The sequence below is a fragment of the Coptis chinensis genome, chromosome 4 (genome assembly GCF_015680905.1).
Source record: "Coptis chinensis isolate HL-2020 chromosome 4, ASM1568090v1, whole genome shotgun sequence".
In the NCBI taxonomy this organism is placed as follows: Eukaryota; Viridiplantae; Streptophyta; class Magnoliopsida; order Ranunculales; family Ranunculaceae; genus Coptis; species Coptis chinensis.
Genome location: NC_141459.1, coordinates 44,987,583 through 45,109,111, shown reverse-complemented (window position 1 = coordinate 45,109,111; position 121,529 = coordinate 44,987,583). Strand labels below are relative to the sequence as shown.

The 121,529-nt window shown below is 38.0% G+C and overlaps 3 protein-coding genes across 4 annotated transcripts; 1 reads left to right on the top strand and 2 right to left on the bottom strand.

The window, feature by feature from the left end:
• Positions 1–31,226: 31,226 nt before the first annotated feature.
• Positions 31,227–32,442, bottom strand: LOC147503657 (protein FAR1-RELATED SEQUENCE 5-like). The gene is made up of 2 exons (XM_086604919.1): positions 32,119–32,442; positions 31,227–32,063 (listed from the first exon to the last, which is right to left on the bottom strand). The coding sequence occupies exons 1-2, from the start codon at positions 32,440–32,442 to the stop codon at positions 31,227–31,229; spliced, it is 1,161 nt and encodes a 386-aa protein (XP_086461045.1).
• A 1,360-nt stretch (positions 32,443–33,802) lies between these two features.
• LOC147503656 (kinesin-like protein KIN-UC) lies at positions 33,803–60,951 on the bottom strand. Of its 2 annotated transcripts, none has more exons than XM_086556910.1 (10): positions 60,524–60,951; positions 60,374–60,445; positions 60,029–60,157; positions 59,802–59,940; positions 59,314–59,406; positions 40,794–40,919; positions 36,491–36,616; positions 35,564–35,707; positions 35,318–35,446; positions 33,803–34,698 (listed from the first exon to the last, which is right to left on the bottom strand). In XM_086556910.1, exons 1-10 carry the CDS (start codon positions 60,869–60,871, stop codon positions 34,640–34,642), a joined length of 1,365 nt encoding a protein of 454 aa, XP_086413036.1. In that variant the 5' UTR covers positions 60,872–60,951; the 3' UTR covers positions 33,803–34,639. The 2 variants fall into 2 exon arrangements, with proteins under 2 accessions (XP_086413036.1, XP_086413035.1); XM_086556909.1 differs by having other exon boundaries at positions 33,803–34,139; positions 60,524–60,945.
• A 19,263-nt stretch (positions 60,952–80,214) lies between these two features.
• CAF2 (RNA-binding CRS1 / YhbY (CRM) domain-containing protein) lies at positions 80,215–94,403 on the top strand. Its single transcript, XM_086556908.1, has 6 exons — positions 80,215–80,889; positions 80,964–81,091; positions 82,175–82,400; positions 83,862–83,989; positions 93,151–93,304; positions 93,724–94,403. Exons 1-6 carry the CDS (start codon positions 80,274–80,276, stop codon positions 94,128–94,130), a joined length of 1,659 nt encoding a protein of 552 aa, XP_086413034.1. The 5' UTR covers positions 80,215–80,273; the 3' UTR covers positions 94,131–94,403.
• The last annotated feature ends 27,126 nt before the right edge of the window (positions 94,404–121,529 follow it).

Below are 121,529 nucleotides of genomic sequence, written 5' to 3'. Positions count from 1 at the left end.
ATCAAACTCACCGCAAGGCAGAAAAGTGAGATAATTGAGAGTCACTTCAGAGGGTATATCCGCGGACAGGAAATTACCGGAGACATACAGGGGGTAGTGGTGCCAAGTTTTGTCCAAGGTGGTGAGTTTGAGGACGAAGAACTGTTTACCGGGACGGACACAGAAGGAGTGGTACCCCACGTTCATGTCTTTGGTGCTTTTGCGTATATAGTAATGAGAAATTATGTCGCGGAGGACTATTTGGGGCTCATGGTGGTGGTTGTAATGGTTCGCGGCATACATGATTCGCCAAAAATTTCCTATACCCTGGCAAGGGGGAATGTTGAAGTGGTTGCATACTTCGACATCTAGTAGAGACAGCGGCAGCTGCAAGCCAGAGACAATTTGACCAACCGTGGCCACGAGACATCCAGGTCTTGGGGGAACTAAATGGGGAAAGTGAGTCACGTCAGGCACGTGCTCAAGGAGGATATCGTCTGGTATGCCATAGACAACCCTAATCGCTTCTAGGTTAGGTCTACGGGAGCGTGGGGGAGGCGGTGGAAGTTTAAAAGGCCACCCAGTGGTGGAGGGGACCACAGTGGGATCTGACGGAGGAGAGGACGCCTCCGCATATGACCGCGAGGAAGTCGGACCCTCTGATTGGGAATCTGACATCGGAGAGAGAGTTAAGGAAGATGAACAGTTTACGAAAGGAAATGCAAAAGAGAATAGGAAAGACTATCAACCTGATGCGTCAATCTAATGGCAAACACGAGCATCTGAGCAAGCAAGGAATAGAGAAATGAAGGGGGAGAAGAAATCTAAAAAGGGGGAAGGGCTGAATGCAAGGAGGAGAGAGGGTAGTGGAGAAAGAGAATAGGGACTTAAAAATGGTGTTTGGTGAGAAAGAAGGAGGAGAGTGAGAGGTAAATGAGGAAGAGAGAGGGAGCGAGCGGAATTTGAAGTGCAAAGGGGGTAAAAGGGTAAAAGAAGGGGAGCGGAAACCAAGGAGCCGTCAGTTGAACCAGAGGATGCGCGACACGTGGAGGAACGGGAAATGAGGTGATCTGAACCAAGCACGCATGGGACACGTGTATGAATAATAATGAAGCGTGAAATAGAAGCCAAGAGAAAAGGCGGGCAAAGATGAGTTCTCGAATCCACGAACATTCAGGAGGTTCGTGGACTCGAGAGGGGGCATTGTAGCGACCCAATTTATGATGGCCAGTGGTCCGGCGGATGATGGATCCAGAAAGAGGACATACGGTGGGGTGGGAGGCATTCTAGAAGGGCCGCGGACATAGGAGTCGAGCGTGAAGCCCGAGAACCGAGAACTGGCAGTTGAAAGCCGCAAACTGAAGGGATAGCTGACCTAGAGTTGTACCATCGGGACACGTGCCCAACACGAGCAAGGGGAAAACCCTAGGGTTGTACGAGAACCTTCCACACGGCAATCGATGGACCGAGAGATGGAGGGACAGGTGGAGGGCCTAAGAGAGAGGTGAGGGATTATAAATAGAACAGGAGAGGAGGAGAGAAAGATAGGTCACAACAACATATATATATATATATATATATATATATATATATATATTTATATATATATATATATATATATATATATATATATACATATATTTGGAGTACAATCTCTAATTGTTTCCACAGCTAATTCAAAGCTAAAAACACAAAAATCAAAACAAACTAAACTTAAACCAATAAAACTCAAACCTCTAACCTCTTACCTGAAAACCGAAACATTCAGTGGAACTCCCTATACCAAACTCATCCAAATTAGTGTTCCCAAAAACAATCCCACTACATTCCCTCACTTTCTTAACTATCGTGGCATCAAAAGCCGTGACTCCCCATCCTCAAAACACTGTTTTTTGGTGGAATGGAGATAGAGGCTGGATGCACAATTGGACTCAGCCTAAGAGAATTTCTTTATCCTCTTTTTTTATATTACACATATTTTAAAATATTCCTAATGAGAGACCGTATCCAAATCCTTTAAGGTTTGGAATCAAGCCTTACGTATCTCTTAATTCATTTCTAGAATTATTCCTCCTTCTAGGTTTTCTAGGCAACTTGTCAAAGCAATAACTTTCCCTTCATTCATCCAAATGGTACACCAATTGTTAGCATGCCAGTTTTAACAATGTATTGAAATTCATAATAAATTATTAGAAGATACTAGTAATTACAGGTAACTTCTTAAGAATATAGTCATCCTGAGTAATATATCCTTTACCAGAAATACCTATAACTAGTATCTTCTTATAATTTAACAATAAGTAAGCCGTTCTTAGAAGATCCCAGCAACAGGTATTTCTGGTAAAGTATATAAGACTCAGGGTGGCTATATTCTCAGAAGTTATAACTTCTGAGAATATAGCCACCCTGAGTCAAATATAATTAACCAGAAATACCTGTTACTATTTCTTCTTAAGAATATAACCATCCTGAGTTTTCTATTATCCTTTACCAGAAATACCTATAACATGTATATCACACTACGAGAGGAAAAGCCTGAACCCATACCTGATAAAAAAACATCATCATCTTCTCAAACCAAGCCTTTGCAACGTAATCGCCAACGAGTTTTGGATTCAAACAATCCAAACTACGATAACTCGTTGGTGATTACGCTACGAAGGCTCGGTTTGAAAAGATTAAGAGGTTTTTTAACAGCAAGGGTTCAGGCTACTCCTCTCACAATGTGATCATTGGTGAAGCCTACAAAAGGGTAAATGAAAGTAGATCTCCACTCGAAATTGCCCAAATGATTACCTTAGCATGCCAATTTTAACAGGTATTGGACATTCAGAATAAATTATTATAAGATACCAGTAATTACAGGTAACTTCTTAAGAATATAGTCAGGAGATCCTGAGTAATATATCCTTTACCAGAAATACATGTAACTAGTATCTTCTTATAATTTAACAAGAAGTTAGCCGTTCTTAGAAGATCCCAATAACATGTATTTCTAGTAAAAGTAGTATATTGACTCGGGGATGGATATATCCTTCGGTTACCCGCTACGTAACTTCGAGAATATAGCCACCCCGAAATCAAATATAATTAACCGTAAATACCTATTATCGGGTTTCTTCTTAAGAATATAGCCATCCCGAAGTTTCTATTATCCTTTACCAAAAATACCTATAACATGCATATCACATAATCAACTGCGAGAGGAATAGCCTAAACCCATACCTGATAAAAAACATCATCATCTTCTCAAACCAAGCCTTTGCAACGTAATCACCAACGAGTTTTGGCTTCGAACAATCCAAACTACGATAACTCGTTGGTGATTACACTACAAAGGCTTGGTTTGAAAAGATGAAGAGGTTTTTAACAAAGAGGGGTTCAAAGCTACTCCTCTCACAATGTGATCATTGGTGAAGCCTACAAAAGGGTAAATGAAAGTAGATCAGCACTCGAAATTGCCTAAAGGATTACCTTAGCATGCCAATTTTAACAGGTATTAGACATTCAGAATAAATTATTAGAAGATACTAGTAATTACAAGTAACTTCTTAAGAATATAGTCAGGAGATCCTGAGTAATATATCCTTTACCAGAAATACCTGTAACTAGTATCTTCTTATAATTTAACAAGAAGTTAGCCGTTCTTAGAAGATCCCAGTAACATGTATTTCTGGTAAAGTATATTAGACACAGGATGGCTATATCCTTCAATAGGTAACTTCTGAGAATATTGCCACCCTGAGTCAAATATAATTAACCAAAAATACCTGTTATTGGTTTCTTCTTAAGAATATAGCCATCTTGAGTTTTCTATTATCCTTTACCAGAAAAAAAAAAAAAAAAAACATCATCATCTTCTCAAACCTGTTTCTCTTGTAACGTAATCACTAACGAGTTTTGGCTTCGAACAATCCAAACTACGATAACTCATTGGTGATTACGCTATAAAAGCTTGGTTTTATCCTAGAGAAGAGGTTTTTTAACAGCAAGGGTTCAAGCTACTCCTCCCGCAATGTGATCATTGGTGATGCCTACAAAAGGGTAAATGAAAGTGGTCTCCCACTCGAAATTACCCAAATATTGACCTTAGCACGCTCCATTTCCTTAATCCCAAACAAGCAAATCAAACCATATCCAACTCCTCTAAAAATCATATAGCATAGCCGTAAATCTATTATAACCCGAACAAAACTAACTAGTATACTTTGATTGCGAGGGCATGAGCCGAGCCCCCGCAAGATGTTATGGTTATTCCACAAACTCACTCTCTCCCAACATTAAACTACATGCAAAGAAGCATGATATGAAATCATAACCAACAAACAATCTTTTGGGCACCAGGGTGGATCAATATTAATTTTGGGGTTTTTTTACTTAACCCCCACGGATGTACCCCTTTGCGATAACCCCCCACTCTGTCTATTTTGTGAGTACCATTAGTTGATATTTTCTATATTGACAATTTTGCCCCTACTTCAAATTTGTAAAAACCCCCCATTTTTAACATACGTCTTTGACCATTAACCAATCTTCTCAAAAAATCAGAAAATTAGGAAAAAAATCATAAATTAATGAAGCTTGAAACACAAATTTATGATAAAGTTTGTGAAAAGTGGGGGGCAATCAGTAATGATTTTCAAAGTGGGGGGTTATCGCAAAAAGGAGGTACATCCGTGGGGGGTTAAGTAAAAAAAAAACCCTAAAAATTAACTAATCTATCTAATAAAACAGAACGGTGTGGGGCCCGAAGAGCCCGATCCAACTGCTGCAATCCTTTTTCAGCAAAATATAACCTGGCAGAAAGGGCGGCTCCTAGCTGGTATGTTGATTCTATCCACAACATCTAGATCCATATGATCAAATCTTATTTTCTATCTGTCCTAACCGCCGCCATCACTCCCACCCCTTTTCTCGTCTTGTCAAGAACCCACGACTGAAGAGAGTATTCGCCTCAGTGTCGAGAACCTGCGACAGAAGAGAGTCATCCGCTATTTAGTTGCTATTGTCTGATTTTTATTTCCCATTTGTTTTTCTTACTTCAGCGTGGTTTACTACCATCTTTTACCATCTAATTTTTTTAATCCCCTTTGTTTTATTTACTGCCACCTAATTTTCATCCGTGTTTACTAATAATTACTACTACTTTTTTACATGCGAAATAATCAATCTACTTTTTTTGTCTTTTTTAGGTGCCCTTTTTCGTTGTAGATTCGACTTTGACTTTCAATGGTACTTGCAGGAAAGCAACGTTTCGTTATCCCCACCTATCTTTTTATGTTTGTTTATACATAATTTATTGAGTATATATTTCTATTTGTTTCTGCAGGAGACCTTATAAGGATCTTTCGAACAATGAAAATAGTATTTATGTTCCAGTCCAAGATGGACTCTACCTTCAGCCACCTACTCCTCAACGACCTGCTTGCTCCCAGGTATTACTATCACCAATATATGTTACTAATAACTTCTATTACCATACTTAGAGTTACCCAAATTGTCCTAGCACTGAATTGAACTTTCACAACACGTTTTTTTAACTCTCTTTAAAATATTTATAGCTTCTTACGCAACCAATTCTTGATAAAGGAAAACTCCCAATAGACTCCTATAAGGAACCTTCAAACCATAGCAAACATGTCTTTGTTGCCCCCCAAGATAGGTGTAGTGGCAGGATGTATCAACGGAATAGGAATAGTGAGTTGGGCGAATCAACAGAATCTCAAGTCCGCGATCCACCGATCGAAATGACAAAGATGGGGTCGTGGTACGGAAATCCTACACATGGAGCTAAGAGGACCGCGAGATGGAGAGACAGGTGGAGGGCCATGATGGATGGAAAGAAAGGTATAAAGGGTAATAGTGGGTGAGAGAGAAGAGGGGGGCGGATTCATTAACCTAAGGGGAGAGAGACCTAAGAGAGGGGGGTGAGTGAGAAAGTTGAAGGAGGGAATAGTGTGTAAGGGTCAGGAAATAGGCTCATAAGAGAAAAGGTTGTAACATTTGGCGCCGTCTGTGGGGATAGTAGAAATGGCACCAAAGAAGGCGGCGGGTAGGCCACGAAAGATAAGGGTCCCAGAACAGATGCCGGAAGCGGAGGTAGAAGAAGGGGAAGGACGAGAGGAGGGAAGAGCAAAAGAGGAGACGCGGCTTATGCGGGAAGAGATTGAAAGGCTGAGGGAGGAAAATGAGGAGCTGAGAAGAGAGAAGGAGAGGGTGGAGGAGGGGACCGAGGAAGAAACAGGGGAAGAAACAGAGAACAAAAAGGTGGAGGACGAAGGGGAACAAGGACCAACCTTGGTGGATAATCCGGTGACCGGGTTAATGGCTGAACAAGTGCAACAAATGATTAACAGTGACCGAGTGGCGAATCTTCATCAAACAAGGGTCCAAACAGGCACGGCCAGCCAAGTGGTGGCGGGGCTGAACCGCAACCCACTTGCAGATGCGATATGGACTTCGGAGGTACCAAAACGCTTTAACCAAAATTTAGATTCGAGATATATGATGGAACGGGGGACCCGGCAGATCACATCCATCACTTTAGACAGCAGATGCCTCTTTGGCAAGAGGCGAGGTATGATGGTCTGCGGTGCATGATGTTCCCGGCCAGTCTTAAGGGTGGAGCTTCCAACTGGTACTACCGGTTGCCTTCGAAGAGCATAACCAATTTCCAGGAGTTAGAGCAGGCGTTTGTTGACCACTTTATACATTAGAAAAGGAGGGTTGTGGACATCGCGACCCTATTTAACGTCAGACAAAGATCCGCGGAATCGGTCAGAGAGTACTTGTCTCGCTTCAAGGCAGAGACCCTAAAGGTAGAGAATCTGGATGAAAGGACAACGGTAATAGCATTCGAAAAGGGGCTGCGACCTGGAACGGCAGTTCACCAGTCCGTGGCAAAGAACGAGATAGCAACACTGCACGAGTTATATCCGAGGGTAGAGAAGTATATAAGATATGAAGACACCATGCAGAAGGAGTCGAAGAAAGGAGCCAAGACAGTATCGGCGGTAGAGAAAGGGGGTGAACGCAGAAAGACCGAGGGAAATAGCCGAGGCGGGGAAAGGTACCGCGGACAGTCCTCGAGGCCAGAAAGAGGAAGGGAGATAGCGCGGAGAGAGCAAAGGGAGCGGAAGCCATACCGCGAGGTGGAGCACGTCCCGTTGGTGAAACCATTGAGTGAGATACTACCGCTGATTAAGAATGTGCAGGGATATGAAGGGTCGCGAACCATTCCGGCGGAAATGCCGAACAAGCCATATTGTGAATATCACCAAGTGCGCAATCACGAAACCAATGATTGTTATGCCTTGAAATGGTTAGTCCAGAGATTAATAGAGAAGGGGATGCTGAGGGAATTCATGGGGGAAAACCCAAACCGAGCTCTGGCCTGCCGCTGGGGGCGGATATTGGGGACCATAAATGTTATCTTCACGGGAAGCTGAAGTCACAATGCTCACCGGATAAGGTTAAAGGAGGGCGAAGTATCCAAAGAAGGTCAATGAGACCCAAAGCGGGCAGAGATACAGAGCAGATTCAATGAGCGGGAGGAGAAAATCACGCTCTCCAAGGCAGACCTCCGAGGTGTGGATACACCACACGAGGATCGCTGGTTATTACAAAGGGCGATGGGCAATTATGTGGTCAAAAGGGTCCCGATAGACGGCGGTAAATACCGTGGATCCGCTATTCGGAGGAGCTCTTGAGGAGATGGGGATCAACTTCGGGGCAACCGAGGCCTCCGCGACAAATTTATATGGATTCAATGGGAGTGTGGCCGAGCCTATGGGGAGAACTTCGCCGTCGGTAAATAACGGGCCCGTGGACAAGATTCTCAAGGTTCATGGTGGTCGACTCCAATTCCCAATACAACGCAATCTTGGGAAGGAGATGGATACACGAGATGAGGGCGGTGCCGTCGACTTACTATCAAGTTATCCGATTCCCCACCCCAACGGGAACATATGAGGTCCGCGGAGATCAGGTGGCATCCAAGAACAGTCACCAGAATACAATCAAGAGGATGGCCCGCGGACCAGAAGAGGAGTCGACGAGCTCTAGGAAGAGGCCGGCATAGCAATTACAAAGGTGCGGGGCCGTGGAGGAGGGAGGGGAGGTCGAGGAGGATCCCAAGACTTTAGATGAGATAGAGATAGTAAACTTGGGAGAGGGCGAGGAGGAAAAGTTCACATCGATAGGGTCGAGTCTTACAGAAGAATGGAAGGATAAGTTGGTCCAATGCTTGATGAGGAACAGAGACGTCTTTGCGTGGGGATGAGGATGTCACCGGGTTAGATCCGAGTTTGCGTGTCATCACTTGCACATGAGGGAGGATGGGCCAAACGAGACGAGAGATGAGAAGCATGAGGCCCAAATATGCGAATGAAATCCGAGAAGAGGTGGCGAGGCTAAAGGGTGCGGGATAATAAGGGGAGGTGGAGTTCACGATCGGGTTGTCCAATGTGGTCACGGTGCGAAGAAAAAAATGGAAAGGTAATGGATGTGTGTGGACTTCACGGACGAAATTCAGAATGTCCGGGTCGACAGCTTATCCAATGCCGCGAGTGGATGAGTTGGTAGACAGACGGGCGGGTTTAGCTTCTTCTTCGCTTTATGGATGCATCTACGGGGTACAATCAGTGGCGATGTATGGGCCCGATCAGAAAAAACGGCCTTCATAGTAGAGGGGGCACATACCGCTATACCGTAATGCCATTTGATTGAAAAATACGGGGCCACCTTCCAAATTTGGGGAGAAGATGTTTGAGGGCAAGATCCGAAAGGGCATTGAGGTATACATCGATGATATGGTGGAGAAGAGTATGTCCGCACAGAGCACTTGGAAGGGTTGGAGGAGACATTTCGATACTACTTAACGCGACAACTTGAAACTCAACCCCGAAGTGTACGCTTTGAGTCACCACGTGGAAATTTCTGGGGTATATTGTGACACAGCGAGGTATAGAGGCCAACCCAGAGCAAATAAGATCGTTGGTGGAGATGCCATCACCCAAGACAGTGAAGGAGGTGCAACGGTTGGCTGGAAGGGTCGCGGCTCTCAACAGGTTCATATCAAAATCATCCGACAAATGTAGGCCGCTGTACAGACTATTGAGAAACACCACAGATTTCAGATGGACGGCAGAGTGTGAGCAGGCATTTCAGGGTCTTAAAAGGTATTTAGAAGGTATGTCGCTGTTGTCGCGGCCCGAAGAGGGAGAAAAATTGTATTTATACCTGGGGGTCACAGATTATGCAATCAGCTCGGTCCTCGTTCGAGTAGTGGATAAGATAGAAAGGTTAGTATACTTCCAGAGTAAGACATTGTTGGATGCAGAAACCAGATACCGGGTGGAGAAGCACGCCGCCTTTGATATTTTCAGCTCAAGTGAAGCCCTATTTTGAAGCCCACGCAGTGATCGGGTCACTTAACTTGTCTCCTCGGGCAGGCTCGAGAGTAGAAGTCGGGAAGAATGCTGAAATGGGCCGTGATGCTAAGTTCGTATGACATCCAGTATCAGGTGAGAACAGCAGAGAAGGCCCAGGCAGTGGCGGAGTTCTTGGCAGAGTTTCCCGCAGAGGATCCTACATGGGGGGAGGAGATGGTTTTGGAACCGAAAGGAAGAGGAGCCGGATAGCTTGAACCCCTGGGACGAACGAAACGGTTGGAGAGTGTTTGCGGATGGGTCAGCGACGGATGCTGGCAGCGGAATTGGTGTAGTATTGGTCACGCCAGACAACAACAGGCTAGAGCTGACAATGAAATTGGGTTTCGCAGCATCCAACAACGAAGCGGAGTATGAGGCGGTAATCGCCGGCATGAGAATGGCAGAGGGCCTGGGGGTGAAGGAACTCACCAGTATAATTCGACTCCAATTTGGTAGTATGCCGCGAATGGAGGGTTCACGACGATGCCCCGGATGGCGAGATATTTGGGAGTCTTGGCGGTCAAGGCCGAGGTTCACAAAAATCCGCTTTGTACATTTGAATCGAGGGGAGAATCGCCACGCCAGACGCTCTGGCGATGTAGCGGCGCCATGTGCCGGGTCCAAGGAAAGGACCCTCCAAGTAAAAAGTTGTTGGACAGCCGAAAGTGTCGAGGAAGCATGGGGAGTGATGAACACCGCGAGGAGGGTGACGATGGATGGATGATGCCAATCAAAGCGGTTTTGACATTGGGGTGAGGGATTTGCCCCAGAGAAAGACGAAAGCTGGAAACGACATCACGAAGATACATATTGGTGGGAGGGGAATTATATCGGAGGAATTTCAATGGACCTTTGTTAAGATGCTTGGGGCCGAAATGGGCTCAAGAGGTGCTCGATGAGTTGCGACGGGGGGGACCGGGGGAGCCACTCGGTAGGCGTGACAAATCGGTACCGCGTTTGCTACACAAGGCTACTTCTGGCCTCACATGAAAAGAGACGCCGTAGAATTCGCCAAAAAATGTGAGAAGTGCCAGAGGTTTTCTCAGTTGATATTGGCCCCAGCAGAGCCGCTGCACAGTGTGTCTAGCCCGTGGCCGTTCGCGATGTGGGCCCTTGACATAGTGGGACCGCTGCCCATGGCTCGCGATAAAAGGAGATTCTTATTGGCCGCGACGGACTATTTTACAAAGTGGATCGAAGCGGTGCCATTACAGCAGGTAAAAGAGGTGCAAGTGATCAAGTTCTTGTGGGAAAACATCATATGCCGTTTCGGGGTGCCCTATACTATCATTGCGGATAATGGAACCCAGTTCACGGGATCAAGGGTTAAGAATTTTCTGCAAATATATCATATAAAACAGGGGTTCTCGGCCCCCTACAACCCCGAGGGGAACGGGCAAGCGGAGTCCTCTAACAAAACCATACTTAACAATCTCAAGAGGAAACTGGAGGGCAAGAAGGGGACTGGGCGATTTAACTAAATCGGGTGCTTTGGGCGATCGGACAACCCCGCTGGACCTCACCAAGGAGACCCCTTTTGCATTGGCGTATGGAGTAGAGGCCATGATACCGACGGAAATGGTGGCAGCAACCACTAGGACCGCGGCTGTAAATGATGGATCAAACTGGGGCATCCTGGCCAGAGACATGAATCTAGCGGAAGAGAGGAGGGACACCGCGCTGGCCAAACCGAAGAATATCGGCCGCCGTCTGCAAAGGCAAAGACAACAAGAAATTGAGAGTGGGGGAAATTTATGGTGGGAGACAAGGTGCTTAGCCGAAAGTGACACCCAAAGACCAAGAAAGCCGGCGGAAATTGGGTCCGACCGGGAAGGGCCATACGCGGTGGTCGAGGTGGGGGGAACAGCACTTACAAAGTTACAACCGTGGAGGGCACAACCGTGGGATAGGCCGTGGAATGTAAGGTTGCTGAAAAAATTTCAATGAGTAGATGTAATGGAAGAAATGGGGAATGGTGTGAGCTATCTGTATATATATAAAACCGTAGCACTTTTGAGTTAAATATTATTGCTTGAGTTTTCATTGCCCCTCAGAGTGAAGGGAAGGGAGGGGGTGAGCCCTCCAAGGACGAGAGGTCCAAACTTTAGTGAGGCACAACTAAGTGCCTCGCGAAGATGAGTTCCCCGCAGTGCCGGGGTGAGAGGAGTTGCCCCGGACCTATGTGGGATAAAGGCGAACGGAAGCAAAGAGGCTTCCGCGCGCCGCAGGCAGAGTGCCTGCCAGAGTTAGAGAGAGTGGCGGAGGCCTGGTCTGGGCGTGGGGCAAGCAAATCAAACATTCCCAACCAATGGGGGCGAATACACTAATAGGGTCCTGTTATTGCTCATACACGAGTAAGAGTATCAACAGAAACACTCCAGACAAACAAACATAACATAATATAAACATCCCAACAAGAGGGGGTGGAAAGACAGCAAACGGTAGCAAAAATAGTGTTACAAAGTCACATCAGAGGAAGCCTAGCCAGGGCCAAAAACAAGCTAATTTCAAGCCACAGTGCTTTTGCGGATCACGGACTCGACGGCCTCGGCTATAATTTCATCCGCCGCCTCATCTATCGCCCTGCAGACCAGCTCGACACATCTTGTATGGCAGGAGGGGAGTCCGGGATGGGCACAGAGACCTCGGGTAGGGGAGCAGCGGCAGGGGCTTCGGGAAGGAGACGACCCTCTTTGGTGAGCCGGTCAAATTCCTCCTTGACCTTCTTGGCCACCCTTTTCGCCCGGGCCGAAGTCGTGTCCCGAGCTCGTCCATATCGGCTTCGTGTTGATTCAGGAGAGCCGATACCTCCTCTTGATGCTTCTGGGAGAGGTCGTCCAGAGCGGCGGCGTGCTTCGATTGGAGGGTCTCGCGCTGATTACTCAAGCGGTCGTTAACCTTGTCCATGTAAGCAAGGTGGGCGGCTTCTGCAACTTTAAGCTCATCCTGGGCCCTGAGCTTGTCCATGTCCGCGGCAAACTTATCTTTTTCCAGCTGGGCGACCTCCTTGTCCAATTCATCGATCCGCGCCCGGGCACCGAAGAGGTCGCGGATCATGAAGGAGATATCCAAACTCATCTGTGGAAGAGAACAAAAGTTAGAATACTCAGAGAAAGGGAAGGGAGATACTTGAGTGAAAAGAGAGGTTTACCTTCTCCCAGCCAGTGTAGAACGAAATCCGGTGAGACTCAAAGGTGCCACCCTCAGCGTATGCCATGTCTTTGGGGAGATGAGACCCAAAGAATAGGGAGGAAGCCGCAGCTGGGTTTTCCAAGGCAGAGTCGTTGATGGTGAGATGGCGGTTGCGAAGTTTGAAAGCGGGGCAGAATGGAGGAACGGGCCCTGCGCCCCTTCGATCCCACGCCTCTTTCCCCGGCGCATGTCGCCCTGAGGAAGCGCGGTAGGTGGAGAGAGGCGTTTGTAGGCTGGGGACCCTCTTCAGGAGCCGAGGGCCGTGAACGTTTGGAGGCGGGGGGAGGAGAGGAGTGAGCAGCAGCAAGGGGGGCAGTAATGGGGACGACATCCTCGTCCGAGTCGCTGTCGAAAAGTTTGCGTTTGTTGGCACCCATGTCTGAGTCTTGAGAGGCGGTGGAAGGGGAATGAGAGGATGAGTATTGGTCTTCCCAGGTGGTCAGGGATCGGTAAGGAGTAGGGGCTGCGGAGGGAGAAGGGTTCTTACGAGCAGACTTGGGATGGAGTGGGGGTTTCGTGGTATGGCGTTTTCCCTTAGTGGGTGGATTGTCACGTGGTTTTCTTTCTTTGGGAGGAGGAGGACGGAAAAATGGGGCGCAGTATTTCCCTATGGATTTCAGTTCAGGATCGGACAATAGGGGAGTGGCGGTGGCAGGGTCAATCCCAAGTATCACGGCCTGAGTAGGTCCCAGGTCGCGAATTTTCTGGAAGGTGGTGGAGGAAATGTGGTCGTAAGGTCGCGACTTGGAGTCGGGGCGCCAACCTGAAAAAGAGGGCCGTCAAGTCAGTTGAGAAAACAAAAGATATACATCAAGGGGGAAGATAAAGAGAGAGACTCACCACTAGGAAGAAAAGCCAAGTGGTTAAGATTCAGTTCGGATGGAAGATCTGCGGAGAGGAAGTTGCCTGAGATATAAATAGGGTAGTGGTGCCACAGTTTGTCGGAGGAAGTGATACGAAGAAGAAAGTGGCGGTTTCTAGGACGGACACAGAAGGAGTGATAGCCGACACCGACCTCCTTGGTGCTCTTTTTAATGAAGAAGTGAGCGGTCATGTCGCGAACCGTTATCTTGGGTACTTCAGAACGGTTGTAGTGGTTCGCGGCATACATGACCCTCCAGAAGTTGTCGATGCCTTGGCAAGGGGGGATGTTAAAGTGATTGCACACCTCGACATCGAGACGGGTGAGGGGCAAACGCAGGCCGGCAACAATTTGTCCTACCGTGGCAACAAGGCACCCCGGCCTGTAGGGAACTAGATGGGGGAAGTGAGTTAGGTTAGGCACATGTTCTAGGATGACGTCAGCGGGTATCCCATAAGCCGCTTTAACATCCTCAAGATTAGGTCTACGGCCGCGCGGTGGAGGCGGCGGGAGGGTAAAAGCTTGTCCAGAGGTTGAAGGGGCCTCGGTCTGGTCGGGGAGAGGGGGGGAAGCACGGCTACGGGACTGGGAAGAGGAAGAGGTGGCGGATCTCGCTGCCGACATCGTGGTCGGAGTGGAAGACAATCAGTCACAACAAGGCGGAGAAGGAAGGGAAAATGAACAGACTCTAACGCCAAGAACCAAGGAGAAATGCGCAATATAGCAATTAAAGGGAGCTAGAGAGAAGAGAAAACCAACCTGAGGTAAGAGGAAAGCAGCCGGAGTAAGAATTTCCACAGAGGAAACCGGAGAAGATGACCGTGAGAGCAACCGGTGCTGGAAAACAAGAAGAAAGGTAGAAGGAGAGGTTGAGAGGAACTGAAAGGCAAGAGAAAAGCTAAGTGAGAGAGGAAAAATCGAGCGGGCTTTTTATAAGAGGAGGGGGTAAAAAGGTAATTTGAGGGGAGCTGAAATCGAGGGGACACCAAAAGGAACCAGCCCATGAAGGACACGTGGATGCACAAGAAACGAGGGGGCGTCAGCTGCAGTCACATGGAAACTCGTGAATCCAGCGGTGAAAGGAAGACGGAAGGCTACGGTTGAAAAGGCGAATGTGGAGAACTCTCGACTCCCCGACTGACATACTATCGCGGACTCGAGAGGGGGCATCTGTAGTGGCAGGATGTATCAACGGAATAGGAATAGTGAGTTAGGCCGAATCAGCGTAACTTCGAAGTCCGCGATCCACCAGATCGAGCTGACAGCATGGGGTCGCGGTACGGAAACCCTACACATGGAGCTAAGAGGACCGCGAGATGGAGAGACAGGTGGAGGGCCATGATGGATGGAAAGAAATGTATAAAGGGTAATAGTGGGTGAGAGAGAAGAGGGGGCGGATTCATTAACCTAAAGGGAGAGAGACCTAAGAGAGGGGGGGTGAGTGAGAAAGCTGAAGGAGGGAATAGTGTGTAAGGGTCAGGAAATAGGCTCATAAGAGAAAAGGTTGTAACAATAGGCTCAATCTTCAACTGCCTCTTGGCTTCTTGGTATTTATTGCTTGCATTGTCTTATGCTAAGTTGTATTGCCTTATTTATTTTTTTGCTTTATAAATGTGCATAGCCCATCGGATAGGGTTCCTCTATCTAATCTCCCGCCATCCGGTTCCCATGTTAGATGAGTTTTAATTTTTAAAAAAATGTAATGGCCTGATGTATCATATCCATAAGGTGTTTCACTGCCATTTAATATACTAACTTTATGAATCTCATTTCTCCACTTGTGAATTATTTTTCTACACTGTTCCTTATGTATATTGCATTGTCTTATTTCTTCTTTTGCTTTATAAATGTGCAGTGCCCATCGGATAGTGTTCCTCTATCTCATCTCTCGCCATCCGGTTCTCATGTAAGATGAGCTTTAAGTAGTGTCGTACTACTATAATTGCTCATGCATTGTCCAAAAGTTTTAGTTTGACTATATATTGTGTCGCTTAGTTAGGGGTGGTCATTGAGTCGAGCGAGCCGAGTATTGGCATGCTCAGATTCGGCTCGTGAGTTTTCTAGTCGAGTTCAAGCCGAGCTCAAACTCAAGGTCAAGCTCCACTTTGTGCTCAAACTCGACTCGTTTTGAATTACAATTAGCTCGAGCTTGACTCGTTTTACAAAACGAGCTTGAGTGAAGCTCGAGCTCGAGACTCGTAGCTAGTGAGCTTGCAATCCTTGCATCTGGAAACAGTGGCATATCCGCATATATACTCAAAATTGTTGAATAAACCCCATTTTTGTATGATTTAAGTACAAAAGTTCCAAAAAAAAAGCATTACATTTCAGTTTTCACAATGTAGGAAGCACAAAATAAACCTGAATTCCCGAAAACACCCCTCCCTCCTTTAAATACCTTTCTTCTTCCCTTCCTAGAAACAACTGAGAGCGAGAGAAAGAAAAGAGAGAGCAGCTAAGGAAGCTACTCGAAAACTCCGCAACCCCTTAACGTGTTCGGTTCGGAAGTTTACTTCAAACCCATGTCTGAATCTCAACGTGCTCAACCACCTTTATACAAACAGCATTCTTTATCATCCGACATGTATTGAGATGAAGCATGGTTAAGAAGAAGACAAAACAGCAAAAATAGAAGAAGCAAAAGTGTTACAGATGATGATCTAGATGAACTTAAAACATGTATGGAGTTGGGTTTCGGATTTGATTCACTAGATTTAGATCGGAAGTTATCTTATACTTTTCCAGCTTTGGAGTTTTACTTTTCTATTAACACACAGTATAATAACAGCGTGTCTAAAATCCCATCTCCATGCCATTTTTACCTTGTGGGTTCATAAACATTACATTTCAGTTTTACCTTGTGGTTTAATATGTTTATGGGCCTGGGTATTTTTCTGGATCATATATGATATATAGAAAAAAATTAATAATAAAATAACGAGTAGCTCATGAGCTACTCGTTATTTTATTATTAATCCCTACTCGACTCGAACTCGAAACGAACCTAAAACTAAGCTCATATTTTACTCATATTTTTTCATGAGCGAGCACGAGCCGATCTCAAAACGAGTCGAGCACCGAGTCTCATGACCAGCCCTACGCTTAGTACTTCTCCATGTAGGAAAACAAAGTTTTAGTTTCGCTGCGTATCTTTTTACGTTCGTTATTTCTACTGGATAAGGGTAAACGTCGTCTAATGAACCCTTCTAGGAATCCTTAGGACAAGAAAACAAATTTTTTTGGTCCAATCCAAGATAGACTCTAGCTGCAACCACCTACTCCTCAACAGCCTACTTCATTGGTTATGTAATTCGGTAACTCTCACTAACTTCCAACTCTTTCAGATAAAGTTTTTTTTTCTTTGTGTATATACTTTGTAAAGACAGATTACTCTTGGTTTTAAATGGGAGATATTACTGCCATTTGACATGACATTTCTTTAACTATTAACATACTAGGAGAACCTTAGCATTCACCTCCCTCATTATAAATGTTTCCGGGTAACTATGTATGTAAGCTCATAGTCTTAGAATTAATTTTTTGCATTTAGTTTACATCGGTTTATACTCATGTTCCTAGACGGTATTTTTTTGAATATTCTCTTCCTAAATACATGGCCCTCCACACCCATGTATGAAAATTAAACTCAAGTGCTGCTTGTGTGTGCTGTACTTTTTTCGAGGAAGAAAAGATAGGGCCTAGAACACCCAAGTGGTGCCTAGAGTGAGACTAGAATCCAGATTTATTTTCTCTGTTAGCCGGCCCTGAGATTGTGGGGACCCTAGGCCAACTCTTATATCGGGGCCTTGTAAAACCCAAAAAAGTCCAGTAGAAAATCATTATGCAGATTTTTTTTTTTAGAACATTAATTAATTTTATATCTCTTCTACCATCAGAACATGTTAACCTTATGTTTTCATAGCTCCAACCCAAGTTCGACTCCCTCTGTAGGCATTTTGCCACACAAATAACAAAGTGAAAACAAAACTGAGCCTAGTATGTACTGTAGGTAACCTTGAGTGGGGGCCTTTTCATTGGTCTATTATGTGGGGGCCTTTTCATTGGTCTATTATGTGGGGGCCCTAGGCAGCTAACTACCTATGCTGCCTACCCCTCAGAGCCGCCTCTGAGTGTTATATTACATGCAACTCTCTGGAGTTTGCTTTTTATCCATACATTTAGGCCTTAACTTTAATTAGTCTTAGGAACGACTAGGTGTAATTGTAACCCAAAAATAGAAAATTGACAAAATAAACTAAGCTATTAACTAAACTATTAACCGAACTATTAATATGATTTCGATTTAAAAAATTGACAAAATAAACTAACAATTGTTTGCTTTTCATAAAAGATAAATTAAGAAGAAACCAAAAAATAAAATAAAGAAAAGGCTTGTACACTTCAATTGTGTAAAGGGTGAATACTTGTAGTGCTCACCTGGCTTCGCCACTGCTCACCCTCACTCAAATTTCTAACTCCGCCACTGCACTCAAAATATAAAAATGAACATAAAAGAACACTGGAAATTACCTGGTCTTGAGGCCAAAGCCATCTCCAACCAGAAAATGAACACGACAATCTGCAACAAATTAATTTGGGCGGGGGGGGGGGTTAAAATCCTATAAAAGTGACAAACAAAAGAAATCAGTGAACAATGGGGTAGAGGATCGCACAAGAAATATTAGGAGATGGAAGTTTGAAGAGGCTTGAAACAAAGTTGTATGAGAAGGAGAGCCAAAAAGACACGATGAGCAATTAAGTAAAGACGGTTGGTGTTTTCAGAGAATTGAATTCGGTTGAATTTATTTGAACCGACCCCAAATTTTAAATTAAATATGAGGCGGTTGAAATACCGATGAAATATCAGTTGAAATAACTGATATCCGAGATATTTGCAATTTCCCAGTGTTTTAGGTGGCTTTAAGAACACGATTCAATTCAATTTTTTCATATGAGCGCCAACAACGAAAAAGACCACCCAAAAACTTGCGGAAAATTTGGGTCATATATCAAACGGACTCCTACCATCAACCCACGAAATATCGGTCCTTATCGATGATTTATCCCATTCAGTTGGGATTAATATGTTATATATAGGGGTGGCTGTTTTGTACACGACCCGCTAACCCGACATGAAATTAGCTGGTTTGGGTTAGGAAAAAAGGCTTTTGGGTCATTTAAGGGTTGATCCGCCGAACCCGTCAAATAAATGGGTTGAGTTAGGGTCACATATGTTAACCTGTTGGTAGACCCGATTAGTTCTCGGGGCTAATGGGTCAGGACATCAACCCGTGACTAGGGCTGGAAATGGAGCAGGTTCGGGTCGGGTTTCGAGTCAAATCTCTTTACCATATTAGGCTCCATCGGGTTTCGGATATCCATATCCATTAAAACACACAAAAAATACACTATTTTAATGATTTTCATATATAAATGTATGATATAAATTAATTTTTAGGCATCAAATTATGAATCTTGTTAAAATGGTTCGAATCTCAGGTCGGATTCTAGTCACAAACATAGAAACCATATCCGTTAAAATGGATTCAGATATGGTCGAATTCGGGTTGAATCCCGTACCATTTCCAGCCCTACCCGTGACATGTATAACCTATTTTAAGATATGGCTAAGAGGGCATAGATCTAGTACCTTGCCATGCAATACACCTTCATTTTGTGTGTATGAGTGGCCCAGATTCACTAGCTTTTTCTCTCTCCTGACGCACACTAGCTTTTCTCATTTTTTAAAAGCTCACTATCCCAACAACCTAAAATATACGACTAAAAGGGAAAGGATTAGCTGTCATATTGATTCATTCGATAAAGATATGTTTCATTATTCAGTTTTCATTAATATGTAATTAAATTATTGATGGTTTTTGAAAATTAATACATGTTTTATTATATATATAATAAAACATGTATTAATATATAATAAAACATGTACAAAACCATAAATTTAACCATTTCCTTTTATCTCTTATCGAATGAATCAATATTTATATATATATATATATATATATATATGGCATCTATGGTGCATCAAGATGTACGTCTTGCTAGGAATGAGAGTCGTTAATGATTACTTCTTTGTTGCAATCCACCAAGACTTGTGTGCCATATTAGTGGCCCAGATGCCTGCGCATGGGTACACCCAGCGCACACTAGCTTTTCGGTAAATATAATTGTGAAATACTAAATATTTTGCATACAGGTTGTGTGTGAACCCCCGACTTCGGATCGGATCGGATAAAGTGCTTTTGGAAAAATTGAGTCATGTAATAGAATGGGTACTAGAATGACAATATTGATTCCTTAAAGTTATGATTGATGTCTATAAGAAGACTTTAAAGTTCGGTGGTATTGCTGGGTTTTGCCATGCCTTCAACATTATTGTTTACACGGGTCTGTACTTTGGAATGTATGATTCTTTGAAGCCAGTTCTATTAACCAGAATTATGGATGATTTTTTATACGGAATATATGATATACTAAATAGAGTCGGTACTAAATTTTTGACTTAACCCCCCATGGATGTACCCCCTTTTGCGATAACCCCCCATTTTAAAAATCCTTACAGATTGCCCCCCACTCCGTCTCTTTTGTGAGTACCGTCAGTTAATATTTTCCATATTGCCTACTTTACCCCTTAAAAAATAGTCGTTGTATTTTTTTGTATTTTTCATTTTCCTGGCTTATTTAAGACTAGACTTGGACCAAACTTGGACCCGCGAAAAACTTGTCTTCTCCAACACGATTCTTTCCCAAACCAATTTTTTTGCTCTCATGGGTGGTGGTTTGAGTCTGAAAAGGTTTGGTCATTCTAATTCATCTTCTCTCCATGCCTTCATCTAATTTGTTTCACTAGCATAGATCTGTATGTTTAATGGTCAAAGACCTATGTAAACAATGGGGGGTTTATACAAAACATATATTGAACAATATAGATGGGGCACTACCGTAGATCTGTATGTTTAATGGTCAAAGACCTATGTAAACAATGTGGGGTTTATACAAAACATATATTGACAAATTAGATGGGGCACTAGCGTAGATCTGTATGTTTAATGGTCAAAGACCTATGTAAACAATAGGGGGTTTATACAAAACATATATTGACAAATTAGATGGGGCACTAGCATAGATCTGTATGTTTAATGGTCAAAGACCTATGTAAACAATAGGGGGTTTATACAAAACATATATTGACAAATTAGATGGGGCACTAGCGTAGATCTGTATGTTTAATGGTCGAAGACCTATGTAAACAATGGGGGGTTTATACAAAACATATATTAAAATATGGGTGGTTTATACAAAGCATATGTTGATCAACATATGTCACAGCAGACTTGGGGACTCAAAACAAACAAGGACGCCATCAACAATATGTCACTATCTTCTCTTATTCAACCCACGTATATAATGGCTCCCCATAACCACTTCTCTCCAGCACTCTAATCTATTTCTCAAAATTACCACTCTCAAGCTCTCTTTACAAACTAAGAGAGACAAGGTCTGGTTTTTAAGAGAGAAACTCTAACACTTTCAAGGTCTTCATAGTTCTGAAGTTCTGAAGCAAACATGGTTCTTCTAAGGAAAAGTAAGGACACTAAACTTACGCTGACTAAACTTGGTTTGGCGGTATATATTTTCAATTGCCAACACTAAGTGAAAATGATTAGTGTTGTGAGGACCATAATGTTAATGTGAATTAACGCCCCTAAACTTAGTGCTCACTTTACATGGTTCGTGTTCTTGGTTCTTCAGATCTATTAATATAGCATATGTTACAGCATACTACTATAAGAAAAGGAAAAAATCTGCCTGAGTTTCATATTCTTAACTTGGTCAGATATGCATATGCCATATTTTGTTGCATATAAGGAATCCGAGACCTCAAATGACATACTTGTTACCTAATTCAAATTAAATCACTAATAGTTACATAGTCTGTGGATTTTTTTTTATTATTGGCATGTTGTCCACATATTAAATTGTGAAAGATTGTTTCTTGGACAAATGAAACATGTTTTCGAACTAGAAGACTTTTTGGTGTGTTTGTGTTTAGCTTGCTTCTTTGATACTTGTATTGAGCACATATATTTTGATATTCATATATTATGATCTTACCTCTCTTACCTTGGTAGCTGTTTTATATGGACTTGTTTTCTATTGTAGGTGCACAACACCACCGACCACCCAGAGTACCTAGAAACAACTATAATATTTATGAACGGGTCAATTTGGTGCAAGCAAAGTTGGAGATTCTTAAACTTGATGTGCAAGATCTGAAAAGGGCTTTCGAATCGACACTAGCAGAACTCAAGGACAGTGTTACAACACTTCGTAGCCTGTTTTATGAATGGAATGAACCCATACTGAAAGATATACATGAAGGCATTAAGATGATTGATGCAGAGAGCTACAGAGAAGATGTCTTTAAGACACCTCCCCTTGTGAGAAGATGCAATATGTTCCCTTTACCAGACACTCCTTTTGCAAAGAGGAGGATAATAACAGAGGTAATTATGTGAGTTTGCTACTATTTCTCTACTTAGATTAAGGTCTTTACTTTCATATTCATGACTTTTGAACAATTTTATAGTTTGATCTATTGAAGGTTTGCTGGTTGGGATGTTAACAGAGTGTCAAATTGAAATGTATACCACATAATGTATCATATTCATAACTGATTTCATAGTACTGAACACACCTCAATATGTTACATAGAGTATCATATTTAAAAAAATACCACATAAAGTGGGATATGCAGAACTGATTTCATAGTAGTGAACACACCTCAATATGTAACATAGATTGTCATATTAAAAATTAGACTACATATAGTGTCATATTCATAACTGATTTCACAGTCGTGAACACAACTCAATATGTCACATGGAGTATCATATTTCCAATTAGAGCACGTAAAGTTTCATATTCCGAACTACTTTTCATATTTATGAACACACCTTAATATGTCACATAGAGTATCATATTTCCAATTAGAGCGTATAAAGTGTCATATTTAGAACCGCTTTCATATTTATGAACACACCTCAATATGCCACATAGTAATTTATTCACTTTCTAGATTGAATCAGACAACAAGGTTGAAGATTATCAATTTAAAGATGTGAAGGCAGACTGGGTACAACCTCACATACTGCTAACAGTGGAGGAAGCAGCTGTATTCCACTCAATATGCTCACCTTATGGAAAAGCAGGGTAAACGGTGTTGGCTTATGTACATGGTTAATTTCAATAGAACTTCATCTAAACCATACTGAATTCCTTTTCTTTGGTGTAGGGACTTCATCGTGGACTTCAACAGATGGTCGGAGAATAGATCCACATTTAAGTGTTTACTTGGGAATGGCAGAGTAACTAGCTTCGTATGTTACGATCGCATTTTGTTGCACTGTTTTTTAATTAGAAACTACTAATGCTTTTGGGATTACAAAATAATTTAATTACCTTGCTACTTGTTATATTTGGTGTAGTTGGTCTTTGCTTGGTGTGCATACCTGAACGCGGAGCAAAACAGCAAGCCTACGAACTACAATAGGCACTATTACTACCCTTACCTAATGGGTGCGAGTAAGGTATGAAGTGAAAATGGTTTTGTTCTATAATAAAAGGCTAACATGATAATGTACCTTTTGAGTAACCAATCTTGTTTTTTGTAGGTTAAAACCAAAAATGAGACGCAGCTAACTTCTGCAGCTCGTGCAATTAAATTGGACAATGATATTAGCGAATATCAAAGGGTAAGATGATTCTACTATGACTCAGGACTTGATAAGGTAGTTCCCAACTTTGGTAGAGAGTTCCACCTTGAACTACTTTTGATTGTGGTTGTGTAGTGGTTTGTGCCCGTGGTCGACAGTAATCACTGGTGGCTATATGTCTTTGATCCTAGTGCTCGCAAAGTTGTGATATTGGATTCTCTTGTTGGTAGCGCATCCTACATTTGTGGAAGGACAGATTCGATGAAGTCTATGGTGAGTTTTGTAACTTAAAAGAATTTTTGTGATCATTTGAGAATATCTCACAGTCCACGCTTCATGTTTTCGAACTAAATTTAACTTTTGTGTTTTCTTAGGTTACGAAAATGCACTACACTTTGTTTCTGATTGGAGATTTCCATGCCAAAAATTGTGATGTGAAAGACTGGGTTATTGAGAAATGCAAAGATGTGCCACAACAACACAATGGGTATATATCTTATCTTATGTCCCTAATTAACTTATAGTTTCAAATTTGAGTTTAGTGCAATCTTTTAGAGTATAGTAACTACGTATCTTTATATGTATAGCTTCGACTGTAGGGTGTTCATAATGAAATTCATGGAGCTTTGGGACGGGGAAAAGTTGGTACATTGGTTTGATCAGGTAACAATTTGACACAATCTAGTATGTTTCTCAATATGTCCAATTAATTATCTATAGTTTGGTTACCTTAAATCTTCATTTTGACTAACCACGCGGATTTGTATATGAACTTGCAAGAGGATATGGCTTATTTCCGGCAACAAATTGCTGTCTCAATGGTAATGTCGAAACTAAACAAACTGCGCCCATAGATGATATGGAGAACGTATGCTTCGAGAAGTTTGCACGTCTTTTTTGTTGCCTCGATAGTTTGGAGACGTTGAAACTTAAAGACCTAAGTTTTTTGTCAATCTTTTAATTAGCCTTTGCTCTAATGTCTATCGTAGTGTTGTTCTATTTGGCACTGCCTCAACCAAATTGACGTTGGAACTTGAAAACCTTCGGTTTTGTGAATCTTGTAATAGTGTTGTTCTTTTGGAAACTTATTGTAACAGATTCGAAATGTAAGTTGACTTGTGGTGGTCTGTTTTGGTTATGATGGGATATAATGCTATTATTTCTCTACTTATATTAACTTTCATATTCATGACTTGTGTATGATTTTATAGTCTGATCTATTCATGATTTGTTGGTTAGGATGTTCACAGACTGTCAAATTTACAATTATACAACATAAAGGGTCATATGCAGAACTGATTTCATAGTACTGAACAAGCCTTAATAAGTTACATAGAGTTTCATATTTAAAATTATATTACATAAAATATCATATTCAGAACTGATTTCACAATACTGAACACGATTGAATATGTCATATAGAGTATCATATTACAAATTATACCACATAAAGTGTCATATTCAGAACTGATTTCCACGCCTGAATATGTTACATAGAGTATCATATTGAATATAATATCACAATTAGTGTGATATTCCGAACTGATTTCACAGTACTAAACACACCTTAATATGTCACATAAAGTATCATATTCAAAATTATTTCACAATAAGTATGATATTAAGAACTGATTTCATAGTACTGAACATGCCTGAATATGTCACATAGAGTATTATATTCAATGTTATATCACAATAAGTGTTATATTCATAACTGATTTCATAGTAGTAAACACATGTAAGTATGTCACATAAAGTGTCATATTAAAAAGTAAAGCACATAAAAGGTGATCTTGTTTGAACTGCTTTCAACCATCATATCTTCATTCCAAAACTAAAATGAAGTCAGTTTAACGTAAACGGACACCATTTAAAAAGGAAAAGGAAACAAGCCAAGTTTTTTATTTCATAAAAGAGCTCATAAGCTAATACAATTAGTCCATTCTTCAAACAAGTAGCTCATGCAAATACAACTACGATACTTAGCTAACATAACTAAAACAAGACCAACTCGAGCCCTAAGTGCTAACGAAATCTGGATACTTTATTCCAATGTCATCACAGTCCAATCCATAGCATCCACAATCAAATCCATAGCATCCACAGTCAAATCCAATGCATCCTCAATTGTAAGCCCCCAGTTAATCTCATCAACATTCGTTTGCTTTTCGGGGGTGTTGCTTCTATTATGCTTTCCAGCAGTATGGTTCATCGGTTAGTAATTTGTACACTAACTCCCCCCTGAAATTAGTCATCGCGTTTTGGTGTAACTTTGGGATGTGATCAATGGAACGTGCCTTCCACTTCATGAATTTGCAAACAAATAGTCCGCAGTCCACCCTAAAGCTCAAACAAAAGAAGTATTAAAAATCTCACATCACATTTCCAGTGTTCGACAAACTTTATTACAAAAGAACTAGGCTAGAAGTACTTACGAATCTGGTCGTTGTTGAGGGCACTTTCCAATTTCCAACAACGTAGCCTTTAAAAGGGGTTTCTTGCTCTTCTTCTGCGCAATGTGTTCATTTAAAATTGTATAGACACGTTCCATCTGTGTTGCCATTTCAAATTGATAGAAGATATGACAAATATCATCAGTCATAAATACTCTAACAAAACCTACAACTTAAGATCGACAACAAAACAGTTTCACATGCAAGTGCACAAACTCAAGTTTAGTAACTTACTACTTTCGTGGCATTCCTGTAGGGAACGGATGTGAGGGGATATCTTGTGTTCATTGAATCAAAGTGTGTCCATACGTTATCCATCATGTTATAATGTAGGAGCGTCCAATGGTATCCCCCATTTTCTTTGACTGTTTTTCCACTATTCAGAGGAAAGAATAGATTCTTAACATTTTCGTGAAGTTGATGCAGTGGATCAATCAAAAAAACCTTCTCAAGGTGTTTTGCCCAAATCACAGGAGTCTGTCAAAAAATATTAATAATAACCTAATAAGAATACCTCATAAGAATACTGTTAAGAATATGTAATGAATATACCAATACCAATAGTATGCAACACTGTGTATTATATAACCCTAGGTTTCAAACATACGCAAGTCATAGTGTCAAAGTAATGGCTAAGTGGTCCGTTCTGAGGCTTACGACCAGGATAAATTTTCTTCTCTATCTCTCAAGGATACCAATTTAATACCTGCATAATGCATCCCAGAAGTAAGTCAATTTTCATCGATGATATATGAGAAGTTGAGAACAAAATGTGTGTTTGGCTTACCTGGCCATTAACAAATCTGTCAAGCATCAATTCTTCCAACTGTTTACCGTGTACTTGAATTGTGTCTCCATCCCAAGCAACGGTGCTGCAATGAAACACATACAATACGTACACCAGTTAATACAATAGCATATACATCTCGGTGATGGCCTATTCAATTGTCATTGCAAATACATACAACTACGCATTCTTTACAGTCAAATGAACAGTAGGCATCATAAAAGGTTTTCAGATAGACTTAGATTTTACATACTTGACATGTGCAGACTTGAAAAACCTCCCAACCACTAGCTGCTTTCGAGAATTAAGACATTGAAACGCTGTTGAAGATTCTATTGAAAGTAGCTTTTCACCAAGATTTGTTATAGGCGGACAGTCGTCAACACATATTACCGTAATCAGTTTCTGTTTTCCCTCTCTCTCATTCTTCTTCTTCACTTTTTGTGTAGGCGTTCTCGTCCTTTTCTTTTGATTTACAACCATTGATCGCAACTCCGGTTACAGGTCCTCTTTGTTGGCTTCATTTGTTAGCATCACATCCACTGGAATAGACGGTGTCAATGGCAATGCTTGGATATCATTATCTCTAAAAGGTGACATCTCCTTTTCAACCTCAACCCCAGACTCCTTCTTGGACTTCTCTTTAGCATCCTCTTCTCTTTCTTTTAATTTGGCCTTCAAGGCTTCATTCTCTGCCCGCAGGCTTTGATTTTCTTCTTCCAACTTAATACACCTTCCCCTTAAGTCCTCTTCTGTTGGAATCGAATCACTTGTCAACGTAACAAGCTCCACTTCCTTAAATTTGATTTCGGCGGTCACCTGAAAACATCGATAATAACTTCACACAATAAGAATGCAATGTAAAGTGTTCATTTGACATTGAAAATAGGGGATTTGTCTGGACAAAAATTACATTGGAAAAAACTACTATCGAATGCATTTGACATGTGTCATGATCAGTGTCAAGTTCATTTGACATGGGAAAGAAGCTGAACTTCACAAGTGATAAAAAATCAAATCAATATGAAATGAACTTGACATTGCAACAGAGTTCTGGATAGTGAAAACTACTTCCATAATTGGAGTGAAATTCTGACGACATCGAAATTTCAAAGAAGACTGATAGGGGGAAGGGAAATGACTTCAAATTCTAATACATTCACTCACCTTGTCCACGGTCAAATTTGACAAGGCCTGGGTACGAAGCATTTTACTGAGCGTTACAATATCCCATCTTGCGAATGAAGGTACATAATTAGCACCTCTATTTGGCATTGCATCAACCAAATTGACGTGATCACACAACCAGTACTGATATCAAGAGCCACAAAAAAAAAGTTAGTAAACATGTAAAAAATGAAATTAATAATAAAATGACAAAAAAACAAGGCTAAACTAGAGTGAATTCAAATTGTAAGTTACCAAAAGAAGAACTGCACAAGATTTTACTTTTGTAGGCTCACAGTAGTACATTTTCATTCGACACATAAGGTTTTGATGTATCACTTTTGGCCAGGATACTTCATTCATTTTTTTTACACTATCTAAGTACTGCAAAAACCACCACTGTGTTCTTGATGGTGTTGGAAAGAGAAGAGCGGTGATAATGTATAATGAAATAAGTTTGATGAAGTCATCTTCATCCTGCTTGCCATTCCATGAATTCACCACTTTATAAATAGCATTTACAATCAATTCCTTGGACAAGTTCTTTTCTCCGCCAAAGTGACGAGTCACAAACCCCGTTTTACTCAACTCGTCTGCATCTACGTTTGTAGTCACATGACTCCCATTCATTGGCATACCAAACACTCTAGAAACATCTTCAGCTGTTAATTTGACAAACACCTCTCCTAACTTGAATGCTTCTTCCCTTTCATTATAAGTTTTAATAATATCCACTATGATGTTTGTTTTTTTTACCAATATTTGTTTGTCCAACAAATCATCAAAGAACACTCTAAAAATATGACCAAATGGTGTTCTACCCATTAGATCATTGAAATCAACACCAACTTTTGACTCACAGAGTTTATTGGCAAGATAAAAAATTGGTAACAAGCTTGAGCGAAAAGGATAAGATTTTGTTTCTTTCTTATCTTCATCCACTACCTTCTCTTCCTTCTTGTTCTTCTTATCATCATCCACTCTCTGAACTACCACTTCCTTCTCTTCCCTCTTCTTAGCTGCTAACTGTATTTTCTGTAGATTATGCATGGAAATAAGTAATATAATAGAATTTATTCAGATTCAATCATTTAATAGCATTACATTCCTCTAAATAATCCAACCTCAAAAAACTCAAATGCTTATGCTTAAAAATCCATAAATTAACAACAAGCTTAAAAATTGTCTTTGACCTTCTCTCCTGGGCATCGCTTTTTGCTCCCCCTCCCCATTGACTCTAAATGCACATTTTCCTCATTTTTTCTCTTCTTTGTTGTATCAACTGCTTTCATAGGTGTTGCTTTCGTCCTTGATAATTTTTTTTACTGTTGGTTGTTTTCTTCTTCATCTTCTGTAGTAGATTTGCAAGCTCTGTACTTTTAGGTTGTTTGAAGTTTGGAGTTTGGTTCTACCATTTAACTATTGTCGGAAGTTTGGAGTTTGCTGTTTTTACTATTGATAGAGAAGAAAGAAAGAGAAAAGAACAAGGCTAAATGGGGTTTGACATTCGAATTGTAGGCTTTAGGCCCAAACTCAACTTTAACACACTGAGACATGCTACATAAAGTATCATACTGAGAACCGCTTTCATAATAGTTAACACTGAAATATGTCATATAGAGTATCATATTCCAAATTATACCACATAAAGTGTGATATGAAGACATTTTATCATTTCAAAAGACTCATGGACTGACAAGTTCCAACATCAGTGAACTTCTTCCTGAACTGCAAATCCACAATATCTATCCGATTCCTGAAGCCAAAATAAATACCGTTGTAACAATTGCTCTAACTATTACAACAATCGCTAAATCTTCTGAGAAGCTTAGGAACAACTGCTTCTAACAACAAAATTACTCTACATTGTTCAATTGCACATCTCTTTCCCTTACATCAAATATCTGTCATGCGGAAAAACACCCGCCCATCCTCACTACAAAAATTCTCAATATTGAATTTTTCTGGAGTGTTGTACACAATATCATAACCTGGAACATCACCACTAAGAACATGACCAATAACTTCACCATTAGGAACATCACCACCACTTCTTCCTGTAGGTTCAATAGAAAATCAAAATAAAAGAGTTGCGCGAACAATACAATCTAAGTTTACACTATAACGTCATCCCCATCTAAGTTAAACAAGTGTGAAACCAAAACATGTGTCGTACCTTGCTCACCATTGTGTTTATCGCGGATGTGGACACCTAGCTAGGCTTTGTGTGTGCTCTCCATTAGATTGGCAGGTTGCTACACTTGTACCTTCGAGATCCCGGTGTTCCTTTTATCCAATCTCACTAAGGCCCGCGAAACAAACAACATTTACTTACTTATAACCCAAAGAAATAAAATGTCATGTGCTCCAAAAGGAATTTTCTAAAACTAAAAGTGAGATGTACATGCATGCATGTTATTATGACTTCCCACACCTTGTAGCAATATATTTTGATGTAGGTAAAAGATAAATGGACACTCTTATCAATGCCAACTGTTATCCACAAGTCTATACGGAAATAAATTTTATAACGTCAAACTTTCAACTTACACCCTGTATCTCTGTTCAACTCGCCATCTTCCTCACATAGGTCGGCAACTCGAGCAGTGCGTTCAACATAGTTGCGGTTAATACTTGGACCTGTAAAATAGTGAAACACAACGAAAATGTTGCCGAAATAAAGTAGAATCAACAACTAATCAAAAGATACAATTGGAAATATATACATTACAAAGTTGGGACCATACCAAAGAAAAAATCGCAAAGGTAAATAAAACTTACCTCCGTCCTTCGGATGCAAGAGTGGTCATGTGGGTTTTGTGTGACCTATCTCACCACAATGGCCACACTTATTCTTATTCGTCTCATTGTGACCTTGAAGTCTGCTAGGATTTTGCGGTCGGCCTTTGGATTTTACATGTGGGGGATCATTAACCGATTTCCAATGTGTGGTTTTAGGCTGAGTAAAAGGCATCTCAAAAGGAACACGTGGGCTGCCTTCATAAGCTGGTGAAGTCTAATCGGTTATTGGATTTTTCGTTGGACTGTTAGGCATCTCAAAAGGAACATGTCGACTGCCTTCAGAAGCAGATGGAGTTCGGTTCTTTGTAGAAAAAGAAGCTAAAAAAACTTTGAAAGCTTCAGTGCTTTCCGCTGTATGGGAGGCCCACGAACATATCTGCCTACATTTGGTTGTAAGATCACTAAAACGTATAACAGAGGCCGCTCGGTCAGAAAAGTTGGGTTCTCCTAATCGAACAACCGATTTAGCATCCCGTGTCCATCTCCTTAGAAAGCAGCCCTGAGGTATCACACTAACGTCCTCATGTTTGTAAACTGAAATGATATGTCTACATGGAAATCCAGACGACTCAAATAGCCCACATGAACAGCTAGCATCCTGCAGTATAGCATTGTATCTCACAATCGACTTTTTTTGCCTATTCAAATGGCAACTCATGGTGTACACACGAATATTGTCACCCACATCTTTTTTACCGTCTGCAGTGTACATCATTTCGTCCTTTAATTGCTTCTTAAAACAATCAAAAGCAGCTCGCGTATATATAGATGTAGCCTGATTTGCATAATCGTTCAAGTGGGTATGAAGGACTGGTTTGGTTACTTCGTCATCACCTCTTCATCGTGCTCCCGGTGCCGGATATTTGCAACTACCACTTCCATTTTTCCAAACAGCTCAAACAACTGCATTCCAACTTTCATATGAAGCCGGATTACGGAGTTTATACTCTCACAACGTTGGGTACTTCTACAATCGGCAAAGAACTCACCATGGAGATATGATTCTGCCCACATCTCTTTTTTCTTGTATATCATGTTCACCCATTTGTTATTACTGACTTGAAATTTCTTCACGAGTGTTTCCCACCTTTCTTCGAACTCATTGGACGAGCACTTCATAAACATAATAGAGCAGAAATCTTTTGAAAATCCAAGGATGTGGATATTTTTTAGGCAATTTTTCATAATGTGCAAACAGCACAAGCGGTGTTTCGAATTTGGGAGAGTAGATCTCACAGCCTCGCGCATCGCCAGGTCACCATCAGTGATCACTGACTTAGGGTGTTTGCCATACATCGCGCCAACTAAAGATTTCAATACCCACTCGTAAGACTCCACACACTCACTCGTCAACAATGCAAAACCAAACACTATTGTTTGTCGATGGTTGTTCACTCCAACAAACACAACAATCGGCATCATGTACTGGTTGCTCTTGTATGTTGAATCAAACAACAATACATCTCCAAAGTCCGCACGTGAGGTGGAATCTGCCCAAAACAGTCTAACCAGCTGTCCACCCTCATTTAAGTTATAATTGTAATGAAATAAGGGATCTCCCTTCACCTTGTTATCCATGAAAGCCAACAGTGCGTTGGCGTCACCATCAATACATCGATTTCTCCTATCAAGCCCTATATGATTATACAAGTCTTTCTTCAAAAAACCAACACTTGAGAAACCTCCGATACATGTACAAAACATCCATCACCTTGCATTTACGAATACCAACATTAACTAGGCTCGTAGCAAATTGCAAATCTTCTTCACTTACATTTCTATGTGATCTTAAGAATATCGAGCTCGGATCTGGTACAAGTGGATGTGTGTGTTCCCCAATAAAATCCTTCACAACCCAAAAATTTGATTCAAAATCATAACCAACTTCAAAGCGGGCTTTACATTTAAACCTACTGATGGCCTTCGACTCTCTGGATTCGATGTCGTGTTTTCTGGGTGTCACCCTGTTTACATTTCGTTCACCAGCAGCTGAGCATAGAAATCTCCGCTTAACACGAACACCATATGTATGCATTCTATAAGTATCTTTACGAACACTAAAACCGACTAACTTTGCATATTGATTGTAAATTGCGAAAGACCTCCTCAGTCGTCTTGAACTGCATAGAATAGAATGTTGCTTTGTCTGCTTCGAAAACTCTACTAGCCTCACACCCGTCACTGTCTCTATCACTGTTCTCATGAATTTCAACATTTTCACCCTCCCCCATAGACGTGATATCCACAAAATCACTATCCTCATACGTAAAACTATCAAAACATGAATTTCGAAGCCAATCTTCTTCGTCATCAGAGAAGTTATTCATCATTGGATTGCAACAACATGAAACAAGTGCACTTTTAGCGCATATTCACTCGTTTTCTTACTCTACAAAGTAATCACAGTGGTAATAGTAAAAAAAAAAACACATAAATACTTTAACAGTATAATGGTCAGAACCAAATAACTATGGTGCTCAAACCATATACCACTTTGAAAAATTTCAATGTCAACTTCATTTGATTCAATGTCAATTTCATTTGACATTAAATCATACACCATTCAATTGTGAAATTTTACCTAGACATGAAAAAAAAGGAGCCAAAAAAGAAATCAAGTAACCTCATACTTATAATTGTTGAAGATCAAAGTACACTACGAGAAATGGAGACAAGAGTTCTCAAGTCGAACGGATTTTAGTGAGAGGGAAAAGTTTAGTTCGCGTCATTCTAAATGTTAGAGAGAGAAGATGTGTTGTTACTTTCTTACCCTTAACTATTTATTTTGCTTGTAGCATACTCTTATTAAACTACTACATATAGCATGTGCATATTAAATTATTAAATGTAGCATAACACTATTAAACTGCTAGATATAGCATACTACAATTAAATTACTATATGTAGCATACTACAATTAAATTACTAGACATAGCATATAATTAAATATCCAACAACAAATGACATTATAAGTGAATTCGGTTTATTGAAATGAGATATGATCCAACCTTAAACTTATTAATCCGATTGTCTCTTTTCCAACTTCTTGGTTTCTACTATTAAAGCACATCTTTTCCGACTTCTTGGTTTCTGCCATTAAAACACAACTCTTTTTTATTTAGAGAAGAGGGAACATTTACATTTTTTTACCCCTCACTTGTTGTTCACTGTTCATTTTCCTCAAAACTTAAAGACCCGGTCAAAAATTAAAAAATGTGGTTCACAGCTCTGCGCACAGGTGCACCCCAGCTTCCTCATACTTTTAGTCGGAATTTCCTTGTTAACCAAAGACATTACAACTCGAGCACTTCTATACCCACCTATCTTGCCTACATACTTTTTCTACACCTTAACGTTGATTTGAATTGGCATACACACAGGTGCGTGTCTCCATACAAATCAACAATCATCAATATTAAATAGGTAGAAAAAAATAGGTAAGAATAGAGTAACTGTTACAACTCTTACATTTCGAACTCCTCAAATTAATGACTTTACTAATGAAACTTGGACAAAAAATTACGAACACTACAATAATTAAAAAAAATAACTACGGAGTGCCTAATACGGATCACGTTTAATCTGCATTAGTTTGCATCCAAAATCGAAACCTTGGATTCAACTTCAGAGTTTTCTTTGCCGAGTCTCGAACATCTTCTTTGGAGGACCCACATGATATTCGAGCAAGCTCCTTTAGTGCTCCACTGGATATAAAATCCTGAGTATTTTCATCTGGAGAAAATAGGTCACTGTATTACTCAGTTTATTCCTATACAATATGATAACTCACTGCAGATGCAAAATGGAGCGTAAAAAAGCCCATCCATGCTAGAAAGAAACAAGTGTCTAGACTAAACAAATGACAATTTTCAAGAATAATCAACTATGACTTGTATTTTAATCAGGACTTTATCTAATCCTCACTGATTAGCGCCACTTTACTGTGCTTTTATTACTGTTAGTATTTATTTATTTTTCGGACGAATAACTTCAGTGTGCTTGTTTAGAAAAACTGTTCTGCTTGTAAGAGCTTAGCAGTTAAGTTTTACCAACTCACTACACAACCATCCGAGTGACTATAGGGCATCCAGCATCCTTGATATTCGTGTTCCCTGATATCAGCAACTATGTACACATTGTTGGTAAGGAGGCCCTAAGCAGTAGGAAGGATTCTCATTACTTCTTCGGTTTCTCAGGTAGGAATGGCAGTTTAGAGTCAGGAGATACACCACTCAACCTCGAACAAGAAAATGGAGGCCAATGAAATACATTGATCTACTTGCTGGTGGACCTATCAATATAGAGAAAATAATAAACAGGTAAGCTCTACACATTGTAGGCATGCGTCTCTTTTCTTCCTCTTTTTTGGGGTAAGCAATTTTATCATGTATGCTATAGAAAATACAAAAAAAAAAAAATAAAAAATTACAACGATTTTTTCAAGTAGTACTTATATTCTGCAAAGTAACAAATGCTTTAAAGTCCAAATTAGCAAAACGTAGTACAGGGATATATCTACTTGAGTCTGGATATAGGACATGGGTGAAGATAGCCCAAAGAACTTAAACAAAGAGTAACAATATAAAAAGAAAAAAAAAATACTACATGTAGGATGTATTCATCTATCAACAAGGACACATATCACACTTGTCATATTAACATCATTATCTAGGCACGTCAAGCAATTAATATAGTTTACCCAAGAAAAGATGCTTATAATTAGTTGTAATAGGCTAATAGCAGAGTTTATGCATATAAAGAAAACAAAGAGCAAACTAAGGTGGACCGTTTTCGTCCTTACAAAACCTTACATTGATACTGCACCTGTTTCTTAATGCTAAATTAGCTCAATAACGTAGTAATAAAGCACGAACAGATGAGTTTTGACTTGGTGCGGAAGCAATGCATACCATTTTCAGCTAAATGACAAAGAGCAAGCTCGATATGATGCCTCGTTGAAGCTGATGTAGTAGTAGAGTTAGAGATTAACCATGTAAGTGCACCATCTTCCAGAAGAAGAGACGGTCCTTTTCTCTGTCCTATAGTATGCAGAAAATACACAACTCACAAATTGTTACATGAAAATCTAAGCAGTGTTTAAAGGATAGAAGAAAAACTTTGCAAAGTCATACTTTTCTCTGTCCTTTTCTACATACCGTGACTTCTTGCCCTAAATTCATACTTTGCAAAGTTTGCCAGTCCTCTAGCAACCTCAGCTATGACATCAGCATATCCAGATAGAACCATCTTCATCAGTACCTTGATGACACCATCTTCTTTCAGCATAACATGTAACTTCTCTGTGTCATCAACAATTTTTATTAACAATTCACCTAGAACTAAAAAGATGAACTACAAAGAATTTAATTATCCTTCCAACACAATTGAAAGCACTCAAATCAGCAGAACATAATTCGGTAACAAATTAACTTGCCACATCTTGTGACCAAGTCCTATGCTACCGGTTCGGATTCAATCGGGCTCGGCTGGCCCATTGATAGCCCTAGTAAGATCTTGCATAATTGTGAATCCAGCACTCTATTCCTAGTCAAGCTGGGAATTGCATCCAGAACTTCCCAACAACTAGCCACAAGTTAACAGTAATATCTGGACCTCCTTACGTGATTGCAGGCTTGGTTTGGGCTAGGACGTCAATCAGACCGAACCTGGACTTTGTACAGGTTTGGCTTGAATCCAATTCGTTGACAGCCCTAGATGTTACCCAGATTAACAAAGAGAAACCACAAAAATACTAAAATGGAATTCACACAAAAGTGTCTTGGAAAGAGAAGGGACCCATTTTCAACTATAACCAAGCAAATTAAGACATACATTGGAAATTTTAATACATAAATAACACATGAATAATTTCGGAGAACACTAAGAAAATCTGGAATATATGATGTGGATATTTACACAAAATACAGACATAATTTTCTGGATAAATTCTTATGGTTAACCAAAAATTTGAATCACTTTGCGTAATCAAACTGATATTTGAAAGGCATACTAAATGGCCATTTATCGTGCAAAGAGGTAAGTAATGAAACTTCAATAAGGCAAAGAAATTACAGTCATCTTACGATTTCCACATAGATTTGCAATTGCTTCAGCCACCGCTCGGAGGGTTGGAGGATCATCTGTTCTAGATGCTATATCTGCTAGTAGCTGAGCACCTCCTTTACTCACTATCAAAACTTGATTCGTCTCTGAAAACATACACCAGAAAATTCGATTAGGATGGGAAGAACAGAAGAATGGGACACAAAGAAATCAAGGATGCTTGTTGTTATGTGGAAAATGAAGACATACTTTTTTTTTGTTGAATAATCTTTATTAATAAGTGGTGCAAAAGCACGAAAGTACGTAACTGTGAGTGAGAGCCTCACAAGCGTTAGGTTCAAAATGAAGACATACTTCCAGTTAGGTTTGAGTGTTTAGTTGGTTCAGGTTCAGCAACTCTTGTCTAAGTGAGATTTTGGTCTTAGTCTCAATTTTCTTACAAGTTTAGAGCGTCCCAAGTCCTCTCTCTATAAGTACAAGCTTCGTTATATTTTATCTTTCCATCAGCAAAGAATAAAAGTTCGGTAATGATTTTTTTTCCTTATATTAGAAATGCATCTGATATTTGGTGTCCTTTTCATTTTATTTCTTTCTTATTTCTTCTTCTATTCCATCCCAAGTTCATCGTGTTGGAGTCGCCTAAGATATGAACCAATAGTACGCTATGGTCTTTATCACAAGCCTAGGGCTTGATATAAAACCCTAGCCAATTCGTCATCAAAGTGTGCATAGGGCTAGATGCTTAGATATTAACTCTTATCTTTTAGTGAAGTGACAGCTTGTTTAGGACTGTGTTTCTGGTTCTGGCTAAAAAACAACAAGTGTGTTGTGTTTTGTGCTATCAATCGAAGTGTGCCTGAGCTTTGTAACTACAAACTTCTTTCTCGCTGTCTGTTGCTGGTGCCACAAGATGAACATGTAGTTTAGGAATATTGAAGTATACTTCTTTAGTGTGGGTGCCAGCCTCTTTCACAGCAACAACCCTAAGGGGATGAATGTTCTACATACCACTATAATTTATTTATTTTAAAAAAAAGTAAGCCAAGGGTACAAAGAGTACAAATACAACACCACAACAATACTAAACTATGTGACCAAAATCAACCCATATCTAAGTACTGTAGCCGGTCCCATCTAGCTGCAACAACATTCCTTGAAATTTTAGGCCAGTGAAACAATAGAGCTTTATTGGATAAGATCCGACCTCCTTTGTCGCAGAAACCCCCTCAAAGTGGCGTTAGTTATGTTCCAGCCACATGCCCCACATAAGCAAAAGCTAGCTAGCAAACCCCATAGGTGATTCCCTGATGCAGTTGAAGGACCAAACCGCCAACAGTCCAATAAACTCACCACCCGACTAGGACACCCAAGTAACCTTAAGACCCGAAGGGAAAATCTAACCAGACGCTCTAAGAAAAAGCACACGACAAAAAAAAGACCCGTAAAGACCAGCATATGAGTGTACGACTTACATACTTGAGCAACCTACCATGTTGACCACTTGTTGACGAGAAAAGATCCAATTGTTAAGATAATCTACAAACAAATAGTTTGGCTTGTTGACGAGAAAAGATCCAATTGTTTAGATAATCTACAAACAAATAGTTTGGCTTGAACATATGCTTCAAGTATTTATAGAAGTACTCCTAAATTACTCCACTCGATAACTTGTTCTTTTCTATTAATTCTGTTCTATGTTATCTTCTTCGCCTGCCGCACCAGGCCCAAAGTCTAAAATTTCATTTATTTTGAAATGATGAACATTTCATAAGATTGCACATTACATGTAAATGGAACTTTAAAATAACATTCAAACCGTTTTAAATAAAGAACTTTTTGCATAGGAACAAAGGACACTCATGTATAAGGAAGGATATTATGGAGATCGTCTTTAAATAGAATAAAAAAACAACTAGCCCATTTGAATATGTCTAACCTTGCCAAGAACAAAATACATACACATTTGAGAAAGACGGATTAAAAAACACATGATATGATTGATCACACATTTATGGATTGACGGCATGTTGAATGTTCTTATAATTTTGTTCTTTTTATTTTTTGTTCTTTTTGAAACATTTGGAGTTGATACAGACCCTAACCTGTATTAATGAACAGGAGTCACACCTCCCTGCTCATTACTGAAAACCTAGGTTTAGAACCTTACAATGAGAGAATTCAAGCATATCTGTAAGGGACCAAGTACAAACCTTACTCAAATCCATTCTACAAGCCACAAGCAAACAGAGAAGTCGACCCACTTACAAGATCAAATCTCTCCACAACAAAACCCGATTTGAAATGACACACAGTATAGAAGATGAACCTGGAGAGGACAACCCAAAATGGCAAAACCATCATGTTTTAGATAGACTAATACCCCATACTATCAATCTGGAACTATTGGTTCAAACCCTTCGCTGTTGGGTACAAGATGCCCCCTTTTTGCATTTATTGAGATTCTTTCTCTACGCCACCCAGGAGCTACTTTCCCATATTCAGAATTCAATGGTTTCAATAAACTCCCTGCACCAGTTCGCGTAACCCCAAGGCACAATGGTGAGCAAGAGAAACTAGACAAATCACATGGCCAGAGAACAAACACCCTCAAAGCAAACCTGACATGAAGCAACTTTGAAAGATAACGGTCCGCAGAAAGTGGAAAACATTCTAAAGCAGATGTGAAATGCTAGTGAAGAGAGCAAAGATTTCCAAAAAAAACAAGACCCACAAAACACGAGTAAGGGCTGAAAAGCTCTATTGACCTATAATTCCCAAGAACACAACCTAGAGCCCACAAACACGAATTCAGCAACTATTACTCGCACCAATCGACACAAACCACTGGAAGTAACTCAGCCCAAGATTGGCATTTGAATTATATCCTATGAAGCACAGACACCAACACGCGACACGGATACGACACAACACGAACACGGATACGTCATGGACACGTTAAATAAAAATTATATATATGTAATTGAAATTTAACATTCTCCACCAAATTTAAATAAAAATATGAACACTAGTTTTGAACATGTCCAACTCTAAAAGATCAAACAACAACATAAATGTCCAAAGATGCAAGCTAATGCCAACGAAAGAAATGTAATTACAGAAAATTCATAACAATTATATATATATATATATAGGATCGGGCTTGGCAATCATCAAGTGCAGTCGTGCATTGTGCCTCCTTTTTCTTATTCCAAGATGAAATATAATTTTAAAATACATATATATAATTTTTCAATTGTGCCTCCTTTTTCAATTGTCTTCTTTTAAGTATTTTAATCACTTTTTAAAAATAAGAATAAAATGTAGAAGTGTCCCCAGTGTGTCCCCAGCGAGTCCACGGAGTGTCGGAAATTCTAAAAATTAATTAATAAATCTGACATTCCAAATCGAGTATCGGACACGTGTCAAAGGCGTGTCGGGGAGTGTCTGTGTCAGATACATGTCCGACACAAATACACTGCCCCTAGAGGAGTGTCATAAAGGATCGAACTTGGCAATCATTAAGTGCAGTCATGCATTGTGCCTCCTTTTTCTTATTCCAAGATGAAATAAAACCTTTTTTTTTTTATAAGTATATATAATTTTAAAATACATATATATATAAATTTTCAATTGTGCCTCCTTTTTCAATTGTCTTCTTTTAAGTATTTTAATCACTTTTTAAAAATAAGAATAAAATGTAGGAGTGTCCCCCATGTGTCCCCAGCGTGTCTACGGAGTGTCCGAAATTCTAAAAATTAATTAATAAATCTGACATTCCAAATCGAGTATCGGACACGTGTCAAAGGCGTGTCGGGGAGTGTCGGTGGCGTGTCGGATACGTCTCCCCTAGAGGAGTGTCGGTGCTTCATAGATTATATCACGGCTACTGCAACAGATGCACCAAAATCTTCAAATAGGTGTTAATCAATGACCCAAAATAACCAACCAGTATACCTAAGCCAAGATCAAATATCTACCCCGACATTGATGGGGAACTATCTTGAGTTCCCACCCATTGCATACAAATTGTCGATCAGGTTTATACAACATTGAATGGAAAAATCGAGTTTCAAACAATCCATTTAAGATGAATAAATGAAGTTCAAATTATCATTCAAGAAAATATGTTAATGTGAGTGAATGTTTGTAAATACTATTTTGAGCATACAAATAGTTGATCATGTGCCAACACCACATGGACAAATCAAGTTTCAAGGAATACATTTAAGAATTTCAAATTATCATTGAAGAATATATGTTTATGCGAGACAAATGATGTATAATGAAGCTAGCAAGCAATGTGGATTGGTGTCAAAGGCATACCATTCATTGCCAAGTTGGCAATAGCTCCTGAAGCAACTTGATGAATTGTTGCACTTTTTGATATTCCCAAAAGCATGAGGAGGGCCTTCAAGCCTCCTTCCTCAACAATCTTTTCTTGATTTTTATCTGACAAGACAATAATACATGGCCAGGAAGGATATAAGAACCACTTCCCAATCTTTCCATCACGCAACAAAGAAGTTAAATCATGTAGCAACATGAATATTTTCTACATTTACCCATAAACTATCCTTACAACAAATTGATGAAACTTTCTCATGGAAGCAGGAAGTAAGATAAACACCAATGATTTAAATAAAAGGCTAAACTTGAATTTAAAGAAAACACTAAACAAACAAAATTAAATAAATCAACCCTAGAATCATCAATAGGAGATAATCAATTGGGGATAAACGGGAATTCAACCCATGGGAGATGTCCTCCTAGAACTCAACAATGTCCAAATTTAATATTAGTAAATTAAAATATACTTTATAGACATGATAATAGTAGATAAACAAAAAGTTTAGTTGATTAGAAGGGAAAAACAACAGCTTAAAGCCTGCATGGACCATATAATTTATAGTGGCAACCTCTATTTATTGATCTTGTTCACGCTAGCTAAAATTCTAATGAATTAACGCTATCAGGTTAGGTTAGCAATGAAAGTATTTTGCGAAAATAATCAAATTTCGGTGGTTTTAAAGATTGAATTGCACGGTGATAGTTTTCTAAATTATACATAGTACCCATTTCTCAAGCAAACAAAGTTTTTTTTTATTTTATTATCGGTAAAGTATAATGTATATGTATACAGAAAAGGAAAAAGATGAAGATATCCTATAATACTAGCTACAAAAAAACTAAGAAGAAAAAACAGAAGAATCCTATCAACAACTCATAATGGACTCCCATCTGCACATGAAAGCCTTGAAAAGGATGTCTGGAAACTCGTCGTGCACTTTCAACCAGAAAAACAAATGCACTTTGATGTCCAAAACCACATTCCCTATAGACATCATAGTAGCTTCAAAATGTCTATTATAAAGTGGGGAGAAAAGGAAGCATGCTCCAAAGACATCATCTCTTACGAGAATGGACCCTCAAATTCCATGAGGCTAAGACCTTCACCGAACCAGGACACACCCATGATACACCTAACTCGAACAAAAAAGAACACCAGATTTTCCAAGAGAAAGGGCACAACAAGAGTATGATTTATAAAAAAGAGCCCAACGTCCACTTCAATAAATAATACATGTATTAAATTTTCATAGAAAAGCCCAAAGTTCCCTAATCTATGTATTGTACTTGTTATACCGAAGGTCATAATCCATAAATGTATTGGACTATCATGAGGGCGGATAATAAAATGTTTGTAAAATGCAAATTCAACCAAACATTTAATGATCGGTAAAGTCCATTTACTCTTCTTAGAGATCGTGTTAGTTAGTTTACCACTTGTTGACTTATCTTTTCTTCTTACAACCATGTTTGTTTTGATTAAATGAAGAAAGTACCATTTTTTCCTAAAAACTGAAATCTTTCTACTAAAACATCAAAGTTTGTATTCTATAGCATAACACTTGAACTCCTCACTGATTTTGTTTTTTTTTAATTAGTCATAAAGCTAAAGCTAATTGTAATAACTTTTAGAAAACAACTGATGGAATTCATAAACCAAACAAGATCAAAGAAACGAAGATGAAAAAAATCTGAACACAAATTAAGTATTTAATTCATTTCATATTAAACCATAAAAAATGTTTCACAAATAAAACGGTCAAAAGAAGAACCAATAGGTGTGGTGATAAACACAAACACGTGGAATTAATCAAGAGACATGTGCTTTCATTTTTATGACTGATGTTGGGCTTTCAATTGCACAAAAAAATTCTATTGATGGCTCACCCCCGATTCTACATGTGCCCAAAAGGATGTTGATTTTTTAACTATCTTTTTTTTATATAAGAGTATGTAATAATTCATTAACGAAGATAACGAGTTAAACAATTAGATCAATTACTATTCAACATACTAAAAAAGAGAAACCCAGGGTGAAAGTACGAGACGGAGTTCATAAATTACCTTACAAAGCGTTGGAATTGAAGATTCAAATAGTTGGATTTCTTCCGACTTAATAAACAAAATAGAAAAATGGTACTTTCTTTATTTAATCAAAACAAACATGGTTCTGAGAACTAATAAGTCAACAAGTGGTAAACTAAATAACATGATCTCTAAGAAAAGTAAATGGATTTTACTGATGATTAAATGTTTGGTTGAATATGCATTTTGGAAACATTGTATTCTAATACCCTCATGATAGTCCAATTCATTCATGGACAATGGCATTTGGTATAGCAACTATAATAGTACATACATTAGTGGACTTTGGGCTTTTATATGAAAATCAAATACATGTATTATTTTTTGAAATGGACGTTGAGCTTAAAACATTGATTGGACTAAATAATTCATAGTGTCAACCTCTATTTATTGATCATGTTCACATGAGCTAAAATTCTAATGAATTAACGATATCAGGTTAGCAATGAAAGTATTTTGCAAAAATAAATTATTTAGGTGGTTTTAGATATTGAAATGCACTGTGATAATTTTCGAAGTTATATATAGCATCCATTTCTCAAGCATTAAACAAAGTTGTTTTTATTCCCTTCCATTCAACTAAACTTTTTGTTGATCTACAATTTTAATTTACTAATAGTAATTTTGGACGTGTATTTTGACGCATCGATTCTTCATCATACTTTATTATAAATTGGTGTTTTATTCAAATGTTGTAGTTGAACACTTTGGCAATCCCAAAGCATTACAAAAATTACTTGCAAGGCACTTTCATGTAACAGCAACCGTTTATTTTTTAGTATGTTCAACCAAGAAAAGAAGAGTGTTGATTATAAAGGAGAAATTCATTGTCACCCAAAAATATGACTCTTAAAGAAGTGTAATATTATTTACATGAATGAAATTGTTTAACTTTTTTAACACATGCTATGCATAAAATTTCAAGATATTCAAAATGTTTTGCAAAAAAAAAACAAAACATTTAACACAACACTTGTTCATTGAACTGTACGAAATCTAGTCCATTCTTAATAACCTATTTCATTATTCTGCATATTTTGAAAAATCTATTCACACGCACTCTAAATATAAAAACATTGGCTCATTTTTTCACTCACTATAGAAGGGTTCAACAAATTAAATATTTAAACCAGATTGAAATGATTAATTATGTTTTCCATTAATTTTGTTTTTTTAGGTACCATTTCTATTATCGTGTTTCAATTTTCATTTGATTAATGTTTTTAGCGCCTTCAATTCGTAAAGAGTTTGCATGGGAAAAAAAATTCATTACACTCAATTTTTCAATAGTTATGAATTTCCATTGAGTACGCAAAACTAAATATTATATCAACTTCGAAGATACTCCAAAAGTAAATAAAAGTACAACATTCACCCCAAAAAAACACAAAAATAGGAGAGATCTCAACTGATGCATGAGCATGGATTATTAATTAATTAGTAGTTTCTATTTTGTTTGGTTTCCTAATTCAATTAGGAATATGAATTAGATGGTTTCCTATTTGGTTTCTAATTAGGTTTAGTAGTTGTTTTCTAAAGGCATCTAGGCCTTCATTGTTAGATGGTTATTATTGATTATTAATTCTTTGTGAATTGTTCTTCATGTTTGAAGGTTTAAACCCTAGATTTTGGTATTTGTTTTATTAAATCTTATTGGTGTTCATCCATTGTTGAAGCTTCCGCCAACAAAATACATCATCAACTCGTCCACGTAGTATGTAATTGTATAAGTTATGAATTTTTGAAGAAAAAGTATGTATTTCATTTCCAAAACATTTAGGCTGCAAACACAGGTTATCCGTCGACGACTCTCAATATAACTCTTGATATAAGCTGATATGATAAGCGATGGATCATACATCTTTTTAGAGTTGAGGGTATATAATTTAAAGTCTAATCTCAATTTTTTGATATAACTCCATAAGTGCCTCAGAATATTGATCTTGGCTCAAACCGGACAAGTTCCATGCTTCAACCATTTATAGCTCCAAAATTCTTAGGACAAGCCATGCTTTAAAGCTCTGACCTATCATTAAATTAGAGGAATTAAATAACTCACTAAAAGCATTGGTGCTAGAACTTTGTCTTCAAAAGATTCACAATATGTATTAACATAAGATTCCTTTATAATAAGTGAAATTGGCGGTGCATTAATATTAACTTCAACATCGAACATGGAGAAGAAATTATTAATCACAAAACCCCATGCCGATTTAAACCGAAGTCTCAACAAAAATATCCAAAAATCACTTAAGAAATATGATTCACTTCTCGAGAAAGGCAAAGATGCCTAATCGATATGCTCTTCAAATTTTGAAAGAAGTCCTCATAATGAAAATACCTGTATCTCTAAATTTGGTGCGGATGATGCATTTCTATTCTAGAAAAACATTCAAGAAATCACCAGGAAGATACTCATCATGATAGTTGCCATCTTCACATAAGGAACTACTAAAGCAACCCTCGTATAAATCATAATAATCACTCCTAAGAATAATCATCATTATGAAAATATTCATCAACAAAAACCTCATGATCCGAAAAATCAGTGAGCATGGGTGGTTGAGGAGGGTCACCAATCGGCTTGGTTGTACCACATGGAGTGGTCAACAGTGTCTATGACATGGTGTTGAACTATTGGTACAGAGTGGTCGTCATGGATGTGTACTGTAGTTGGTTCGGCTGATCTGGGCAAGATGTGACCTGGTGTGGCCTGGTTTAGCCGGCTGATGGACTGAACATGGGCTGTTGGTGGAATGCTAATGCTGTTTGGGGGCCTGTGAGGTGATGAGCATAGCCTGACGTGGGTTGACTGATTTGAAAGGTCTGCTGGGCTCTATCGTGGGCTGTCATGAGCTGCAACTGGCCTGGAATTGCCTGATAAGGGCCTATTTAACCCTGATAGGGCTGTTCATGGACTGGAACGGTGCTGGAAGTGCTTGGATGAGCTTGGCGATGGCCTGATACTGCTGAAATATGCAGACTTTCATGGTATGACACCGGGGATGGTGCTATGTCAGGATCCTGGTTAAGTAGTTGACTATCCATTCCTTGACAAGAATGTTTGGATCCTGGTTGAGTTATTGACTGTCCATTCCTTGACAATTCGGGTTTTCAAAGATTGGATAGTCAATTAGTTAACCAGGATCCTAACATGCTAAATCAGGAGGATATGGTGGCGGGAGGATTGGTTGGACATCATATCCATAGCCGGTTGGGTATGATAATGGCTTATCACAATAATATACCGAATTCTCATAAACAAACGAAGAAGAAAGATTGACACTTTGAGGATAGGAAACTTGTGAAAATTGCGGCATCAATATCTGTTGACTTCTCACAAAGGAGGCCACATCCTTGACTTCACTAGAAAGATTCTTCAACTTCAATGTCAACTCGTCGAAATTACTTTGCAATTGATCTATATTATACTACTTAAAAATTCTTCCAAAAAAATAACCTTGATCTTGATATCAATTTTGATAAAACTTACAGGAAATAAGATGAACACCAATAATTTAAATAAAAGACTAAACTTGAATTTAAAGAAAACGCTAAACAAACAAAATTAAATAAAACTCGATAAAAATAAATCAACCCTAGAATCATCAGTAGGGTAGGGGATAAACGGGAATTCAACTCATGGGATTTTACCCTCAAACACTCAAGTTTGTAACTCACATAAAACACTAAAGAACTCTATGGCTTAAAGCCCTATTTATAACTATCCTAAATTTCCAAAACCAAAAAGAAAAATAACACAAATTGGCAACTAACATCAATCCTAAGCCAATGAGGAATTACGAAATAAAAGATACTTCCTAAAACTAATTGGACTTCTAAAAACATTTTTTATTTTTAAATTGACCCCCTGATACCATAGGATGAAAGATAAGAGAAAATTAAGTGTTCTTTCATGTTAGAGCACACTCAATTAAGTGATCTTTCATGTTAGAGCCCACATACCATAGGATGAAAGATACGAGAAAATTAAGTGTTCTTTCATGTTACAGCACACTCAATTTAACTGCAATTTTCTTTTCATACCAGTTACCATATCTATATATGGTTTTTGAATCCATATTAGGAATAGTCCACTTGTTCATTTTGTCCTGTGAAAAGATAGCACACTCGATACTAAAGAAAATTAGAGCTGGAAAATGAAAGATGTCCCTCAACAAGAGTGAGCTATCCCTTTATAGTAGTCGGATTTCAAAACATAATTTGAAGTCCGCTTAGAAAGTGGCTACGTGTGTTGGTTGTGGTGCAGTCGGCTAGGCCACCTTGACAAAACATTCTTGTCTTTACTTCTGCTTTAAGGATAAGAATCCTTATCTTGAGCAAAATAATGCATCTTAACTATTCACCTTTTGACTTTTGTGAATAGTTCGTCTTTATGTCTACTTCATGGGCCATAAGCACTAATTATGTTTGCCAACAAGAAATATTATTGTTTAGAAGTCACTAGCTGGGTCCGCAGATTCTCTGCAACTTGAGCAAGGACTTCGTCAACTTCATCTTCGTCTGCTTCTGATGCAGAAGTGAAGTTTCCTACATATGGAGGAATTCATACGGGCCTCTTTTTCAATGAGTTTCCATGTCTCAATACAAGGACTTGAAAAAAAATTATTTCTCCATAATTTTTCATACAATTTGGTTCTATTGGAATTATCCAACGATTCTGTTTGAATAAGGAATCAATTGGTTTCAGACAAAAGGCTAAACTGAGGGTTCTTCTGTACCGAATTAAATTTGATAGTCTATTTAATTTGATAGAGACCAATAGCACGAATATCTACCATTTCTTTATATCAATCTTCTGTAGTAAATGGTTTTAAACATTTCATTAGATTCCATAACTGTATAAACCTTCAAAATATCATAAGGTCGCTGTCTGTATAGACGAACCAGATATACTACAGGATGAGTCTTATACTCATGATATTCTGGGCAGGTTGTGGTAAATTCACAGTAAATAGTGAAATGCCATTTCATCATAGTATTTTCAATAGGAAAATGAAAGAATATTTTGTCTGGAGCTCCTGCTTCTAATGACACATATATGCCTATTGTAATGGATTTAATAAATCCCATTTCTAAAAGTGCATAAATAAGATACATATCAATGGCCTGAAAATGTTGCCAAAATGTATCAAGAAGATAGATATGTAAATTAGGAGGGGCAGACTGTGTGTTCCTGTTGTAATAGATGCAATGTCTTTTATAATTAAAGGACGCGTACCCAGAACTATAGAATTCCAATTATGAATCCATTTTTGGTAATGGGATGGAAGAAGATTTCGGATTAAGTCAGGTATTGGTGATGGAAGGGAATTCTTGGTTTTAGTCCAAAATAATTCTGAAAAGTCTTTGAAGAGAGTACTCCAAGAGACACAGTAAAGAGATCTTTTCAGATCACGAGATTCTTTAAATTGCTGGAACTATTTAAAGGTCGTCCAATTCCAAGTTTCAGCCTAGTTAACTTTACTAAAATATTTAGCAGTAACCTTGAGAGTCTGAATAAGACTCTTCTTATCATTTTGTTCAAATGATTTGATAACATTATCCATAATGGAATTCTGAAAGCCATGAAACTTCTGATGTAACGAACCTATGTATGTTATCATAAACATAGGGTAACTCTAGATCATCAAATCGTACTTTTCTTTTACCAGTACTTTTAGATTTTCTAGAAGAAAATTGCGAAGAACTCGCAATAGTATTGTTTGAAGTTTTGTTAATGTTGCTAAAGTAATTAACAGACTCCTGGGCATAATCCCAGTTCGGGAGGTCTAAATTATCCCCAATATTGTTGACATTTTCAACGATAGCATTATCATGTAAGAATCCAAAGTCCATGGTTGCTCTGTAAGCTGTCCATATAATGGATTCTCCAATTAACTAAATTATAGCATATTGTATTCTATAACAAAAGATAGCAAATAGTATCTTAGAATCACATATTATAATCCTGGAGAAATATTCTCTAACCAATAAGAGAGAAAAGTAAGTCGTTTCCAAAATATTTCGATACTCATATTTTGTTAAACAAATATTTTTGCGAATTATATTTCACAATCTTGCCTCTTCTGTGTTTCTGCAAAGGAAAAGTGATGAATTGAAAAACGGTGATTCTCGAAATTAGCATAAATGTCATGCTCATCAATTTTGGTAATAGGAAAAATGGTATGTAAGAAAGGAGTTCTCAGTATAATTTGCTGGGTAAGATCTTTGATTAATAAAAATGATAAAGATATACTAACCTCATTTTTACGAATAAAAACGTTCTTAGTTTATGCTGAATAGCAATCTTGTTACCACTAGCACTTGTCATATTTTATGTAGTGTTTTCAAAATATTGATTAGGAATCAAACCTTTTGTATGCAGTTCATGTCTGCACCATTGTCCACCAAAGCAATATAATCAGTGAGAATATATTTACGATTAATAATTAAGGTTATAATAATATTCCATTTTCTAGAAAAGATATTAGAAATAAAATTGCAATTTTCAAAGTCATTGTCTGACTTCTCTTCTATAACTGCTTTTTTGTTGTTTCAATTGGGTTAATTCAATTTGGAAAACACTTTGTTTGTTTTTTAATTGAATGATCTCATTATTAATAGTATTAATCTCCTGTCTAAGGTCTGATAAAGTCCTATGTCAAGAGGAACAATGGATTTTGGAGTACTAAGTTTACTATTTCCTAGGCGATCAAAAACCTCTTTAAGGTTATATCTTTAAGAAGGATCAACAATATCATTTTTAACAGCTCTAAAACAAGTTTTGATTAACTTAAGCTTAGTTTCGGGATTAGTGATAGTCTCTAGAAGATCTAAATGAGACTGCTGGTCAGTGGTTAAGACATTAATGTTCAAACCATTCATATATAAGATAGCTTCCATGCTATCACACTTTGATTGTAGCATGTTACATTGACATGGAGACTCGTTCTTAGAAGAACTGGAATAAGGGTCATCATTAGAAGTATTATCTGATTCAGATGAATTAGTATTAAATAAAATTTTATTTAATTGTAATTTTAATTCTTCATCAATCTAAAGGTTATTAAGCATCTGTTTAGTTTTACACCTGTTAGCATAATAACCAATTTTCCCACATTTTAAACAAGTAATATTAGTTTTGGTATGTGGATCAGGAGTTTTATAAAACTCTTTAGTAGGTTTCTAGGTTTTATTAAAGGCCTTATTAGTTTTACGATAGTACTTTTTCTTGTAAGGTTTCTGGGTATTATGGGTAGGGACCTTTTTCTGTCTTTTAGGAAGAATATCATAGGCAAATTGCTCACAAAATTCTCCCAACTCTTTCTTGCCAGAAATATTTTGTTTTTTTAATTGATGTTGTAATTTTAAATCATTACAAAAGCTAAAACCCTTCTGGATAACATGATTAATAAGACTACCGTAAGTATGAGAATCATAAGGAATATTAAATCCTCCATTTAAGTCTCGAAGTTTCATCTTAACGTTTTCTGCAAAGAAAGTAGGGATCAATAAACTTAGATTTCCAATGCTCACCATTAGCACGTGTAATTGGAGAGCTTTGGCTAAGAATACATCTTTATACTATCGAAAATGAGATAAGGATGGGCATCTTAAATTTCGAACTAATTCTCTATTCTTTTCAGCATTCATGCCTTCAGGGCCCAACAAAGTGGTGAATAATAGTTAGACATAAATTATAAATAGTATCAAATCTAGAGACTTGGATACTGGATTCTGAGTTTATCTAAATTTTGACTAAGTTAATAATCTCATGTCTTTGATTATAAGTGAGAACATTATCTCACCATCCTTTCAAGGTTCCAATAAAACCAAGAGAGATAAATTTACATACATCAGCATCTGTATTACTATGGGTTTTGCATACACTAGCATACATAAACATCTTCCTGTAAAGTGTGATAAATCTGATATTCCGATTTACTATCAATATTCTATGTATAAATGGTTTTAGCATTATAAGAAGTTTGATCATTAAAATAGTCTTCTTCATAAACAAGATCTTGGGAAGTAGGACGAGCGTAATAATTCCTACTTGGTCCAGTATGACTCATTTTCTGTATATTCTCATCATAAGATATCTTATTAATAGTAAAATAAACAAAATTTGTTTTATATTTCCGTCAGAATCAGAATCTTGAGATATAATATTAAGGTTTAATTTACTTAGTTGATCATACAGTTTTTCAATAAAATCATTCTTTGATGACGATTGTCCTAACGTTTGGAACTTCCAAGGGAGGTAACACATATTTTTACCCCTATAGATAATTATATTGGTGTTTTAGAGATTTATCAAAATAACTGGACAACTTCTGATGATAAAGAGATAACTATGGTTCATCCTCCACCAACACCTTTAAAGCTTAAAGATAGTCTTGAAATTTTGGGTTATATCAAACCACATGACGATCGTACCAGATCTGTTCGAACTGATGATGTTAACAAACTTTGTAAACAAAATAATTATACAAATTTATGTTTACAAACTATAGGAGCTCAATTAAATAGAATTGAGACTCATTCAGAGAATATCCTTAAGCATATTCCTAGAATAAATATTACTAAGAAAGATGATAATTTCTATCAAGAACCTTTAAAGAATATTTCTTTAAACCACAATATTTCTTTTGGTCATATTAGGCCATTTATTCAACCTCCCTTGAAAGATGATAATTTTAAGTTGGGACAATTGTCATCTAAAAATGATTTTATTGAAAAATTATATGATCAACTAAGTAAATTAAACATTAATATTATATCTCAAGATTCTGATTCTGACAGAAATATAAAACCAAATGATGTCTTGGATATTGAAACAAATTTTGTTTCTTCTATTATTAATTAATAAGATATCTTATGATAAGAATACACAGAAAATGAGTCATACTGGACCAAGTAGGAATTATTACCCCCGTCCTACTCCCCAAAATCTTTTTTATAAAGAAGAATATTTTAATGATCAAACTTCTTATTATGCTAAAATCATTTATACATGGAATATTGATAGTAAATCGGAATATCAGATTTATCACACTTTACAGGAGATGCTTATATATGCTAGTGTATGCAAAGCCCATGATAATACAGATGTTAATGTCTATAAATTTATCTCTTGGTTTTACTGGAACCTTGAAAAGATGGTGGGATAATTTTCTTACTCATAATCAAAGACATGAGATTATTAACTCGGTCAAAATTTAGATAGACTCGGAATCCGGTATCCAAGTCTCTAGATCTGATGTTGTTTATACTTTGTCAAACTATTGTTTATCACTTTGTTGGCCCTGAAGACATTAATGCTGAAAAGAATAGAGAATTACTTCAGAATTTAAGATGTCCATCCATATCTCATTTTCGATGGTATAAAGATGTATTCTTAGCCAAAGTTCTCTAATTACACAATGCTAATAGTGAGCATTGGAAATCTAATTTTATTAATGGTCTCCCTACCTTTTTTGCAGAAAACGTTCGGAAAAAACTTCAAGACTTAAATGGATGATCTAATATTCATTATGATTCTCATACCTACGATAGTCTTATTAATCATGTTATCCAAGAGGGTTTTATCCTTTGTAATGATTTAAAATTACAATATCAATTAAAAAAGCAAAACCTTTCTGGCAAAAAGTAGATAGGAGAATTTTGTGAGCAATTTGCCTATAATATTCCTCCTAAAAGACAGAAGAAGGTCCCTACCCATAATACCCATAAACCTTACAAGAGAAAGTACTCTCGTAAAACTAATAAGGCCTTCAATGAAACCTACTAAAGAGTTTTATAAAACTCCTGATCCACCTACCAAAACTAATATTACCTGTTTAAAATGTGAAAATATTGGTCATTATACTAATAGGTGTAAAACTAAAGAAAAGCTTAATAATCTTTAGATTGATGAAGAATTAAAATTACAATTAAATAAGATTTTACTTAATACTAATTCATCTAAATCAGATAATACTTCTAATGATGACCCTTATTCCAGTTCTTCTAAGAATGAGTCTCCATGTCAATGTAACATGCTACAATCAAAGTGTGATAGCATGGAAGCTATCTTACATATGAATGGTTTGAACATTAATGTCGTAACCACTGACCAGTAGTCTATTTTAGATCTCTTAGAGACTATCACTACTCTCGAAACTAAACTTAAGTTAATCAAAACTTATTTTAGAGCTGTTAAAAATGATATTGTTGATCCTTCTTAAAGATATAACCTTAAAGAGGTTTTTGATCGCCTAATAAATAGTAAACCTAGTACTCCAAAATTCATTGTTCCTCCTGACATAGGACTTTATCAGACCTTAGACAGGAGATTAATACTCTTAATAATGAGATAATTCAATTAAAAAACAAACGAAGTGTTTTCCAAATTGAATTAACCCAATTGAAATAGCAAAAAACAGTTACAGAAGAGAAGTCAGACAATGACTTTGAAAACTGGAATTTTATTTCTAATATCTTTTCCATAAAATGGAATATTGTTATAACCTTAATTATTAATCGTAAATATATTCTCACTGATTATATTGCTTTGGTGGACAATGGTGCAGACATGAACTGCATACAAAAAGATTTGATTCCTAATCAGTATTTTGAAAACACTACACAAAATATGTTAAGTGCTAGTGGTAACAGGATTGCTATTCAGCATAAACTAACAAATGTTTTTATTCGTAAAAATGAGGTTACCATACCTCTATCATTTTTATTAATCAAAGATCTTACCAAGCAAATTATACTGGGAACTCCTTTCTTGCATACCATTTTTCCTATTACCAAAATTAATGAGTATGGTATTTATGCTAACTTCGAGAATCACCCTATGGTTTTCCAATTCATCACTTTTCTTTTGCAGAAACAGAAAAAAACAACATTGTGAAATATAATTCACAAAAATATTTGTTTAACAAAATATGAGTATCTAAATATTTTGGAAACGACTTACTTTTCCTTTTTATTGGTTAGAGAATATTTCGCTAGGATTATATCCTGTGAATCTATGATACTATTTACTATTTTTTGTTACATAATACAATATGCTCCAATGTGGTTCATTGGAAAATCCATTATATGGATAGCTTACAGAGCAACCAACCATGGACTCTAAATCCTTACAGGATAATGTTAATGTTGAAAATGCCAACAACATTGAGGATAATTTAGACCTCTCGAACTGGGATTATGCCCAAGAGTCTGTTAATTACTTTAGCATCATTAACAAGGGTAAAACCTTGGAGTCTGATTATTTCACTATTTCAGCAACAATGATTTGAACAAAACTTCAAATAGTACTATTGCAAGTTCTTCACAATCTCTTTCTAGAAAATCTAAAAGTACTGGTAAAAGAAAAATATCATTTGATGATCTAGAGTTACCCTATATTTATGATAACAGACATAGGTTCTTTACACATTAGAAGCTTCATGGCTTTTAGTATTCCATTTTGGATGATGTTATCAAATCATTTGAACAAAATGATAAGAAGAGTCTTATTCGAACTCTTAAGGTTACTGCTAAATATTCTAGCAAAGCTAACCATGCTGAAACTTGGAATTAGATGACCTTTAAATAGTTCCAGCAGTTTAAAGGATCTCGTGATCTGAAAAGATCTCTTAACTGTGTCTTTTGGAGTACTCTCTCCAAAGACTTCAGAATTATTTTGGACTAAAGTCAAGAATTCCCTTCCATCACCAATACCTGACTTAATCCAAAATATTTTCCCATCCCATTATCAAAAATGGATTCATAATTGGAATTCTATAGTTCTAGGTACATGTCCTTTAATTATAAAAGGCATTGTATCTATTATAATAGGAACACACAGTCTGCATCCTAATTTACATATCTATCTTCCTGATATATTTTCGGGCCATTGATATGTATCTTATTGATGAACTTTTAGAAATGTGATTTATTAAATCCATTACAATAGGCACAGATGTGTCATCAGAAACAGGAGCTCCAGACAAAACATTCTTTCATTTTCCTATTTTCAAAGCTATTGAAAATGTTATGATGAAATAGCATCACATTATTTACTGCAAATTTACCAAAGCCTACCCAGAATATCATGAGTATGAGACTCGTTCAACAATATATCTGGTTTGTATATACAGACAGCGACCTTCTAATATTTCAAAGATTTACAGTTATGCAATCCAAAAAAATATTTAAAACCATTACTACAAAAAATCGATATAAAGAAATGGCAAATATTTGTGTCATTGGTCTCCATCAAATTAAATGAACTATCAAATTTAATTCGGTACAGAAGAACCCTCAGTTTAGCCTTTTGTCTGAAATTGATAAATTCTTTATTCAAACAAAATCGTTGGATAATTCCAATATAACCAAATTTTATGAAAAATTATGCATAAAGAATTTTTATTTAAGTCCTTGTCTTGAGACATGGAAACTCATTGAATTCCTCCATCATTTAGGAAACTTCACTTCTGCATCAGAAGCAGACAAAGATGACCAAGTCCTTGTTTAAGTTGCTAAAAATCTGCGGACCCAACTAGTGACTTCTTAACAATAATATTTCTTATTGTCAAACATAATTAGTGTCTATGACCAATGAAGAAGACATAAAAACGAATTATTCACAAAAATCAAAAGGTGAATACTTAAAATGCATTATTTTGCACAAGATAAGGATTTTTATCCTTAAAGCAGAAGTAAATACAAGAATGTTTTGTCAAGGTGGCTCGGCCGATGCACCACAACCGAGCACACATAGGCACTTCCTATACGAATTTCAAATTATGTTTTGAAATCCGACTACTCTAAAAGGATACCTCACCCTTGTTTAGGGACATCTTTCATTTTCCAGCTCTAATTTTCTTTAGTATTGAGTGTGCTCTCTTTTCCCCTGTAACATATTGTAATTACAGTATAATTTGCAATATAATTCTAGTATATTGCATGGCAGTGGGGAGTGAGCGGAGCTGCGGAAAGAGAGAGAGAAAAGGGGGTGAAGGAGAGAGAGTTGGGCGAAAGAGAAAGGGTATTGGGGGCAAAAGAAAAAACGAGAGACACACAAACACCAAACAATTGACATTCTCAAACTTGTTAATCAAATCATTCAACATAAATCTTCAGAAAACCTTCATTCCAACATTAAAACATCATCGAAACTTCAAAACCTCATCAATCTTTGAGTGCAAAGCTGATTCCCTCATCAACGACCATCAATTCTTCAACAAGATCAAAAGATGGGATTTTCTGCAAGCACAAAACATACCTTGTTGCTTTGACTTCTGAACTAAAGAACATTCCATCTACTCCAACTTAATATACTCAAGCTTCACAAGATATACGATGGTGAGTAGACATGTCTGTAAAGTGCAACGCTCTAATACATATTGGTACTTGAAGGTAAAAACTGGTGTTTTAAATCAAGGAAAATTCTAATTGCTCTATTGACACGTTCAATTAAAGTTTGGCCCGTAAATGGGTATCGCCAAAATCAAGGTCTAACTATTATGAAGCTTTTAGCCCTGCCGCCACCATAAGAATTCGTTGTCTCTTGTTTTTCAACATACTTAACTGCCCTATCTATGCTAGAGCAATTGGCACAGAGAAGTAGGTTGGTGTCATCTACCTATGCACTAAGGAGCATGTACCAGCCTAATTCATGACCATCAAGATGACATGTTTTCTGGCCCGAGGTAGAATAAGATAGGAGGGAGAGGGTGCACTAGATACATTCCGCGAAACCCTAAAGGGGCGTGGACTCCATATAGACATAGGGGCCAAGAGGGTTTCGGTGACCCAAAGGGACGAACATGTTGCATAGTAGCGAGGCCGCAAACCCTAAAGCGATAGGTGGACAGATAGCAATCGAGGGATTGAAAAGAAGATCATCGGACAGGAAAGAAATTGAAAAAGATATAAATAGTAGGGAGTTAGAAAGAGAGAGAGGGTGAAAAAGAGAGAGGCTGTAAAAGAGAGAAAAATTGTAATTAAAGTGAGATAGAATTTTGGTTAGCACTGAGCAACTAGCAGATGTATCTACTACAAGATTTATTCCGTCTCTAAGTGCATTAATTGGTCAATGTTACTCCCAACTCAATATCACAATTGATAAACATAAGCTAAATATTAATGAATACTCACTGAGTCACCAGCACTTGCATCCAACACTCCAACGAGACAAAAAAGCGCAACGACAAGAATTGCCCAATAACGAATTATTTTGATCATTAACTCGGATTAAAAAACAACAAAATTATATATTCGGACAACCCCGTTTCAAATCAAGCTTCATTTGTCCAATTCAAGAAACCGACATTGGAAAAAAAAATTGATAACTCGCATAATAAAAAGAAAGTGTACCTTTAGTTTGACCAAACACTTTTTCATCTACAGATAGTGCAAGATGGTAAGCTGTTTTTGAGCTCAATGGGTATTAGAGAAATTTGAGATGAGATTCAAGAATCAGTCATATCATTGGGGAGAATTATCACGATTGATTGAATGGGAGAAAAAGGGAGTGTTATGGCGTAGAAATGTGCGAGAATGAAGACAGTCAGACAAAACCAACCAAACTACATTTTCAACCCCACCCAAAAACGTTAAACCGCACACTTGATTAAAATCGAATATAAACCATTCCATTTTTGTCCTCAAGATAAGATGAGAGTACTAAACTTGGAGGAGGTACAAAATACAAACACCCATTACAAAACTCTAACCCTGTAATGTGGTATGCAACCCTATTTGTTTCTCTAAAGACATGAGAGAACTCTACACTAGTAAAACTAGTAGCTAACACAAGCATAGCATTTGCTACATTCTGACAATACCAAGGTGATTTCTCTCTTTTGTGTAAGATCCTTATAGCACTCAGAAAGTCTGAGGCTACAATGATCTTCAATTAATTGAGCACCACGACACCCTTCTAACCCTTGCAAGATTGCACTTAGCTCCTGGAAAAGAACCGACTTTAAACCTCCAAAACCTGCAAATCCAAAAATCACTTCTCCATTTGAGTCTCTCACCACTCCACCAGTCCCACATCTGAGTTCAGAGACATAATTAAACCAGGATTACTGGTTTAACTAACTAAAACTAGGATAACAAAATATAGCAAACACATAATTACTATAAATAGCATGTCTGTGAGTTACTATAAATAGCAACTGCTATTTACATCACAAATACTTACACGGTAATAAGCACTTATGTCGCTTTGAAAATAATTACTTAAGGGTTCCTAATATTTCTCGTTGTCATTATCTTTGAAGGAGTGAATTTACCACATCACAGAGTCTAATGAGGGACTAAAAGATATTTTTTTGTACAACTACAAAAAACCTTATCACAAATGTTAGGTATTGTACTGTGCATGAACTATCGTATAATGTGACTAATATTATTAGTGAAGCACATGGAAAATAGATTTTGGGCTACCAGTTTAGTGGCAAGGCAAACCTTGAGCCACTAAACTGTCATTAATATCCTCGAAGGGTGTATTTATCTTAGTCAAACTATCCATTTTGATGGTGTTAAGATTTGAGTACAGTCCCACATGGGACATCTAAAGCCTTGTAGTAGTATATAGTTCCTATCCAAGCAAAAAAAAAATAGTATATAGTTCCAGGGGTGGCTCCACTGATTGCCAATTGATTTTGAATTGGATGCTCCAAGTTTAAGATGGCATGAGAGCAAGTTATTTGTAGGTGACCAAAAAATCCCGTTTACTCCACGTCACCCAAGTATATTAGTTCACGTGTTAGCCTCAAATGACGCCACACGTACGGGGGCATGTTGGTAATTTAGTATAGTCCTACATGGGACATTTAAAGTCTTGTGTAAATGTATATAGTTCATGGAACTACTCCACCCATTGCCAATTGATTTTGAGTTGGATGCTCCAAATTTAGGACCCAACTCAAAACCAATTGGCAATGAGTTGTTAAAATTTTAACAAGTTTGAGTTTGTTAAAATTTGGAACATCCAACTCAAAACCAATTGGCAATGAGTGGGCGTAGAACCCATGATAGATAACAATGTGAGACTTTAAATGCCAGTAAAGGACTATATACCTAAGCACGTCTATAAAGTTGAGGAGTAACTTGAGTCAAACATGTTTTCTTTTATTGGGTTATGTGGAGTACATGGGTCATTGGACAGACACAATAGCCAGCTTCGATACCATCATAATTTGGAACATCCAAGTCCTCAAAACCATATGGCAGTGAGTGGACCCGCTCTGCAATCTTATATAACATAACCCAATTAGCTTCAAATGCCCGACATGGGACTACATATCTCAACACTAGGAAGTATTTCAAACTGGTTATATTCAAATATAATCCATCTAGAATTTTTTTTTACATATGCATTCAGAAACATTTTGCATTGTCCGGAGATTTGTACCTTCAGCGGCAAGTATTTCTACAGCCTTCACCGCATGGATTTGAACTTCCAAATCTTCAGACCTTAACATAGATACCATCCTCCGAAGACCAACTGAATAAATCATGTCAACCACTACAAATTCAGAACAGCTAAAAAAGATGAAATCTCATATACCCCACCAGTGTGTATCCTGATTGACCTAATGCAAATGTTTACAGGCAACGATATGGCCTGGAGTAAACGCTTCAGGGAATTGGGCATATCTTGGCAGAAGGTCCATAAACCAAGAAACACTTTGATAGCGTACTGAATCATAGAAACTTTAAATACATTACCCAATGGCGAATTTCTGATTGAAATTAGGCCACGAGAGCTAATACCACAGTGGCACTTCTACCAAAATATACAGATCCCTTCGGAGCGCTTTATCTAGCATGGTTTATCCAATTTTCTCGTTTAACATTTAGATTACATCAAGCAAGGACATTTAATATCACAAACCTTACCTTCATCATATATCTTTTCAACACTGGCCCTTGGACCTGATAGTGTATCCCTTGGTTGTTGTTGCTCAAGTACATTTTTTGTGGTCCTCATCTCTGGTGGCAGTTCTCTTATAACTCCGTTCAAGTGTTGTTTTCTGTTCTAAGTATCACTAAGAGGCAAACTCAGTAAGCCAAAAAAAATTATGAAAGAATTTATTATCTTCTTATTGTGATACATAATAACTCACCTCAAAGTCACCATTATTCTCATGTAAAAGCTTTATCAGTTTAGCACTCCTATCCTCAAGACTCTTCCTTTGTTTCTCCTCAAATGATAATCTTCGTTTCACTATATTAAGTTCTTCATGTACCGTTGCCTTACAAAAGAAAAACAACACCACTAAGATATCTCTACATAATCATCCCAATTAGGGATCGTAACCCAATAATAGTTTACCAAATTCTAACCTATCATATGTATGTCATCAAAAGTATATTTGTACACCCTTGATTCTCCAAAAATGAGATACTAATAGAGAAAACCGAGACTTAACAAATTCAAGAACAGGCGTTCAACAATAAAAGATGCTTACAGTTTTGTCGTGCACTTCACTCATTTCTTGTAGCTTCACTCTAAGCTGGTTGACCTCATTCTCCACCTTAATCTGTTAACATATATATGTAAACATTTCTATCTTATAAAATTAAATATAATCAAACAAAAAAATGTAAAAGAAATATACCTTGTCTGATAGCAACTTGACATTTTCTGTTTTAAAATATTGAAGTTCCATTACAGCCTTGTCATGTAAGTGACTTAACTCTTCAGCACGATGGAGTAACCACTCAATGGTTTGACCATCGTATTGATAACCAAGTTGACTGGTGAGTTCAAATATACGAGGTAGACAACCACCGGGTATACGAACTCTCCTACCTCTTCCGTTCACTTTTAAATGACGATCTTTTCTACGATTCTTCTTCTCAGTTGGTAATTGTTCTGATGATGATGACGACGACGATGGTGATGATGGTGGTGAGATGGCGGGGGAGGAGGACTCATTTCTTCTTCTCTTTCTTCCTCTCTTCATGTTTTTTGGAAGTGAGTGTTTTGAGAGTGAGACAGTGAGAACACTTTTACGGATATATCGAGGTGAAGTCAAGACATGGATAAGACTTTTAAGAGCTAGCTGTTTTTGTCGTGAAACATTCAAGAAATGGGCCTCACTGCCTCAGCCACCTGATTTACATCCGGGTTCAACCTCCCTCATGCCTCTCACATAAGCTCTTTATTTTTGTGATTATACAAAAATTACAATCTCTTTCTTATCTCTCAATTTCTTTATATTCCTCTCTTTAACAATGAATAACAATGAAGAAACATGGTTTCATGATGAAGAAACACGATTCTACTCTGAAGAATCACTATCTTTCTCATTTCAATTGATTGCCGTGAATCTTTTTTTTTTATTGTTTTTTTTTTCCTAATTTAAATAAATTGGGTTCTCGTGACTATGCAAATTTGTTTTCGCATAGAAATTTAAGTATGCAAATTTATTTTTACATAATGATTTTTATGTGCTGGTGTGAGTTTGTAACTATGTAAATTTGTTTTTACATAGATATTTTAGTATGCAAATTTATGTTTATATTGTGATTTCTCTGCATATCTCATGACTATGTAAATTTGTTTTTACATAATCGTTTTAGTATGCAAATTTATTTTTACATAATAATTTTTATGTACGGGTGTGAGTCTATGACTATGTAAATTTGTTTTTACATGGAAATTTCAGTATGCAAATTTATGTTTACATAGTGATTTCTCTGCATATCTCATGACTATGTAAATTTGTTTTTACATAGAAGTTTCAGTATGCAAATTTATTTTTACATAGTAAATTTTTTCTACAAATTTATTTGTACATACTGACTTTCAATGAAAATTTAATTTTTACATATTGATTTTATATCAGGGATGTTTATGTTCTAAAGAATTTTGATTCAGCGATATCATTGCTAGACATATCTTGTGTGATATACATTCTCTCATTGCGCCACAAACGAGTGTTGGATCTTGTTTCTTTTGAGTAACAAGTGTTGGATCTACAAATCTACAATCATATTTACTTTTTCTTTTTAATGTTCCAATAATTTATTATTCTTTTTTTTCATTTCAAAATTTTTTGAAGATAGAAATTTAATCTTTGTGTTTGTTGGGTTGTTTTTTATTTTTATTTTTATTTTCGACGAAAATAGGATGTAGAACGAGAGAACGTGGATCTTTTGGAGGCAGAGGGGTATTTTGGTCAATTTCTAATTGTGGTTTTGTATTTTAAAAAACAGGGAAAGTTTATCACTTTGTCCGTGTAAAGGGGGTTTTTATGTAGGCAGTTGAATGTAGAGGGAGATTAAATGCAAAACCTGAAAATATCCACACTACATCTTCGCATATATCGCAATGTATGGCGTGTCACGGTATTTTGAACTCTACTTAATTGGGCCATTAATTTCGACCAGGGCCTATTTTATTGGATAGAAACAGCTCGATTAACCACGTAGCCACTAGGGGTGACTTCGGAGTTTCCAATCTGCAAGTCACTATGAGGGGAAATTGAGAGTTTTTACTTTTAAATACCAAAAAACCCTTGCCCAATACAAGGTGACAAAGTCGGTGACTTATAACTAAGTCACAACGAGGGTAACACTTGCTACTGAGGTTTTCACTAAGTTATGAGTTTCGGACGGAATGTTTTATTCCGTCTCGTGTGTTTATTTTTTCTTAATTTATTTGATTTTTTTTTCAGACGTCCCGCATGGTTTTTTTTTATTTTTTTTTTTTTTTTTTTTTTTTAACTTCAGATGAGATGTTTCATTCCGTCTGGCGCGTTTTTTCAATTTTTACATTCAAACGGATTCAAACATTCCGTCCGAGGTTTAAAGTCACCTCTGCATTGGACAACATTTTCTTGTTTTTCACCACAAAGGTAGCAAATAGGAGAAATATTCTTACGTGAAGGTGAAAAAAAGTTGTTTGCATTGGGAATATTCTTAAATGTAGACATAATGCTCTCCTATTTTTTACATTAAATTAAATACAACGTATTATTTTTCTTGCCTAAAAATACAATGTATTTTAATTAATTTTACAATTGATACTATCTATCAAATTTAATTGGCTAATTGGACGGAATGTGATTTAGTTGTCATAAAAGGTCGCCTGTGTTGCACCCCTTCTCATTTCTTCTCTTTTGTAATGAGTTCAGCTTTTTTTTATTTTTTCTTATATGACTGAAATACCCACACATTACAACGTATTTGGACAGTGAACATCAAATCCAGAAAATGAGGAAAAGAAATGAAGTGCCCAAAATTAATTGCTGATAGATCAAGAACACCAAGCCTACAAAGCCCCGGTGAAAATGGAAATCTTGTGAGCTTGAAAAGACCAATTTTTGTAAAGATGTCCTTCGTAAATAACAAAAGTGGATTCAATGGGGCACTCATCAAATTGGATTGGGCAGCCCCAAAAAATAAATTTTGCAAGTTTGTCATATTACAAGTTTGTCATCAAAGCCCAGGCCCAGCAACCAATTCAACCGGTCTCGCCAAAACGAACCCATCGGGCCATTTAAGTGTACACTCAAACGATTCCGCCATGTCATTTAAGTGTACACTCAAACGATCCCACTATGTCGTTTGCGTATATACTTAAGTGACATGGCTATGTCGTTTGAGTATACACTCACACGATACCACCACGTCGTTTGAGTGTATGACGGTACCACCACATAAAAGCCCCAATTTGGCTTCTATGGGGTGATATGGTGAAGTCGTTTGGACTAAAATAATTGAGAAGTTCTCAACCAATGATTAGCCTAATTAACCAATAAAAACTCCTGATTAACAAATGATTAGCCTGATTAACCAATAAAAATTGATTACATAAACACAAATTACACTTTTCTTATACATATAAACACCGAACACTTTTCTTATAATACAAATCATTAATCGATCATAAGTGTACAATAATTTATTTAAACAATTATCTGCAAAATTGAATTATTAATAATCAATTATCAACACATCCCAATTGAATTAGGAAAATTGAAATCGGATTAAAAAAATTGGGTTAGGAACAACACAATTAGTTACACCAACACAATTACATGCACTCTGCACTCTTTATCTGTTATGACATAGTATCTATATAACCAAGTTAAATTATGTAATCAAACATGTCAAAATCTAAAATAATAATTTGTTTTATATTTAAACATGTTATTTTTTATTTTATTTTTAAAATTGTGAATCATAAACTAGTTTGGGGGTTTAGGGTTTAAGGTTCAGGGTTTACAAATTTCGTACCAACATATTTCACTTAATTATTCAAAATAATAATTTGTTTTATATCTAAACTTGTTATTTTTTATTTTATTTTTAAAATTGTGAATTATAAACTAGTTTGGGAGTTTGGGGTTTAGGGTATACAAATTTCGTACCAACATATTTCACTTAATTATTCGAAATAATAATTTGTTTTATATCTAAATTTGTTATTTTTTATTTTATTTTTCAAATTGTGAATCATAAACTATTTTGGGGGTTTAGGGTTTAGGGTTTACAAATTTCGTACCAACATATTTAACTTAATTATTCGAAACAATAATTTGTTTTATATCTAAACTTGTTATTTTTTATTTTTTGTTTCAAATTTTGAATCATAAACTAGTTTTGGGGTTTAGGGTTTATGGTTCAAGGTTTACAAATTTCGTACCGACATAAAAAAATTTAATTTCAAACATATTTCACTCAATTATCCAAATCTAAAATAATAATTTGTTTTATATCTAAACTTGTTATTTTATAATTTTTTTTTCAATTGTGAATAATAAACTAGTTTGGGGTTTAGGGTTTACAAATATATTTCACTCAATTATTCGAAATATATCAAAATTTCAAATATCTCTATATAGAATACTCAAGTTTCTCATTTACTCCTCCTTATTCCTTTTTTCATCAAAATCATTACTCTTTACATAGAATACTCAAGTTTCTCTACATACTCAAGTTTCTCTAAATGGAATATAAAAATGAAGAAAAAGAATTTGAGGTAATGTTTGAGGTGCAACAACAAATTAGAGAATGAGAAAATAGAATAAACGTTGAAAGTAAAGAAGTGGCAAAAAATGTTGAAGGTGAAGGTGAAGAATTAGAAGATACGACTAGTCGAGCAAATAAGATGCCGAGAAATCGTCGACGACAAAGTGCAAATCTAAATAATGAGGTAACACTTGATTAGAATGAATACAAAACACTTGATTAATTAATTGAATGAATGAATGCAAAAAACTTAAATGAATGCAAAACCCGAGCCCAAACGATATGGGTGGGTCATTTAGGGGACACTATGGAACGACATGGCTAGGTCATTTTGGGACATTATAGAACTACATTGCTGGGTCGTTTGGGGACACTATGGAACGACATGGCTGGGTCGTTTGGACCCTCTATGGAACTACATGGCTGGGTCGTTTGGACTAAATTTAGTTAGAAGTTCATTTTTTTTGTGACTTTGAAATCCCTCATTACCTAAATGCAAATTGTTTGAGACTCGTGTTTTATTCTTCTATATGTAGGATTCTTTGCCGCTATCCGAGAACCGATTCTCTACAAACTCAAATGACGTGGATTGTCAACCGATTTGAAGTGATACAATATAAATTTTTACTACGGAAGAGGTATGATGGAGTAGGCATTGATTATTTATTTTTATTTTTTTAAAATCTAAATGTTATTTTATTAGTGTATTAATAATAGTTGTTGTTTTTTTATGTGTTAAGGTCTTTCAGACACGTAGCGAGGCAATCGGTTGGGCAACCGCTAGAGGAAAACAAGTTAATGTTGTTGTGGTAATTGAAAAGTCGGAGTGTGCCAAGGGGAACCGAATAGTAAGATTAAATTTGGCTAGCGAGTGCTCGGGTGTGGATCGGTCACACAAGAAGGAAAGCGAAGGGAGGGATAATAAGAGAAGGTCGGGAACCAAGAAATCGAGATGCCCATTTAAATTAAAAGGTGTTTTCCAACGCGGCACTGTCAATAGTTGGAAAATAGAAGTTAGAAATGGTATTCACAACCATGTATTGGCGAAGACCCTTGAAGGACATGCATTTGCTACTCGTCCCACCCGCTTTTAGAGTTCGAAAGTAATTTGTCGAGATGAGTAAGTGTGGAATAAAGCCTAAACAAATTTTTGATTCCATCAAGAATAGGTATCATGAAAACACATCTAGTATATCCCAAGTCTACACTGCAAGGCAGAAGGTGAGGAAATTGGATATGAACGGTCTCACATAATTGCAGAGATTGCGTGAGTTGTTAGCAAAAGAATATTATTTTGAGGAATTGAGACGGGATGAGAATACCGAGGAGATAATGGGGTTGTTATGGGCCCATCTAGAAGGTGTTAAGTTGGCTCGGACTTTTCCAATAGTTTTCATGTTAGACACTACCTACAAAACTAACATGTATTAGTGGCCTTTCGTACAGTTTGTTGTGGTGAGTTCAACATGGAAGTCTTTCATTGTGTGTCAGGTGTTGCTTCAGTCTGAAACAACAGTCAACTATAAGTGGGCCCTGCGTCATTTTAGTGGCTTGCTTGGTGACATAAGCCCATCCGTGATCGTGTCTGACAGGGACTTGGCCCTGATGAGTGTCGCCGACAAAGTTTTCTCTAACGCACACAATCATCTATGTAGATGGCATATTGCTATGTGCATCATTTCAAAATGTTATGATATTTTTCCAACTATAGAACTTGTAGAGAAGTCCCTATTCTCGTGGAACACTATAGTCAAATCGAAGATATATGTTATTTTCCAGCGTAGATGGGATGCTTTGGAAAAATATTACAGGACTGAATACTCCAATTTTGTTAGTTATTTGCGAGAGACTTGGTTTCCTCACAGGGATCGATTCATATGTTGTTGGACTGATCAACACATTCACTTTGGGAGTACAACGACCAATAGAGTTGAAGAGTCTCATGCTCAGGTGAAGCGTGTTCTAGGAAATGCAAACTGTCATGATTTTTTGAGTATGTTTAGCTTAATCCACCCAATTCTAGAGATCTAGATGTCCGAGATTAGAGCTACCTTCGAGAGGAGTATAATTGTAACTCAGCACCACCACCGGATTCCTTTGTTTCGTGAACTCAGAGGTCTTGTCTCACGCAAGTGTTTGGACTTGCTATTTGAAGAAATAGATACTCACGTAAAACATGTAGTTAAAGATGGAGAGATCAGGTGTTGGTGCTATTTGTGCACGAGCCATGGACTGCCATGTGTTCATGAATTAATTGAGTTTGAAAAGCAAGAGCGGTACATTCCTTTGACTGCTATCGACCTTTTTTGGAAAATATTGTCTGTTTCTCCCAATGTGTCAGTGGATGTTGGTCCCCGATGTTACACCTTCAATGGACTTGTTCATGAAAAGGTTTGCTATGGTTTCTGAAGAAGAGCAGATGGTTATGATTAGGAAGCTTATGGAGATTGTCGTACCAGAAAGTACATGACTAGTACCGCCTCGTGAGGAAGCAAAAACCAAAGGTCGGCCAAAAGGTAGCTGCAGGAGAAAGCTTCCAACTGGAGATGAGAACTCTTCAAAGCAAGATCCATCTCATTTTGAACATTCTCAACGTGACCATGAGGAGTGGGTCTCGTCACAACCAAACACTACGCCCACCCAATACACCTGCACCACACCAAGAAAAAAGCTTTCTCCAAAAATACCAACCCAAAACACCCACACCACACCAACAAATAAGGCTTCTCCAAAAACACCAAAAACAACCACACCAAGAAATAAGCCTTCTTCAAAAACACCAAAAACAATCACATAAAGAAATAAGGCTTCTCCAAAAACAGCCACACCACGAAATGTGAAAGATGGGTTAGACTTTGGAAAGATATTGGGTCATAAGGATTACAGGTTGGATATTCCTGAAGAAATGCATAAATACATTGTTAGAGTCGATGACCCTGTTGGCAATGACAACTGCGGTTATAGAGCTTTCTGCATTGCATTAGGAAGAAGTCAAGAAGAATGGCTGCAGATGAGAAAGGACTTGAACGAAGAGCTTATTGATAACCTCCCCCTTTATTGTACTTTGTACAGTCAAAGTGAGGTTGTTTATGCGATGAAGGAAATCCTACATGAAGAAGGTTACGCACTCTTAAATAAGTAGATGGGTATGCCCTTTGTTGGATACCTATTTGCTTCAAGATTTAATGTTGTCCTTCTGCATTTAAGAGCTCGTCAGTGTTTCCTTATCATGCTACTGAGAACCCAAGCAAATCCTGAGAGAGTGAAAAAAGTGTTGGGTAGCGCACATGTCGATGGAAATTATTTTGTCAATGTTGAACTTGTTGAAGATTGTCCGGTTCCTCCAGTAATGCGCCAATGGCTTAGAGCTCGATATGATATTGTTGAAAGTTAGAATTTGTCATTCACGGCAAGGTAATTGCAATTTATGGCATTGAACATCCCCAATCTAATATGGGAAAACGAGCTCGTTGAAGACTTAACAATACATGTTATCGACTAAGTTGTTCGTATGTCATCGATATGATATTTTGATGTAATTTGTAAATTCATTTTGACATGTTATTTTGATGTAATTTGGAACAAGTGTAATTTTATTTTATTTTTATGTTATTTGGAAATAATGTTAGGGCTTTTATTTGATTTGATTTGGAAATCGAGTAATCGACTAAGTTGATTCAGATGTCAATCGAGTGATTTGGAAATAATGTTCGTATGTTGTCAATATGATATTTTGATGTAATTAGGAATAATTGTAATTTGATTTGATTTGATTTTACTTGATTTGACCCCAAACGACATGGTCAAGTCGTTTGACCTTTATACCAAACGATGTGACTGGGTCGTTTGAACTTTAAGACAAACGATCTGACGCGGTCGTTTGGCCTTTATACCAAACGATGTAGCTGGGTCGTTTGAGCTTTAAGCCAAACGATCTGACGCAGTCGTTTGGTATAAAGGGCAAACGATCTGAAGCAGTTGTTTAGCCTTTATACCAAATGATGTGGCTGGGTCGTTTGGACAAAAAAAATTTAAAAGTTCATTTCGTTTTTACAACACTTTCATATCCATACAACCACACAAACATCAAATTCCACTTAACATCAAATAACAACAAATTCCACTTAACAACAAACACAAACATCCATCATTCATTCAAAATCAAATAACAACAAATTCCAAACGTCATTAATTCCAAAATCAAACATCATTCAAAATCAAACATCCATCCATTTGTACTGGCACCACTGTACTGGCACCTAGTCAAGTTGTACGCCTGTTCGAAGGAGGACCTTGCTTCCTCTGAAATATTATTCCCAGCCAATTGCATACCTCTCTCTAGCATGCGACTAGTTTCATCGATGATGTCATTCTGTCGAAAAAAGGAAAATCAAGATAAGTTACCAATTGAATGCAAAAAATCACAGTTAGAGAAACTCAATTAAAAATCACAATACTCACAATTGGTGAACAGTTAGGAAGTGTCTCCAGGGAGGGATGAATAGGAAGACGTTCAGGGTTCACCAATCGAATGTGAGAATTCCTCGCATACCAAGTCATATAGTTTGGATGACACTCCCATGGATAAGACGAGATAGGTCTTCGATTGTAGGGTTAGATCACGTGATTCTGCCATGACTCCCAGTAAAGTGGCCCAATATTGGTCCATTTCACCTCATACCCGCGTCCTGCCATAGTTTTTGTTCTCCAATTTGGTGTTGGAGGATCTACGAGCATAAGTTGCACGTGACCCAACTGACGCACCACCCTTGCAACAGCGTAAAGCTCGACAATGTTGAAAAAACATAGCAATCCCTCAAAAAATGCAATGTCATCGATCAGGCTTCTATCTTTGACATTATTGTAGGGATGCCAATCAACCTGAAATAAAATCAAATGTGTCATTAACAACTCTAATGATCAATTACTGAAAAATATATATATAAACAAACTTAAATACTTACATTGAAAAAATTCATATCATCAAGTATCGCTCGATAATACTGCAATGCATGCGTTGTATCGTAATAATGTAGAGCGACTACTGTGTGTCTATGAGCACGCGCCTGAGACAAGCTATAGTCTATGTTTGGGACTGGCCTGAGTACCGGAAAGTACTCATAGATCCACGCCTAGATATACACAAATAGTTAATATATTGATAGAGTAATAAAATTAATATTAAAAAAAAGTAGTCTCTAAAATACTAAAGTTTTACCTGTAGAAGAGTCATATAGCCTGTAACCCCTTTCACCTTCGCACATGTAGCAGCCCCAAAACCTCTATACAAAAACACCAAAACTGCTGCACCCCATGCATACTCTCCTATCTCACTGAATTTCAACAACGGCCTCAGATAACATATAGGCACTCCAGCCCCAGACTTGTCAGTAAAAACGGCACATCCAAAGAAAAACAGGATAAAAGCTCTGATAATCCGTTGGACTTCCTGGAAACTCGAGGCCTTCTCCACCACCTTCCCAGCAGCGTCACATATGGGGCTATCATGAACCTTGCTAGCAAAATGCTTCTGGAGGAATTCTAGCCTTACTTTTGAAGTGAACTTGCTAGCTTCCATCTCCGCCTTAATCAAATCAATAGGGAGACCTAGAGCATGATGTAAGAGATTTATCGATTCTTGTAAGTTCAACTCACTGTCCCCTTACACCACTCTTCCTCTAACTGTGACTCCACAGATTTGCACAACATCGTCCAAAGTCACAGTCATCTTCCCAAATGGCATATGGAAGGTGTTGGTCTCCGGATGTCATCTCTCCACAAACGCAGAGACTAATGGTGGATCCATATGCTCGTGATAACTTACCACGAGATCAAACAACCCACCATTCTCAACTGTTGGAAAAATCTCGAAGACCTTTCAAATTCATTATTGAAATCCCATTGGCAGAACTTCACTAAGTGCGAAACACACTTCAATGCTCCGCGATTCTCCTGAAACAACCAAGCACGTATTAGATATATATAAGCAAAAACAAAAGATTTTGTAAAAGAAAATCAAAGTACTATAGAAAAACAAAATATTACCCTTCTCTCCCAAATATCGCAAGTGACATGCACCGCATAGTCATACAACAACTCTGACTCATACGGGCCACCCCCATACTCACCTCTTTTAAACTCCAATCATCATTGGATTTTCTTACAAAATCCAATACCAGAGGTGTTTCTTCCACTGGTGGTACAACTTCTACCACATATTCTTCCACATCATCATCCTGCTCATATGGCATTAGCCTAGAATTTCATCATTGTTTAGCCCTTACATGTTTGTTCATCTGGTGTTTGGTCCAGTAGTGATCTGGTCTCTAATTTAACAATATTCATCGTCAACAATCCTAAGTACACTAAAGGTGTTCCAATGGACAGTGAGGCTATAGCCAGTAGGCGGAAGAGGCAGCCTCAATACCTGCCATGTTAAATAACAAAAATTACCACCTAAACTGCTGCTATCTGAAAACTTACAACTGAATCAAAACTCACCTACTATGAGTTGTAAAAAGGGTCTCACCTACTACGACAAATAGGTGAGCCCTTTTTACAGCTCATTTCCAAGTACATGCCATACTTATGATTAACAACCCTACAATGAAAGTAATACCACAACCTTAAAGCATGCAATCATGACTTATGAAGCACAGGTCATAAACTAGGATGGCTGAGTGTTTTTTCTAACTCCAAATGGCAACAAAGTTAGGATTTTCCTCGAGTGCAAAGGCTGTAGAATGATTCTTTCGTAAGATTGCTTTCATTTCAAATGACCCACCACAAAGGAAAAATAATTCATGGTCACCTAGATAAGGTTGGTTTAGTGGCATATAAGTTGCAAATATAGAGGGAAACAGTTTAAGTTTTGTTTAGCCAATGTAGTTTGATTGTGATTAAATTGCATATGTTAGTTTGTGTGTATCTGGGTAAGTCCCTCACACACCAGTTTATTTACTCATGTGCTTTTACTAAATAACATTTATGTTTCATCTAATTTTAGTTTTAGAATGTCAAGAATGTAGTAATTTTGTTAGTTAGTTTTATAATCTTTGGTTACTTGATTTGTTGAGAAATTAGTTTTATGGAAGTATACCCGGCACATTGTTCAAGCATTGTTTTAAGACTAGGTTCATTTGTATTAAACATAGCAATTTATCTGGTTCGATTCCATTATCTATTGGAAATTGTTTGAATTTACTGATGTTTAATTTTTATTTTAATGATCTTTGTGGTGTACCAATTATGACATTTGTTTCGTTGCGAAGTAATCCTTGTTGGAATTTTTTGAAGTTTTGAAAGTTTGGATGTTTTGGAATTGTAATCGTTACTAATACTTGTTTTATTTTTATTTGTAACAATGGGTCCTCGATCAAAGATGTGAATAATGTAGCGAAAACTACATTCAAGGGTGTGAATAAATTGTTTGGCGGCGGTTCCTCTAGTGGTGACGCAGTTGGAAGAAAGAGACAAAGAGCAGAGGGCTTAACGACATCAGCACGTAGAGGGGACCACAAAGAAAAAGAGGTTCCTGAGGTTCCTGAAGTTGATTCATTGAGTGAAGATAGTGTAGATAGTGATAACAATATAGGTTTAGATGTAAATATGGACAAAGAGAAGAGTATAATGGAATAGGAGAGTAAGGATGGTGAGGATGGGGAAGAGGAGGGTGAGGAGGGGGGAGAGGAGGGTGAGGAAGGGACATTGAATGTAGTTTTCGCTACATTCTTCACAATCTTTGATCGAGGACCCATTGCTACAAAGAAAAATAAAACAAGTATTAGTAACTATTACAGTTCCAAAACATCCAAACGTCCAAAACTTCAAAAAATTCCAACAAGGATTACTTCGCAATGAAACAAATGTCATAATTGGTACACCACTAAGATCATTAAAATAAAAATCAAACATCAGTAAATTCAAACAATTTCCAATAGATAATAGAATCGAACCAGATGAATTGTTATGTTTAATACAAATGAACCTAGTCTTAAAACAATGCTTGAACAATACACCGGGTATACTTCCATAAAACTAATTTCTTAACAAATCAAGTAACCGAAGATTCTAAAACTAACCAACAAAATTACTACATTCTTGACATTCTAAAACTAAAATCAGATGAAACCTAAATGTTATTTAGTAAAAGCACATGAGTCAATAAATTGGTGTGTGAGGGACTTACCCAGGTACACACAAACATGTGCAATTTAATCACAATGAAACTGCATTGGCTAAACAAAACTTAAACTGTTTCCATCTATATTTGCAACTTATATGCCACTGAACCAACCTTATCTAGGTGACCATGAATTGTTTTTCCTTTGTGGTGGGTCATTTGAAATGAAAGCAACCTTATGAAAGAATCATTCTACAACTTTTGCACTTGGGAAAAATCCTAACTTTGCTGCCATTTGGAGTTAGAAAAAACACTCAGCCATCCTAGTTTATGGCCTATGCTTCATAAGTCATGAGTACACGCTTTAAGGTTGTGGTGTTACTTTTATTGTAGGGTTGTTAATCATAAGTATGGCCTGTACTTGGAAATGAGCTGTAAAAAGCCCTTTTTACAGCTCATAGTAGGTGAGTTTTGATTCAGTTGTAAGTTTTCAGATAGCAGCAGTTTAGGTGGTGATTTTTGTTATTTAACGTGGCAGGTATTGAGGTTGCCTCTTCCGCCTACTGGCTATAGCCTCACTGCCCATTGGAACACCTTTAGTGTATTTAGGATTGTTGACGATGAATATTGTTAAATTAGAGACCATATCACTATTGGACCGAACACCAGATGAACAAACATGTAAAGGCTAAACAATGATGAAATTCTAGGCTAATGCCATATGTGCTGTATGTCAACTCCTGAATTTGAAGGTCTATTTATCATGTCTTCCATCATTCCCATTCCCAGAGGGTATAAGAAAACAATATGGAATAAGGAATGTGAAAACAACCTCTAGTAAGATATTTTGTTCACAAAATCTACACACCCAATCATCCCAAATTAAGAAATTAAGAAAATGATGGAAAAAAAGAAACATAATTTGAGAACTTGAAGACTAAATGCATGACTAATTATGTGAATCACCAAAAAACCATAATTAATTATACAAACTCACAATGATCAAATACATAATTAATAGAGCACACCACACTATAATCAAACTTGAAAATTAAGAAGAACCAACCTGAATTTTAGAGCAATTGAAGAACTCGCAATGAGAATAGCTTAACAATGTCGTGTTGGCGAGAGATGAGAGAATGCTTCACTGAATTTTAGACAGACAAGAGAAAAATCAAAATTTTTTTTTTGGGTTCAGACTCGCGATGGCAATAGAGATGATACCGGTGGAAAAGGTTTTCCCGGTTTCATGATTTAGGTGGAGGGTGTACTGGGCTTTCTTTTAGGCTTGGGCTGGAGGCTGCCCAATCCAATTTGTGTGGCGCCCAATACAAGACTCATAACAAAATTGGTGATTCTTCCACATACTAGAAAGTAATGGGGTTTTGCTTGGTTAGTCCAAGAACGAATTTTTTAGGGAAAATTATTTTTTCATAGCTTATAACGAAGTGAGAGAAGTTCAAGTAGTTATAGTAGTTTTAATGGTGGAACTAGCATGAAAACAAGAGGGATGGAGAGATCTTATTCTGCTAATGTAAGAGTTAGACCCGTGCAGCTATGCTAAAACTTCCATGTTCGTGCTTAATCACTTGGCGGCGGTTCTTCGTTGTCAAAGTCGGGCTCTTAGTTTTGGATAGATTGTTTTCTTCTCAAAAGAGAGATGGGGTACTAAAAATCAAGTCACCAAGAGGAATGCTAGTGACAGTAATCAATAACTTATGTTTGGAAACTTTTGTAAGTACCCTCCATTCTACACTACAGAGCACGTGTCCACATGGCAGGACGTCTTACTTCAGCTCGTCCCACAATATCAAATCGTACCATCGACCCAGCATCCAGGTCGTCACCAGCAGTAGTTACAACCATTCATGGAAAGATATCAACTAACACAATCTTGGAGCTCAATCAACACCACAATCAAGGAAGCATTAACTTTGTAACAACACATTAATGACGAATCACCAAGATAGCACACAAGGTGGATCTGCAATCCATAACGGTTCAAGCACACATCTATAAATAGAGAGAGATGAACTACGTAAGGCTTGATTCAAGTTTACCCCGAGAAACTTGATACATAGGCAACTCTTATCCCAAGAAGAGTGCATCCATTTCCTATCTAACAAATCAGGTCGTAGTCCCAAAATAACCAACATCTACATTGGCGCCGTCTGCCGGTTCGTTTCCTTAAGAAAAGAACAACCACTCTTTTCATGAGCCCACGAAGCTGGTCAGAAAAACCACAATGGAGCCCAACCTACAAGCATTTTCTACACCTAGATATGCACAAAGTAATGGCCAAGTAAAGGCCACCAACAAGGCCATCAAAGAAAACCTCCAAAAGAAGCTGGAGAGCAAGAAAAATCAATGACCAGAGCAACTCAAAAACATTCTATGGGCATACAGAACAACAGCTAGATCCAGTACAAATGAGTCTCCTTTCACACTTTGCTTCGGAACGGAAGCAGTGATACCATCAAAACTCATAATCACAACTACACATTCTGACATTGTTGAATCAGGAGTCAATGACAACATCTGGGCAAAAGAAGTTGATCTCCTAGAAGAACGTAGAGAAACTACCGCAATATCCCTAACTCGATACCACTAAACAATCTAGCGTTCTTATAACAAGAAGGTCGTCCCAAGATCTTTCCAAGCTGGCGACCTAGTCCTCAAAAAGACTTTAGCACCAGCTAAGCTCGACCCAACATGGGAGGCCCCCTACATTGTTGACAAAGTCGTTGGAAATGGCGCATACTGGATCAAAACCCAACTCGGTGGTAGGCTTCCCCGACCTTGGAATACAACTCTCCTCAAACGCTTTTATTAATAAGTTTTTCTCCAAGTACATAAGTCAATATGAATGAAATCTCATAAACATTTTGAGTGCAGCTATCATTTTTGCATCACATAAGCACCTTGCATTTCACACTACGCCGCCCGACCTAAGACATCACAATGTCAGGTCGGATATCAAAGACGAAGTTCATAACGACTCAATAGCAACAGCCACGTAGTGGTTAATTTTCAATCAATTCAAATCAAGGTCCCCCAAAAAGACCCTAAACCAACTTAACACCAATGCCAGGGTTAAGTATGGTTCAACTGTAATTGTCACTCAAAGGCCAATTATTAGACAAAATTCAATCTAGGGGACCCCCAAAAGGACCCCAAGTCAACTTACGATCTCACAAAAGGTTTAAGACAGACTCAAATATAATGGCCACTCAAAGGCTAATTATATCAATCAGAAGTTCCCCCAAAAGGAACGAATCGGGGCGTACACCTAGGGACAAGATGAAGCCTAAGTGCCAACTACGCAAATGCATCAGGTCGTACTCAAACGCTCTACGACCTGTGACAAAAGACGATCTAGCAAAGTCAAGCAGTCCATCAGGACTAGTACTATGCAACACAGGTCGTCAAACAAAAAATCAATAAAAACAAAAGCAATCACATGCATACTTCAAGCCGACTTCAACAAGTAAGTAATTTAAATATTTCTAATTACAAAATCGGTTAGATAACAAGGCTCCCAGGTTATCCCGAGAAAACAACCTCAGTATCCCCATCAAAAATAATATTGTATCAGTATCAAGAACAAAGAGTTGTTTAAATATTGTTCAAATACCTCCCAACCCAAGAACGAACACAAGACGTTCATAATCAATTCACACAAGAAAGATTATCCACATTCAAAGGGTCTAGATCACCACCCACTACAACACCAGAGCCGATAACCTGATCAACAACAACTTCAGAAACATCCAAACCAAAAACAACAGAAGGAATAGCTGGAGCAACCGGCGGCACAACGACTCAGTTAGATGGCAGATCAGATGGTCTACTAGCATCTACACCAGCATTTGCAGCAGACACTATTGCAGCCCCACTTTCAACAGACATCTTAAGGCGATCATACTTATCTAATACCTCAATATAATCATCCATCAACACGTAAATATCGCCACTCTCCACCGTGTCCACCAAGTCGTTATATGAAGTCTCAACTCGTTCAGCAACGGAGCGCAGCCTCTTGTACTCATCGACCTATTGCTAAACCTCTAGCTTTGCAGAATCCAGAGCAGGTTGCAACAGAGCCACTTTACCACCCAGTTGTTGCACTTGATCCCTCAGCCCTGCAACCTCCGTTCTCTCCACTTGCTGTTCAGCCACCAGTTTGCTACAAGTTTGCTTGCTGACATCCAGCTCCTTCTTGTAACGGTCGGAGATAGACGCCATATCCTTCAGCTTCCTATACATTGCCAGAACCTAGCAAACAAGATAACAAATATAGACATTAGAGTGGATCAAAATCAACAAGACCTAAAAAGAGCAAGCTCAAAATGGAAGAATACTCACATAGCATCTCCACCAAGTTCACTTTCAGGCCCTTATTATCCAGCTTGCGCCTATCCCTGGCAAGCACAATACTCTCCAACAACTCCCCACCAACCAAAGGGGACTTGAAGCTACAGTCACCATTCACAATAAACTTCGGCAACAAACTGTAGGGGTCCTCATACGTAACCATTCTATCAAGGACAACACTGTCACTCTTCTTACTTGGGTCCAGATTTCACGACCCGCCTTTGCCTTCGAAGAATGTGCCTCACCACTTTCTTTTTTTCCACGGGCCTCAGCCACCCCAGCATCAACAGCCAAATCAATCAGGTTCATCCTCTTCAGATGAACCCGACCTGAAGACGAACGACTTTTAACAGTACCAGGTCGGTCTTCAGACTCAGTTCGGGCCTTCTTAGCCCCCTCCGACTCAACCACTTCGGAACGCCTTTTCAGATTAGGCTTTCGGAACGAAGTGAGAGCATCATCTTCCCCACCAGCACTGCCACCTGCAGCACCACTAGCACTTCCAGCACCTACATCTCCAGAGGAAAAGCAGTTGGATGCAGAACGATCTACATCACCAGAGGAGAAGCGGTTGGATGCAGAGCGCCCTCCATCCCCCAGCTCGGAACGTTGGGGTGCCAAATGATTTGCATCACCCAACTCAGAACGTTGGGATAACAAACGATTTGTGTCACCTGACTCGAACGCCCTGGAAGGTGTCACCCTCCAAATGCCTCACCGCGCCCGGACCGGTGTTCAAATGACCCACCGATCCCCTACTCCACTAGAAAGGCTGTCATCAGCACCTCCATTCCTTTTCATTCCAGAAACAAGTGTTTTCTTTTGACTCTCCCTCTCCATAGCAGATTCCGAGCTAGAGTCATAAAGTTTAACCACTACCTTGCGAGCCTTAACCTTTTGCTCTAGCCTCTTATGGTTGATTTTCTTCCCTCCACGTCTCTTAAAGTAATGCGCAACCTCCCCCAACAAAGCCTGCTTATCCTCCAAACTCAAACAAGCAAATCTTTCAATAACACCGTTCTTCGTACGAAAATAGATTGTAATCTCTGCAAAAACAAACCAAATAAATCAGAACGTCCAAATTATAATTTAAAACACACACATTATGACCTACAACCAACGACCTATCACGAGATTATACAACACGTTTATCAATCTCCAAACCAGGCTGGCAATATCTACTTACAGCCAACAACGGCTTACACCCCCATTCCTTCTCACTCCCCCCATAATAACAGGAGACTTCCCATTATAAACATGAAAACTAAAGTTCATAGCACCCGACCTCCTCCCAACAAAGTGCTCCGTCACATCGTTTAAACAGATGTTGTAACCCTTATCATTCAACAAATCCAACACATGGAGAATTCTCCAACTGTTTCCCACGAGTTGACAGGGGGCTTTCCCCAAAAAGTTCAAAACCTCCACAGTAAGACGGGAAAATGGCAGCCTCATCCTAGCCTTCAATTGCCCATAACAAACAACTACTCCTCCACCCCAAGGAACGTAGTCGTTAGTATACAAATTCTTCTCCCCAGCCAGATTATACACAGACAGATCGAATTTCACCCAACCAAACTCCTTCCTCAAAGCTGCATCACAATCCACCGACTTAGGCTTCCTCTCATCCACCGTCTCCAACAAGGAAGACAACGAAGCCTCATCACCACTATGAACCCTATCCTCAACTTCTTCGTCACTAACCGTTCTCTCTCTCCATTTACCAACTTCAACCTCACCACTAAAACTATCACTAGTCATAGACATTGCACAATTAAAGAAATAATGAAAGCTCAAATTTCTAAAGTTAAAAACACGAACCTGATGGCAAAGGACGAGAATTTTTTTTCTTTGCTTTTTTCTTTTCTTTCGCTCTGGATTTTTTAATTTTTTTCTCCTTTGGTTGAAAAGTAAACAAACAAAAAGCTTTTACAAGTAAAAAAACCCCTCAACTGCCCATACACCTTGAGACAATCAAAGCGTTTCGTGTTCCCAAAACCTAAATCATTACTCACTCACAAATCGCCGTAACTCCGAGCCCACGAATTCAGCCCAACAGTTTCCGCACATTCCTTGAAACCTAAATTCAAAACAAAACAGCTGTCAGACACGTGCTTTCCAACTTTACTTTTTTAACCGTTCTCCTTCCACGCAACAACTGTCCAATGAACGAATAAAAATTAAAGGGGGTTGTGTAAGTACCCTCCGTTCTACACTACATAGCACGTGTCTACATGGCAGGACATCTTACTTCAGCTTGTCCCACAATATCAGATCGTACCAATGACCCAGCATCCAGATCGTCACCAGCAGCAGTTACAGCAATTTATGGAAATATATCAACTAGCACAATCTTGGAGCTCAATAAACGCCACAATCAAAGAAATATTAACTTTGTAACAACACATTAATGACGAATCACCAAGATAGCACACAATGTGGATCTGCAATCCATAACGGTTCAAGTACACATCTATAAATAAAGATATATGAACTACATAAGACTTGATTTAAGTTTACCCCGAGAAACTTGATACGTAGGCAACTCTTATCCCAAGAAGAGTGCAGCCATTTCCTATCCAACAAATTATCAGGTCGTAGTCCCAAAATAACCAACATCTACAACTTTGATTTTGCTTGATGTTGTTTGTTTTCTCAAGAATTGAATTTTGGTTGCTGTTATCTTTTCCCGCTGTACCATTGGCGGTACATATTGAAATTTTAATTTGTTTTTGAGGGTATTTTAGTCATGTGAGGGGTTGCAAAAAATGGGATGGGAAATCGGAAAAATCGGAATATCAGAAAAAAGTGCACGTGGATTACAAATAAATAATCGTGTCATTTCCCTCGTTCTCTCTCTATCCAATTAATATCCACACCCTCCTTCGTTTATGGCAATTCTAGCAACATTACCGGCCAAGTTATTCCCTTCACATCCATCTAAACCTCAAATATCCGAACAACCCACTTCCTCAAAACCTCCCTCCCCACCAATTTCAATCCCAAAATACCCTCACAAACCTCTTATAAAAAAAACAGCTCCTCAAAACCCGGCTTTCAAGTCATTCCATCGCAAAACTAAATACTACAAACCTGTCTCCGACGGTGTAATTTCCACTGATGGTGATCGGTCTGTTGTTATTGGAGAATCTGGTGTATCCTACCTTTTACCTGGAGCTCCATTTGAGTTCCAGTACAGTTATTCCGAGACACCAAAGGTTAAACCATTAGCCATTCGAGAACCCGCTTTTCTTCCTTTTTCTCCTCCTACTATGCCTAGACCTTGGACTGGAAAAGCCCCTTTGAAGAAATCTAAAAAGAATATCCAACTTTTCGACTCGTTTAATAATGGTGTTAAGCGTGTTGAGATGGCTAGGACTTTTCCACTTGGGAACTTTACTAAAGATGGGAAAACTAGGGAGGAGATTTTAGGTGTGCCGTTGACGAAAGCCCAAGTTAGAATGCTTATTAAACCTCATATGTCTCATAATCGTCAGGTGAATCTCGGTAAGGTCCCTTTTTTTGGGTGATTGAATTAGTTTTTTTTTTTTTTTTAGTGGTTAAGTTCTTTTTTTGTGTAGGGAGGGATGGGTTAACTCATAACATGTTGGAGTTGATTCATTCTCATTGGAAGCGAGATGAAGTTTGTAAGATTAAATGCAAAGGTGTGCCGACCGTTGATATGGACAATGTTTGTCATCATGTTGAGGTTTGTTATTTTTGACTTCATAGAGAATTTAGAGTTCTAAATGTACTGTTTGTGTTAAAGGTGGTATATGAACAGACTAGAAAACAGCTTGATGAGAAATTTAGACATCAGACGTAACCATCGTATGCAACCATTCAATTTTCTATTGCTATTTTACGTTTGGAAAGTGCACTACAAAACAGAAGATCACATTCGGAATTGAATTAATTTGTTGAGTAACAAGGAAAACTTTTCCCTGGTATATCATCCCTATTCCTTAAATTTAAATGTACTCACATGTCCTACTTTCCTTTCAGCACATACAAAGTGAAGTCTGGGTGTAATTTCATGCCACACTCCTAATATTTTCTTGTCTGATATATCTATTTCTTTGTGCATTTGCAACATGGTGATAATGGCTTTGCTTGGTATACTACAAGTATTGCAGAAATGTCACAGAACTTTCGTGCGGACTAAGGCTATTTACTTAGATATGTATGATTTGCATCTATCACACTGCTCTTTTATTGTTTTATCGGTCAAAAAAGAAGATATGTATGATCTGCAAAGGCAATAGGAGCATCCGAAGAAGAACATGTGGAAAAATTATTATTTTAGTGCTGCTACTTCATTAGATGCCAATAATTGACGTGACTTGTGTCTTCAAATGCTACAAGATTTTGTAGGTCCTGCTTTCTCAAAACAGAACACCGTAACATACCTAAAGTTGATTTGCAGCCTGCATTCTATCGTGTTATACTGATCAAGACCCGAAGTGAAAACTTCTGCAACATGCATCTCTATTATTGAAAAGAAAAGTCAGCTGACTCTCCACTCTAAGTATTACTTATGATTTCAGGAGAAAATTATTATATTAGTGCTGCTACTTCATTAGATGCCAATAATTGACGTGACTTGTAGGTCCTGCCAAAACAAATTTTCTCAAAACAGAACACTATAACATAACTAAAGTTGATTTGCAGCCTGCATTCTATCGTGTTATACTGATCAAGACCCGAAGTGAAAACTTCTGCGACATGCATCTCTATTATTGAAAAGAAAAGTCAGCTTACTCTCCACTCTAAGTATTACTTATGATTTCAGGAGAAAACGGGGGGAAAGATCATTCATCGAGTTGGTGGTGTTCTTTATCTTTTCCGTGGAAGAAATTACAACTATCGCAATCGTCCACAGTACCCAGTAATGCTTTGGAAACCAGCTGCTCCTGTATATCCAAAGCTTATCCAGGAAGCTCCAGAAGGATTGACGAAATTCGAAGCAGACAACTTAAGGATGAAAGGAGAGAGTCTTCTGCCAATTTGTAAACTAGGTAAATGTTTGTGGCTGAAGTTTTCCCTTCTTTTCTGCTTTTTGGCATTGCATTCAGTCAAAAGTTTTTTTTTTTTTTTTTGTTGATCAGCAAGACAATATTTGTATACTATATTAGTATTAGTGATGTAGTGTGAGAGGTTCAGACTACAAAAGGTACAAGCATACAAAGGCTAAGCCTCAATCACAGCATCACATCTAAATACAAGATCTTCCGATTTTAATCCCCTACAAATCGGTAAATACGACACCCAATCCCACATAACTAACTTGCATTTAACTATGAGCTACTGGACACCCCTAGATTTGTCATCAAAAGTTCTACGATTTCACTCAAGCCATAATGAGCAAGTGACTGCATGAGCTATAATCTTTGAGAGGAGATGACCAGTCCTTTGAAATCTGACCCTGAGACTTGCAATTAAATCTACCCAAATGGATCTCCATGACACTTGAGAGACTGCATGAAATAATCCCACACTGCTTGTGCCACTTCACAATCCAAGAATAAATGTTGAATCATTTCCTCCTCCTTGATGCACATCACACACCTGTTGACAAGGATCTTACTTCTCTTTCTCACACACCTGTTGGAAGCTACTTGCTCCTTCAGATTTATTGTAGAACACTCATTAATCCTTGTAATTTGTCATGGATAGTTGTTGTTGGTTTTTTGTGATGAAAATGCATATTAAAATTGGTGGGTAAAAGTACTATGTTTATATAAAAAGAAGAAAGCAAGGGAGCCAAGTTAATACTTTAAAATTCGCAGATTAGCTGCGCTTAGAAGAATCACATGATTTTAAATGTCTATAACTCTATATTATTCTGTCTTAATATTTATGTTATTCAAAATCTTTGTTGCAAAGCGCCCAAAGTGGTTGCCTGGGCACCAGTCCCGTCGAGGCGCTGCGGCGCCAGTTGGGAAGCGTAGTGCTTTGCCTCGTCCCTGACAACAACATAGGTTTTGTCTTGTCATGGTGATGGACTGATGGGCTTTTATGTCACTTTTAAATACTGTCAGAACTTTATCTGGGGACTTCAAATGGACTGGTAACACCTAAGATGCCCAATGGCCATACTGTGAAATATATCTTCCTATGCCATTCGAATCCTCTGAACATGTTTGTTCTGACAATTGAACACATAAGGATGATTGCATTCTTTGTCTGTAATGTATTAGTGTTTGCACATGGCAAGCATAAAGTTTTTCCGACTTCTTGTTTTCCCACATGATGGCCAACCATTTATCCTTCTATTTTGGTGGGATATTCAATTTGCCAAAAGCTGAGAAGAATTAAAGAAGAAATAAGTCTAGTTAAAATCTATCTCTTTTTTTTTTGTATTTTCCAAATAAATCATTTGATTTATGATATGATTTAACTATATCAGCATGCACAAACATCTGCTAATTTCGGAAACTTTAAGATTATAATGTCTAATTTTGATTTTCCCAGTGCAGCGAAAAATGGAACATACAACAATCTTGTAAATAATGTTAGAAATGCTTTTGAAGGAAGCTCATTGGTGAAGGTTAACTGCCAAGGGATGCATGCAACTGATTATAAAAAATTAGGCGCGAAGCTTAAGGTTTGTGCACTTTGTTCCCATCGTGTAGCTCGTTCTACTCTCATGAAACCTTCTGTATATGCCTGATATATGTTACTTATATGATCATCTTGTTTTACTGGTCATTTACCTGGATAAAGTGATAAAGTGTTAAATATGATGCTATATTGTCTTTTGGACTCAACGCTATTATTTTGTATTTTGAAAAATGATATACCAGAATTAGAAAATGTATGTTGGATTATGTGGTCCTTATCCTTGTTCTAGAAAAATAAAAACTGCTCAACACGTATATTATATATGTATCAGGATATTGTCTAGAGAAGTTGGAACACACATGTCTGCAGCCTTTAGAAGCAACCAAAATAGTTCACTCATGTTCTAACTTAAATCCAGAATCTAATTTTCTTCCTTCTTCTGAGCACAATAATCTAGGGGAAGAACAGAGGGGTAGGTTGGAAAACAATGACTCACAGGGTGATGTTTTAGAATTGGGGTCATTGTGGAATCCAGAGGAAGACGAAAACGATGAAGATGACATTGAAGATACTTGAGACTATGATGATTTAAAGGAGGAGGAAGAGGGGAGACTCTAAAGAGTTTGAAACCGAGGAAGAGGGAGAGGACCGTGAAACTGAGGAAGAGGGAGATATGAAAGTTGATGGCGGAAGGGCCAAGTTCTGGTGGTCACTGGGATATGGTCAGGTGGAGAGTTGTGCTGGAAGCTACTTGTTTCAGCCTGGTGACTCTTTCTCGGCTGCTAACTTTTATTTATTTATTTATTATTATTATTATTATTATTATTATTATTACTATTATTTGTTGTTGTTGTTGTTTCCACTAAGAGGGAAGTATTTGATCTTTGATGGGTCAATTTTTGTGGGGAAGATCAGTGCAGAAGTGTGTGGGAATTCCTTCCATCTTTGGGAATGTCGGGATGTCACATTGTAATGTGGGATTGTGATCGAGTTACGGTGGAGGACCGCCGTAAGGGTGCATTCTCTATTTCATTACTTTGTTGTTATGGGAAATTCAAATGGGTGTTTACCAGTGTCTATGGTCCTGTTGATGATGCGGATAAAGGTTAGTTTTGGTCACCATTGGAGGTTGTTACTGGTTATTGAGCTTGCCATGGTTAACTCAATTAGATTCTCAGAAGAGAGAGAGGTGGGTGTAGAATCAATGGAATTCTGAGTGCCTTTAGTCGGTTAAGAATTTCAATTTGGAGGGTGCACGTGTGTCTAATCTAATCATCATGAAGAGCCAGTGATGAGTAGACTTGATAGGTTTCTAGCTGCGACAGATATCATTTTGGGGACCATCTGGAATTATTGGCTTTGGGTTTTATTTGTCACATCATCATATGATTCTATTTTAAAGTGGTAGAGGCTTGGGAGGCCCTAGACCTTTTAAGTTTGAAACATTGTGGATGAAAATGATAATTTGGTTACATTAATGCAGCAGTAGTGGAATGAGATGTATGCGGCTGGAAAGCCTGGGTTCATAATGAGCAAGAAGTTGCAGCTGCTTGAACGTCTTCTCATTGATTGGAAGAATTCAACTTTTTGGTATATTTGATGAAAAATTAAAGGAGAAATGGTCTGCTTTGTTGGTTCTAAAGAAAAAAGAAGAGCTTATTAACATTTGATCAGTTAAGTATGAAAGATGATGTACATTAGTACATAAGAAGCTGAACGATTACTTGAACATTCTGCAGGTGCCAGCTAGCTTAGTTGGTAAAACCGTTGGTTGATGATACAAGAGGTTTGGGTTTGAACTCTGCCAGCTTTACTAAGTTACTGATATCATTTAAATCCGGCTTGCCATTCAAAAAAGAAAAAAGAAAAAATACTTGAATATGGAGGAAACTTGTTGGAGGTTGATATCTAAAGAGTAAGTTGATAGCCTAAGGGGGCAGGTGTACGTGTTACTTTCATAGGATTGACAATGCCTGATCCGGGATTAGTGCAATCTCGAATATCATTGTGGATGGAAGCATGACACAAGACCAAGGGGTTATAAAGAATCACATTTTTTTTTTGATTGGTGAAAGTTATATTTCATTCCTAAATTTCTTTTTACAATCACTTGGAGTCACCACATGGTTAGCAAGATGCTAATATTTAGGCTCCTTACAACCCCACAAACGACAAATACACAAATTACAAGACTAAGTTATCCCAATTCACAATAAAATCTTTGAAATCTCAACTCTCTAAAGTGAACATCACTCCTCGACCAATCATACAAGATCTCTTTAACTTCTATTAAGATCTTGTACAATTCTTTCTCCTTGCTTTCAAAAATTCTCCAATTTCCTCCAACCAAAGAACCCACACTATTGCCTTCGGAAGTTATAGAGTTTTATTAAAAATTTATACATGGAAGAATTTAAGTACCAACTCTTGATGGTATTGACTTCAATGTCTTTTGAAATGAGGTGAATGATGCTGTTGACAGTTTGATGGGGGATAAATCACCATGGCTTGATGGGTATCCTATGGTGGTGTTCAAAAGATTTGGTCCTTTATGAATTCTGACATTGTGGCTGTGGTGAAAGAGTTACAAGATAATGCTTTATCATCCTTGCACCCAAAACTTCAGGTAGCACTTTGAGCGCTGATTTCAAGTCAATAAGTCTCGTTGGTGGGGTTTACAAAATAATTGTGAAAACAATAATGAGACTTAGGCATGTGATTCCTACCACTATCTCTCTTTTCAGTGCGTCAGTAGATGGAAGACTAATGTCCAAACACTGGATGTGCAATGGCGAAAGGAAGATTAAATGGAGGGAGAAGAAGGCATTTTGCCGTGATCGGAGGCAAATCTTTTGAATTTGAGTGGTGGGGAAACTCTTTAAGAAACGAAGAGGTGGGAATCACAGAGAAGGGTTGGGGTGGAGTATTTGTCTGCTCGACATCAGTCAGTAACGGAAAGTGGTGGGTGGTTTGTTATCTCAATGCTCTTTGGACTTGATCAAGGTTGGAACTTTGGTAGGGAATTCGGATGACTCTGGCAAACTAATTGGGACTTTCAGACATAACGATAGAGGAAACTTCTTGCAGGTGTTTTTTTCTTTTGATTCCGTTCGAGTTTGAAGAAGGCTAAAAATTATGTTTTATGGCAGGGAAAAACAATGACGGGAAGTTATTGAACACCCAATTGAATGTTGAGAGCTCGACTAACCACGTGCGAGGAAATGGTGAATCTCAAGTGTCAAACGAAGAAGGTTTGGCTACACCAACTGAACGAAGAGACCTCACAACATTAGCGTGGGATGTTGGTAAAGCCAAGGTTAAAGTAAATTCCGTTGGGTCTGTCCTCGACTCCTCTTGTTGTACTTTGATAGTGTTATTGATGTAGAACATTAGTTGTTGTCAGTGCCATGGGCATGCGCTTTTAGTTAAGTCCAAGCCCATGGTTTGAGTCCATTAGTTAGTTGTGACACATGTCGTGTTCCTATTGGTTTATGCTTTCTAGGGTTAGTATAAATAAAGGCTTATAGTTAAGGTTTCAGGGAGTTGTTTTAGTTGTGTTTATGTGTGTTATGAATTATTGAGTGATTATCAATAACGGTTACCAGACTTTTTTCTAAGTTTTACAAAGTGTAGATTTTGATTTTGTTAAGTGTTGCTGGGATCGCTTAACTTTAATCTACATTATAAATTGTTTGCCCATAAATCGAGTTGATTTGGGATTATGATTTTTAATTGGGAGATCGGTGCAAAAATTGAGTTGTTTACTGTTCACAGTGTTACTGTTCACTGTTCACCTGGTTACTGTTCACCACAAATCCAATTTTATTCTTATAAATCAAGATATGTCTACAATGTCAGAGATGAAGAATTCATGGATTCATATTAACCCCTAGAATACGGGTTACTTGATTAGAAGAGTGGAGAGAAGCCTTGATGCAAAAACCCCTAGAATACGTTTGAAGAGTCGAAACAGGTTTGAGAAGAAGAAGCGATTAGTCGACTTAGGGAGGTTATGGTGGAGCTTTTGCAGTCCAAACCCCCCAGCGTTGGTGGAGCTTCTATAGCCCAACATAAAACACCGGTTGTTGGTGATGACAACAAAGAGAAGGAAGGAATTTATAAAGCTGTTATGTCATGTCTTGAGCGTGATAACAAACGAAATCAACAGGTTCATCACCTTCCTTTGCAACAAAAACATCCTGCTGACCAGATCTATGAAGGTCTTGTTCATCCAATTCAGCAAGCAAATTTTGAGAAGGTTTTTGCTCGCAGCCACAAAACACTTCAACGCATACTTCGTGACTTTCAGTATCTGTTGTGTTTCAAGAAAGGAGTACTAGCAGCATTGTGGTGTCATGTTATTCGTTTGAGCAGATATTTGGGCAAGATTCGAGGTCGAATTCCTCAGAACCTTGGGAGGGTGACGTATACAAGTTTTAAGTTTGAAGTTTGAAGAGCTTTTGCATATTGGTGGGTTTTCATGTCAACAAGCTTGTGGACAAGCTTCTTCAACATGGGGAGAGTGATGTAGAACATTAGTTGTTGTTGTCAGTGTCACGGGCATGCGCCTTTAGTTGAGCCCAAACCCATGGCTTGAGTCCATTAGTTAGTTGTGACACATGTCGTGTTCCTATTGGTTTATGCGTTTTAGGGTTAGTATAAATAAGGGTTTATAGTTAGGGTTTCAGGGAGTTGTTTTAGTTGTGTTTATGTGTGTTATGAATTATTGAGTGATTATCAATAAAATGTGAGATTTTTAGGGTTTTACAAAATGTAGATTTTGATCAAGTGTTGTTTCCGCCGCTTCAATCTACATTAGTTATGCTCATCTTGCAAAGGAACACTGGACTGGAGCTGGGTTAAACGGAATGTAGAAATTGTGTTTGGTCAGGTTGACTTTAGGATCATGGAAGAAGGAGAAGCCTTGGTCATCTTTCAATCAGAGAAGGACGTTGAGAGACTCATTAAGATGCGACATCTTCAATTTGGGGAAGGAGAAATCATTTTTAGATGCTGGAATCCTGAAGCTGGGAGTATCAATCGAAACTGCTTGAAGTCGAAAGAAGTCTGGCTCTCTTTCACTGGGGTTCCATTTCACTTGAAAACCAGAAATAGTTACTGCACTAACAAAGGCTTGTGGTACCTCGCCTTAGTTTGTCGAGAACTCTCTGAATTGCTCCAACAAGAAGGTTCGGGTTAAATTAAAGGTAGGGGATGTGGGCCTGGTTAGTTTAAACTTTAAAGGAGAGAGAGTGTATTCCTGGTTTGGGTCAAGGTGGAGTTTGGACAAGGAGAAGCTGATCATGGTCACTGTGACAGGAATACATCTAGTAGTCCAGCTGGAAGCCAAATTGTGGATGCATCAGATACAAGTAGATCTCCTGGCATTGAAAGGGCTTTGGTGGGAGACCCTCAAAATACAGAATTTCAAATTGGTGTACTGTCTGGGGAGCTGCCTAAGGTTATATCGAAAGTCTTAGCCACAAGGATCAGGTCAGTTTTACCTTTGATCGACTCGTGCGTTCAAATCGCAATTGTAGGGGGTAGACAGATTCTGGATAGCGCCCTTGTTGCTAATGAGTGTATCGATGCCCGTCTTAGAAAGATGGAAAATGGTATACTGTGCGAGGTGGATCAGAGTATGTACGTCCTCTTCCTTATTTTTTTGTGCTTATTGAAGGTTCACCTACATGTTGTCAGCGGGGTATATGGCAAGGAGACCTGATATGTCCCTTCTTGTCTAACGTTTCTTTGGAGGCTCTTAGTCGATTAGTCTTTAAAGGCTATGGACCTGTGATTTATCAAAGGATTCAAACCAGCTCCTAGTGGTCCGGAGGTGGGCATATTACAGTTTACCGATGACACTCTGTTTATGTTAGACACTTCGGTCTCTCAGATTATGGTTGTCAAATTGATACTTCTGATTTTTGAAGTGGTCTCAAGCTTGAAAGCAAGCATGGAAAAGACTAGTTTATAGGAAGTGGGTAAGATTGACAATGTGAGGTACTTTACCTTTTCGGTATTTGGGACTGCCTCTCGGTGCTTCGTACAAGAAAATTTCAAAGAAACTGTTCAATGAAGACTGGGGGTGGCAGACAAAACTTCTATCTAGAGGAGCGAGATTGATTCTTAACTGTTCTAGGGAACTTGTATGTTGTTGCTCACGATCCCGGTCAGTGTGGCAGAGATAATTGAAAGAAGGGCAAGAGACTTCTTGTGGGGGTCTACAGAAGTTAAAAGGAAGTACCATCTGGTAAAGTGAGATAGTATGCTCACTGAAGGAGACTGGTGGTCGTGGCTATTGCAACCTGGTCACAATGAAAAAAGCGTTGTTGGGTCATTAGCTGTGGAAATATGGCAAGGAGACCGATTCTCTTTGGCAAAAAGTGATTACTGCAAAATATGGAGTTAATATTGGAGGTGGATGGCCTACCCAGGTTACTCACTCACATGGTGTTTACCTTTGGAAAGGTATACTTGCAGCTTTACCTGACTTTATAAAAGGAATTTCCTTTGTCTTGGGTATGGTACTAGTATGCGCTTCTGGTTGGATCCGTGGATCGTCGATGAACCTTTGTGTGGAAAGTTTCCTTTAATTTTTTATTTTTCAGGCCTCATGGATGAAGAATGACGTGGTTAGTGAATTTGGGACTAACGAAGTGACTGGAGTCTCTTGAAACCTCCATCTAAGGATATTTTGTAATGATTGGGAACTGGAACAATATGCAAATCTCACTGCTTTGCTGGAAAACATTGTCTTAACAGATGAAGGTGAGTCGTGGTGCTGGCGCTGGACTAAGAATTGTGCGTTCTAGGTGAGTTTGTTTTACAACACCTTGGCTGGAAGCAACAATGGAAATGCTCATTGTACTCAGGTCTTCCCCACATATTTGGTTTGGAAAATCCCCATTCCACTTAAGGCTGGGTTGATCTTTTGAGTTGCCAGGCATGGACGTACTTTAACAGCAAATTCCCTCATTTGTAGAGGTCTTAATGTGTCTCCTGTATGCTCCATTTGTGGTACTTTGCATGAAAACATTTCTACTTGTTTCTCTGTCGTTCTTTTGTGATCGAATTGTGGACGATTATTTGCTGCTGGTTTCCGCTGTGTGTCCTAGGATAGCTTGGTTTGACTCCTCTGAGGACTGGTTGGCGACTTGGCGTTGTTGCCTAAACTTAGAGGGTATAGTTTCGGTGCTAAGCAATGGAAATTGATGCTGTACACAGTAATTTGGGTCTTGAGGAAATCAAAGGATAATAGAATATTCAGGAAGGAGGTAATCAATGTAGATAGAACTCTTGTGGAATTAAGGCTTTCTTGTGTTACTAGTCTTTGACAACGCCAACAAGGAATAATTATAGGTTAAGAGTCGTAATTGGAAAGGGACCTTTAATAGCAAAGTGTAACCAATGTGGTTTGAGCTTTTCAGGTGATTGTATGTCTCTGGTGAGCTATTAGGTAAGCTTCCCTTACTCTTTATTTGTAACACCAGTAACACCACTATGCTTCTGGTGACCCTCTCTCTCAACACAGCATACCATTCTAATAACTTTTTTTTAATCAATAGAATTCAGATTATCAAAAATAAAAAGGATAGAATTGCAAGTGGGTTGATTGATTCTAGTAGAAGATTGTGCACTCCTGGTTTAGCATGCAAACTATACATTTCTTGGGCAGCGGTAGTTGGTCCTTTTGAAATTGCCTCTTCAGCAGATTTGGTTTTGGAATTAAATGGTGGGGTTGGATTAAAGCTTGTTTGTCGACTGCATAATATTCTGTTCTTGTAGATGCCTTGCCAGTTGGTCATTTCCAATTTCTAAAGGTATCCGTCAGGGAGATCCTCTCTCCCACTTTTATTCATTTTGGTTGCAGAGACACTCATGAAGATTGTGGTGAAAGCTCATAAGATGTAACAGTTCTTCAGCATATTGGTTGCAGAGAAAAAACACAGGAGTTGAATTTTAATCTCAGAAGATGCTTTTACGATAGAGAAATGCAGTAGGTTGACTCGTATCTGGAAATTATTGGAATTCTAAGAACTGCAGATAGTCAGATAGTTTTGGTGTTCAAAAATGGCGTGTATGATTTTCCAAAGTTTTTTTTTTAAGTTTGTTTTCATCTACACATTGGTGTGGGGTCGACAACCTGAGAAAGTGTGGTATGGTGTTGGTTAATTGTCGTTCTGTCTTCGGTGGGAGATGAAGATTCAGCACTTGTTTATTGATTACCCAGTTACCGAGTTACGTGGGGTATCTGGAGATGGTTTCTTTATTCATTCAGATCTAATTTGACAATTACTGGTTCGCTGGTTGATTTCCTTGTTGATTGGAAGTGTGAAAATCTCTCTTCAGCTGAACGGCTTATTGTGAAGGTTCTTTGTCATCCTATCTGTTGGGAGGTTTGGTTAGAAAGAAATTTCAGGAGTATTTGAAGGGAAAAGACAATCTTTTGAGCGTACTTTGCATAATATTAATAGCTTAGATTTGAAGTGGGTGTTTGTAGAACCAGTGATGAAAAGAACGAGGTGTATGGATATTATGTTCATTTAGGAAAGTGTTATTTTAGCAGTACAATGGTGTTATTGGGCTGTACGGGAGGTTGTAGTGTGACTCCCTCTAACACTAATTATAATGAATTTATTGTTTTTCTTGTCAAAAAAAGAAGCAACCAAAATAGTTGGCTAATTCTGAAATAGTTTTGGTCTTTGGGACATTAGAGACCATCTTTTACTTTTTAATAGTCTTTGTATTATGATATATTTGCCCCACAATCTGATGATAACATCCTAAGAAATGGCTAGGGTTCCCTTGATCTACCAGTTTAATCATATAATGTATTTGTTTATCCTTACTGCTGTTGAGGCATCTCGCAGGAAGGAATTGGAATGATTTGCAGCGTCCCCCCCCATAAACACTTAATTAATATACATACTGATGTCGAACTCATCATCTTTTAACTGAAAATGCTCTCCCACGTGTCTGAGGCCGTTTCCATGTATAAGATATTCTACAAGTACTTGATCTGTGGCTCTGTACCAGAGTACTACTACATGCATTTGTTAAAGCTAGAAAATTTTCATGGTTGGAATTAACAAAAATGAAAATGACATCTGCAGTTACTCTCTGGTGTTTCGAGACACCTTGTACACTATGCACTGAAATTGGTATAATGTTGCAATGCTTGACTGCCTTGTCGGATTGCAGGAATTGGTTCCTTGTGTTCTATTATCCTTTGATGACGAGCAGATATTGATGTGGAGAGGAAAAGATTGGAAGTCTATCTACCCTGAGGCACCTTCTTCAGAATCAGATATACGCCCTTCCAGTAGTCGCACTCCACCTGACTCAGATGATTTAGGTGCGTACAGAGACAGGAAATAGAATTAGATTCTCATGCACTCACTTTTGACATGGAACAGTAATAAGTGGAGCTTCATTTTGATGAAGTGGCTATCACAGTGTCTACACAGCTTGGTTTAATAATCATGTCTTCGGAACTCATGCATAGTTCAGCTTTGATTGTTTAATAATTTTTGGGTTAACTAGTATTACCCCCCCACTAGATGAGCCAATTAGGATTTCCCCCCCACTAGATGAGAAATTAGGGTCTCCCCCCTAAATACACACAAAACAAAAGTCAAAGTGGGTTGACCGAAATTTTTTTGTGTGTATTTAGGTGGGAGACCCTAATTTCCCATCTAGTGGGGGGGAAATCCTAATTGGCTCATCTAGTGGGGGGGTAATACTAGTTCACCCATAATTTTTTTGTTTTTTCAGGAAAGACAGCTGATGTCATTCAAAGGCCAAGTGCAAAAAGTTTGTCTACGTACAGGCTTATAAGTTTGTGGAAGCGTGCACTTGAATCAAGCAAAGCACTGTTGCTAGATGAGATTACACTTGGCCCAGATGCTCTTCTGGAGAAAGTTGAGGAATTTGAGGATAAGTGTCAGGCCAAAGAACACTCATATCCTGCATTAATATTGTCAACTGAGGACAATGCCAGCCCAAAAACAGACTGCCAAAATAATTTTGAGTTTGAGATACATGATAGTAACGATGAAAATGACCCTGATGTTGATGAAAATGAAGAGTATGATGGTGACTTGTTGGAAGGGACCGAGTCATCTGTTCCTTGCGGATCATTGCCAGTGGATTCTCTTGCGGAGCAGCTCGTTTGGGAATGAAAGTTCAAAGGAGCATGTGCATGTAAATTGGTTGCTCAACAAACTATTATGGCATATATGGCAACAGTAGCATTGAAGAGTGAGGACACCTAGGGTAGAGGTGAGAGAAGAGACTGGTTACCCGACCCCTCTCTCTAGAGTGGGATTAAGAAGCAGTAGTTTTGTTGAGCGAAATCTGTATCATGTGCCTAAACCTATAGCCCACGTCCCTGTCACAATGAAAAACGAGGCATTTGACTTATTAACGAATTATAGGAGACAGTATGTTGGTCCTATTAAGTTAATTAATTACTAATAATAATAATAAAAAAATATATATTTAAAAAATATGTTCATCTCACAAAGAAAAAGACAGGAGAGGAAGAAAGTACTTGAGATAGAGTATGATGTTTGAGTGGTGTAAGATGAGAAGAGAACCTGAGATAGAGTATGACGTTTGAGTGGTGTAAGATGAGAAGAGAAGAAGGGTGTGGTGGCTTGAGCTGTCATTTTTGTTTTTCTTGCTCCTCGATTTTTTTAGGGGTAGGGTAAGGACACAAAACCATTTCCGTTTTTCTAGTTTTGTTTTTATACGGAATGACCTATTCTTTTTCATGGGGTAAACAAACAACCAAAATATTATGGAAAAGGTGGACCACACCTATTTTTCTTTTCTTTTCATAGTCTTTTTCATGGGGTAAACAAACAGCAAAAAAACTATGGAAAAGGTGGACCACACCTATTTTTCTTTTCTTTTCATAGCCTTTCTTTCAGAACAAACGCACTATTTTTTTTTTTTTTTTTTTTTAATACTTCATATATATATATCATCAAACTTAAACCGAAATAGGCAAAACATTGTGAGTCAGGAGGCATTGTGGAAGCTGACACACTTGCAGCTGGTGGTGTGCCCATTTTGCCAACAAGTGTGCCTCTCCATTGTCTTTCCTACTTAACCACTTAAATTTACAAAAAGTTAAGGGAGAGCTTAATCTAATCACATAATCTCTCAAGCTCTCATAATCGCCAAGAACAATCTTGCCTATTAAGAGCCTTGATGCTTTCTCGAGCCTCTCCTTACGCCAAAAGCTCACCATCCCGATGTTAACGAAACCCTACAGCCTACCTCGGTACGCCACCATCTCGGCTTCCTCTGGCGATCCGGCTTTGGTACCTTCTAGTGCACCCCCACTATCTTCCCCCCTTCATTGTCCCAAGCAATTGCCCCAAATACCGCTTCCCTTGCTCCATTGCACGAAAAAGAAGCATCAAACCTAATATTAATACACTCATTTGGTATAATAGGAAAATTAGTGTCAAAATCAAGTTGAGTATCAGGTAGATCATGATCAGTAGAAGATTTATGCTCAAGGTGGCATGCAGCTAAGCTAGCATAGCATTGTTCTGCCTCCATCACACTCCTTATGATTATCCTCTCTGTTCGGTTGTCTATGCTCGAACTTGGCTTCATTTCTGGCTTTCCAGATGTTGTAAATAAGATAGCATGCTTGTACCCCAGCTTGGGATTCATGCTACCTTCTGCTGTTGCTCCATCTTAGGAACTTAGAAACCCAATCTCTGACCACATTCTTTCCATGAGCCTCCATTCTCAGGCCCAGGCCTGATGAGAACCACATGGCCCTTGACCAATCACATTCAAAGAACAGATGGGTATCATTTTCCAATAGGGTTGAACAGAGAGGGCAGGAGAAATCCCCCAGCATTTTCCTAGATGCCAGCCTATCCCCCATTGGTAAAGCCTCCATATAGACCTTCCAAAGGAACAACTAGATATTGGCTGACAATCTAGATTAACAGAGAAGCTTAACAGCCTGAGTATTGAAACTGGAACTCTACCTTACATACTTATCTTTGGTAAGATACTTGTAGGCAGATTTCACAGTGAACTTACCAGACTTCTCTACACCCCAGACCATCTTGTCCTTTCCCAGGCCCAAAGGTCTGATCACCACCTCTTTTATTATGTCAGCAAGGATAGGGGGGAAAAAGGCTGTGAGTTTAGCCTCATCCCACCCAGTCCTATCCTCTTTGAAAAGCTCATTCACATGGAAATCATCTAGCCTGGAGTCCTCCACTCCTAGCTCTCTCAGAGTCTTAGAATATCCATTACTAACAACCTAAGGGTCATCCAAAATAGAAGTGGAGTTTCCATTATGAATCCCCCAGATCAGTCCCCCACTAATAAGATTGAAAGTTCTGTGTATGGCTGTATGCCTTTCCAAAAGAAAGAGGCATACTCAGGGGGCTTCCAAACATCCCCAATCCAGTTTTTTTCATAGATGCTTGCTAGGGTTTTAGTCCATACAGAGTTAATATCCGTAGTTGCTTTCCAGGGAAGTTTTGCTAGCATAGCTAGATTCATTTCCCTCATCTTTCTGAACCCCAAACCTCCAACAGATTTGGGTTTACATAAGTTATCCCACCCTATGGTGTGGACACTTTTTGACTCCTCAGTCCCATGCCAAAAAAAGTCTCTGCAAGCTTTATCAATCTTGTTGCAGGTAGACATAGGGAGCATATATGTAGCCATGGCATATAGGGGGGTGGCTTGTATCACAGACTGGATCATGGTAGCCCTTCTAGCCTGGGATAACACCTTAGCTTTCCACCCTTTAATCTTATTATGTATTTTATTAACTAAATAATCAAAGTCCTCTACCTTCTTTTGTGAAAGCATGATAGGAATACCTAAATATTTATCTTTGGGGTCAAACAATCTCATCTTCCAGAACTTTTTCAACTTGAGTTTATTTCTAAACTTGATATTTCTACTGCAAAACATGCTGGACTTATCAAAATTTATGAGCTGTCCTGAAGCAGCACAATATTCTTGAAGAATCCTTTTTAGATGCCCCCCTCCTTTAGGTTGCCTCTGGTGAACAGGATAAGATCATCAGCATAGAGGAGATGAGATATAGGGGGAGAGGCTCTTCTAATCTTGATCCCATGTATATGCTCTTCAGCCTCAGCTCTAGCAATCATCCTAGAGAGGGCTTTAGACATGATGATAAAAAGATAGGGGGATAGGGGGTCTCCTTGTCTGAATCCCCTCTCTGGAGTAGTCTTATTTAGAGGGCTGCCATTCAGCAACACTTGGAAAGACATAGTGGATAAGCACTACTGGATCAGATTTCTCCAAGAATGATTAAAACCCAGTATTTCAAAAATATTATCTACCAAGGACCATTCCACCCTATCATATGCTTTTGCCATATCCAATTTTAAGGCTATCCACCCATGACTTTTATCTTTCATATGTTTCATATGATGAAACATCTCGCAGGCCAGCCCTATGTTATCCCCTATATTTCTCCCCTTAATGAAAGCCCCTTGGAAAGGGGAAACAATCTTATTCAAGTGACACTTCAGCCTATTGGCTAAGATATTGGAAATCACCTTGTAGCAAAAGTTGCACAGACTTATAGGCCTAAAATTTGCCACAGTCTCAGGGTTACTAGTCTTGGGGATGAGAGCAATGTAAGTTTCATTAAAGGTATGGTTTAAAACCCCATTGATGAAGAAGTCCCTTACAAAGGCAACAATGCTCTTGCCAACAATATCCCAAGTGTTTTGATAAAAGCAACCTTGGAAAATCAGGACCAAGAGCTTTTAAGCTCTCCATCTTTCTAACCACTCTCCAAATATCCTCATAGGTAGGAACAACAATGAGAATATCATTCTCCCTTTCAGAGATACATGGATGAAAGAGACTAAGGATATTCTCATTTACTTGAGGGTGATAAGAGCTGAACAGAGTTTTGAAGTAGGAGTTGATATTGTTTCCCACTTCAACTCTTCCCTCACTCCAGCCACCCCCTTCTTTTTGTAGCCTCTCTACTTTATTCTTCCTTCTTCTATAGATGGTTGAGAGGTGGAAGAATCTAGTATTCCTCCCTCCATCTTTCAGCCAATGATTGGTGGATTTCTGTTTCCAGAAGTTTTCCTCCTTAGCCAATCAATCAAGCAACTCAGATTTTAAGACCTTAGCTCTTTCATAATTGGTTAAGGAGAAAGGTTTCTTCAAGACATAATCCAATTCCTTATTCACTTTATTAATATTAGTAAAAATATTACCAAACACCTTTTTATTCCAAATAGTGAGGTGTTGTTGGGTTATCTTATGTTTAAGGATGACATCAACATCAGGCAAACCATGGGTAACAGAGTTCCAAGTAGTATCAATCACAGGCATACAAGACGAATCAGATAACCATATGTTATAGAATCTAAAAGGTTTTTCATGTTTCATATTAATATCAGCAGTAGCAGTAAGATTAATCATAATACATAAGTGATCAGAAGTAGTATTAACAACATTAGTGACTTTCATATTAGGAAACTGGAGAATCCAGTCCTGCGAGGCCAAGGCTCTGTCAAGCCTCTCTATAATATGATCATGAGGTCTTCTATTATTACTCCATGTAAATTTTGGACCATTGAAACCTAGGTCAAACAGACCCAAGTCGTTAATGAGTTCATTAAACTCAGACATGCTTCTACTAAAAATACTATTGCCTCCTATCTTTTCATCTATGGAAGTAATCACATTAAAATCCCCAAAAAGACACCAAGGACCAGGGATCATATTGGCTACTTCCTTGAGCTCAGTCCAAACTCTATGCCTATTACTGGCAACCGGTTCATGAGTAATTTCTAAGTATTATTACAAAGGAGAAAAACTAGGTATTATTACAATGGTAATTTCTAAGTTTACCTGTCACTTGGTTACGAGAAGCTCCCAAGATTTCCAAGTCCACACCTTCTTTCCAGAGCACAACTAGCCCCCCACTGCGACCCAAAGCTGGAACACTGAAGCTATCACTATACTTAACCATCCTACTGATCTTCTTTATCCTATCATAGCCAACCTTAGTTTCAGACAAACAGACAATATCAGGGTCAAACTTATCTACTAAGTCCTTTAGATTTTGAACTGCCGTGGAGGAACTAATTCCCCGACAATTCCAGGCTTGTATCATGGTTGATGAGGCAGCTATTGTGGGACAGCTACCGTGAACCTTGGAGGAGACATCAGACCCCCACTACTTTCAGACTCATTACCAACCAGTTTTGCTTTCTCATACCCACTGAGGACCTTATCAGGACTCTTAGAAACAAAGGAGCACTCCCCTATACTGTGTTGCTTCCCCTTGACAACATATCTTCGCAAAACCAACGAATCATCCATTGCTAAAGGCTGAGGTTGCTTGAGCAAGGAGATACTATCTTTAGACTCATACCCTCCTTCTTCATTACTCCCTTGCACAAGCTCCACTGGAGCAAAGCCTAAAGACACTTCCTCATGTGTTCCCACATTCTGAACCTCCAAGTTTGGATCTAACTCTTTAGAGTACAAATCTTCTCCCCATTCTGTGAAAGCATCCAAAGGGATTTGGTCTTCCGGAATGCTATGTTCTGAGAGATCCGAAGGAATGGTAGGATCTAGAGACCGGTTTGAGATGGAGGGATCCAAAGACTCCCCAGTATCACTAGAAATATCAATCACTAGAGCCTCTTCAGGGATTAACAAATGCCCCAGACCTTTTTCCCTCAGCTCATCAGCCTCCCTCTTAGCCTTCTTAGATTGCTTTACCACCATCTTTAAACAATACCTTTCCCATTCTTCATCATCCATGATAGCTAGCTTATCGTTAGATCTAGAGAAAAGTTTTCTTTTTGTACCTACACTTACCTCTTGACCAACACCATCAGGCTTTCTAACTACCCCCTTTATCTTACCTCAAGATACCACCGTTTTAAAACCCCGTCCACGTGTAGGTAATCCCATGAACTTGAAAAAAGGGTTCTCTCTTCCAGCTGGTGGAGTGGAGTGATAAGAGTCATCAGGCTTGGTGTTCCCAAGACTAAGACTGATGGTCTCAGACAGGGCAGAGAGAAAAAACGGCGTAGCCTGATCATCCACAGGAGAGTTCCTTATTCCCAATGACCCTTCCTTTAAAACTAGCACTCCTAGCCCTCCAGCCGTTTCTTCGAGATAACCCAACATATTTGCTTGGTTATGAGAAAAGCCCTCTGTGCCAGAGTCCTTTCCTTGATCCAGATCTATCTTAGCCGAACTTGGGCCCCAGACCACCAAGGCTGCACAAGACTCCCCTGGTCCCAGATCTGGGTCCAGCATAACAGCTTGGGCCCCTAGTTCATGGGCCTTAGCCAACTTGGCCATCTCAAGATCCAAACCCATATTAGATGTATTGCCCAGCTTTGCCACCCCAACGGTCACTAAGTCTGTGATCATCCATTCTGATGTATCCGTTTTGTTTTTGTCAGACCCTCTTTAATTACCTCTGTACCCTTTGGGCTGTCCGCCACACCAGCCACCACCTGAGCATCCTTTTGCGGTGTTGACAACATCCCCTCTCCCTTCCAGAGCTTTCTGCCAGGTGAACTCCTGTTCTTAGCTGGAATATGATCCAACCTAGGTTTCTGAGGAGTACTCGAGATAGTAATCGAGGATGGGTTTGGCATAGCATCACCATTGTAGAACACATTTGCCCTTAGTACAAAAGAGAAGTTGTTTTTTATATCTCTGGGGGAACCTCCCAGCTTCATCATCTCCAAACTATGTTTTTCCCTGATACTACAGTAATGTAGATCATGCCCAATACAACCACAAAAATAACAAAAGATTTCTAGCTTTTCATATTTGAAAGAGACTAGTATCACTTCCCCCAATTTCGTGCGTAACTCTATGCCTTTGAGCAACCTCTCTTTGATGTCCATGCGCACTCTCACCCTTGCAACAGGGTTTTTGAAAGCTGATGAGCAATTAAGATCCATCCCCTTGACTTTGCCCAGATTTAAACCCACTGTGTGTACATTTTCCTCATTTATACGTTCTCTTGGGAGGCCATGTATTTGTACCCAGAAATCCACTCTGTCAAACCTCCGATCATCTCCCAAGATTTCTAAAGCATTTCCTTTCTTAATGGATAGGATAAAACCTTGTATCACCTAAGGCCCATTCTGCTTGACATGCTTATATTCTTCCACCTTGTCAAAAACCATTTTGTATAACCCTTTTGAGATAACTTCTATCTTGGTCTCTCCCTTGATTTGCCAGCATCTATGCACCTCTTCCGTAAAAGCCTGTAGAGATATATGCTTGCCTCCATACAGCTTCCCTACCAAGGTTGTATGATATATTTGGCCTTCTGTGGGGTTTTGGCATCCAATCTCCACCACTCGTTTTTCCTTAGAGCATAATAGGTTTTTCATGTCAGCTTGGAGCTTTTCTATTCTGGCTCTAGAGATATCTCCTTGCTCATCTTCCTGCCACTGAGGTCTAGCTGGATCCTGAACCTCCTACCAAACTTAAGCAAAAAAAAGAGAGGGGGAGGGAGAGGGGTTGAGAGGTAAAGGATAAAAACAGTTCTTCTTAGGTTTCAAAAACAAGAGCTTCAGAGATGTTAGTGCAGGGCATCAAGCAAGAACTGTTCCACAGCCTTCTTAGAAACTAGCTACTCAAAAAGAAGAAACAAACCAGATCTGGTTAACCAAAAAAAGAAGGAAGAAACTAAGAGAAAAATCTTTAATCAGGTAGAGATTTGAATTTGAATTTGAGAAGAAAAAGGGGGGAAGAAAGAAGTTGTTTTGAGCTGCTTTAAGCCACAGTAGAGCCTCAAAGGACGGTATCCACAAATGCACTATTCTAATACTCTCCTCTAGATGTAAATGGATTTGTCAACATTTTTTTGTACATCTTGTTTTTGAAAGATGGACCTACACAATAATCTACGCCGAATCTTCTGAAGATGATTTCCAAATCATCCTAAAAGAAATCAAATAAAATCAGCTCATATGATAATTTCCAAATTGAAAAAAGGTTACAAAAACTGATCCTCACATCACCTTGGTCTTGGAGCTTGCTAGCTAGTGGATCGTTTACGTAGAAATATCATAAATGGTTATGACACAAGTTTTCTGTTTGACAAAAGCTTCAGAAAACAAGTAGTGATTTCAGCCTAGTCTAGCTCCCACACCTTGAATCTCGTATTGCAGACTTCAACATGATGCCAAATCGTTCCAAAAACAAAACAACATCCATGAGGTACATTAAGCTTGAACTGTGTTGGTTTCTTTTACCACAAGGAAGATAAAATCACGAGTCACCAGGAATAGAAGTGAAGTCTGTGAGGTGAGTTATTTTCTGCAGACATTATACATACCACTTATGTAGTAGATGTGAATACACATTTCAATTGCAAGTTACTAGTGCTATTGTAGAAGTAAAGTTTCCTGATTTCATTATGATGCAAATCATTTCTTTCATATCATCTAAAAAATCTTGGAAGGACTTTATTAGTTGCGGTCTTGAGGTCAATCATAACGTTATATTAATATATTATACAGAAATAGGTTAACATTTTCCTATTGACGGTTTTCTTATTCATTATGTGATTACTCGATATAATTTTGCTAGGCATTCAGTTCATATATCATCCGAAGATGCACGAGGGTGTTATAGCCTATGCTGACAACATTTTCCACTTTTCAGTAACTCCATAAGTATTGCCAAACATCAGACTCTAATTTGAAATTCTGTGGAAAATTTCTTTCCCGAGTATATAGGGGGAGTTAAGTATTGCATACTATTTAAGTATTAACCCTTTAACTCTAGTTCACATAATTGAGTACATTGTTTAGATTAGGGTTAACTAGTATTATCCCCCCACTAGATGAGCCAATTAGGATTTCTGTCTTACTAGATGGGGAAATTAGGGTCTCCCCCCTAAGTACACACAAAACAAAAGTCAACTTGGGTTGACCGTGTTTTTTTTGTGTGTAGGGGGAGGGGGGAGATCCTAATTTCCCATCTAGTGGGGGGAAATCCTAATTGGGGGTGGGTGGGTGGGGTGGGGTGGGGTGGGGTGGGGTTGTTCCAATTGTCATTGCATAATGCTAGGGACATAGTCGATTCACTAGAGTTTAAGTCCGTTTCGTATTTGTGTTTGAGTAGGCAAGCCATCGTGTCTGTAAGCTTAGGATTGCATTCAAATATTATTTTATGGTTTGATAAAGCTATGTTTTTTCACTTAACACGTGAAACAGATGTGAAATACCAGAACACATGAGCTCATGACTTAATTGACTGATTTCTAGTTACTACATCACAACGCGCATTTTGATTCCAAATCGCTCACAATAAAAAAATTGCACTGTAATGATGTCAATGTTTGTTAAGGTTGAGCAGCCATTTGATCTCAATGTCAGTGAAAACGTTTCTAGAAGCACTCTTAGCAGTTAGAAAATATGTGGGAAACTTTTTATTCTTCAGAAGGTTTATTGTGAAAAGTCATGGTTATGCACATTCTTTCAAAAAGTGTTTCTGTTTACTCTATCATTATGTTTCTATATGATTTTAATTTATGATCTATCTCTGTTTCTCATCTAGTTGCTACAAAATTGAGAAAAAAGAGTTTGTTGTACTTTGTTAGAAGTAAGTATTTTCACCTCCACCCAATTTTACCTGATGTTGGCATTTCAAACTTAAATTGGATTCATTGGAGGTGAACATAAGACTCCAAAGAGTGCGCATTAAATTTATTTCCCTTATGACGTATTTTGCTATTTCGATTGCGGGCTTCTTTTATATGTTCTGTTGATAAGGAACGGTGAACTTTCCTACTCACAGTAATTTGATAGTGTCTTTTGTTAAAAGAATTTATTTATTAGCATAACCACTTCTATGTTTTTTCCGAAGTAAGAGACCTTATTTTCTTGGTTGCATTTTTTTTTGATTGGTAAGTCTGTTTTAAATGAGATCAGTAACTCTTTGATGCTGGCGGGGTTCAAGCCCCAGACCTCTAGTATCATCACCCAAAGGTTTTACCAACTTTGCTCGTCGGCACCTGCGAAAACTTCAAGTTCTGATAGTCAAATTTCAGCAAGAGTAGACAATACTCAAACCACTTTACTGAAACAAGCTCATCTCGTGAATGGATAAAAAAGTATTTTGCTTGGGGCTCGGACGGAATTAATAGCATTACAAGATCATTCAATTTTCGTTCTATTAGTGGTGTTTCTGTAGCAGACACGAAATCTAGAAAACGGATTCTTGATACACAAGGTCAATTTCTTCGTGGAACAAGATATTTGTATTATCGTGTGTGGTCGCAGTGTACTTAGATCCCTTGTTCTTTTATATCCTAGTGGTTGACCGCAAGAAGAATTGCCTTAGTTTGGATAAGCCGTTAGAGATCACAACTTCTGTTCTGCGTTCGTTCACTGATATCTTTTATATACTTCGTATTATCTTTCAGTTCCATACTGGATATATTTGTCCTTCTTTTTGAGTATTTGGAAGAGGCGTTTTAGTTGAAGACCTTGGAGCAATAGCTAAACGATACTTGTCGTCTTACTTCCTCATTGACGTTCTTGTTGTTCTTCCACTTCAAAGAAGAAAATACTCATCTTTTTTGAAGACTAGAGGTACATTCTCCCTTCCATATTGTTCTTAGATTTAACCGCAAGGCAGTTGTTTAAAATGGCGTTAATTGATTTAGGGTTGTTTTTCAAGTAAAAGGTGATTCTTTTATATAGCTCAAAGGGTGGAGACAAGGTAAGCTCTCACTCGATCTGTTTTTTCTCATTTCTCTCTTTGTATTTCAATTTAATTTAATTAATTAATTAATTTATTTTTTCACTTCTATTAAGTTCCAGCTATTCAACCTAAATCCTTGCGCTTGGAGCACCAATCTGTTCAACGGGGTTTCCTTATCTTTGCAAATTTCTAAAGTGTTAATGCAAGGTTCGAATTTTCTTTTAATTTTTTTCTTCATCCTTCACGTTTTGGGACCTCAAGGGAACTTCCAATTATCCTGCTCGTGGTTTAACCGATGATATCAGTATTCCACCCAGGGACGGAGCTAGGTAAGTGATATCAACAATCCATTCAGTTGATCATTTTCTATACACTCACTTATTAGATTCATATATGCTTACTGAATGTCATTAGTTGTTAATGAATCTTACTTTGGGAGAAATGGGCAATTGTATGGGATTGCTATAACATCAAACAAGAAGAGAACCGATTAAACAATTCAGAACAGGTACAACACTTGAAGTTCTTATAGGCAGTAGCTTGTATATTTTCATTCAATTCAGATGTTCGTTTCGACACATGAGGTTTTCTTAACTTGTATATGTTCACTCTTTCTTTGAATTTTAGGGGTTTGTTTTCTGCAATATTTCACAAAGAATGACAGCTTTTGCTAATTAACTTATGATTTCCTTAATTGTGGCAGGAATGTGGGGTGATTGAAAGCTATCATTTTAGGTCCTTGTAAGAACCCCATTTTCTATTTAATTTTTTGAGGCTTGTAGATTTAAATTAGTTGGGTGTTGTATAAGGAACCAAGGCGTAGTGTATGAAGATTGTCACTACGTCAGTTGGTTTATTTATTGGCGTCCTTTTAGCTGGTAAATATCTTCTTATAGAAGATGATAGTTTCTAGGAGAAAATAAAATGAGTGTTATGCTGTTGATTGCCTTTTTTGGGTTGATGTTTCCATGCAAATTCATTGTTGTGATCTGATTTAGTTAATTAGATGCCATTGAGTTTGGAACATTTTATAAATTAAGCATATATATATTGTACAAGTACTCTCAACCCCTTTATAGATTTGGTTGCATTGGCATGACTTGCTATAGTTATGTATAGATGTGGTTATTAGAAAAATGAATTTGCACAAATCTATTGAGATATGAATGAGTAATTTGTCTCCCAAGTTATACCACATTGAGAAGAAATGGGTTTCTTTTGAAACAATAAGTAAAGTGAGAAAACCTTTTTGAAAAGGTGCACTGGTTCGAAACAGTGCATTATGTAGAAAATGTGCGACCTTTTAAAATGTGCACTGGTTCGAAACAGTGCATCATACCGAAAAGGTGTGACCTTTCGAAATAGGCACTGGTTTGAAATAGTGCTTTATGCCAAAATAGTGTGTCATTTCGAAACATGTGACTTTTCAAAGAGTTGCTTACTTTTTCCAAAGAGTCACTATGTTGTTTCGAAGAGGCACCACTCACTTATAAATAGTGGATGAATTTGGAGAGAAAGACATACCAGATCACACAGAGTTCTGATCTTTCTCTTCTCCCTCTGTTCTTAGTCAAATACTATGTTGTGTTCGCTGATTCTATAGAATTGAAGTGCTAGCTTTCTATAGAAGGAAATCCGTTTTATCTTGGGAGACAGTTTCCCATCAACCTTCAAGCACTGTGAGGGGGAAAATCTGTCTTAAGGACATAGTGATCATCACTAGGCTCGGATTTAATCATTGGTAAATTAAATTCATTCGTTGAACTAAAATGTTTGTTTAATTAAAGGTTTGTTCATGATATATTTTGATAAGAGCCCAAAACTGTAGTTTTAACCCCTTAATAATACTACTTTTAGACCAATTATGTGAGTAATAAATAAGAGTTAATGCTAATTACGTGTTTTTATGTATTTCAGGCATGAAACTCAATTATGTGCAGAAATGTGCCACTTTGGCGATATAAAGGAGCAAAGGGTTGGTTGCTAAGAAGTTCTGTGATAAAGGCCAAGATTCAAGGAGACAAGGCCTTTATGAAGCTCGGTCAAAAGCTGAAAAATCAACACGGGTAGAAACAGTGCACAAATCAGCAAAACTTCCAGAGACCATATCTTTGGACTCAAGCCTCGGATTTGGGCCTACCTTACGTCAAAACGACCGGCTCGGAAAGAGTTTTCCAATGGTCCAAGCCTTGACCCAATCAAAGGAGCAAAAGTAGACGAAAAGTCTGCTGAAGTCAAAACCAGCTGAAACGGGCTCTGTGGACTGAAGAAAGTGGGCTTTGGGCTCGATTTTCCGACCCAAAACATGGCTCCTCAGCCCATGCATGAAATTGTGGATCTGGTCTCCTGCTTTACATAAAACAAGACTTAGCTCTTAAGAAAGATATAGTTAGATAGCTTAGAATAGAAAGTAGCCATTAAAATAGCTTGTAGATCTAGTTTTTGGAATTTCAATTAGTTAATTAATTAATTTCATACATTGTTTTAGATTAATTATTGGAATGATTGTTCTTCATTGATTAGATAAATAAAATAGTAGTTCTTGATCATTTCGATTTTTGTCATTTAAATTTGTAGATCTAATTTCAATTCTTGTTGTTATTCAATTCTTAGTTATTAAGTAGATTTGAAGTATTGTTAGTTAAAATTAGTAAAGTTCAAATATTTATATTATGTCTAGTTTTAATTCAATGGGAAATGATAGTTTGATGAATCAATGCTAAACCTCCATTAGAGGGGTTTGATGAAGCCTTGATGAAAACTTGATTGTGTAGTATAGAATCGTTGTATGAATCTATTCTACTCTAGAAGGTCATTGATTCGCCATGAGAATGGGTGGACGACCTCACATGCTAATTATGAATTGGTAGAAATGCCATGTATAATTAGGGATTAGAACGACCAATTCTTACCGTAAGAACGTAAGAATTGGTTTACAACAATTCTATGCTAGTTTATTAAGTTGGATTCAAGGTGGAATCAAATTCCCCTAATTCTTTATCTAGATTCAACTCTTAGCATTTTGTCATTTTGTCATTTCGTTATTCGTAGCTTGTTATTTGAATTCACATCGTAGTATAAATTCCACCATTACTCTCATTAGACTTTGGATAGACTCGTCAATTGTAGAAAACTTGAATGCTAAAGGACTAGGAGTGGAACGAATCTTCTATTCCAACTTTACGTTAATAGATTCGAGAGTAGAAAACAAATATCTTTGATAAATCTAGTATAAGCAACAATTTATAGTTTTACTTTCGTTTAGAGTTCATCGCTTTATTCGTGAGTAAGACTAGCTTTTTATGGGTTATCAAATGGCGCCGCTGCCATCTTAGTACTCTTTAGTATTGTTTTCTTTAGAATTGATAGTTTTTCAAAGTCCCATAACCCACCCACCCTTGTTTGATTCTCACTGTGGTTGTCCGTTTCAGCACTGAAATTTTCCTCGGAAAATTACCGAGCGACTGACGCGCCCTGGGCAAGCCAAATTGGAGCGCACCCTACACGCCCACACCGGAATTCCACTTCAAGCCCTGAGCGACTTATACTGGGCAAGCCAAATTGAGCGCACCCTGCCCCCACACTGAATTCCACTTCAAGCCCGAAAGAACCTCGCCCCTCCCAAGTTGTAACTTGGAGCGACTGCGCCCGACCTAGGCCTATTCCGAAGCGACCGGCATCCCTCTCCGCTAAAACTGCCCGATTTCCACAGGTTTGATTCAAACTTCCATTCCTTCAAGATTTTCAGTGTTCTAACTTGTTATATACACTGAGCACGCATAAACAAGACGCTATTCATAAGCGAAGCAAGGAGGCTTTCGGGTACTCTTTTCTTCAACACCTCGCATCTTCTGTTAGAGGTTCATACTAGCATATCAGGATTGTTTGGAGTGTTGTTGTGTTTCACTAAGATTGGTCTTAGCCTTGCCTGAGATTAAGGTCAGGCCGAAGAAAAACACCTAACCGACAACGGCAACAAACACGTATTTCTAGTATACCACTCACTACACCTCTAGCTAGCATACCACACACCACACCTGAAGTAATGGCTGAAGAAAGAGAGTCTTCTCTCTCGGACTTTTACAAAGCCTTGAACGATAGCCCTAAATCTTGCATCGTTCTATCAGACCCAGTGGGGGATTTCCGAATTCCCCCAAATATATTTAATTTGTTACCCGTTTTTCATGAAACCTTATCAGCACATGCGTAGGATTGACCAAGTCCTTACTACATTCCACCATCCTACGGTTGGTATTGAACAAATTAAACTAAGGGTATTTCCCTTCACCTTAGCCGATAAGGCGACGTCTTGGTTAACTGCCCAAGCGCCTAATTCTGTGGACTCGTGGGTTAAACTTGTTCAACTATTCATGGAACATTTTTACCCACCACTGAAGACCAATGAAATGCTTTCCAAGATTCATTTATTTCGACAGAATCCTCATGAATCATTTTCAGAGGCTTGGAATCATTTCACCGATCTACTTATAGAGTGTCCACATCATAACCTCGCGAATGACACGTTAGTTCGTGCCTTTTTCAAAGGACTTCTACACCACCATAAAGAAGTCCTTGACATAATGAATGGGGGTAGTTTCTTAAGTAAATGAGCCTTAGAGGCTTATAAATTTTTAGAAGATCAGACTAAGCATAATAATAACTAAGGGGGTAGTGACGATATCTCTCGCAACGCTAGTTCTTCTACAACAGTAAAGGCCGCCGGTATGTTTGAGATGAAACCCGATCCAGAACTTAAAAATTTAATCGAATCTCTAACTAAAAAGGTAGAGGCTATTTCTGTTCAACAAACGCCTATCCCCGTTATGAATGTCAACTCCAATCCATGTAATTTCTGTTTGAGTCCAGAGCATCCCGACTCCTATTGTTCTTTTTCGCTATGAAAGCAACAAATGATCACAACAAGATAATGTTTGCTCGATTAATAGTTTTCCTATTCCTAATGCCCCTTGGAGACAACATCCCAACTTCAGTTGGAGAAATAATCAACAAGTAACACCTCCAGGGTTTAATAATCAAAATGTTAGGCAAGCAAACAATTATAACCAAGCTCCACCACGACAAGGACAAGGTCAGGGTAATTATAATAATTATAACAACCAAGCGCAACCACGACAAGGTCAAGCACAAGGTCAGGGTAATTATAATAATTATAACAATAATAATTATAATGCTAATAGAGGTATCATTCCGGTAAATAATAACTACCAAAATCCTCCCATTAATAATCAACGTGACATAGTTCCGGTCACACAACCAGTAGCAAATACTACTCCACAACCGGATCGTTTTGATACCTTTATACAATCTTAACAACAGATTTTACAAGCCATCCAACTTTCCTTACAACAGTTAGCTCAAGAGAAAGTGCAACCCAAAAGTGTGTTTCCAGGACAAGCGATACCTAATCCGAGAACACCAAACACAGCCTTTGAGGTAAACGATAATACTAGTAACGAAAAGGCAAACGTAGGGGAGATAAATTCCATCACCAGTCTCCATTCAGGTAGAGTGGTGGATAACAAAGTAACTATGTCTATAGTTACCCCACCAGTAGTCCCTACACTAGATATTATACTAGATACCGAAACAGGAACTGAAGATCCTACCCCTATAGAGGTACCAGTTAAACCACAACCTAAGAAACAGAAAACAAAGGTAAGACATCCAGTTGATTCATACGCTAAATATAGAGAGAAACCATCATTTTCTCAGAAATTAGCTATGTTAAACAAGGATACAAATTTTGACTAGATTAGGGAAGTTTTTAAAAATCTAACGATAAACTTACCCTTCCTTGAAGCTATTAAAAATTTACCTCACCATGCTAAGTTTCTTAAAGAGTTGTGCACTACTAGGCGTAAGACAAAGATTCCTAAAGACGCCTTTTTAACTGAACAGTTTCCAACTTTAACGGAACACAATGGAATAGTTAAGTACAAGGACCCTGGTCATCCTACTGTACAATGCACCTTAGGGGATCCTCACACGACCACTGCTTTATTAGACCTCGGGGCGAGTGTTAATTTACTCCCTTATTATTTATATGAACAAATAGGTCTACATGAAATGCAACCTACAACAATGACGTTGCAACTAGCTGATAGGTCTATCAAGTATTCTAAGGGTGTAGTGGAAAACGTGCTGGTTAAGGTTCAGGATTTCTACTATCCTGAGGATTTTGTTATCCTCGATACAGAAGTCGCTAATGATTCTGTTCCAATCATTTTAGGATGCCCTTTCTTGGCAACTGCCAACGCACTTATAAACTGCCGCGATGGTTCGATGTTCTTGTCTTTTGGCCATCTTTCCGTTGCGGTTAACATTTTTAAGATGATCAAACAGTTGCCTTATACAAATATTGATGGAGAGGTTAATATGATCGAGAGCTTAGCTCATGATTATTTCAAAACCACGTTTCCGAATGACCAAATGCACAAATTCCTTTCCTTTGGAAGTTCCAACTTCAACAAATACTCCTTGGACGTAGAGGAAATTGAGGAAGATTTCCTTCAACTCTTTTGCAACTCTTACCTGCCACCTCGCGAGTCCCACCCTGCCAACATCCCTTTATCCCTTGACGCTAAGACGGAAGATGAATTTTTCACCCTCTATCCCAGTGATTCTTTTGACCCACCTATTGAGGAATGTCTGGCATATCTCAAGACTTCTAATGATCTTGACCTGAGAGCTCTAGCTGACACTCATTCATCTTCCCTCACTAATATTCCCCACCTTCCACCCTTTCAAAGGAACCTAGAGTTTGCGCTTTACCTTTTTGTTTCTTCTGTAATTAATGATTTTCTAAATCCTCTTAATACAGAAATAATTCCCAATGGAAAGGCACTTGGCACCTTCATTTTTAAAATTGAGACAATACCCACCTACACCATGAATGAGTTTTGTGCCAAACCTACATTCTCATTTCTTCCATTCCTTACATCTAAAATTCATCCATACCCACCATATCTTCCATAAACATCCATTTTCTCATGATCATTCACTTGGAAACCCTCTCGTTCAAAGGTGAAAAAGAAGGTGCATGCGCGGTTATATTCTAGATCCATCAGACTTCGTTTTCATTTCAATAAGTTGCGTCGTAAAGAATCTTGGTGTTTGATTCTGTGTGGGGGTGCATTCCATGGTAATTATTTATGGAAAGACCCACAACTCTTTAGGTTGTTAATATATGGAAAACTGCATGGTATATATATTAATATATCCAATTAATTGTTAAAGGTCTCGGGAATCTGACTTTAAAAGATCCATTGTTAAAACAAATTTTATAAACTCTGTTGTCTAAAATTTGTTTAGGGATGGGGTGTTCGGGTTTCTTTTATTGATGGTCAAACTTTCCATTTATGTTGTTTAGGCCATTTAATCGTATTCCGATCCGTGATGACATTATCTATGAAATTAGATTTCATTCGTTCGCATAACTTATGTCATGCACACACTTCAAGGCATTTTCTATCTTTTTATATGTCATCCATGGTCGGAATAGAGTGTTTTATGGATCATTAGATTGTAAATTCTCTCCTGATCATTTTCATATTTCATTCGCATAAATCGGACCGGTAACGAAGCGAGAATTTTAGTTTGAAGTTGTGCTAAAAATCGAAAAAAAATCAAAAAATCATTTTGGGCTTGGGCCCAACGCACGCACGTGCGTCTCCTTCCTCCAAAACAAACAGAATCGCCATTTCTTTCCAATTCCGCCATTTCTAAATTCAAAAACCTAACCAAAAATAAAAATAAAAATAAACCTAAATACACCCACGCTCACAATACAATTCCAACTTCAAATCTTCTCCAAAACACTCCTCCACCAATCCCAAAAATTTCCACCACCGAAAAACACCCAAAACTCAAAGAAACTCAAACTGCCGCGCCACCACTACTGTTTTGTTAGTAAGGGAGTCTCAAACTCCATTCCCATTGCCCTTTTAAACCCCAAATCATTCTAGAATATCAATGGCTCAAAGACGAAGGTTGTTGCCGGAACAAGCGTTTACGGCCGACCGCTTCGCGCCGTTTTATGGCGACGAGATGATTAGAAGGGGTTGGAATCAGTTGTGGTACTCGACAGATGATTTCTACCACTCCGATTTGGTTGAACAGTTCTTTAAGAAGAGAGAGTTGGACGGTCAGAAAATTTTCATGAAAGTAGCTGGGACTAGGAGAGAATTATCGAGAGAGAAGTTGGTTGAAATTTTAGGCATTACGCCTGGACACAACCTAGAAGCCACCGTGCAGGAATCCTAGTATACTGGAGTTTCTGCATTGATAAACGACACCCTTATGGAGGGTCAATATAATACGACTTCTCATTGTACTCGACAGTCATCTCTGCGAACCAACCAACTGGCTGTAGCTCAGTGGATTGGTAAGAACGTCATTGGGAAGGAGAAAGTGAGCGACATCGGGTTCACATGTCTGCAAGTTCTCTGGATATTGCAAGAGAAGAGGTATGAATTATGTATCCTCGAGTTTTTGCTAAATATGATTAGAGGAGTTGGGAAGAGTATCGCACCATTTCCTGTTTTAATTATGAAGATAATGTTGTCTTGGGGGAATAAACCAAAAAGTGAGCGGAGGATGTTGAAATTGCATGCAAATGAAATCAGTTATAAGGAGTGTATCCAAAAGACTTGGATGTTGCCGGAGGATAGGGTGGTGGATTCGGATGAGGAAATAGAGGACATGACATGTTTGGATGAAGATGCCTTGGAGAGGTGTACGTCTGATTCCGAACGCATGTCATTGTTGCACACTAGCGTGCATTGCATTTACGCTATTTGTGAAGATATACGAGATAGGCAAATTATAATTTGAAATAAACAAACGAACCTTCAGATGAGTTTAAAAGTGCTCGAAAAGGGTCAGGAAGATATCTTGTGTAACATGGAGACTATCCACCGTCCACCCCCCCCAAGATAAAAAAAAGGCTGAGATGGAAGCACAGCGCTTGTTCTGAGTAGAGATTCTACGACGCATGCCACCCTTGGAGGGTTCTATTTCAGATGAGTCTGAGCGGCATGAGCATCGTCGCCAAAGAACGGATGGCTCGGGTCCTTCTTCATCCCAGGCCCAATCTCCATCTCAGGATCCATCTTCATCACGTGGCTAGGTTTTCTAAAAATATGTGGTTTCGATGTTATTTAGTTATTTTTATTGTTTTTCTTAGTCCGGATATTAAGTTGTTTAAATTCAGTAGTTAAATTTAAATTCGGTAGTTAATTGTATTTGAATTCAATTTTAATATAAGTTGGTTAATTTCAAATTATGCATTGTTTTAATCATTAATCCCACCTTCCCGAATTGTTTGGGGGTGGCATTATTTAGCCTAGCATAATTCGTTATATGATCATCTATTTTAAGAAGTTGTTTTGGAGTGAGGGTTGAGAATATTGTCGATATGGGCATCACTATGAATAGATATTGTAATAGAATGAAATCTCGATGAATTAGGCAGTATCTAACCTAAATTCAACCTAAAAGATATTAGGTTTGTTTTGGAATAGAGAATATGAGTTGTTTCCGTTTTCGATTTTGGAAATTTTATTATTTCCGGCAATTGCCTTAAAACTTTTTGGTAACTTCCCGATTCGTTTTAGCAACTTAAATCCTATAAAAACTGCATTCATTCTACACTCACAACCCAACTACATCTCACATTTATCTCTCACGTTTCATTCCCACTTTACCTTATTTTTCCTTCGCACTTCGGCCTAACAGCTCCCCGAGAGCACATTACTGATGGAAGCGCCACCCACCCCTCAAAGATTTGTCGGAGAAATTCTACCCTGAAGCGACCCCCTCGCCTCTCCAGCCCAAAACACGAAGCCACTGCGCCCAAAACACTGGAATTCCAGTTTTCATCCGGAGCGCAACCTGCGCCCATCCCAAGCTAAAAGTGAGCGCACCCTGCGCCCAAGTGCCTGGAACTCGAAATTCAACAGAGCGCAACCCGCGCCCATCCCAGGCATACCTTGAGCGCACCCTGCTCCCTGACCCCTATGGGCACCAAAAAATTCCAGTTTTTCGAGGATTGTTCTAGGATCCTTCGCAGCTATTCCAGCAAGTTTATTGGGGATGACTTTCCCTCGTATCATATCGAACAATCTTTTGAATACTTATTCCAAAGTGACACCTATGGTGTGTGGTTTCGCGAAGTGATCATTCTAGCAGGATGGGAGCCACTATTAGTAAGTCCTGATGAATTTTATTCTCCCGCACTTACATTTTATTTTTATGATAATTGTAAGTTCTTTGATAGAACAGATGGAGAACAAGTGTTCTCCATCACCATCGGGGATGAAACAATGGAAATTTCTAGGTTCTTGATAGCCTTTGTGCTTAGACTTGCTATGCCGGCCGAAATACAAGACTCATGGGCCTATTTGGTAGATAATATGTACATGTATAACTATGATGATTTGCATGAGCATTATGGGGCAGGAATCTTTAGGATAGAGGACCAAGGGGATTATAACGTCGCCCTTGGTAGCCTGTCTATGAACGTGGACATTGTTATGTTTTGGATTATGCTAAACATTAGAGGGGAATGGCGTTATTCTTTTGTGAATGACGAAACTTATGATATTTTCCTTGCTTTATTTGGCTGGGGGACGTACACTCTATGATATTCCCCAGACCTTAATGTCTAGTTTAGCTCGAGCCCATGCCAAGAGGCATGAGTACCTTCTTATGTCTGTTTTAATTTGCCGTATAATGTTATGTTTCTTTCCTGTTTTTTGTGCCTGTTTCACGGATTGGGTTGGGGTCGACATTGTGAGACCCACCAATTGTATTATATAATCGTTCCGTGCAATGACTTGGCAAGGGTGGAGGATACAACCTAATCAGGATGCGCCTTACACCCCATCCGACCAAGTGGCGCTTGACAGGTTAGCTATAGTAGACGATAAGTGGCGTGAAGCTTGGCAAGTTATCATGGCATGGCAGGATGCGAAGGAACCTCATCTCTTTGAAGAGGGAAATGAGGAGGAAAATTAAATGTTTAAACGGGAGTGCAGGTAAGTGTTAGTTTCAGTTAGTGTCTGCTTATGTCCCAAGCAATCTATTTCTCATTAACCCCATAACGGGTGGAACTCTTATAGAGTTGCGTCAGTTTTCTTTTCTATATTAGTATGTTATAACCTTGTTTTGCAGATGTTCCAGAATTTCACGCGTTTCAATGGTATTTTCCTATGCTCTTTATTTAAAATACTTTGAGGACAAAACATGCTTCTTGTTTGGGGGGGGGGGGCATAGAAACACGTGTAATTAAGGTATATGTTAGGATATAGATATGTATAATATGCACTTGTTTTATAGCTAAAAAAAAAAAAATCAAATTTTTTTTAAAAAAATATATAAATAAAAAGCATGCTATACAATTAGGAATATTGGTATTGTTTTCTTTCTCTATGTTCTCAATAATCTAGAAGTCTCACGTAGCTTTTGCATTAGAATAGTTTTTAGAAACTTAGGCTAATATGTAGGTAATAATCCTTGCATCTGTCTATAAATATGTTACATGAGTATCTATGATTGTTGGCAGTAAGTTTATGAAATCTAGGCTAGAGTACTTATTCTACAAATCCTGTGAGAATATAGCCTAAAGCCTTATATGAGTGAACATTTGAGAAATGACACAAGGGAGAAGTAAAATCCGGATAGAGAAATGACACGTCCACTTGCTTGATTACTATACCATATCCTAAGCGAGAATTTAGGCCCTCTTTGGATCGATATAGCCAGAAATTCAAACCTATGAATTATTTTCCGCTAGTCGCCCCTCTGAGCCTTTCTTTAGCCTTTCATAAACCACAAATCCTTTACCCTGTTACAAAACAAAACAAAATAAAAAAAATCAACCTACCCAATTCTTTGAATAAGTCTGAGAATAGAGATGAAGAATAGAAAAGAGAAGAACCTTTGAAATCAAGAATTTGTTAGTCGCTTCAGAAGAGAAAAGTAGGTTTCCATCCAAATAAAAAATAAAATAAAATAAAATAAAAGGAAATAAAGAGTTAGAACTCCAAAAATAGAATCAAGGAGTCAAAAGCCAAAGAAAAAGAAAAAAAAATATGGCTAAGGATGGAAACAAAGTGTAGAAGCAAAAGTAAAGAATAAGGTTTCTCTAGTTACATAATATGAAGACTCTATTATCTCAGACTTGTTCTCTTTGAATATCTATTTCCTTCCTTTTTAAACCATCTCCTAATCCCCGCAACACCTAATAAAGACCTCTAGCTCAATTAGGAATATGTTAGTGTGATAGTAAGTGGCAGATGTGTTTGATCGACTCCGGGTTTCTTGTGTGTCATTGAGTTTGTAAGGTAAAGTGTGCCCACTGCACACTGGAGTAGCGAAACTTGAGCGGAAAAATCAGAGCGGTTTTTGTCATGACATTTATGTGAGGACCTACTTAAGGACGCTATTCTGAGTTTTCAGAAACGGACCTGCTAGTTCATCTCATAGTATTACTCATTGTATATATGTTTATTCGTAGATGATAAATTATTATGCATATATTAGCTTAAGTTTCGACTTGATTATTCTGGATTCATTTGCTAATTGAGATGTATAGATAATTGAGACATAGATAAGGAAACAATAGTTTTATTTATGAGTCATTATAGTATAGATGAAGTTTGTGAGTACCTTCACTGGAAAACTCTCACGAGGCTATAACTCGTCCACTAGGGAATTCCTAGGGGTTTAAGGCCTTGCTGCATATGGTCAATGCAATCGCACTCGGCAAAACGAGATTAGTTAAAACTCCATTTTTGGTCACTTATGCTAATTTCTCATATTTGCTTGAGGACAAGCAAAATGTTGTTTGGGGGTGGTTTGACAAGAGCCCAAAACTGTAGTTTTAACCCCTTAATAATACTACTTTTAGACTAATTATGCGAGTAGTAAATAAGAGCTAATGCTAATTACGTGTTTTTATGTATTTCAGGCATGTAACTCAATTATGTGTAGAAATGTGCCACTTTAGCGATATAAAGGAGCAAAGGGTTGGTTGCTAAGAAGTTCTGTGATAAAGTCCAAGATTCAAGGAGACAAGGCCTTTATGAAGCCTGGTCAAAAGCTGAAAAGTCAACACGGGCAGAAATAGTACACAAGTCAGCAGAACTTCCAAAGACTATATCTTTGGACTCAGGTCTCGGATTTGGGCCTACCTTATGTCAAAACGACTAGCTCGGAAAGAGCTTTCCAATGGTCCAAGCCTTGACCCAATCAGAGGAGCAAAAGTGGATGAAAAGTCTGCTGAAGTTAAAGCTAGCTGAAACAAGCTCTGTGGATTGAAAAAAGTGGGCTTTGGGCTCGATTTTCCGGCCCAAAACATGGCTCCTCAGCCCATGCACGAAATTGTGGATCTGGTCTCCTGCTTTACATAAAACAAGACTTAGCTCTTAAGAAAGATATAGTTAGATAGCTTAGAATAGAAAGTAGCCATTAAAATAGCTTGTAGATCTAGTTTTTGGAATTTAAATTAGTTAATTAATTAATTTCATACATTGTTTTAGATTAGTTATTGGAATGATTGTTCTTCATTGATTAGATAAATAAAATAGTAGTTCTTGATCATTTCGATTTTTGTCATTTAAATTTGTAGATCTAATTTCAATTCTTGTTGTTATTCAATTCTTAGTTATTAAGTAGATTTGAAGTATTGTTAGTTAAAATTAGTAAAGTTCAAATATTTATATTATGTCTAGTTTTAATTCAATGGGAAATGATAGTTTGATGAATCAAGGCTAAACCTCCATTAGAGGGGTTTGATGAAGCCTTGATGAAAACTTGATTGTGTAGTATAAAATCATTGTAAGAATCTATTCTACTCTAGAAGGTCATTGATTCGCCATGAGAATGGGTGGACGACCTCACATGCTAGTTATGAATTGGTAGAAATGCCATGTATAATTAGGGATTAGAACGACCAATTCTTACCGTAAGAACGTAAGAATTGGTTTACAACAATTCTATGCTAGTTTATTAAGTTGGATTCAAGGTGGAATCAAATTCCCCTAATTTTTTATCTAGATTCAACTCTTAGCATTTTGTCATTTCGTTATTCGTAGCTTGTTATTTGAATTCACATCGTAGTATAAATTCCACCATTACTCTCATTAGACTTTGGATAGACTCATCAATTGTAGAAAACTTGAATGCTAAAGGACTAAGAGTGGAACGAATCTTCTATTCCAACTCTACGTCAATAGATTCGAGAGTAAAAAACAAATATCTTTGATAAATCTAGTATAAGTAACAATTTATAGTTTTACTTTTGTTTAGAGTTCATCGCTTTATTCGTGAGTAAGACTATCTTTTTATGGGTTATCATATTTGTTATATCAATTTGATTTCTTGTTTACTTAACAATAAATATATTTTTGGAATAAGTTTCCTACAAACTTAAGACAGATTTTTCCCCTCACGGTGCTTGAAGGTTGATAGGAAACTCTCCCAAGATAGAACGAATTTCCTTCTATAGAAAGCTAGCACTTCAATTCTATAGAATCAATGAACACAACATATTATTTGACTAAGAACAGAGGGAGAAGAGAAATATTAGAACTCTGTGTGATCTGGTGTGTCTTTCACTCCAAATTCATCCACTATTTATAGGTGAGTGGTGCCTCTTCGAAACAACACGGTGACTCTTGGGAAAAAGTAAGCAACTCTTTGAAAAGTCACATGTTTTGAAAGAACACTATTTCGGCATAAAGTACTGTTTCAAAGGTCATGCCTTTTCGGCATGATGCACTGTTTCAAACCAGTGCACATTTTGAAAGGTCACACATTTTCGGCATAATGCACTATTTCAAACCAGTGCACCCTTTCGAAAAGGTTTTTCTCACTTTACGTACTGTTTCAAGAGAAACCCATTTCATCTCAATGTGGGATAACTAGGGAGACAAATTACTCATTCATATCTCAATAGATTTGTGCAAATCTATTTTTCTAACAATCCCTTCACGTGATTTGAGGATTTCCTTGAAATTTATGCATCTCTCCTAGAGTAAAACACCACATTTGATGTCTTTTGAGTAATGCTTCAACAAATTTCCAATTTTAAATTGATTAATTCAAGGAGATACATAATCCCCCACATTTTCCAATTTCTCATGACAAAGTCAATAAATTGGAAAACCATTTAGATATATGTTTTTCAAGTGAGGAGTCTTGTTAAAGAATATCACATATCATTCATATAGTGTCGAAACACTCTAAGACCTCAATTTTGCTTACAAGTATGCTTACAAAACAATATCTTAAGAAATTTTCTTTATTGGCACTCTTTGGCACAATAGTAAAACACATACATCTTACAAATAATAAAATAGTTTTAGAACCCTTTTAGCCCCCGCCATTCCTAACATCTGGAATGAAACAAGGATTCTCGGAATTTTGGATCATAATCCCCCCCAAGTGTGGCATTACCACCACCTTGTTTGTTTTCAAGAAGTCCATTCCAAGAATGACTTGAAAATGGTCTAAGCGAGATATCATCAGGTCCACCTTTCCTCGCCAGTTGTTCATCTTAATGTCAACTTCCAAAGCGAGTCCTTTCACCGGTTCGGCTTCTTGGTTCAAGCCTTTACATTCTATGAGTTTCAATCTAATAGGCTCGGATATATACTCAGAGATTAACGTATGAGATGAACCAGTATCCACCATTGCTAGTAGACACCTGTAATTGTTGAGTTCCACCTCTTTGAACATAAGGTTGTCATCAGGGACCAAAATGTTCATACCATTCAACTAACTAGTAGGTCTAGCAAATGAAATAGGAACAACATGAATAGGAGAACTTGGTGGTGTTGTCATTTCTATTAAACTAATATGTGAACTTGCTTCTGTTTGAAAGAGAAAGAATGGAACACCTCTGGTATAATGAGTGGGCGTTGAAAGTACCTTGTTGTTTATGATTTTCTTTACTGGTTATCAAACCATGAGATGGAACCAATTTACCGTTCTCAGTAAGAGACAAAGACCATGCTTTCAACCGCACGTCTCTGGCACCAACAGTTGTCTTGTAAAAGTTTTAACTGTCTCTTGCCAACAGGTGTGGTACCGCTTCCAAGGGTTGTGTCCTTTCAAACATGCGCACCTTTTTGAAGGGTTACACCTTTTCAATATAAACATATTAGTGAATTGAGGGTAGGAGATGTAACCACCATATACGACATGCACTAATAAAATATAACCACTTTTAAAAAAAAATGGCGGCAACATACTTTCTTTGTTTCTGTTAGTTATTGGTTCCGTTTTACACAGAGACAAGAAGACTTCAAGTCTTGAACCATACCTTATTTACTAACATGTGGTTTTCATATTTCCAAATAGAAAACATTTGCCTTAACATTTACTAATGCATGTTACTGAAATAATGCATGCTAGTGAACGTGACTGCTTTGTCGAAGTTGTAATCAATGACACCTATACATCATCATTTAATGTACTTTCTGTTATTACACATGTCATCCATGGTGTAATCAATGGTGTTTCATGTAGTGTATGTGTACTGTTCATATTAAATATATGAACAAGGTCCCGAAAACATAGCTGACTTTCTACGTGTTACTGAATTGTACTAGTATTTACCTGTAGACACTTTCATATTGTCTCACACCAATAAAGATTGTTAGTTCATTAACAATAAGTATAATAACCAAAATTCCATCTAAGAAAGAAATCAGTCTTAAGTTTGTAATATGGATGTCATAAAATCTACCAAACAAATGTTATCTAGTAAGTTTGGTAGTAATATGGATGTCATAAAATCTACCAAACAAATG

Bases quoted from the DNA above. Each gene is read 5' to 3' on its own strand.
- LOC147503657 (XM_086604919.1), bottom strand. From the start codon at position 32,442: ATGCATACATATGGTGTTCGTGTTAAGCGGAGATTTCTATGCTCAGCT. The intron at 32,064-32,118 runs GTGATGGATGTT...GGTTTTTTGAAG, and splicing joins TTGGTATTCGTAAATGCAAG to AAAGACTTGTATAATCATAT.
- LOC147503656 (XM_086556909.1), bottom strand. From the start codon at position 60,871: ATGAAGAGAGGAAGAAAGAGAAGAAGAAATGAGTCCTCCTCCCCCGCC. The intron at 60,446-60,523 runs GTATATTTCTTT...ATATGTTAACAG, and splicing joins TCAAGTTGCTATCAGACAAG to ATTAAGGTGGAGAATGAGGT. The intron at 35,708-36,490 runs GTAAGATGACTG...TTGATGACACAG, and splicing joins TGCAAATCTATGTGGAAATC to AGAAGTTACATGTTATGCTG.
- CAF2 (XM_086556908.1), top strand. From the start codon at position 80,274: ATGGCAATTCTAGCAACATTACCGGCCAAGTTATTCCCTTCACATCCA. The intron at 80,890-80,963 runs GTAAGGTCCCTT...TTTTTTGTGTAG, and splicing joins TAATCGTCAGGTGAATCTCG to GGAGGGATGGGTTAACTCAT. The intron at 81,092-82,174 runs GTTTGTTATTTT...TTATGATTTCAG, and splicing joins ATGTTTGTCATCATGTTGAG to GAGAAAACGGGGGGAAAGAT.